Source organism: Saimiri boliviensis, chromosome X (genome assembly GCF_048565385.1).
Source record: "Saimiri boliviensis isolate mSaiBol1 chromosome X, mSaiBol1.pri, whole genome shotgun sequence".
In the NCBI taxonomy this organism is placed as follows: Eukaryota; Metazoa; Chordata; class Mammalia; order Primates; family Cebidae; genus Saimiri; species Saimiri boliviensis.
The window spans coordinates 85,388,963-85,520,977 of NC_133470.1; the positions used below are offsets into that span (position 1 = coordinate 85,388,963).

The 132,015-nt window shown below is 49.8% G+C and overlaps 2 protein-coding genes across 9 annotated transcripts; one reads left to right on the top strand and one right to left on the bottom strand.

Moving 5' to 3' along the window:
- Window positions 1-19,134: 19,134 nt before the first annotated feature.
- Window positions 19,135-23,040, top strand: PNMA5 (PNMA family member 5). Of its 2 annotated transcripts, none has more exons than XM_010331261.3 (3): window positions 19,135-19,360; window positions 20,040-20,101; window positions 20,292-23,040. In XM_010331261.3, the coding sequence occupies exon 3, from the start codon at window positions 20,413-20,415 to the stop codon at window positions 21,745-21,747; it is 1,335 nt and encodes a 444-aa protein (XP_010329563.1). In that variant the 5' UTR covers window positions 19,135-19,360; window positions 20,040-20,101; window positions 20,292-20,412; the 3' UTR covers window positions 21,748-23,040. The 2 variants fall into 2 exon arrangements, with proteins under 2 accessions (XP_010329563.1, XP_074247880.1); XM_074391779.1 differs by lacking the exon at window positions 19,135-19,360 and adding an exon at window positions 19,816-19,914.
- A 13,184-nt stretch (window positions 23,041-36,224) lies between these two features.
- Window positions 36,225-106,390, bottom strand: ZNF185 (zinc finger protein 185 with LIM domain). Of its 7 annotated transcripts, XM_074391414.1 has the most exons (25): window positions 106,203-106,389; window positions 91,675-91,747; window positions 91,390-91,513; window positions 91,014-91,079; window positions 89,005-89,043; window positions 88,813-88,890; window positions 88,044-88,133; window positions 87,142-87,231; window positions 85,891-85,974; window positions 85,575-85,616; window positions 84,126-84,209; window positions 83,676-83,765; window positions 79,004-79,090; window positions 76,043-76,147; window positions 74,910-75,008; window positions 71,483-71,569; window positions 69,850-69,939; window positions 61,766-61,963; window positions 50,113-50,310; window positions 46,196-46,306; window positions 44,632-44,712; window positions 42,916-42,987; window positions 40,781-40,883; window positions 39,123-39,221; window positions 36,225-38,384 (listed from the first exon to the last, which is right to left on the bottom strand). In XM_074391414.1, exons 2-24 carry the CDS (start codon window positions 91,706-91,708, stop codon window positions 39,123-39,125), a joined length of 2,151 nt encoding a protein of 716 aa, XP_074247515.1. In that variant the 5' UTR covers window positions 91,709-91,747; window positions 106,203-106,389; the 3' UTR covers window positions 36,225-38,384. The 7 variants fall into 7 exon arrangements, with proteins under 7 accessions (XP_074247515.1, XP_074247509.1, XP_074247511.1 ...); XM_074391408.1 differs by lacking the exons at window positions 71,483-71,569; window positions 83,676-83,765 and having other exon boundaries at window positions 106,203-106,386; XM_074391410.1 differs by lacking the exons at window positions 42,916-42,987; window positions 71,483-71,569; window positions 83,676-83,765 and having other exon boundaries at window positions 106,203-106,388.
- Window positions 106,391-132,015: the final 25,625 nt, after the last annotated feature.

Below are 132,015 nucleotides of genomic sequence, written 5' to 3' on the forward strand. Positions count from 1 at the left end.
CTTTTATTCTTTCACTTTTCTAATAAACTCGCCTTCATTTAAAAAAAAAAAAAAGAAAGAAAGAAGAAATTAAACAGTTGGTTAATTATGGTGAAATCAATAGGCTCAGAAGAGTTCATAACCTTAGAGTATAGAGCAAATCCCACACCCCTCCACAAAGGAGTCAGGAGGAAGCAGGGAACTGAAGATGCAGGGTCCTGGGTTGCTACCTTTGCTCTATAGGTCACCCAAGAGGGCCTTTTATTCTATTCTATGATAAAATTGGGAACAGCTGTATAGTTAGTTGCAGGCATGATTAAAGGATTAGTATGGTCATGAAACCAAAACAGTTTGGGATGACATACAAAACAGTTAGTTAAATTTACTGAAAAGGCCAGATATTAGGAAAATCTAACCATGGAATTATCTCTCTATGTGAGTGGAAGGGTCAAAGAAGCAATGACATAAACCAAAATCATGTTTTTTGGTTCCTAGAGGGGCAATTAGAATGATATAGCAAGTAACACATACACCTAATTCTATCCAGTCTCCAAATTGAAATTCTTGTGTATCCTTTTGGGTGAAATAAGGATGCCTAGATTGCTGACAAATTACTACAATTCAGCTAACAAACATAATCCACATAGCTTTAAAATGAACAAGTTTGATTCCTGATTACACATTTTCAGGTGAAGTGGTTAAAATGTTTTTGCCATAAGCATAATGAGCTAAGCAAATAAGAAATCAAGAAAATGCTCGAACATACGCAACATGTAAATATAAAGAGCCAGGAATCAGTCACTACTTATCTGTGGATTTCTAAAGAATTTTTAATTTGAGGCTGGATCCTGGCTCACAGGAGTAGCTAGAGCTAGCAAGAGCTGGGTCTTCCAGGGTCAGGTTAGCTGGGTCTTGCGGCTCTGCAGCTGGATTATGAATGGGAGTTTTATTCAAGAGTGATGAATCTATGACTTAACTCCTTTTAATTTAACAGAAGAGTGTGTTACTAGCAAAACTTTTAAGGTCCTACTCACCATGGTTTAAGTTGGTAGATGGGATGGGCATCTCTACAAGTTTTGAGGAGCGCCCAGTTTCATGCATCAGTCTGATAGAGGCAAATTCATGGGTGGCATCCATATTAGGTCATTCTTCCACTGCTATGAATAACTGAGACTGAGTAATTTATAAAAAAGGTTTAATTGGCTCAGGGTTCTGCAGGCTGTACAGACAGCTTGGCACAGTATCTTCTTGGAGAGGCCTCAGGGAGCTTTTACTCATGGAAGAAGACAAAGTAGGAACAAGTACATCAAATGGCAAAAGCAGAAGCAAGATAGGGGAGCAAGGGAGGTGCCACACACTTTTAAACCACCAGATAGTGCAAAAGTTCCCTATCACAAGGACAGTATCAATGGCCATGGTGCTAAACCATTCATAAGAAAACCAGCCTCATGATCCAATCACCTCTCACCAGGCCCCACCTCTGACAGTGGGGATTAAAATTCAACATGAGATTTGGGTGAGGGCACAGATCTAGATAATATCAGCATTTAAAGTTAGATCCAAAGGTTGTACATACTTGGCAGTGCCCAACTCCGATTTTTAAATTAAATTAAATTTATTTTTTTACTGTATTTGGGCTCTGGGGTACATGTGCATGTCTTGCCTCCTGCAGGATTGTTTCATAGGTACATACATGCCATGGTGGTTTGCTGTCTTCATCCTCCACTACCTGTTGCCTACATCAGACAGTTTCCCAGTATTATCCCTCCCCCTCCTCCCCCCGCCGCTATCCCCCTCCCCTCCCAGCTACCACCCCACCCAGCCCAGTGAGTGTTGTTCCCTTCCCTGTGCCCAAGTGTTCTCATTGTTCATCACCCTCCTGTGAGTGAAAACATGTGGTGTTTGGTTTTCTGTTCTTGTATCAGTTTCCTGAGAATGATAGTTTCTGGGTTCATCCATGTCTCTACAAAGGACACGAATTCATCGTTTTTTATGGCTGCATAGTATTCCATGGTGTATATGTGCCACATTTTCCCTGTCCAGTCTATCATCGATGGGCATTTGGGTTGGTTCCGGGTCTTTGTTATTGTAAAAAGTGCCGCAATGAACACACGTGTGCATGTGTCTTTATGATAGAACAATGTATAATCCTTTGGGTATATACCCAGAAATGGGATTGCTGGGTCAAATAGAATTTCTATTTCTAGGTCTTTGAGGAATTGCCGCACTGTCTTCCACAATGGTTGAACTAATTTACACTCTCACCAACAACTCTGATTTTTCAATCACTTACCTGTTTGCCTAGTGGTTCAGAATATAGAAAGGGTCCCCCATATAAGATTTCGTAAGCGCTTAATTGAAGCCTGCTTCTAGGGCCTACTCTAATCCTAAGCAGTGCAACTGGCAATACCTTGTCCCATGTCAGATTTGTTTCCTGACAAATTTTTGTAACAGTATTTTTAGGTGTGGTTCACCTTTTCAGTCTTTCCAATGGACTGTGGTCACCAAGTGGCATGTAATTTAATTTCCAGCCATTTGGACACCTCTTAGGCTATCTTGGCAATAAAGACTGTTATTGCTCTGGATGGTGAATGGCAACCCACATCTGAGGATAATTTCCTCCATTACGATCCTTATTACTTCTGAAGCCCTCTCAGTGTGGCAAGAAAAGCCTTCCACCTATCCAATAAATGTGTCTACCATTACTAACAAGTATCTAAAATTCCCTTTGGCTCTTGGCATTACAGTAAAACCTATTTGCCAACTTTCTGCTAGTCCATCACTTCTTGCATGTATTCCCTTTGGTGTGGATGAACCTGATTTTGGATTATTCTTGGCACAGATTACACATTTCTATATGACCTTCTGTGCAATGCTTTGCATATTAGGACCTATGATGCCATTCTGAATCCACTTAACTGTGGCATTCCTTCCATAGTGGGTGCTCCAGTGAACCAAATTAATTATTTTTCCATTGAAATCTCAGGGATCAGGGCTGGGCAAGGTAGCTAATGCCTGTAATCCCAGCACTTTGGGAGGCCAAGGAGGGAGGATCGCTTGAGACCAGCCTGGGCAACATGGCCTTGGGAGATCATCCCTCGAAGAAGTATGCCGTGGATGTGGGACATGGAATCAAAGGAGACTGTTTAGAAGTTTTAAGATTCAATGACTGCCCTGCTGAGTTTCAGACTTGGGTGGCGCCTGTAGCACCTTTCTTTTGGAATGAAAATGTTTACCCACTGCTTGTACATGCATTGTATCTTGGAAGTAAATAACTCATTTTGATTTTATAGGCTCATAGGAGGAAAGAACTCATTTCCAGATAAGACTTTGAACTGGGGACTTGGGACTTTTGAGTTAATGTAACCACCCAATAGGTTCACCTTGCCTGCTGCCTAGATAGAGCTGATTTATTAAGACAGGGGAAATGCATTGAAGAAAGAGTAATTCACACAGAGCCAGCAGCACGGGAGACTAGAGTTTTATTATTACTCAAATCAGTTTCCCTGAGCATTAGGGGGTCAAAGTTTTTAAAGATAATTTGGTGGATAGGGGCTTGGGAAGTAGGAAGTGCTGATTGGTCAGGCTGGAGACGGAATCATGGTAGGTTGAAGTGAGTTTTTCTTGCTGTTTTCTATTCCTGGATGGGATGACAGAACTGTTTGAGCCAGATTGCTGGTCTGGGTGGTGTCAGCTGATCCATCGAGTGCAGGGTCTGCAAAATACCTCAAGCACTGATCTTAGATTTTACAATGGAGATGTTATCCCTAGGAGCAATTTGGGGAGGTTCTGACTCTAGTAGCCAGAGGCTACATGTCCCCTGAAGTGTAATTTCTAATTTTATAGCTAATTTGTTAGTCTTGCAAAGGCATACTGGTCCCCAGGCAAGAAAGGGGTCTTTTGGGGAAATGGCTATTATCAGTTTTGTTTCAGAGTCAAACCATGGACTGAATTCCTTCCCAAAGTTAGTTTGGGCTGTACCCAGGAGTGAAGAAGGACAAAGGTTAGAAGGAAGATGGAGTTGGTTAGGTCTGATTTCTTTCACTTTCATAATTTCTTTAGTTATAATTTTGTAAAGGCAGTTTCATTAATGCTGGAATGTGTTGAGACTTTGGAGGACTATTGGGATGAGATTATTGTTTTTCTCACTTTGAGATACAGTCCCCAATGTTAGAGTTTGGACCTTATGGGAAATGTTTGGATCATGATGGTAGATCTCTTATGGTTTGGTGCTGTCCTCATTATAGTAAATTCTCACAAGATCTGGTTGTTTAAAATTGTGTGGCACCCTCTCTGCTCTATCTCTCTCTTGCTCCTGCTCTTGCTATATGATGTGCATGCTCCTGCTTTGCCTTCCATCATGAGTAAAAGCTCCCTAAGGCCTCCCCAGAAGCTGAGCAAATGCCAACACCATACTTCCTGCACAACCTGCAGAACAGTGAGCCAAATAAACCTCATTTCTTTATAAATACCCAGTCTCAGGTATTTCTTTATAGCAATGAAAGAATGTCCTAACACAAGTAGTCTTAGCCCTTCCCAGCCTCCCATCACCCCAAGCATCTGGGCTTATCTGCTTTATGATGTTCTCCATATTGATGGTATGTTTTTCTGTCCTGTAGTCAAAAAGGGCATTTTGGAGTGCACAAGCTTGTTCTGGTAGCACCTCATTTTCCCCAAAGCAAAGGTTACTGTGGCAATTCACTTAGTTAACAATGAAGGGCTTGGGCATTCTGGCATGTACAAGAACTGTGCTTTAGTTTGACTGTGCCCAGTTGGCAGTCCATAGGTTGTTAAAAGGACTTTTTCATAGGTGTTCCAGACACCTGTGACAGTCATACTGTTGGGTGACAATTTTGTTATTTAGGACTGTATTAGTCTGTTTTCACACTGCTGATAAAGACATACCCAAGACTGGGCAATTTACAAAAGAAAGAAGTTTAATGGACTTACAGTTCCATGTGGCTGAGGAAGCCTCACAATCATGGCAGAAGGCAAGGAGGAGCAAGTCATGTCTCACATAGATGGCAGCAGGCAAACAGATGGCAGCAGGCAAAGAGAGAGAGAGAGCGAGAGAGAGAGAGAGAGAGAGAGAGAGAGAGATAGACAGAGAGAGAGAAAGAGAGAGCTTATGCAGGGAAATCCCCAAGATTCAATTATTTCCCACCAGGTCCCTCCCACAACACATGGGAATTATGGGAGCTACAAGATGAGATTTGGGTAGGGACACAGAGCCAAACTATATCATTCTACCCCGACCCCTCCCAAACCTCATGTTCTCACATTTCAAAACCAGTCATGGCTTCCGAACTATCCCCCAAAATCCCAACTCATTTCAGCATTAACTCCAAAGTCCACAGTTTGAAGTCTTATCTGAGACAAGCCAAGTCCCTTTTGCCTATGAGCCTGTAAAATCAAAAGCAAGTTAATTACTTCCTAGACACAATGGGGGTACGGGCATTAAGTAAATGGCTCCCATTCTAAATGGGAGAAATTGGCCAAAACAAAGGGACTATAAGCCCCATGCAAGGCTGAAATCCGGTGAGGTAGTTAAATCTTAAAGCTCCAAAATGATCTTCTTTGACTCCATGTCTCACATTCAGGTCACGCTTGTTGAGATTCACTTGGGGTGGCTGGCAAAATATTAGAGAAATATTAGGAAAAGTTATAGATTAGTCTCAAACCTTTTGTAAGGCTGAAAGGTCTTATTGGGACAGGATGAAGGTAGCTGCCTCATTTACATTAACATAAAAAAAGAGAGAGATGATAAAAGGGTTTCCCAGTTTAAGTTTGTTTACCCCACATCCCTTTGTCACTGCTCTGTTTACTCATGTAAATTTTGTGCTGGATGGTCCTCTCAGAGGGAGATCAAAGGGGAATTACCTGTTAATAGTGTTTACTCTGGGCCTGGAACCTAAAGCTTTTATCAGTTATAAAACCATTCTTTTAACCATGTTAATTATTTACAAGCATGTTGACTTAGAACCTCTGTATGAATACATGTGTGAATGTACAGGGGGTCTTGGTCGATTGGTTGCTTTTCACCCTTGGAAAGCAGACGACAACCATCCCTAGCTCACTTGAATCACTAAACCAGGTGTGAGAATGCATTCATTCATCCGTCATTGAGTCAGGGTCTGCAGGCCAGACCTCAGCAGGTGGTGGTCAACATCTCACATGCTGATGCAAGAGGTGGGTTCTCATGGCTTGGGCAGCTCCACCCCTGTGGCTTTGCAGAGTACAGCCTCCCTCCTGGCTGCTTTCATTGGCTGATGTTGAGTGTCTGTGACTTTTCCAGGTGCACAGTGCAAGCTGTTGGTGGAGCTACCATTCTGGGATCTGGAGAATGATGGTTTTCTTCTCACAGCTCCACTAGGCAGTGCCCCAGTGGGGACTCTTTGTGGGGGCTCCCATCCAACATTTCCCTTCTAGACTGCCCTAACAGAGGTTCTCCATGGCCACCCCACCCCTGCAGCAAACATCTGCCTGGACATCCAGGTGTTTCATACATCCTCTGAAACCTAAGCAGAGGTTCCCAACCTCAATTCCTGACTTCTGTGCACCCGCAGGTTCAACATCACATGGAAGCTTCCAAGGCTTGGGGCTTGCACCATCTGAAGCGACAGCCTGACTGTACTTTGGCCCCTTTTAGTCATGGCTGGAGCAGCTGGGACACAGGGCACCAAGTCCCTCGATTGCACACAGCACGGGGACCCAGGGCCCAGACCATGAAACCATTCTTTCCTCCTAGGTCTCCAGGCCTGTGATGGGAAGGGCTGCGGCAAATGTCTTTGATGTGACCTGAAGACATTTTCCACATTTTCTTATGGATTAACATTTAGCTCCTCATTATTTATGCAAAATTTCTGCACTGGCTTGAATATCTCCTCAGAAAATAGGATTTTCTTTTCTATTGCACTGTCAGTCTGCAAATTTTCCAAACTTTTATGCTCTGTTTCCCTTTCAAAACTGAATACATTTAACACACCCAAGTCACGTATTGAATACTTGGCTGCTTAGTAATTTCTTCCATCAGATACCCTAAATCATCTTTCTCAAGCTCACAGTTCCACAAACCTCTAGGACAGGGGCAAAATGCTGCCAGTCTCTTTGCTAAAACATAACAAGAGTCACCTTTGCTCCAGTTTCCAACAAGTTCCTCCTCTCCATTTGAGATTACCTCAGCCTGGATTTCATTGTCCATATAATTATCAGCATTTTGGCCAAAGCCATTCAACAAGTCTCTAAGAAGTTTTAAACTGTCCCACATTTTCCTTTCTTCTTCTGAGCCTTCCAAACTGCTCCAACCTCTGCCTCTTACCCAGTTCCAAAGTCACTTCCACACTTTTGGGTATCTTTTCAGGAGCACCTCACTTTAATGATACCAATTTACTATATTAGTCTGTTTTCACACTGCTGATAAAGATATACCTGAGACTGGGCAATTTACAAAATAAAGAGGTTTAATGGACTTATAGTTCCATGTGTCTGGGGAAGCCTCACAATCATGGCAGAAGGCAGAGAGGAACAAATCACATCTTACATGGATGGCAGCAGGCAAAGAGAGAGAGAGAGAGCTTGTGCAGGGAAACCCCCATGATTCAATTATCTCCCACGAGGTTTCTCCCACAACACATGGGAATTATGGGAGCTACAAGATGAGATTTAGGTGGGGACACAAAGTCAAACCATATTAAAGACAGAATACATGTCTCCAACATCAATCAAGAAATCAATTTGTTTTTTTCCCACCAGAGAGTTACCCAGGGTTCCAGGTGGGAGATGGGGATGCAGCCTTATTCCACTATTGTACCCACTGAGCCCCCATCACTCTCTTGGATACCTCCAACATAAGTAAAGCCTTTTCTTCTTTCTTTCCCCTGGGATTGCCCTTTTAAACTCAGAAAGTTCTTTTTCCAATGGTCCTCTTGTTTACAATACACACACTGCTTGGGTCCCATCTATGGATCCCCTTTCTGGAGGCCTTTCTTGTTTCCAGGGGTGCCTATCTTTTCAGTGGGCTTCTTTACTTCAAGTGCTGTGGACAGAGCAACAGCCGGCAAAGATGCCTGTTTTTCCTTTCTCTGTTGCTCTTTATGAGCCAATGCTTGATCTCGGTTTTTGAATACCTTAAAAGCAATCTATACAGTTAAGACATAGAGACTCCAAAAGCACCTTCTAATTTTTGTAGCTTTTTCTGAATGCCAGGAGTGCTTTGACTAATAAAAGTTATGTTGTGGAGAAAAGGAACATTTATACACTACTGGTGGGAGTGTAAATTAGTTCAACCATTGTGGAAGACTATGTGATGATTCCTCAAGTCCTAAAGACAGAACTACCACTTGACCCAGCAATCCTATTACTGGGTAGATACCCAAAGGAATATAAATCATTCTAAATAAAGACACATGCACACGTATGTTCATTGCAGCACTATTCACAATAGCAAAAACATGGAATCAACCTAAATGCCCATCAGTGATAGACTGGATCAAGGAAATGTGATGCATATACACCATTGAATACTATGCTGCCATTAAAAAGAATGATATGTTCTTTGCTGGACATGGATGGAGTAAGAGAACATTATTCTTGGCAAACTAATGCAGGAACGGAAAATTGAACACCACATGTTCTCAATTATAAGTGGGGGCTGAATGATGAGAAGACATAGATACATAAAGGGTAACAACAAATAAACACTGGGGTCTATTGTAGGGAGGAGGATGGGAGGAGGAAAAGGATCAGGAAAAAATAACTATTGGGTACCATGGTTAATACTTGGGTGATGGCCAGGCGCAGTGGCTCAAGCCTGTAATCCTAGCACTTTGGGATGCTGAGGCGGGTGGATCACGAGGTCAAAAAATCGAGACCACCCTGGTCAACATGGTGAAACCCCGTCTCTACTAAAAATACAAAAATTAGCTGGGCATGGTGGCACGTGCCTGTAATCCCAGCTACTCAGGAGGCTGAGGCAGGAGAATTGCCTGAACCCAGGAGGTGGAGGTTGCAGTAAGCTGAGATCGCGCCATTGCACTCCAGCCTGGGTGACAAGAGCGAAACTCCGTCTCACAAAAAAAAAAAATACTTGGGTGATGAAATAATTTGTACAACTCCCATGACACAAGTTTACCTACATAACAAACATGCATATATGCCCTGAAACGTAAATAAAACTTAAGGAAAAACACAATTCATTTGGGCCTAAACTCAAAAAAAAAAAAAAAAAAGAAGAAGAAGAAGAAGTCCTGCTGTGAAAGCCAGGGCTTAGCAAGCTTTGAATAAAGGAATCATGGCCCAGAAGCAAGAGCCTGGATTTCATGATCTGCTTGCAGCTCTCTCGGTTAGAAGATTCTATGAATTGACTGATTTTGAGAGACCGACAACTTTCCAGGAAATTTCTTTCCCTCCTCTTAATCCTTTAATGGTAACAAAAACATGGCAAATAAGATGATCTTGGCCAGTTTAAGCCCAAGGAAGCTATTTTTGCATCAGCACACAATAAATGATGCTGCATATGGAAGCGGTTTTTGATCCCTTGTTACAAAGTAGCATCACAGCCATAAATGGAGGGAAATAAGCAGGTTGATTCACTGACCCCAGGACACCAAAGGAGCATTCTAAAGTTAGAGATTCTTGTTCTGGATTACAAGAGGGAAATACTGCATGATTCCAAGCCCTCAACCCTGAGGATGTGGATGACAGAAGAGATAAGAGGTCCTGCTTACTTCTGGAAAAGTCTACAGTCATGCTGACTCTGGCTCCTAGGGAAATAGTAGGTCGATGTGACAACACAGCAGTTCCGGGATCTGTGGCATTTAATTGTCCGTTAGCTATTGTGGAAACCTGTCATCTTTTAAACGTTTACCTCACGCCTGCAATCCCAGCGCTTTGGGAGGCTGAGGTGGGTGGATCATGAGGTCAAGAGATCGAGACCATCCTGGTCAACATGGTGAAGCCCCGTCTCTATTACAGATACAAAAATTAGCTGGGCATGGTGGTGCATGCCTGTAGTCCCAGCTACTCGGGAGGCAGAGGCAGGAGAATTGCTTAAACCCAGGAGGCGGAGGTTGCAGTGAGCTGAGATCATGCCATTGCACTCCAGCCTGGGTAACAAGAACGAAACTCCGTCTCAAAAAAATAAATAAATAAAATAAAAAATAAAAAATAGACGTTTACCTCTCACTCAACCCTTTGGACATATTTACTGATCTCCTCATGCTCTGTGCTGTTTTAAAATGTGCTCACCTGCCCTGTGGCTCAGCATCATCCACTGGTAAAACACCCTTATATTTGGGGAATAAGGAAATAACGAAACCCAAGTTCTACTTCTGACTGCCATTAATTTTTCTGTACAAATGTTAAAAAAAAAAAGTTATGTTAACTAATCTGAGGTTCTAGGGGCCTCAGGATCTATCTTCAACTGCCAGGAGGCTTCAAAAATTCTCTCCAAAAACTTTCAGATGAGTTTTCATTTGGCCTCTGTCATATTTCCTGAACTTTACTAAAGCTACACTGCTTTGAGACTCCTTTCTAAGGACTGCTAAAATTCGATCTCTTTAATGCTCTACGTGAGCTTGACTCTGATTATTTGGATCCCATCCGGATCTAGTACATGTCAGAATGCCCAAACCCTTTGTTGGAACAGGACTTGTTAACTAAGTTAACTGCAATTAACTGCCATAGTAACCTTTGCTCTGGGAAAAGTGGATATTGAGGTGCCACCAGAACAAGCATGTGCACTACAAGATGCCATTTTGACCACCGAACAGAAAAAATGCACCATCAGTATTATTGAGAACATCTTAAAGCAGATAAATCCAGACACTTGGGCTGATGGGAGGCATTTCTTTCAACCATGGCTCTATGCAAATTATAGTTTCTTTGACTTGGCTAACTTTAGTACAAAAGCACAGAAGCATTTCATCCCATTTACCTTCTTGTTCACAAAACAATTCTAAATAAAAAACTGTAACATAATTTAGATATCTAAATTTTGGCTACGATTCCCTGGATCCTAGGGGACACTGTGGTCAGGAAGAATTTCAATATTAAAACCATATTTTTCTTTTTCATGGGCTCAAAGCTAAAAATGGCCCAAATCTGCAGAATGCACCATAATGGGCTACAAGGAGGAATAGAATTTGTAGTTCCCATTTTAGGGGACAAGACCTTAGGTGAAAAACCCTTCATGCTTCAGCTGGGCTTTAGGCAGATTTTCAAGCAAGCAATCGAAATCAGAATGTGATTTCTCAAAGTCTCCATCCCTTTAGTTGTTTATGGAGTATTCCCTACCAAACGCACTCTGATGAAGCAGAGTCCAGTAAACTGCCGAAGGCCAGATGTCCTGCCAAAGCAGAATGCAGTGTTTGAGGAAAATATACCTTGGAGCTATTGCCCACAAATTTGCCACCTACCAAAAAATATCTTTCCAGCCAAGTGTCTCATTTCTAATGCTGCAAAAGTAAAAGCACCGCAGGTCAGTGATGCCTGGGCCTCAGCCAAATGCACAGATCCATCCCTGAATCAAATAACTCAGGCAGCTACTGGACAGGATCCAAGGGTGTCTATAGCCAGGGGCTGATGTGCCATTGGCAAGATGCCCACTCAGGGCTTTTGTCCTTTTGCATTGTAGCCAAATGTTATTGAACGGAACTGGAGTTCTCTTGCCCATCACAGTAAGATCAGATATCCACACAGGTTTGCAGTGATAGAAGGGAAGACGTTTATTTGCAGGGCACTAAGCAAGGAGGATCAGGCAGCTAATGCTCAAATCTATACCTCCCTGAAGGCTTGCAGGTAAGGGCTTGTAAAGGCAGGTGTAAATTTCAGGAAAGCAGAAGTTGCAGGCCAATCTATAAATCATTGCACAGAGGTTACACATAGGTTTTGGCCTAAAAGAGTGGGATATCTTGAAGTGAGGGCATATAGGCCATAAGTAGATTCAAATAGTTTTTGATTTGCTGTTGCTTAAGCAAGAGAAGCTTTGTTTAAAATTTTGGAGCCAGCAGAAAAGAATATCAGCTCTGACAAATGGGTGTGATTTCCTTCCAGCTCCTCATGAAGAAATTTGGAACAAGGAGTGACGGTCAGAGTTCAGTCTTCAGCTCTGCCTTTTCTGGGGTCCAAGTTTCTGAAAAACAACTCAGAGACATATGTTAACATATTATCTTTAGTTTCTGTAGGGAAAGAAAACATCCTGTGATTCTAGTGTCCTTGGCTATTAAGCTATTATCATATTGCTTATCAAGTTGCTTATTTACTTCTCAGGGCTAGCTAGGTGCCTGGCATTTCTCCTGAAAGAACTCAAGTTTTTCATTTATTTACATGCTTAAGGAGGCCTGCAAGCCCCTAAGACAGGGTCCCTGCTCCAACTCACTTTCCTCATTGTGTATTCTTGGCAGTTTTGTTGAAAATTAGTTGTCCACATACGCCACTATATGATCCAGCAATTCCACTACTGGGTAAATATTCTAAGCGAATAAAATCACTATTTGTAAGTGGTATCTGGACTCTCCTGTTCATTTCAGCATTATTCACAATAGCTAAGATAACAACTTAAGCGCTCATTGACAGATTAATGGAAAAAGAAAATGTGATATATGTGTATAACCGAGCAGCTTTAAAAAAGAAGGAAAAACTGCCCTTGGCAATAACATAAATGAACCTTGAGCATATTATGCTAAGTGAAATCAGCCAGACACAGGAAGACACTGCATGCTCTTGTATGTGAAATCTTTCTTTTGTTTGTTTTTTGAGACAAGGTCTCGTGTTGCCCAGGCTGGAGTGCAGTCACGGCTCACTACAGCCTCGACTCCTGAGCTCAAGTGACTCTCCTGTCTCAGCCTCAGGAGTAGCTGGGACCACAGGCATGTGCCACCACATCCAGCCAGTTTTAATTTTTTTTTTTTTTGTAGAGACAGAGGTTTCCTTAGGTTGCTCAGGCTGGTCTCGAACTCCTAGGCTCAAGGGATCCTCTTGTATCAGCCTCCCAAAGTGCTGGGATTGTAGATGTGAACCAGCGCAGCCAGCCATATGTGAAGTATTTTAAAAATGAAAGTCAGGCCAAGCATGGTGGCTCACACCTGCAATCCCAGCACTTTGGGAGACCAGGGCAGGCAGATCACAAGGTCAGGAGTTCGAGACTAGCCTGGCCAATATAGTGAAACCTCGTCTCTACTAAAAATACAAAAAATTAGCTGAGTGTGGTGGTGTCTGCCTGTAATCCCAGCTACTCAGTAGGCTGAGCCAGGAGAATCATGTGAACCCAGGAGGCAGAGGTTGCAGTGAGCCGAGATCATGCCATTGCACTCCAGCCTGGGTGACAGTAGGAGACTCCGTCTCAAAAAAAAAAAAAAAAAAAAGTCAAACTCATGCTAACAGAAAGTGATCAAGGGCTAAGGGCTAGGATATGAAAAAATGGGAGATATTAGTCAAAGAGTACACACTTTCAGGTATAAGATGAGTAAGTATAGTACGCATTGGAAACCTCATGTACAGCATGGTGACTCTAGTGAATACTGTATTGTGTACTTGAAGTTTGGTAAGAAGGCAGAGCTCAAGTGTCTCATCACATATACAAAAAAAGGAAGTATGAGAGGTGGTGAATATGCTAGCTCATTGTGGTAATCATTTCACAATGCATACATATATTCAAATATCATGTTGTATGCCCTAAATATATACAATCTATATTTGTCAATCTTACCTCAATAAAGTTTGAGAGAAAAAAATTCACAGGATTTAATAATAGTTACATTATTTGAAAGGATTCTTGCAACTAGGGGAAGGGATGTTTCAATCAGTAGAGTAGTCCAACTGTCAGTTCCACAAGCAATTCAAGTCTTAGGCGAAAAGGGGCTTTCTTTCAAATGGAGGAGCAAACAGACCTACAAAGAACTTGGTGTGAGGATGTGGAATGACCAGATGTTAGAGAATGTTTTACCTGGGACCAGCCTATCAGAAGGGCCTGTTAAGATTATCTGTTGGCTCAGACAAATTTCAGGGGTCTAGAGAAAGAAGAGAAGCTACCCAAACTTGGGCTAACAAGCATCTTTTTTTTTTTTTTTTTTTTTTTTTGAGACAGTTTCGCTCTGTCACCAGGCTGGAGTGCAGTGGTGTGATCTCGACTCACTGCAACCTCCGCCTCCCAGGTTCAAGTGATTCTCCTGCCTCAGCCTCCCAAGTAGCTGGGAGTACAGGTGCATGCCACCATGCCTGGCTAATTTTTGTGTTTTTAATAGAGACAGGGTTTCACCATGTTGGCCGGGATGGTCTCGATCTCTTGACCTCATGATCCGCCTGCCTCAGCCTCCCGGTAAGAGGGGAGACCCCCTTGTCTCCTTCAATTTCACCTCCTCCCTCCTCCTTCCAAATGGGAAGGAGAGTGAAGAAGAAAAATATGAAATAAAATACCAAAGAGCTGGGAAAATGACTCCCTTTTTGGTTCCCAGCGTCTTTGCTATCTGTTAACCTTGAAAGAGCTGCAAATGAATGCTATCTCTGCCGGCTGGAGCCCGGCACTGGGTCACACCCCCATGTCTCCACAGAGGCTCCCTCCTGGAAACGCCTCTGCCAACAAACAACTTGTTGCTTTTGTCTTATCTCTGTAAGCCCCCTCCCCTGCTGGTCCCCGCTCAGGCTGCATATGAATCAGCAAATCAATGAAGCCAAAAGATTGTAAGGTCAGATGTCCAGCAAATGGACAATGACACAGTTCTGCCTCAGTTTCCCCTTTAGCATTGTAAGCCTATAAAAGGGGAGAGAAGCTGAAGCTTGGAGAGCTCGGTAAATGAGTCTATAGACCCTCACAGCTCCCCACCAAATAAAAAGCCACTTCCTTCCTCAGTTTGGTGTTAGAGAGGTTTGTTACCCACAGCTCCTGTTTCACCAAAGTGCTGGGATTACAGGCATGAACCACCATGCCTGGCCACAAGCATCTTGTACCTATTCATCAGTGAGAATAAGCAGTTCAGCTCATCATTTATTAAGTAAAGAATGGGAATTTGGAGTGTCTCATGTCTGGCATTGTCAGGCATAAACAAGGGTGACATCTCTTAAGTCTTATGTAAGTCATATGGAAAGAAGGATTCTTTGCAGGAAGCTGTTTTCTGGAACACAAAGGGCTGAGGGGTTTCTTAACCTTCACTGTTTTCCAGGATCACAGGGCTTAGGAAAAAATTCAACATTGTCACTATCCCTCAACAATATATATATATATATATATATATATATATATATATATATATATATATATATATATTGAGATGTAGTCTCACTCTATAGCCCAGGCTGGAGTGCAGTGGCGCGATCTTGGCTTGCTGCAACTTCTGCTGCCCAGGTTCAAGTTATTCTCCGGCTTCAGCCTCCCGAGTAGCTGGGACTACAGGCACATGCCACCATATCTGGCTAATTTATGTATTTTTAGTAGAGATGGGTTTCAACATCTTGGCCAGGCTGGTCCTGAACTCCTGACCTCATGATCCACCCCCTCAGCTTCCCAAAATCTGGGATTACAGGTGTGAGCCACCGCGCCCAGCCCCTCAATAACTTTTTTAAAGGAAAGTGCTATGGTTTGAATGTGTCCCCCAGAGTTCACGTGTTGGAAAGTTGGTCCCCAATGCAACTGTTGAGAAGTGGAATTTTTATGAGGTGATTAGGTGAGGAGGACTCTGCCAGTGTGAATGGCTCTTTTCCTCTCTTTCTCTTGCTCACTCTCACGCATGCTCTCTTGTTCTGCCATGGGCTGATGCTGCAAAAAGGCCCTTGGCGGTACAGCCCCTTGATCCTGGAGTCTTCAGCCTTCAGAGGCATAAGCTACAATCAATTTCTGTTCATTATATGTTATCTGGTCTCACGTGTTTGATTATAGAAGCAGAAAACAGACTGAGATAGAAAAAAAAGGAGAGGAATGTAGTCTTCCAGTGAGAAGTAGAATGAGCGTCTGGGCAGGGGAGCACTCAGTATCCCAGAGGGGACTGTGAGGCAGAACCTCTTTCCAAGGCTTTAGCTTCTGTGATGTTGTGATACCAGGTAGCTAGGCAGTGGCTTCCAGCACTATTTTCTCCTTGTCACATGAAGGAGATTGATTTAATGGGCTCTCAATTGTGTATTTTTGTCAAGTAGGGAGTACAGAAGTCTGTGTTTTCCTGTCTCAGACATTGGGAACATCTGCAGTTAAAGGGGAAGAAGATGATATCCTTTTTTTTTTTTTTTTTTTTTTTTAATTTTTTTTTTAAGGCAGGATCTCTCTCTGTCGTCCAGGCTGGACTGCAGTGGTGCGATCTGAGTTCACTGCAACCTCTGTTTCCCAGTTCCAAGCAGTTCTCCTGCCTCAGCCTCCTGAGTAAATGGGATTACAGACCTCCCTCACGACACCCAGCTAATTTTTGGATTTTTAGTAGAAACAGGATTTTGCCATGTTGGCCAAGCTGATCTCAAGTGATCTGCCCACCTCAGCCTCCCGAAGTGCTGGGATTAGAGGCCGGAGCCACCACACCTGGCTGAAGAAGGTGGTATCTGTAAGTATCTTGCTCAGTGACCTTCAATTTAAAATGTTTTATGCTTTTAACACATTTATTGAAACATTACCCAAGAAAGCCTGTTCGTTTTTTAATCACAAATAAAAACAAATATATTCTGTCACCAAAGGTCTGACCCTGAAGTGTAATCGTAGGCTTCAGACCCTTGGTACACACAGCCTGGGCAGGGATAGGCAGCAAGTAACCTGGCTTTCAGCAGAATCAGTCCTGCCCCAGACCTCCTCACTGAGAACGTGCATTTTTTAAAGATTACCAGGGGATTTGTGTGCATCTTGAAGTAGGCTACTTGTACGGAACCCACACCCTTTTTTGAAACAGCACTTTCAAGGCCCCTGTAGGCTCCAGGATCTTCCCTGTGGATCGTCCACTCTGAATCTTCCGTCTATGGAAGAAACCTACTTTGGGAAAAGAGGGAAGCAGCTTGGGTGCTAGGTGCATAATGTCTGCTCATGGAATCAGAATAATGGGAGAATGCAATATTTTCAGTCATCTGGCTCTCAGTACGCAGTAAAAAACAAAACAAACCAACCAAAAAAAAAACTAATGCCGTTGGGCAATACAGGCCGTAGCTGTATTTTCTGCCCTCCTCCCCCAGAACACAGTCTAATAAAAAATACACAGGTGCTATGGCTCACACGGCTTATTCAGTATACGTGGCCTATATGTTGCACCCACTGATTTGCACCCGGCTCTTCACCCACGGCTTGGGACGCCGCAGCTGCCCTGCAGTGGAAAAGAACCACCAAATAAAGTACAAAGTTGGCAGCTGCTCTGCAATGGAAGTGGCCCCCAGCTGCTTGTATTGTCTTTCCTCAAAGGTGCAGGTTGGTGCAGGCTGGTGCAATCTGGCATGGGTGGAGGGGGGTTGGGATCCCTTGAGAGGGAAGCGGGAGGGTTTATGTCGCTAGTGCGCAACCATGAGCCGGCCGGCGTGGGTGGGGGTGGGGTGAGGAGCTGCGTGGCGCGGGAAACGGGACGGTTTATGTAGCCAGTGCGCAACCGTGAGCTGGCCGTGTGCAGTTCCGCTGAGGAGGGGGTCGTTAGCTAACAACCTCTTCCCCCCACAGCCTTTAACATGGTCTGTGACTCCCAGGCAGTACACACGCTCACATGGCCTATTCTATACATGCGGCCTATACGTACCCGGTGATTGGCACCGGGCCCTCCACCCATGGCTTGGGACGCCACAGCTCTCCTCCAGTGGAGAAGAACCAGCCAATAAACTACAGGCTTGGGAGCTAGTCTGCAATGGATTGGCTCCCCGCTGTTTGTATTCTCCACGGAGGCGCCGGCGTGGGTGGGGGTGGGGTGAAGAGCTGCGTGGCGCGGGAAATACAACGGTTTATGTAGCCAGTGCGCAACCGTAAGCGGGCCGTGTGCAGTTCCGCTGGGCGGGGGCTCATTACTCTACAACTTCTTCCCGCCACACCCTGGTGGCGCAGTCGGCGAGGAGGCGGCAGGCGGTGCGGACGTGTGGTGGTCGCGCTGCGTGGTACCTCCAGCTTAGGCTTAACAGGTACGGAGATGGGCCTGGTCATACACAGCAACCCACATAACGGGTGATACCCCAATAACCCTTGCTGTTTTCCACGGGGCCTAGGGGCTGGTGGCCATAGGTTTCCCTGGAGGCTGTATCCTACTAGGTCACAGCTAGCACCCTGAAGGACCCCTGCCATTTCCAGGCAGACCTTCTGGGAGACCTTAGGCCGGGCGCTGTGGCTCAGGCCTGCAACCGCAGCACCTTTAGAGGCCGGGGCGGGTGGGCCACCTGAGGTCAGGAGTTGTAGCCAAGTCAAAATGGGGAAACCCCGTCTCTACTAAAAATGCCAATATTAGCTGGGCATTGTGTCTGGCACGTGTAAACCCAGCTACTCGGGGGGCTGACGCAGGAGATTCGCTTGAAGCCGGGAGGTGGAGGTTTCGGTGAGCTGAGATCATACCTGCTGCACTCCAGCCTGGGTGGCAAAGCCAGACTCCGTCTCAAAAAGAAACAAATAAAAAAAATTTCCGGGAGGCCTGTTCCACCCTCGACCCTGTCCGGAGACACGGCAGTGAGGACCGTGCCTCTTGACCCTTGCCCTTGCAGGAAGGTGGTTTCGGACCTTCCCTCTTACACTGGTATTGGTAGTGGGTTTATGTGGATAACAGGGTGGACATGGAGGGGAACAGGGGAATGGAGGTAGGGGTTTTGGAGAAGGGGTTAGACTTCTGCCGTAGGGAGTTGAGCTTGGTGAGGGGGCAGGGCTTGCGGTAGGAGTTCAACTGTGAGTCGGGGCAGGGTTGAGGCACGCGTTAGACTTCCGTCGGGAAAGCGGTTGGATTTGGTGGGGGCTGGGCTTGGGGTAGACGCGCATCTCGGGTGTAGGCGGAGCTTGGCAGCACGGGTGGGGGTGATGGTGACGTGGAGCATAGGAAGGATACAACATGGCGGCAGGGGCGGAGCTTGGGAGCCCGTGGAGTTTGCAGTGGGGGTGGGGCAGCAACCTTACCCAAGGATCCCTTCTGCACTACCAGCAGCCCCCCCCACCTCCCTCCCCACTCCTCCCCACACTCCCCCTTTCCCCCTCCTCCTCCCTCTGCCAGTTGAACAGTTTCTTTTATCTCTGCACCAGGGCACTGGTGGACACCTCTGCAAATCACAATTGGCGTGGCCTGAGCGGAGACACGTAGGTGGGACAGAACCACAGCAAAATACCTCTCCTTTGTTTTGGACAGATCCAGTGAAGCAGGACCCGTCACGCCTAAGTCAGTGGCTGCCTAACGGGACAGAGCTGAAGAGCCCAGCAAGGGTGAAGTGGCTGATACTGCAGCCTCCACGCTGCCAGCAGAGCCAGCCCAGCAAGGTGAGCAGCTGTGAGGTGGGCTCTGGTGGGAGGGGCTCTGGAACCCTGGGAAAGAGTAAGGACACTGGACTGCCTGCAGGGTTCACAGACTCTGCAGGGTAGGGCCATCGTTAGCGAAAGAGTTGTTGGTTTCCTGCAATCTGGCAGCGGGGACCTTATCTGGGTCCCTTTTCTGCCCTATTTCAGCTTCCACGCAATTGAAACCATGAGCTCCTGTCCTTTCAGCACTCACTCCTCATGCCTACCTCCCCTTTCCTCTCCCACCCTCATTGTTGCTAGGATGCTTTCTTGGTTGGAGACCAATGACATCACCTGTTGCTTCTCAAGGGCCTTAGCCTTGAGACTCCCCTGCAATAGCAACCCATGGTCCATGGTATGCTCTGTATCCATGGCAACACTGCAGCTTCTCACACAATCTCCACACCCACCACTCTCATTTCACTGCGCAGAGCTCCGGCCATCTTTCTCCTCTGTCAGCCATTTCCTGAGAAAGACGGCCACTCCACTTCTCCTGCTGCCAGCCTTCACTTTCACTCCAGCAAGGAGGGTGCCAGGTGACCTGAGCCTACATATCCCTGAGTGGGCAGTGGGGCAGTCTCCAGCCGCCTTTTGCCTGGAGGGCTTGTCACTGTCCCCGGGTGCCAGGGCCTGCTTCCTGACGTTGGCCTTTTCACTACAGGCATCTGCAGCACACACAGCTGAGTCCTTTGGACATTGAGGAGGAACCCACAGCAGGAGGAGGTCAGCAGGGAGTGTGGTGAGGTGGGGGAATCTTTGCCTGGGGAGACCCTCTACATTTTCCACACAATGACGGGGAACCTTGGGAAGCAGGGAGTCCATCCCTACTGGGGGGTGGGGGCAGAGGGAGGGGCGCTTGAGGGTATAGGTTGGGGTGGGCATTAACAATGCTCTCATCCCATTTCCTTTGCAGGCTGTGGAATCCTGGGACACTTCTGCCTTCCTAGTTGGCAGAGGCTCAGAATTCTTTGAGTGCTGTCAAACTGAGCTGATTGCTGCTCTAGTACTAGATCGGTCCATAGAAAGTGGGAGCAATGGCGGCGACACTGCTAGAGGATTGGTGCAAGGGAATGGACATGGACCCCAGAAAGGCCCTGCTGATCGTGGGCATCCCTGTGGACTGCAGTGAGGCGGAAATTATGGACACCGTGAAGGCAGGCTTGCAGCCCCTATGCGCGTACAGGGTGGTGGGGAGAATGTTCAGGAGGGAAGACAATGCTAAGGCAGTCTTCATTGAATTGGCTGACACTGTCGATTATGCTACTCTGCCCCGTGAGATACCGGGAAGTGGGGGCTCCTGGGAGGTGGTGGTAAAGCCCCGTAACCCAGATGACGAGTTTCTCAGTAGACTGAACTACTTCCTGAAAGATGAGGGCCGTAGAATGATAGATTTGGCCAGAGCCCTAGGATGGGTCGGCTTACCTGCAGAGAGCCTGGAGGCAGAGATCATGCCCCGAGTTACCCCCCCACCTTTGGAGCCTCTGAAAGAAAGTAGGTGGTACCGGAAACTGAAATCGTTTTCGGGAACTGCTTTCCCTAGCCCAGGCGAAGAGCCCTTTGAGGTCTGGCTAGAGCAGGTCACTGAGCTCATGCCCGTATGGCAAGTGTCTGAAATGGAGAAGAGGCGGCGTTTGCTGGAGAGCTTACGCGGGCCTGCTCTGTCAATCATGCGGGTGCTCCGAGCTAACAATGACTCCATAACTGTGGAGCAGTGCCTTGACGCCCTAAAGCAGATCTTTGGGGGTAAAGAGGACATTAGAACCTCCCAGTTTAGGTTTCTGCAGACCTTTCCGAAGGCTGGAGAGAAAGTCTCAGCTTTCCTGCTGCGCTTAGAGCCCCTGTTGCAGAAAGCCGTGCAGCACAGCCCCACATCGGCGCGCAGCACAGACACGATTCGCCTGAAGCATGTCTTAGCTCGGGTCTCCATGACTGCTGCCCTCCGGGGCAAGCTGGAGATCCTGGATCAGCGAGGGTGTTCTCCCACTTTTCTGGAGTTAATGAAGCTCGTTCGAGATGAGGAGGAGTGGGAGACCACTACAGCAGTGATGAAGGATAAGCAGAAGCCTTCAGGAAGAGGCCGCGGTAGACAGGCAAGAGCAGAAGTCAGTGTGTCTGCCCCTCAGGTCACTGTGCAGCCGGGCTCTTTTATGGACAGCAGCACCCAGACCATTCAGGGAAGCTTAACCCCGTTAGTGAAGCGCAGGCGGCTGTCATGCAGTGAAAGCCCTGGGGAAGACTGCGGCCATGCCATGTGTCCCAAGGAGGAAAACCAGACTCCAGACAGGGAGGGGCCACAGGCCGAAGGAGCGGTGTCGGGAAACGAGTCAGGGGCTGGGGCCATGAGCCATCCCAAGCCCTGGGAAGTATAGGCTCACAAGACCCAGGCACTCCTTCCCCTGGCACGCAGCAGGGACCTTTTAACAAGGGGAAAGGACAGCTTACACAAATAGGGGACTTGATTGGGGCAGAGGGACAGGGAAGCCAGGTTGAGACCAAGTCCCCTTACTTTCTACCAATTGGAAAGGACTTTACCAACCAAGACCAAATAGCATGTGGTTCAGTGGGGGCCAGGCCCATGGGCCCTAAGAGGTACAGCAGACACAAGCAGGGAGCCACTACAGTTAGCACATGGGGTGCCGGGGCTTTAGATGAGGGCCCCAACATAGCAGAGGCTGAAGAAGGTGTGTCTGAGGGCTCTGGCCTGCTCATCTGGCCACCCCCAAATACCCACCCTGTGGACTTCGATCCCCAGGCCATGTGGGGCCTGGAGGAGCCTGCCTGGGGCTTGCCCCTGCCAGGAGCCAGGGCTGGAGAGGAAGAGCTGTGGGGCGCAGGGGCCAGGGTTGGAGAGGAAGAGCTGTGGGGCAGAGAGGTGAAGCCCCGCAGGGGAGACCGCAGGGTTCAGCCCGTGTATAGGATGATCTACACTGCACTAGGAGAGCCCCAGGAAGGCAGCACCCATGAGCCCCTGCGTCATTGAGGAGGAGAATTAGGAGGAGGATGATCAGAAGGAGGTGGAGGAGGATAAGGAGGAACAGGGGGAGGAAAAGGGAGGACTTGGGGTTGGGTAGTTTTTGGCTTGCATCATCGCTGGGCCCAGGTTCTGCTCGCTGCTTTTCTGTGTCACAAACTCCACCTCCTCTTTGCTGGCGTAGATCTCAGCCAGGGACTGCTGGTTCTTCTGGGGGGTGTGTGTGTTCTTTTCTGAGCAGCTCCTTTCCAGCATACCCCAGTGCTGTTCCAGGAGACAGTGGGAAGGAGGCATGGCAGACGCTCACCTTGTGGCTGTGACCTCGACTGCAGGAGGCTGAAGTGGACCTGGGACGGAGCAGGGCTGCCTGAGGCTCCCGGGGAAACTTTGTGCTTTGACATTCCTCCCCTGTTATTAATGACTCACTTTTCTCAACTTAGAGTGGTGTTCCCTGCTGTGTTTTCCAGCATCCTGTGACTGTCCTGTGCAAACCGTAGGGCAGGGCCCCGCCCAGGTGGGTGGGCTCAGGAGGGGGTGACCTGAAGCGAGTAGACCTAGCCCACATTGAGGGAGGAGAGCCTGTGACTTGGGACCTGTGGCAGCTGTTTGCAGTTTCTCTCTGTGTTAAGATTCCCTTTTCTTCTGTGGTTTCATTACATGTTTCTGTTCAGTAAATTTGCATCAGTATTCAGTAGTGTCTTGCCTCTGCTTTGTGAAACTGGGGTGGGGGTGATGTGCTGGGGACAGGGCCACAGTGGCGGGGCTGACATTGCAGTGAGTGTGGGGCAGGGTCCGTGAGGGACTATGGGGTCCCTTGGGTTGCATGGATCCTGGCGACAGGATGGTGGTGGTCACGAGCAGTGACTGGTTGGGTACTGAAGGCACTCCAGGTGCCCTCAGAAATAAGTGGGTTGGACATCGAAGGCTGGACAAGGGGCAGCAGGTGGGTCCCCAAGCCCCTGATTCCTGGCACCACTATAGGGCTGTGACTCAAGGCTTTTGGAAGGGTCAGAGAGGCCACGTGTGTTACGCTAGGCCGGCAACCAAAGAGAAGAACCCCAGAAGGGCCTGCACAGGAGGACAAAGGCCCTGCAAAGAGCTGTGTGCAGCACTCGGGGGCGGCAAGGGGCTGTTGCATGCCAGTCCTTCCAGTTCAGGTGGCAGGTGGCTAGCCTTGGCCTAACCACCGAGGGATGTTTGTGAACAGGGTGTGTGTGACGGCCAAAGGACTGTGTGTGGGCCAGGCAGGGATCCCACAGTGCTCATGTCTTGGGTAGGGGTGGGGGAAGGGCAGGGAGAGCTGCACTTCATTCTGGGTCCTGTCCGGCTCCTTTCTCAGTGTGCTGGGAGCGGCTGCACGCCTGTGTCCGGAGAGCAGGCAGTGGGCCATGAGCACAAGGCCCAGATGGCCCTGGGGAGTGGCCCCTTTCTGTCCCGCATCTCCAAAGCCCTCTGAGCCCTGGATGCTGCCTGAGGAGGGCTCCCCTAGGTTGGATGGTGCTGCTAGTCCAGACAGCCCTCCTTCAGCACTGTGGCCAGTGGAGCAATTATGGGTGAGGGCCTGAGGATCCTGGAATCCGCTCTCCTGAGCCCTCCTGGGAGTGGCGCTCTTCCCCCAACGGGCCAGTGAGATCCCCACAAATTGAGGGCAGTCCTGGATCAGACATTTAACCCAGAGTCTGGGGGGGAGGGGAGTGGGACAGGTGATGGGCCCTTCCGTGCACACGTACAAGGGGACGGGATCATGGACTCGAAGGTGGCGAGGGTCTCCCGGGAATCGCTCAGTCTGCACCCACACGCTTCCTCCGGCGGTTCTGGAGCGCAGAGCCTCGGAGCATCCCCAGGGCTCACAGGACAGCCAGGATCCCCCGAAGCAGCCTCGGAGCCAGTGCTGGGTGTGGGTGGCTGCCCGCCTGGCCCGAGGAATCCTGCATGTAGGCGACCTGCCTGCTTGAGCAGAGCTGCAGTCAGCTGAGCTGCAGGGCGACAGGGGCCCTGAGAGACCCTGGGCGTGCACGGACGAGTGCGGGCCTGGGACCGGTAGTTTTGCAGGGCTGTGGGTGAGGGGCAGGGGGCGGCAGGTCCCTGGGGCTGGGCCTGCACCCTCCTCGGCCTGAAAGCACTTGACCAGTGTCTCAGGGACCCTTGGAGTGTGTCCCATGGGGTACCCCGCGGGCATGCCTGGGGCCCCCACTGTGCTCTGCTCTCCCTGCCTTCCTCAGGCTGGGCACGTCCCCAGCCTGTCCTATGTGTCTCCGCAGGGCCAAGCCAACCGCTCACTTTCCAAGGGCCCCTGCAGATCTGGGGGGCAGGAGGAGAGGAAAGAGGATAGAGACTGGCTGACCTTGCCGGGGCCTGTCGGGGCTCCTTGGTTTTTCCTGTTCAGAGTGGACCTGTCCTCCTTCATCCCCACAGGCGCTTGGCGTGTTCCGCCTTGCACAGCTCCCACCATGCAATGTGTTTCACCGCACATCCTCACCAAGTGCCCCTGGCGGGGGGGAGGGTGGCCTGGGGACAGAAAGGTCCACCAAGGTGCCTTCCTGGGTGCCCAGGGACTGACCAAGCCCCTGCAATAAGCAGCAGCCTCCTGGGCTCACAGAGAGCTTGAGCAGTGGATGAGGGAGCCGGATCAGAGCCCAATCCTGGCGGGTGAGGCTGAGCAGAGAGGACTCAGAGAGGTCCCGTCCTTGGGAAGAGACAAGACTGAGAGGGGTCCCATCCTCAGGCCTGTCCCCTGAGCTGAGGGGACGGCGAGAGTTCCTGTTCTCATGTTTGCTGAGTAGCACGTGCACGTGGAGAGGCGTCCCTTTGTGAATCGCCCCTGAGTAGAGAGTACTGAGTGAGGTCACAACCTAAGGTCTGTCCCTTGAGCAGAGAGGACTGGGAAGACTCCTGCTCCCTGGTTGTCTTGGAGCAGAGAGGGCTGACAGAGGCCATGGCCTTAGCTCTTTCCCTTAGCAGTGGGGACTGAGTTAGGTCCTCACGTCTGTTTCCTGAGCACAGTGGATGGAGAGAAGTCCCATCCTCGGGCCTTTCCCCTGAGCAGAGAGAACTAACAGGGGTCCCATCCTCAGGTCTGGCCCTGAGCAGAGAAGGCTCACAGGGGCACCGTCCTCAGGCCTGTGCCCTGGCCTTCTATGGATGGCACCCCCAGGCCCGTGGAGGGCCAGCATGTGTTGTATTCATTTTAGGCTCATCTGAGTAGTAATTTACTCAGCCTGCCGACTCACTGCCTTGGAAGGGAGGTCTGTGTGCCATCGCAGTTGGTTGGGAATGACAAGGCCAACCTAGGGGCGTGGCCGGGACCCCCTGCTGCTTCTCCCGCAGGCTCCAGCCCCCCTCTGTGGCCTTTCTGGACTCCTGGCCTCCACCTGTTCCTGGCCTGGGATGACCTGCTCTCGGTGAGCCGTGTGGCGGGTTCCTCTTCCTGACGATGAAGATGGCACAGAGCAGTCGCTTTTCCCGGCCCCTCCCATGGCAGGGTGCCCGGAGGAAGGCCACGCCCCGGGCGGTCTGACCCTAGACGGGCTCTGGGAATGAATGGGCCCTCTGGCTGCCAGACACAGGAGCAGGGCCTGGCATAGAAGACTGAGACCCCTGGGGGCCGCTTTTTTCCCCAGCCCTCAATCTGTGGCAGGTCAGGTATCACTAACGCAGCCTTCATAACAGCTGTTTCAGCACTGACCGAGTGCTTAAGTTAAATATCAGAAGCTGAAAGAGCCAGCGCCCTTATACGAAGGCTGGAATGTGACAAAAGCCCACCAAGAGTTTTGCCCAGGCCTTTCCTGGGCCGTGAAGCATGACAAGACAAAGAAAGAATTCTTAACAGGACCCGTTTAGGATCAAATACGTTTTATTGAGGGTCTGAAGAAACTCACCAGGCCTCCACAAACAAGTTCTATTGGGGATTAAAGCAACTCCGCAAACCTCCGTGACTTAGCAGGAGACAAGGTAAGGGTAATCACTCCAGCGCCCGGACCCATTTAGATCAAATAAATTTACTGAGGCTCCAGAGCAGGCGTCCCCAAACTACGGCCCACGGGCCGCATGCGGCCCCCTGAGGCTATTTAACCGGCCCCCTGCCGCACTTCAGGAAAGGGCACCTCTTTCATTGGTGGTCAGTGAGAGGAGCCCAGTATGTGGCGGCCCTCCAAGGGTCTGAGGGACAGTGAACTGGCCCCCTGTGTAAAAAATTTGCGGACGCCTGCTCCAGAGGGAGGTCCTCAGGACTCAGATCTTAGTTATCGATTAAAAGAAGTTAACTGGCCGGGCGCAGTGGCTCACACCTGTAATCCCAGCACTTTGGGAGGCTGAGGCGGGGGGGATCACGAGGTCAGGGGTTCGAGAATGTCCTGGTCAACATGGTGTAACCCCATCTCTACTAAAATACAGAAAAATAGCTGGGTGTGTTGGTGCACACCTGTAATCCCAGCTACTCGGGAGGCTGAGGTAGGAGAATCGCTTGAACACGGGAGGCGGAGATTGCAGTGAGCCAAGATCATGCCACCACACTCCAGCCTGGGCAACAGAGCGAGACTCTGTCTCAGAAAAACAAAAGGTAATCACTTATGTCTTTTTAGATGAATGCACACTTACAGGAAGACATATAGCTTAGAAGGGATATAAGCTCTGCAAAACTTTGCAATTTTGAGTTGGTCTGGTGACATTTTCCAGGCCTTCTCTCTGTAACCAGTTACAGAAATAAAACCTCGCTTCCTCCCTAGTTCGTCTGCATCTCATTATTGAGCCACAAGAAAAAGCAGCCCGACCCTCAGTTTGCTCGGGGAACAAGTCCTCTCCCCCTGAGCAGGATAATCTGGAAAGAGCAGAATGTGAGCTTTTCTCTCCCCGTTTCTCTTTGCCTGTCCAAACGGGGCCACCATCCAGGCCCTGACTCCTTCACCCACAGTGGGTTGTGCAAAGGCCAAAGCCAGGCACCTGCCAGCTGCTTCCCTGGCCCTGCAGGGCAGACCCTGGTCCCCTGCTGCTGCGGGTCCCCTGAGCCATGGGCCCCAGGGGCTCGGCTGGCTCTGGGCCTGGACTTACACTCTGCCCTCTGAGTTTTTCCTCACCCAAAGACCCTGGCATTTATGGGGGAGCCTCTCTGAAGGCTACCATCTTCCTCCAGATCCTATCTCCTCCTTAGGGAGCCTAGAGCAGGGCCTGCTCCCCAGGCCTGCTGTCTCTGCACAAAGCAGTCAGTCACCTGAGCACTTTGGTCTCCAGCACCTCCGGCTGCCCTGCTCCTCGCCCCACATGCCTGCTGACAATATTGAACTTTACTCAATCCCTGTGATCCTTGAAAACAGCAATGGTTACAAACTGCCCCCCCCCCATCCTTTAGTGTTCCTGAAAATGATTACTGGGGAAAAAAACAAACAAACAAACAAAAACACACTGTTATGGGTGGGCTGCATTTTATTTAACCCGAAATCCAAAATCCATATGTTGAAGTCCTAACTCTAGTATCTCAGAATGTGGCCTCATTTAGAGACAGAATCTTTAAAGAAGTAATTAAGGTTAAATGAAGGCATGATGGTGGGCCCCATTCCAATATGACTGGTGTCGCTATAAGAAAAAGAAATTTGGACACATAGACAAATGAAACAAGGAAGATAATGTGAAGTGAAACAGGAAGAAGATGACCATCTACAAGCAAAAAAGAGAGCCCTGGAACGAAATCTCAGAAAGAACCAAGCCTGCAGACGCCTGGGTCTTGGACTCCTGGCATCCAAAACTGTGAAAGAATCAATTTCTGTTTTTCTCTGTTTGTGATAGGTGTTGTGGCTCCCAATGAGGTTTGTAGTATTTTGTTATTATGGGTTTAGGAAACTAACAAAATACACCTTCCCCCTAAGAGCTAGTTAGGACTCATGATTGCTCTCCTAGTTTACCTATGACAAGGACAGATACAAACCCTCCAAATTCCCATTTGCATTAATCAGAGTTCTCCAGAAAGGCAAAACCAGTAGGAGATGATGATAGATTAATATTATTTTGGGAACTGGCACACATAATTATGGAGGACAACAAATTCCGTGATACGCCATCTGCAAGCTGGAGAATAGGGAAAGATGGTAGTGTAATTCAGTCCAAGTTCAAAGGCCTGAGATCCAGGGAAGTTTATGGCGCTACTTCTAATCCAAGCCTGAAGGAGTGGGGAGAGAGGCCCATTGGGGTACATCTTGGAGTCTGAAAATCTCAGATCCAGGAGCTCTGATATCACAGGACAGGAGAAGAAAGATGTTTCAGCTCAAGAAGAAAGAGAAAGAGAGAGGGAAGGGGAGAGAGAGAGAATTTGCTCTTCCTCCATCTTTTTGTTCTCTTTGGCTCCTCAAACATTAGATGACGCCTTCCTACGATGGTGAGGGTGATCTTTATTCATTCTACTGATACAGATGCTAATCTCTCCTGGAAACACCCTCACAGACACACCCAGAAATAATACCTGAGCATCCCTTAGCCCAGTCAAGCTGACACATACAATTAACTAGTGCATCACTCTACCTCTCACCCTGTTCTGTTCCTTTCATGGCAAAGCTCCTCTGAAGACTTGTCTATGCCTATCAACTACACTTTCTCGGCTCCCATGCTCTCCTTCATTCTCTGTAACACTGGTTTCACCCATTCTACTACTGAAAGGACTCGTAATAAAGTGACCAAACAACCTAAATCTTGATGAATCCAAAGGTCAGTTCTCTGTCCTCATCTTACTTACACCAGTATCTCAGTAGAATTTGTCCCAGCTGACTATTCTTCCTTCATGAAGCACATTTTTTCCCTTGTCTCCTGGGATACCACATACTTCAGGTGTCCTCCTATTTCACTGGCCGTTCCTGGTAGAATTTTCTGGTTCCTCCTTCTCTGCTTGATTCCCCCTAGGACTCAGTGCCCTGGGTCCTCTTCTCTTTACTATCTACATTCACTTCCTTGGTAATCTCAGCCTGTCTATGCTTTAATTATCATTGACAGGCTGCTTCCAGCCCAGTTCCCGCTTAAGCTCTAGACTTATGTATTAAAAGTGCCTAATCCACATCTCCACTTAGGCAACAGAACATCTCAATCTCAACTTTCCCAACACAAAACTGTGGATCCCAAGCCACTCCATTCAGTCAGTGCCAAACTGATTATAAACTCTCCCAAGATACTGGCATCACCATCTACCAAGTTGCTCTGATTCCAAACCCAGACTCAATTTGGCTTCTTCCGTTTCCCTCATAGATTTATATTCCATTATCAGCAAGTACTCCAGTTCTACTTCCCAAGACACGTAAACTCCATCCACTTCTGTCTCTACCACTGCCATCATTATCCAGGCCACCGCCATTGATACTTGCAGTGCAATAACCTCCTCTCTCTCTCCTCTTGCTCCTCTATAGTCCATTGTCCAAATAGAACTCAGAGTGATTTTTAAAAATCAGATATCAAATGACATCATTTCTTTGCTCAGAAGCCATAGATGGCTTCCCATATCATTTAGACTAAAACTCAAACTCCTAACCATGGCCTACAAACCCTACATGATCTGGCCCCAACTCTGCTGTGTGTTTATCACACTCTAGCTCCAGTGGCTAGTCCCTCAAACACACCTGGCTCTTAACCATCTCAGGGCCTCTGCCCTTACTGGCCCGTCTACCTGGGAAACTTGTGGGAATGTGAATGTTCTAGACCTGTGCTGTCCAATGGAATAGCCTCTAGCCACGTGTGGATACTAGGCACTTGAGATGGATTTTTAGAGTGTTTTTCAGTTGATTTCTATTTAAACACAAGTAGCCTAATGTGACATGTGGAGACCATATTTAGCATGTGGAGACCACAGCTCTAGCCTGTTCTTTATAATTTTCAGAACTTGTCTGAAATCATCTACTTTATGCATTCATTTAGTCAACATTCACTGAGCACCTACTATGTGCAGGGTACTATTATAAGCACTGGGAAGACAGCAGTGGAATAAAAAGACAAAAATCTCTCATGGAGATTTCATTTAAGTAAGGAAATACAAACAATAAAATAAGTAGAAAACATATAGTATGTTAGGCGGTGATAAGTGCTATAGAGAAAAAGCAAGGAAGCAGGTATAGGAATGTTAGGGTTGTGCACAGAATTTTAAATTGGATGGCCCATGAAAGTATCAGGGAGAAGGTAGCATCTGAGCAGAGATGGGCTCATAGGCATCTGGGAGATGAGCATTCCAGGCAGAAGAGACAACCAGCACACAGCCCAAGGCCAGAGAATGCCTGGAATGGTGTGAGTAAGGAGGAAAAGTCGTGGGAGCTGAATAAAGCAGGGCCTGCTTGGCCAGCCGCCTTGAGGACTCAGGCTTTTAGTCCAAGACGAGGTCAAAGGAAGGTATGGAGCAGAAGAGGGACATGATCTGATTGATGTTTCAAACTCTTCACTCTTGCAGTGGTGCTGGAGTATACTTCAGGATGGGAAGGAAGGAAAGATGTTTGCTTAGGTTACTGCAATCATCCACATGGGGGATTAAGTGGCAATGTGTTTATGGTGAAGGTGGGGACAGAGAGTTTGCCTCTGCATCTCTTCAGCAGGGAGAGTTAACAGGCTAGGCTGATAGGCTGGGACTGCAGTGGGAGAACAGCAGGTGATGTGTAGGTTTTGGCCTAGGCAACCTGAATAATCAGACTGCCATTTACGTAGCTGTGGATGGCAATGCATAAAGCATGGCTTGTGCATGAAATGACTATTAGACTGCCCAGGTGGAAATGAGCTGCATGAAGTTGAAACACAAGCCTGAAGTTCAAGAGGATGACATGGGCTGGAGCAGCTGCTATTCCAGAAGGAGGCAGTGTGTATCTGTTGAAACCTGGAACCCAGTGACACAAGGCAGTGAGTGCAGATAGAAAAGTGAAGGGGTCCAAGAACAAAGTCCTGGAGTACTCCAAAGTTAAGAGAATGGGGTGATGAGAAATAACCAGTAATGGAGATAGAGAAGGAGTGACCAGTGAGGTGGAAGGAAAGGCAGAATGGGCTGACAGGCCTAGCAGAGGGAATGGAACTGACACGCTTTGGCTCTGTGTCCCCATCCGAATCTCATCTCAAATTGTAATCCCCCACCTCAAGGGAGGGACCCATAGTCCCCACATGTTGAGGGAGGGAGGTGATTGGATAATGGGGGCAGGTCCTCCCATGTTATTCTCATGATAGTGAGTTCTCAGAGATCTGATGGTTTTATAATCCTCTGGCATTTCCCCTGCTTGCACTTCTCTGTCCTGTGGCCTTGTGAAGAAGGTACCTGCTTCCCCAACGCCGCCTTTCATGATTGTGACTATCCTGAGGCCTCCCGAGCCACATGGAACTGTGAGTCAATTAAACCTCTTTCTTTTATAAATTACCCAATCTCAGGTATTTCTTTATAGCAGTGTGAGAATGAACTAACACATGCCCACTGGACCAAATGTTGCTGCTCAGTCACTGAGGCCCGAGAAGCATGCATGGGGGTCTAGCAATGTGGAGGTCACTGGGGACCTTAGCAGTAGCATTTTTAGCACCATGGTACAGGTGAGAGCCTGAAAGAAGTGGGCTGAAGAGTAAATGAAAAGACTTTCATGTTTATTTAGCACCTGCCTCCCATCATTGACCAGGACAGGGTCCCTGTCTGATTTGTCATTGGTATGTCCCAATTGCCTACCATAGTATGTGGCCCACAGTGGGTACTCCGGAAATATTTAAATTATTAAATGAACGAACTAATTAATGATTCTTCCTCATCCTTCAGATTTCAGCTCAGAAGTCACTTCCCCCAGAATACCATCTTCAGCCCAGAAATCCAGATGACACACTTCTGTGCTCCTTTAGCTATTACTACTGAAATAGGATTGTTGCTTTGTCTTTCTTCCCATGAGATGGTCACTCCATGAGTTCACAGATTGTCTTGCTCATTGATATATATTCCCAGTGTCCCACAGAAGGCTTGACACACTGTATAAGGAAAGTGAGTTTCCTTAAGGGGTGGAGCTGAGTGCAGGGGACCATTAAAGAGAGGCTGGAAGACAGCCTCCTTTTGTTTAGCCAACTCATACTAAAGCCAAATATCATGTCTTTGTGAAAAGCTTCCGTGTTAGGGGTGGTGGTGTGTGTGTCTGCAGTCTCAGCAACTCAGGTGGCTGAGCCTGGATAACTGCTTGAGCCCAGGAGTGTGAGGCTGCACTGAGCTATGATCATGCCATTGCTCTCCAGCCTGGGTGACAGAGTAAGAGTCTATCTCTAAAGATAAAAATTTAAAAAACTTCCCTGGCTGGGCGTGGTGGCTCCTGCTTGTAATACCAGCACTTTGGGAGGCCAAAGTGGGCAGATCACAAGGTCAGGAGATTAAGACCATTCTGGCCAACATGGTGAAACCTCATCTCTACTAAAATACAAAAAAATTGCTGGGTGTAGTGGTGAGCGCCTGTAGTCCCAGCTACTCAGTGGGGAGGCTGAGGCAGGGGAATAACTTGAACCTGGAAGGCAGGGATTGGAGTGAGCAGAGATCACACCAGTGCACTCCAGCCTGGCAACAGAGTGCGATCCTGTCTCAAGAAAAAAAAAAAAAAAAAAAAAAAAAAAAAAGCTTCCCTGAGTCTACTTTCCTTGGGCCACATGTCTGGCACACAGGTAGGAGACAGATAACCAATCAATTATTGTTGAATGATTAAGTGACCAATTGGCATATCAAGGCGCTGATCAAAAGAAGATGTCAATGGGCAGAAGACATTCGTGGGAGGAGATGTTGAACCAGGGGGATCTGCCGAGGGCACTGCAGGCAGAGGACATGATAAGGAGGTGACCTAGCAGCAAAGCATTATACATGCCATATTGTGCCAAGTTCACAACTGGACAGCTTGCACGATGCAGAGCACAGTATGTGGTGGGCCTCAGAAGTGAAGAGCAACATGCAGCAGGCTTTCAGAGAGAGGGAGAGGCAGTTCTCAAGCAGGGTTCATTATTCAGAGGCTGTGAAGGCAGAGGGCAGGGTGGAGAGTGGTCACAGGTAGTGACCCACAAAAGCAGCTGTGAAGGGAGAATCTCATGAAAATACATTCACAGCAAAGCACAGGGCCATAAAACAAGCCTCCACCAATTTTAAAAAGTTCAAGTTTCTCATCTGAGGGCTCTAGAAGAAAAGAAAAAAGAGGAAAAAAAAGAAAAGAGAAAAAGAGAAAAAAAAAGTTGAAGTTATACAAAGTGTAATAACCTACCATAATTGAATGAAATTAGAAACTGATAACCAAGGAAATTTGGGGAACCCACGTTAAGCAACAAACTCCAAAATCACAAGTGGATCAAATAAGAAGTGACAAGGGGAATTAGAAAACCTTTGAGATGAATGGAAAGGAAAACACAACATGCGGCTACAGCAGTGCTCAGAGAACAATTTCTAGCTGTAAATGCATACGTTCAAGAAGAAAGATCTTGGCCGGGCATGGTGGCTCACACCTGTAACCCTAGCACTTTGGAAAGTGAAGGTGGTAGAATTGCTTGAGCCCAGGAGTTCTAAACCAGCCTGGGCAATATGGCCAAACCCCACCTCTACAAAAAAAATTCAAAGAAAAAAAAATTAGCCGGTCACGGTGGCACGTGCCTATAATCCCAGCTACTCAGGAGGCTGAAGTGGCAAGATTACCTGTGCCCAGAAGGTCAGAGCTGCAGTGAGCCATTATTGTGCCACTGCACTCCAGCTTGGGTAACAGAGACAGACCCTGTCTCCCAAAAAAACAAAAAAGAAGAACAAAAGAAGGATCTCAAATCAATAAGCTAACTTTACACCTTAAAGGAACTAGAAAAAGAAGAGCAAGCTAAATCCAAAACAAGTAGAAAGGAAGAAATGATAAAGATTAAAGGAGACATTAATGAAACAGAGATTAGAAAATTACAGAAAAAAATCAATGAAATGATTTTTTTAAAAGTCAATGTTGTTCTTTGAAACCAACAAAATCAACAGACCTTAAGTAAGGCTAAGAAAGCGAAGCACACTATGGCAAGGGCACTTACAGTCAGAAGGCCTTGTGTAGATAGGCCTCATTGGCTGAGCCCTAGATGATGAAATAATTCAGCCGCAGATATCAGAAAGCAGAAGGCATCTGCAGGTAGAAGGTACTGTGCAAGGAGCCAGGAGCAGAAGGCATTCTGAGGCAGAGGACAATGGGAAGAAGGCATTCACAGGCAGGTTTGAGACCTTCGCAGGCAGAAGATACTGTGCAGAGAAGTTTCACAAGAGGAATACATTCTGGGGAGCAAAATCCACAGGCTGAAGACATTCATAAGCAAGGAGCAGTCCCCAGAGGACATGGAGATGCATGGGGAGGAGGCCATCACAGATACATGAGATGTTGACCAGCACCTGCAGAGGTCTCTCCTGCAGACCCTGACTTAACAACAGATGAATAAATGCACTCTCACACTTGGTTCAGTGATTCAAGTGGGCTAGGGATGATCGTTGGCTGCTTTCCAAGGGCAACAGCTGCCAACTGACCAAGACCTCCCGTTCATCCACACATTTACTCAGTAAAGATTTCATAACAGAGGTTCTAAGTCAATATGTTTGTGGATAATTAACATGGTTAAAAGAGTGGTTTTATGAATGATAAAATCTTTAGGTTCCGGACCCAGAGTAAACACTATTAACAGGTAATTCCCCTTTGATCTCCCCCTGAGGGGGCCATCCAGCACAAAGTTTACATGAGTAAACAGAGTAGAGACAAAGAGATGTGAGGTAAACAGACTTAACTGGGCAAGCCTCTTATCATCTCTCTTTCGTATGCTAATGTAATGGACTGGCCACCTTTGGCCTGCCCCCAAAAAACCTTTCATCCTTCTAAAAGGTTTGAGACTAATCTATAACTTTCCCTAATATTTTGCTAATATTTTGCCAGCCACCCCAAGTGAATTCCAACAACAAACCCAGGACAGGAAGCAGGGGTCATGGTAACAGAGGAGGCCCAATACTAGCATTGATTCGCTGTTTCAAAATGACACTCCCCTATTTTTCCTTTAGGTCTTTGTATCACACACTGTTACCAATTCAGAGTCCTACGAATATACCTAGTTAGGAGCTTCTGTTGCAGTCCTTGTCTTTTGAATCAGCAAAAGCTCTTCCTCCCCATTGTAACAAGATGAAGTTCAAGGCTGGAGTTAAAAATTGCTAGAGGAACACTAGTCCAATGGCCCCAAGGTCCCTACTTAGTGGTGGAAGGAGTTCTCTGAGTATCATGTCTATCTTTGGACTTCCTGATCACCCTTTCCTGTCCCTGGGTTGAATCAAGACTTTGATGGCATGTAGATTATATTGGTATGCATCCAGAGGAATGAGTTGGGGTGTGTGTTGGGGTCACCTTTGAGGAGAGCGTTGGAGAGATGTGTATTAAGAATTACTATCAAGGAAGAGGTAGAGGGACTGCGAGTATTTAAATGTGAGAAGAGTTGACCAAGACAGAATCTGAGAATTATTTTCATCTATTATAGGGGCTGGCATCTAGCAGAGGGATTAAAGACCACCAGTGGCTGACAAACAGAAATGGACTTTAACTCAACTGAAGAATGCATCATCTAAACCCAAGGCTGTCCACAGACAGCAGGGGGCTTGGAAGGAACTGAGCTCCTAGCCACTGAAAGTGTGCACTAACAGCTAGGTGGCTGTCTGTCTGCAGTGGTAATGATGAGGAGAATGGACTCCCCCACAATATGGTATTCCTCATTGAGATTTCATGAGTCTAGAATTCCACACTTCCTGTGCGTGCATAGTGTGTTGATCTTGCTATTAAGTACTTGTTTACTTTTGTACAGAGAAATGGCTGCAGGAAATAGGAATAAAGAAATCACACAGCTGAATACACCAAGTTATTACACTCAAAAAGGAAACGTTGATGCTGACACATGTAATATCTTACCATTTATTATAATTGTGCACATTAATGTGGATTAAGTATGATTAGAAACATTAAGCAATAAAAAAGAAGCAAAATGTAATGCAACCATCCCTCTTCCTTAGATCTGCAAAATTCTGTGCCTTTTTAGATGTGAAAGAAGCTGTTTTGGATCAAAATCAATAATGCTTTTACAAGATTTCTTTCATTATCTTGCATGTTGGCTCTAAAACTCCCTTAAAGGCAGACTATACCTTGAAGTAAGGAAGCCAGCCTTTCTTGGGCCTCTTTACCTTGCATTCCATCCACTGGGCCTGCAATAAGACTCAGGGATAGCACTTCTCACCCAGGGGGTGACATTTCTTTCCTTCACTCATACATTGAGTAGCTGTGTGCTAGTATCTACCATGTGCCAAGTCTGATGCTGGGGACTACAGCTCAGGGAGAGCAGCTGGCATTTAGTGTGGGTATATGCTCTCCAGAGGAAAATCCAATGCAAATAAATGGAGTGTTCCTCTCTGATCATTTGCCAGGAAGAACAAGTCCACAAGGCCAATGTGCATAGGGCTCAGAAGCTGGAGAAAGATGGAGACCTTTTATAACTAAATCAAGAGAAGATGCCCTCATTTTGTATCAGAAATATTCAATAAGGTTGTTCTTCCTGTCAAGGAACTTACAAAGTGATGCTGGGCCCAAATGTGGGCAGAGTCCCCAGCCGAACCTGAGCAGAGGGTCAGCTGACTACATGAACAGGCTTGTATCTGCCCAGCCATCCAATGAGTTTCCATGTCCCAAGTACCTGGAGCTCCAGCAGTTGTCAGTAGCTTGAGGCAGAGTCTTAACTGGAAAATGGGTCACTGAACACTCTCTGCTCAGATCAGCTAGCCCCCTGGAGCTTTTCCTGGATTCACAAGCTCCTATTTGGTATATCTGTGAGCCAAATCTGTTCTAAGCCGAAAGCATCTCAGTTTGCAGGCATTTTCATGGGCAGAGGGGAGGGAAAGAGAGAGCTTGGCCCTTGAATTACTTCATGGAGGAGGGGGTGGAGATCATTCAGGGATCCCGAATGCCCAGAGGAAGAGTGTGACTTCACACCTTCTGCTCTTAGGGAGGCCTGAAGGGAGGGTATAAACCTGGCAGGAACTATGTACCCCCTGCACAGTGCTTGGCACACACTCAGCACAAAATCAATGCTTGCTTCTGTGGGTGCTGTTCTGGGAAGAGCATGGGCTCTGCAGAGTTCTGCACAATGCAATGACCACCTCTACGAGTTCCAATATCCTCATCTCTAAGATGGGAACGAGAATGTCACCTTCACGGGATTATTATGGGAACTAATGCCATCACACTTTGTGACAGTGCCTGGTATGTGCTAGAGCCTCGAGAAATGTTAGCTGCTTTTCCCCTACTTAATCCTGCTGGGATCTATACACCCTAAAACCCACCTGGGAGGATTTCTGTGTAAAGTTCAGGGAGCGGAACTGAAGGCAAATTAATCAACTATCAAGATTTCAACAGACACAGGTATCACTTTGGTCAGTAGCCTCCTAAAATCACATCCTACTGAATTAAACCTAATTGTGTAAACTTTCCGATACATGCCAACATACCAGTAGGGGAAAACTCAAATATAGTGAAAGGTGGGTGGAAGACAAAATGAAACACTGCTGTATAACCCAACAAAAGCAGCTAACTACTTTTTAAAGTGTATGGAAATTAAAAAAAAAAAAAGATATGGCAAATAGACAAGCTAACCACTAGCCTGTGCCAATCCCTAGCATTCAATGTCTGCAATTTACCCACAAGGGATCATCGATAGTCTTCAACTTGGCCCCTCAGAAGCTTCAAGGGAGTCAGGACACACTGAACCCTGCACTTCTGCTCACCTAAACTCATTAGAAAGCCAATCTGTCTTAGGGAAGGCAAGATGGAATTCTTGTTTGTTCCTCTTTTGTTGAGCCTAAAATGAGATCATGGATGTAAAGTGCTTTCTAAGCTATAAGAAGCTCCACACACAAGCAATTATCTAGCATCATTAAGATACGACTTCAACTTGAGAAGGGCAAAAGCATGAAGAAATCAAACCAGGAAGGGGAGCCAGCAACTTGGGGCAAAACTAGGGACAGCCAAACTTGTCCGGGAGTCATCAGCTTCTGATCAGCCTGGGGTGGGGCTAAAAGAAAACAGAAATGGCCATGAGACTGGAAACACATCAGCCAGAGGCCCTCAGGGTGGTTGACTGCTTCAGTAGTCAGTGGTTACTGCCTAGCTCAAGGTGACTTCTGGAGAGGAGGCCATCAGCATGGAGCTGGTTTAAAGCCTGGTTGCTATCGATCCCGATTACCTTCAGGGGATATATTCTGCTCTGTGCTCAGAAACTGTGATAAATTCCACGAACTGTGAGAATGCAAACATGTCTTCAGGCAGTGCTCATAATGCGGCCTAGAGGCTTGTTTTACTGAGCACCATGGCTATGCAGTCCTGATCTGAAGCTATGTAAGCAATGGTGGAACAGAGAGCCCTGGACAAGAATCGAAAGACCTGGGGTGAGATCCTGATTCTACCTGGGTTTCTCCAGGCTCCCTTCCTTTCTACGTCTTTATTTCCTTGTTGCAAAATGGGGTAACAACAGTGGCCCAGCAAGAATCCCAGGACACCTAGAGGCCTTGGCTCAGGTGCTGGATGGAAGGTGTGATATGGAAGTGTCCTCACAGACGGCCTTTGTCCATGCCACCTAATATCTCAAATTATCACAAGGCATAAGAACATGAGGACACAGGGCCCCCTGAACATAAGGAAGAGCCAAGAAAGGCAGCAGTGTCTGGGGCTGAGACTCCAAGAGAGACCAGGACACATCTCTTCTCCTTAACTAGTCTCTTGGCCACTTGTCCTTTGCAGTATCAGCACTCACCTAGAAGAGCTTCTCGTAGCATTTCCCACAGTGAATGGTGTCACGGTGAATGAAGATTTGATCCAGGAGATCGCCCATCGGTTTACTGCAAATACCACACTGAAAGAGAGAGCAATCTGGAGGTCAAGACACAAAGCAAAGCAACAGTGAGTCAAGTGGGAAGGGGATGCCTGAGCAAGGTGGGCAAGCAGATGCTGTGAGCCCATGGCATATCCTGGACCTTCAAGAGGTCAAGAAAAAATGATGAAAAGTGATCACTTGTACACCAAGCCTCAGCGACATACAATTTACCCATGCAACAAACCTGCACGTGTAATCCCAACCCTAAAATAAAAGTGGAGAACAATGATGAAAACTAGAAGTAAAACACAAACTCAAAAACAATACAAAACAAAAAAACTAAAAAACAAAACAAGTCCCATAAAAACTAGCTGGCAGGATGATCATGTGGTGGTTAGGAGGTCAGGTTCAGCATTCAGCCTGGCTTTGAGTTGTGAGCCCCAGTTACTGAAACTCTCCCAGTCTCCGTTTCCTCATCTGTAAAGTGGGTGCACCAGCAGTATGGACTTCTCATGATTATTACAAGCATTCAGTGAGCACGCAGCCTGGGGTCAGTAAGTGCCAGTGCTCATTGCTGCTGTAGCAGGGATTGGACAATATTAAGTGTGACGTTTAAGGAAGGCAATAGGGCAGTCCCATAGAAAGGAAAGCTATCTCAGCAGTCCAGCTTCTTCCTCCGATCTCATGACTTTCAAACCTGTCTCCCCAGGAATGCCTATGGAGGAGAAAAGCCAACCATCTGCAGCAGGGGACCCTCCTGGCACTGGCTCTTGGGGCAGCGTGGCCTGCAGACAGTCTCAAATAAGAGGAGTGCGAGAGTCCTCATGAGTCTGGGTCTGCAGCCCTCTCCAGGCCCCAGGCTGAGTCTTCTGGCTTCAAGCTTTCGTAGGTGCTGAGACAGGCAGAGAAGGAGTACTAGGATCCTCCAAGCCCATTTGCTCATTCTAACCGAGCACCTTTCTGATGGCAATGAGGCTGGCTATTTCGATTTCTCAATTCCCTCCTCCTGGCAGTTTGGTTCACTATAAATTAATTAGCCCTCTGATTCATGTATTATGCTTCTCTCATTATAGTTATTGTGAACCATTATAGTACTTTGAACCTTAACTTAGCTGACTGATGATTCCAATCCATTTAGGGAGTCACCTCTGGGTGCACAGAAAAAAACAACAACCTGGGGTTACAAAGTGCTACACATCATGGAGAATGGAGACCCCAGTGGTACTTTGAAAAAATCCAAACTCTGTGCCTTCCAAGGCCTGCATGATCTAGAGCACCCAGTCACTCATGCCATTCTACCATGCAAGCTAGAACACTCGAGTGCTTCTGCCCCAGGTCCTTGGCACTTGCTGGCCCTTCGCCAGGAACAGTCTTTCCTGAAAAGACCTCTTTTGTCTCCCCGACAGTACTAAGCATGTGGAACCACCAACACTCATCCACTCTCTTAGATTTGGAAGCTCATTCAGCTCCCAGTTGTGCAAAGCCTCTGAGACTGTGTGCAATTGTATATGGAGATCAAATCTTCTCCATATTGTCTGAACCCGTAAGACTCCTGCACTCTGCAAAACATTCTTAGCAGCATGGCCCCACTTTCTTACCTTAAAGCAATATTCATGGCAGCAGATGCCAAGATGTTCTAGGGTAATCTTTGGGCAGTCTCGGATCTCACGGTTGCAGTAAGTACAGATCCCTCCAGTTGTCCTGTGGGATGAACAACAATCTGGTGGTCAGGCTGGTGTAGACCTCTGATGTGACACAGCCAGACCTTCTGGTTTGGTGCAGCCAGGCCCAGCTTTGCTGCTAGGATCCCAGGCTGCAGTCTTTCTCTGTGGTGTGCAGCATAGCCCTGCGCCAGATCAGTTCTCAGTCTGGGCTGCAGACCACACTGCCCCAAGCCTCCATGCCAGGAGGGTCCCCTGCTGCAGACTTTTGCATTATTTCCAAAAATTAGTCATGTATCTTTTCCTAACTCACTACAGTATGTGTGGACACCTGATGTGGTACTTATTCCACACAGCTTGCCTCCCTCTGACCTTCTGCTTAGAATATTTGCTAGAGGCCAGGTGTGGTGGCTCATGTGTATAATCCCAGCACTTTGAGAGGCCAAGACGGGTGGATCACGAGGTTAGGAGTTTGAGGCCAGCTTGGCCAACATGGTGAAACCCTGTCTCTACCAAAAATGCAAAAAATAGCTGGGCATGGTAGTGGGTGCCTGTAATCTCAGTTACTCGGGAGGCTGAGGCAGGAGAACTGTTTGAACCTGGGAGGTAGAGGTTGCAGTGAGCCAAGATTGTGCCACTGCACTCCAGCCTGGACAACAGGGTGAGATTCCATCTCAAAAAAAAAAAAAAAAAAAAGGAGTATCTGCTGGGGCCTATTACCCTCTACAGCAAGAAGATCAATGCCTTCTCCTACAGGAGACATGTCATTGTGTGCCCTGCCTGGGCCCCGGTCTTGATGGCCCTTCTCCTCATGCCTGGGCCAACTGAGCCCTGCCCCCACCTACACTGCTGGACCCACTCTGCTGTGCTCTGTCTGTAGAGCCTACTTAGATCCTATGCTGAAGTTCTAGATACAAATCCTGAGGTGGGCATCTTTCCAGTTCCAGGATGCCTATTTTTGTTTCTGAGAGTCACCTCTGCTTTTCCTCCTCAGACAGGACTTGCTGAAAGTGACTGCTTGATCTGATACTCCAGGCCAAAATTTGAGGTACTTTCTTCCAGAGACTTGGGTCTGCTTCTGACTGGAGCCCAGAGCTGGGGGAGGCATTACCAATCTAGATCCACTTTAGCTCTGTCACAGGACCCACAAGTGCCATGGGCAGCTAACTTGTGGCCTGCCATCTGGCTACTGTCCCAGGGTTCACTTGGACAGCAGTGCTGCTAATGAACCCTGCCCTTGGCACAGCCCTGCTCCTCCTGCTTCTTTCACCACCAGCAGCAGCACCAGCTCAGTTGTTTTTTGTGCACGTGCATGCGTGTCTGTGCATACACATGTGTGCAACTGACTGAGATTGTCCTTAGAGAGTCCCCTTCCTTTCTCCAAGCCTCGCAATGCATCAGTAATGTCTGATTCTGGATTTAGTAGTTGTGCAATGGAAAGGAGGGTCCCTAGGGTATCTGGTCTGTCACTCCACTAGAAGTGGAGGCCTCATTACATTCACTCATATGTAGGTGGTTAACTCCCAGGTTTCTGACCAACCTGCCCTTCTCTCCTAAGACTTCAACTGATGTGCCTCACCGAGTCATCAAAACTGCTGAACGAGGTGCTCTCTGCCCTTGCTTTCAATTCGGTGGCTCCAGAGCACTATGCATTCTCGGCTCTCTGTGTCTTTTCTGGCTTCCTGCTGCCAGCAGCCCACTTTTCTTCACTCTCTGCCCACTACTGTCTTTTGTAATTACTTTATTTTGACTTCTGGTCAGATTTGCAAGTTAATTAAGTGATGGATTAGGTTCTAATCTGAAGGGCCTCTCCTGCTGACGTCGAGTCCCCTGGGCTGTCAGACACCACCCCTTCCCTTCTCAGTCACCCTTGGTGTCTACCCTCTGGTCTTGGCTCAATTCAAAGGCTTTAGTTGTCACAAGTGTGACATCCCAACAAGGGAAGCACCAGCCTATGTCCTTCACCTTTCTGCAAATGTAGTGGAGGCTGCAAAGCAGAAGGCAAAAGCAAACAGGCTCCTTCCCTGTTTCTCTGTAGAACTGCAAGCTCCATGCTAAGAAAGTCAACATACCTCTCAGAGTATGGAGTGCTGCCGTATGGGGGCTTCTTCTCTGTGTCGAATGTGTCCTCAATGCTGCTGACACTACAGGGAGTGTGATGGGGGAGAGCCAAATCACTGTCATAGTTCATTTTCTCATTAACCTTTGGCTACAAGCTGAGACATAAGTACGCTGCCGATTGTCATCCATCACTTGGTGCCATAAAGGCCCTTCTATGCCATGGGCGGGGGGGCGGGGGTGGCAAAGGAGACCTTTCACAATGAGGGAGATGATCAGGGCTGGGTGGCTAGGATTCCTGAGGTTGTACATGCCAAGGGGCCCCAACTGACCAGTGGGAAAAGAGTTAAGTTTCCTTCCTGCCTATGTTATAATGTGACAGTCACCAGGAGCCCACTCAACAGAAATCAGATACTGGGAATGAGAAGAAGGAAGGGAACATTCTGGCATAATACCTGTGCTCAAGTTATGGGTTGAAATTAGGAGGTGCAGATGGGTTCAGGGTTTCTTCTTGGGGTGACAAAGGTGTTCTAGAACTGGATAGTGATGTTTGCATAACTCTGCGAATATACCAAAACTTTGGGACTGTACACTTTAAAGGGTGAATTATAACTCAATAAGCTGTTGAGAAAAACCACCCTAAGGGGCTAGAGATGGTGAAACTGAATCTCAGAGAGATTGAACATCTTGTCCAAAATGATCCAAACAGGGGGCCTGAGCTGGGGTTTGAACTTGACCCCCACAGCCATGCTCATCATTCCACAGCACCAGTGAAAGCCAGCACAGAAGCCCCAGAGGCCAGATCCTGAAATAAGGCTAGGATGCTCCTCTCTGTTACTAAAATCCTCCAGTGGTGTGATGTGTCATAAGAAACGTTCTGAGGCACCTAATCTCAGTGTGGTAGGTGACAATACATGGAGATGACATGGAAGTACCCCTCCACATGGCATCAGGAAGCAAGCAGATGAAGAGATGATCAGTGGAAAGGGGAGGCTGAGGTCGGTGGACTGCTTGAGGTCAGGAGTTTGAGACCAGCCTGGCCAACAAGGTGAAGCCCCATTTCTACTGAAATACAAAAATTAGCTGGTCATGGTGGTGGACACCTGTAATCCCAGCTACTAGGGAAGGAGGCTGAGGCAGGAGAACTCTTGAACCCAGGAGGAGGAGGTTGCAGTGAGCTGAGATGGCGCCACTGCACTCCAGCCTGGGCAACAGAGCAAGACTCCATTTCAAAACAAGAATAATGAGAATAAATAAGTAAATAAAATTAAAAAGCAAAGTCACACATGTATCAGGAACTGCAGTCACATGTGCACTAAAATGAGGTAGCCTGGCATGACAGAAAAGAACATGGGGCTTAAAAGAAGAGCTCTGCGATCTGAAAGGAAATAGGATGAACTAGTTGGTTCCCAGGGCTCTGCCAGCTGTGTTGAGAGGGATGCTCTCGGCATTTGACAAAACAAAATAACAAAGACAAGCAGAACCGGATGGCAGTGAAGACGGCGTGCAGGACGAATTCACTGTAAGGGACAACCCAAAGGTGCCCAGGTAGGCAGAACACCTGAAAATCCACCAATCCCATCAGAGGGCAATTATATCACTCACCCACTCGACCATTACCAGAAACTACTCTGAGTCAAGCCCTGGACAAGGACCTAGGAACGTAGGGATGAGAATATGGGAGCCAGAAGCAGAAGGCCGACATGGAAGGGTTTGGAACTCACTCTTACCTGCTATAGCGTGCAGATGCTGGCTTCCCAGAAGACACTTCACTAGCATTCACATACTCCTTCACGAAGAGAATCCCTTTGCTGTAGAAGGAGCACAGCAGAAATCAGAGGGATATCAGAAGATTCCAGGGAACCAGGCGTGGCCCACAGGAGTGGTTCAGGGCTGGGGAAACCCCAGCCTGGTTTGAAGGAAGTGAAACAGCTCATGGGAAGGCCCAGGACAGAGGCACTGGCACTGAAGTGGACTTGGACTACAGTCCCAGCCCTTGAGTGTTGCTTGTTGTGTTTGGACTGAGATCTCCAGTAAGGGGCTTCCTGCAACCAATGGCAATGTGCTGTCCTTCTCCATGCAGACCTCGGCACGCCATCTTCTCCCCAGGCTTCAGTCCTGTGAGCTTTCCACCCCTACTTCAGGGCTGCATCACCTTTACCCTCTACCCACAACCAAGATATCCTCCAAGCCTTAATTCTACAGTCAGTCTTCAACACTCAGCAGCTCCCAGAAGGCACTCAGCTACTGTGCAGTTTCCATCTGACATCTAATCTCTCCCTTCTCACTGCTGGAGTCCAGAGACCTAGAGGGTGCCTCATCCTGGACAGGAAATAAGATTTGCCTCATGCTGGGCTGAGCACGGCCCCAAATTTGCGCCCCCCCCCTTTCCATGCTGCACACTCCAGGCTGCTGACCTGATGTCTGCAGAGGCCGCCTTGGATGTGCTCCCCAGCCCCAACACACACACCTCACTGAGCAGCGTTCCTGCAGGAACATCCCTTCCTGCACCCTGGCAGGTGGCCAGGGATGCAGGTGAAGCAGTGGGCATGTGAGAGAGACAGACAAAGCTCATGTTCAACTGTGAGTCCCATTACTGGAGGTAGGGCTTGGAGGGAGGTGACGGGATCATGGCGGGGGGGGTCCCTCATGAATGACTAGCATCATCCCCTCGGTGGTAAGTGAGATCTCACTTGGTTAGTTCACACGAGGTCTGCTTGTTGAAAAGTCCGGGCCTCCCCTTCCTTACTCTTGCTCTTGCGCGTGCTCTGGGATGTGCCTGCTCCCACTTCCCTTCCACCATGATTAGAAGTTTCCTGACGCCTTCACCAGAAGCCAAGCAGCTGTTGCTTGTGCCATGCTTGTGCAGCCTGCCGAACTGTGAGCCAATTAAAACTCTTTTCTTTATAAATTACCAGGCTCAGGTGTTCCTTTACAGCAACACAAGAACAGCCTCACACACCTGGCCTTCACGGCATGCTCCACAGTGACATCAGCAAGGACCCATGGATGGCACGGCCCACATCCACTAGAGCACTAGGAAGTACCACTGCAGCTTCTTGCAGAGATAGGAAAAAGAAAATGTGGGCACATCTAGGCCTGCAGATGGGCATTTATATTGGGGAACTAACACTGTCCTGGGTGGTCCCTTGCCTAATGGCCTTCTGGGAATTGGGGAAGGCACTCAAGGGGAAGCAACGTGGAACAAAAGTCAAGCCCTTTACTGCCAAGGAGGAAGTGGGTAACCCCCATGCCCAGAGAACATCTCCCAGGTTGCTAGACAGCCCTTCTTACGTGGTGGAGCTGGAGTCCAATTCACTTGGTGGGGTTGGAATATAAATGTGAGGCTGCTCAGAAGTGGCAGTGACAGTAACGGTGACCATGCAGCTCGGGGGGCTTCTCACCCTGAAAGAAAGAAAAGGAGGGGTGGGGTGGACATGTCAACCCTGAGAGCTGACACCTTCCAGGGCCAAACAGGCTTTTCTGAGCCTAATCCTTGAGCACTGCTCTTGAAAGTTCCTCTGAGGTCAACAAATGGAACTTCTCACTTTACACATCAGAAAACCTAGGGCAGGGGAGTTGAGACCTATCCCAGGTCACATGGTGGGTTGGTAGCAGGACCTCAATCTCCCAGTATCCACTCAGAACTCCTGATTGCAACCGAGCGCCCTGGCCTCTGTGACTCACTCAGTTAGAGTGGAATCATGGGCTCCCGAGGATGTGAGTGTCAGGAGAGAGCAGAAGGGGAAGACACAGCCCAGCTCACCTCCTCACTGGATGGGACAGTCCCTTACTAGGATCAGCTCCTTCTGCCACCCTGCAGGGAACTCTCCAGAGAACACAAGGCCAAGGGGCAGAGGACCACATGAAACCAGGCATCACTGAGGAGGAGAGTCAGATGCACCTCATTTCTAGCAGAGGCAGGAAACTGACAGCTGTCGAAATTTTTCTGAGCCTCCACACTTCAGCTGTCACAGATGGCCCGTGGCCTGGAATTCAGCTTCCTAGGCAGCCCACAAAGGCTTTTATCTGGCCAAGCCCATACTGGCTCTCACTCTGCCTGACCCCAGGCTATGAGCCTCGTTACCAAAGCTTGAGGGCATGGTGTTGGGCAGCACCACCGACCACTTGTTTGCACCTTCTGACTTCAGTCTGCCCACCCTCCAGTGGCCTGCACTGGGCTGATTCTGGCTTCTCTCCAACATACCACGGTTCACGTCATACTCAGATATGGCTGCCTCCAACTGTCCCAGGCTATGGGGTATTGTCCCCTTGCCAGAGAATCCAATCCCCAAGATTTCAACTCATTGAAGAGTGGGGAAGGGGAAGAACAATCACAATCTAGCATCTGCCTAACTCTCCTGCCTCATAGGGTCAAACTAGTGCTACCCAAGCAGAAGCCTGCAGTTCGCCCGGACTTGCAGAGGTCTCACATGCCTTTGCAGACATCAACTTCTCCTCTGGGAAGCCCTTCCTGAGGGCCTGCCCTCCTACCTAACCTCAGTGTACCCAATCATCCTATGACGAAGTAATGTGCCACAGAGACTGGAGGAGGTGGACTGGATGGGAGAGGAAGCCCCACAAAAGCCTGAAAAAACACATAGGGGATAAGATGCAGAGTCAACGAGTGAGAAGGGGATTGATTCTAAGAGGAAGGAAGGCAAGACCTCCTACTGACTGAACAACTACCAGGTGTCTGTTACCCTGTGATCCATGTCAGAAGAACACTGAAGGCGACAGCAGAACTGAAGGGGCAAGGTAAAACAGAAACCCCCTGGAGCTACTTGGGAGGCTGAGGCAGGAGGATCACTTGTGGCCAGGAGTTCAAAAACAACCTGGGTAACACAGTGAAACTCTGCCACTTAAAGAAAATCCCCTGGGGATGCCCCCAGGACTGCAATGTGAGTGACAGGAGGAGCCTCCTCTCCCTCACCTACAAGTGCCTACAGGGCACAGCTCCTGCCCCTGCTCACACTCACCCCCACCCTCCAAGCACAGGGCTCATTGCTCAGGCCTTCCTTCCCATCTTCCTTGTGCATGGTGCGTCTCCCCAGGCTCCTCCAGATGTTTCAGGTCTCAGCTGGACTGTCTCCCCCTCGACAGAAAAGCTTTCCCGAACCAGCTTTGCTACCACACTCTGCCCTAACCCCTCTCCATCAGAGCACCTGGTTTCTTTCCTTCCTAGGCTTATCACAAATGGAGGAGCAGTATGGATGCCACAGCAATGGACAGTATTGGCTCTGAGCTCTGTCTGGATTCTAATCTCGGTTAGGCCACTTCCTGGCTGCATATCTGCTGGCAAGTTACTTAACCACCATCTGCCTCAGTTTCTCCATAATAAAAGCACCTCCTTCCTAGAGTTGGTGTGAGAATTAAATGAGTGAGCCCACATGAAGCATGGAGAACAGTGCCTGCATATTATCAGCACACGGCAGTAGCTGTCCATTATTACGATCGTGCTTATTCCTTAGTGGACTGTGTGCTCTTTGAGACTGGGTGGATGGGGCTTTAGCCATCGTGTTCACTGTGTACATGGCTGCTCACAGGAATCTTTTAGTATGCAGCATCTGCAGCTGGCGGCCCATAGCTCCTGGTTAGTCCCTAACTCATGGCCACTTTGGGAAAAGATCTCTGGGGAACAAAGGGAGCTCTCAACAGACACCTACACCTTCTTTCACCATCGTCATCTGCAGCTTCAGGCAGTGATAAGGGAAGGACCTCTGGCCTCACACAAAAAAGGACCAGAGTGACACTGAGTCTGACTGCTGGCATGCATCCCATCTGTTAGGTCTGACAGACCAGAGCCAGGCTGAGAATGCAAGAGGTCAGCAAACACTTGCTTTGCTGAGTTCCTTGGCAACATGAAGCTAGCACAGCCCTCCCCTCACCCTGTTCCTGGAGCCACCCTTTCAAAGCAATGGACCATGGCAGAAGAGTGAGGGCAGAGCCAGAATACTTCATTGGCAGGGACGAGATGAGGAAAGACCGGAAGCTGGTCAAGGGAATGACCTGGAACTGAGAGACAGAGAGAGGACAGAGGTCGCAGCAAGGCAGTGGGTCAAAATCATTTACGGGTATGGGACAATAGCCACAAAATACTAGAAATAAGGACATCTTGAGAATGCAGCCAGTCCTGCCTCGGACTGGAAGCCTCTGCCACATGTCCTGCTGGTGCAAGAGCCAATGGGTGGGTTCCTAGTGACCAAAGCTGGATGGGAGCGCCACGCAGTTGTCATAGAGAGGGAGAGGAAGTTCACCTGGCAGGAATGGGGAAAATGTCATCAAATCATGGCATCCTCTCCTGCCCTCTAGGCCCTGCCCATGTTGCAATGGCTGTGAAGCCTTCCTGAGGCCACACTGCACTGTTTCCAGTCTAACAACTCCAGCTTTCTGTAGATTTTTGAAAATGAGAATTGACAGAATGTTTCAGGGTGATATGAAATCTGATACTAGATTGCCTGTAAAAACATTTTAAAAACTCAGTTATTTTCAAATGTGAAAAAAGGCACTACAAGTCACCTAGGATTTCAAAATTGGAAATCTCCTACAGCTACCAAGAACGTCATAATTTGGTGTGGACCCACACTGCTCTACAGAGGCCAGAAGTCAGGAAACTACCACTTAGGGACACCTAAGCTGCTCACGGCAAAGCACAAGTGTCTGGTGCTGTCTGTTCCCTTGATCTCTCTCAGAAAATGCAGAGCACTGTTTCCTCAGGCTAATGCTGCCAACTTCTTGGAACCAGTGAGCAACCCTGGGTCAGCACTATGGTGCTGCGTTACTACCCAAATCCATGGCCATCGCAGTGCTGACAGCAGTGGAAATGCTCATCCAACTAGTACAGTCGTTATGTCTGGCAGTGAATCCCATCCACACTGTGGCACACTTTGCTCAGAGAGTTTCCATCTCCGTGACTGGAAAAAGCAACCCATATTCCTCTTCTGACCCAGCTTTCCAGGCTCGAACTGGCTACCAGACAACATGGTTGTCTGTGCACCTTCTCTGTGCCAGGTTTAGTCTAACAGATTTGATGTTATGGCTCCAAGCTGAAACCCTTGCGATGCTAGTTTCTCTGGTTTGCTTCCCTCCTAACTACACTCACCTGCAGAGGTAAGAGGCATGCCTAGTGTGTGGGGGTTTGTCCTGGGTTGCTGCCCTGGACAAACACACTGGCTCTAGCAGGCAGGGGCCCAGTGCAGATCGGCTCTTACCTGCTGGTGCGGCTCTCTTGTCCGATGAGTTGCTCACATCCGCTGGGGCTGCTCTGCCGTTCTGGGGTGCTAGGATCTGCTGGTTGCTGAGTGCGTACAGCTGGGTCTCCTTGGCCACCTCCTGGGGCTCCAGGCCTGTCCTGCCAGGCCTCTCCGACTTTGGTGGCCATATTTTTCCCCTCATAATCAGCCAACACACTGAGGAAGAATAAGTACACTTATGAAGCGAGTGCCCTGAAATTAGCCCTTGTTTGCACATGGCAGGTGGGCTGGCTGTCATGTCTTGTGGACTTGGAGGGACTCGTGTCCCCAAGGGTGGGGCAGGCAGGAACCAAGCACAACCGCCACCCCAAGGAGCAGGCAGTTTCCTCAGCATGACCCCAGCACCGCTGCTCCTTTGTGACAAGGACAAAGTCACCGGACGATTTCAATGAAGTATTAAAAGACATAGTCTCCTGGCGGGAAACACACTGCCATTCCTGTCCTGGTCCTCCCACTGCCATCTCTCCTTTCTCCAATCCTTTCCTGCCTCCCGCCCTTCTAGGAAGACCTAAACCATCCAGCCTTCTTCCCTGACCATGGTGCTCAAGACCGGGGTGCTGGCTAGACTCATCAGGGGCCCAGCAATCTAAGGAGGGGCTTCTCCCCCAAGCTACCCTGAAGGGCTCCGTAAGGGCAAAAGAGGGGAGTCGGTACGTGTTGTTCGCCAGATTCCCAATCCGCTGTTGAGCTCACAAACGGGGAAGGGCCAGGGGAACCCACAATTTCTCGGGTAGGGCCCGTCTGAGAATCCAGGCCCATTTGTGATCCTCGAGCGGCATCTCGCGGCAGGCACCGGGACTGCGGCAGAAAAAAGCCTCACCAAGGTCGCCCCAAACCACCATTTTCTTCTCATTTCGAGGCGGGCATCGTCGGCCGAGTCCGTGGCTGCAGGAAATGGCGGTGCGCGCAGGCGCACTCACGCCGATCGCAGGCCGAGCTGTGCACGCGCAACCTCAGCGAGTGTGCGCGCACCCCCCCAGTTATCGTTGTGATGGTGTGTTTTTCACAGCTGGAACCTTCTTGTTTTCTTTGTGGTGAAGTAGTTATAGCTATTACTACAAAGCAATAGCATTTTCATCTTTTTTATTTTAACAGATGAAAAAGCTGATGTAACGGTTCAATTGCAACTAGTACGTGGTACTCAAAATGGAACTTCGTTGTTCCCTCTGCTAAGTTTAGAGTATCTAAACTTAGTTTAAAATCTCTCAACTTAGTTACCCCCACGTCACCCCAGCTGCCAAACTCCAGGGAAAGAGCTGTCTACACTCAGTGTTGTCACCTTTTTTTCCCCTTCTTAACATCAACATTCCATGGAACCTATTAATTGCTTCTCAAACTATCTGCACTGAATGACCTCCCTTTCCCACCTGTCTGGGACTGACATGCGGTCTTAAGGTGCAGCCCCCACACCATGGGACTCACCACAACACCTGAATAGTCTCTCTACCCTGTTCAACCAGAAAGTCTATTGATCACAAGCTTACATGTCGTGGCAATGTCAAAGTGCTACAAAAGTATAAATATTCTCAATTTCTGTACTTGTCTAAGGTAGTAACAAATTGTTGATGGAGAGTTAGGATGTTTTAATCACAGGATCACTCTACAGATCACACACTCTAGACTTTTCTTGCAGCTAAGTCCAGTTAACTGGCACAGTTGGTGACTCTCCTTCTTTTACATTTTTCTTCCACAGCAGCACACTGGTTGGCCTCCTACCTCTCTGGTCACTGCTCACCCATCTCTTTCACAAGCTCCTCCTGATCTGTCTTACCTCTTAAGATGGGTGCTCTTCCTGTATGTCTTCTTTTCTCACTTTATGCATGCCTCCACAACAATATTACCCATTCCCCCGGCTTCAGTTGCACTGACAGAGGACTCTCAAATACCTATTTTCAGTCAAGACCTCACCCCAAAGTTCCAGTTCCATTTCTCATTGTTACAGCAAACTAAATATGACCTGAGAAGGACTCTGTACTTCTACATTTGAGTCCTTGTAGATGAAATGTAACCTAGCTTAATAGGCAGATAAAATTGAAAAGCTAAGTTAGTAGTATGTGCCTGTAACAATAGCTAAGTCTTGGCCAATCCCAGCAGCCATGTTTCAACCATTCGTACACTGCTGAATCTTCAACTGTTCAAATAAGTCATACACCAATCTGTAACCAATCCAGCTGTTCTGTACCTCACTTCAAACTTCTGTAAGTCATTTCCATTTTTTTGTCTATTAATCTTCCATCACATGTCTGTGCTGGAGTCTGACTCTGCTGTGATTCTGGAAGCTGCCCAATTCTTAAATCATTCATAGCTCAATTAAACTGCTTTAAATGTAATTCAGCTGGTTTTTCTTTTATCAAATGGTGTCAGAAGCATGATCCAAAGTGGAGCTTCTACTGATCCCCCCAGGAGTGCTGACTGAACACACAGGTACTTTCATGACCTGCTTGTGTCCATTGATCTCTCAGAGCAGCTGGTGGTCATGGGTAAGCTCCCTCTCAGATTTCAGAGTTCCAAGGATTTGTGTTTTGAGCAAACTCTCCAAGTTTCTTTGAGGAAATTTCTGATCCAAACTGGGTTTGGAAGTTGTGACAGAAACTAGGCTAGGTCCAGGAATGGATTTGATCTGGGAATTAACTGGCTTGGATCCAGTTAGAGGCCTCTCACATCTGACTGGGTCAGAAATGACCCAGTAGTAAGTAGTAATATTGCAGGGGTTATACAATTTGGCTTTTAAAAATTCACAGATTGTGTTCCACCCCTTAGTTTCATTTTTGTTGCATGCCTTCGTAGGAAAAATCACTGGCTAAGTTAATCAAGAGAACTTGAGAGTAAAGCCAATATTTTAGGTAAAAATGGGATACTTCATTTCTGGAAAACTGAGTTCTTTCAGCTTATACATTAGGCCCTGGAGGCAGCAAAGTCTTATAGAAATGGTGAAATCTTACAGAAGATAACTTAGAGTGGAATGTTTCAAATGAAGGACAACACAATGAACTGTGTTTTAAAAAAATTCTTTTGTGTTGTGACTTGGCTCCCAGGGTGATGGTACGGACAGCCAGATCACCAGGGCCACTCAGGAAACGGGAACCCAGAAGCCTGGTATGCCAGCAAAAGGTTAAGAATTTCTTACCAGTCCAATTTCAGGCTTTTCTCTCTCTCTGTGCAAACTTGTTGTACGAATGGTAAAAATCACTATTTATCTCCTCTGTAAAATTTTAATGAATGCAAAAAAGAATTCTGAGACTAATCTTAAGCTGTAGTCAATCTGGTGTATTTTGTGTTATAAATTCATTTTTCTGTGTTGAGGGGTACTTTAGGATAAAACATGGGCTTAGGCCCCCATAAGCTCACTGCTCAAGATGGCCCAGCAAGCTGGTCAGTAACAAACTTTGCTGCAGGTCCCTGAAACAAACACAAAACTGGATGAGGTCTCCATCTTGCTTTATGTCCTTGGGAGCTTGACCTTGTAACCATGTGGCAGTACTTTCTCCTTGTCTCCAGCTTCCAGGGAAGAGGAATTTTAGGGTTCATATCATAGCTAGCTCTAAAAATTATCGAGTAATTAAAGGCCTTTGCAAGCTCAAAATTAACTACTCTAAGTAGACTCCTTCTGAGCTCAGTAGTTAAGGTTTTGTTCTTTCACATTGGCAGTCCAGGTTCGATTCCTGGCTTAGGAAGTAAGTTCTTTCTGGTTTAATATCTGAGTGACCTTGTCTATTCCCTTCTCCTCCATGGACTATCTTAAATTTTCCTTTCTCTGAGCACCTGGGATGTTACCTTTGGTAAAGTTCAAAAGCCAGGAATATTGGGCATGTGGCCTGGCTGAAGTCGGGTAATAAAACATTTTAAAAGGACTTTATTAAAGAGTGCGATGGTTAAAAGTCAGAATAATTAAAAGCAGATATTCAAGCTCTAACAGCCTGGACTCCTGGAAAAACAGGAGGCACCAGAGACCCTTTCCTGGCCTTGTTCTTCCAAGGACTCCACCCTAAAGCCGATAACCAATTGAGAAACTTAAAAACTGGCAAATGAAAAATCTTATGTCTGGGCATAATGGCTCACATCTGTAATCCGAGCACTTTGGGAGGCTGAGGTGGGTGGATCACAAGGTCAGGAGTTTGAGACCACCCTGACCAACAGGGTGAAACCCTGTCTCTACTAAAAATACAAAAATTAGCCAGTGTGGTGGCAGGCACCTGTAATCCCAGCTACTCAGGAGGCTGAAGCAGGAGAATTGCTTGAACCTGGGAGGCGAAGGTAGCAGTAAGCTGAGATTATGCCATTGCACTCCAGCCTGGGCAACAAGAGTGAGACTCTGTCTCAAAAAAAAGAGAAATCTTACAACTACTGTAGTAATCTTCTGTCTATCTGTGTAGTTATATACATTCCAAAATTATATGGGGTTTCTAAAACTCTAATATGTTTGAGTATATGCTATCAATCATAATTAAGGTTATTATGTTAAGTGATTATAGACCACAGAAATAACCAAATTTCCTTGTCAATTGTGTTTTTTTAAAAAATGTAACTATTTAAAGTCATTTGCACAGTTAACTACTTAATGCTGATGCAGTTTCTCAAAACTTCACAAGCATGCAAAATTCTAGAATATGGTATGTTTTAGAAGGTTCATGAGGGCAGGGCCAGGCATGGTGGCAAAGGCCTGTAATCCCAGCACTTTGGGAGGCTAGGTGGATGGATCACAAGATCAAGAGATAGAGACCATCCTGGCCAATATGGTGGAACCCTGTCTCTACTAAAAATACAAAAATTAGCTGGGCATGGTGTCACATACCTGTAGTCCCAGCTACTCGGGAGGTTGAGGCAGGAGAATTGCTTGAACCCAGGAGGTGGAGGTTGCAGTGAGCTGAGATCATGCCACTGCACTCCAGCCTGGGTGACAGAGTGGGACTCCATCTCAGAAAAAAAAAAAAAAGGTTCATGAAAGGATGGAAAGGCCCCTGAAAAGCAGTCTTGAATACAGGTTTCTGATAACTTTAAAATCATATCATGGGTAAGAATTCCTCATGAATTCCCCAATTCCAAGAATTGAACTGGGTAAGAATTCTTGAAACTTTAACAAAAAGACTGATTGGTTTATACAACTGCTAACCTAAGTAGAACAAAAATTAATTAAACGCCAAGAAAATGCTTTACCAGGTTATCATACTAAATCAGCCAATACTAAAATTGTTTAGATATACAATTTGAATGAACTCCATGGTCTAAGTCAAATTACCTATAACAATCCATCAATTATCAGTACTATGCATCTAAATTGGAGAAACAACTGGTATTCCAGAAAGACATAAGTTCAGTGTTAAGCATGAACTCATGGAGAACTAGGACGGCTGCCTTATCCTTCGTGGGTCCTTAAAGCTTTTGTTATTAAAGGTTCTGCATTCCATGACTCATCATGGAAAAGATAAAATAATCCAAAGTGAATATATTGGTGTGGTGACTTATAAATTGTGGAAATAGGGCCGGGCGCGGTGGCTCAAGCCTGTAATCCCAACACTTTGGGAGGCCGAGGCGGGTGGATCACATGGTCAAGAGATCGAGATCATCCTGGTCAACATGGTGAAACCCCGTCTCTACTAAAAATACAAAAAATCAGCTGGGCATGGTGGCGTGTGCCTGTAATCCCAGCTACTCAGGAGGCTGTATGTTGTGTATGTGTAGTATTTCAGTACCTCCAGATGGTATTACCAAATTAATTTACGAAATCTCCTCTATTCTATTTGACTTAGAGATAAATAAGTATCTATATAAATTAAATAATTATAAAACACTTGTAAATTAAGGAAACAAATTCTAATACTTTCAATGTAAACAACAAAAAAGTATTCTAAAAAAAACTAACCCAAATGCTTTTAAAATTCAGGTTCACTGAATTTACATAAAATTTGGCAAGCAAGACTAGTTTAATATTGTTAGTTTAATAGACAGCTATGTGTCTTGAGTTGGCAGCATTACATATAATACAATAGAATACAAGCATTTATTTGTACTCTACTTGGGTATAGTCCTCCTAAACTTAAACAGGTTTACATGTTGAATAAGTTAGTGTTATATCTACTACATGTTCAAGATTATAAAAATTTAAATTTGCTTTTAACCAAACTGAGTCATTATTCTGGCAAACTTTATTTCAATAGTAATTATGTTTTGTAATGTGTCAGCTTAAAGACAGTTTCTAAAATCTTTTTGGTAACTTAAAACCTTATACTTATGCTGAATTAAATTAACTAAATTCATTAAATACCTAGATCATTTGTAAAGAAGATAAAATACATAGTCACTAGACCTAATTTTAAGTTTGTATACTTTTTGCTTCTTTTTTTATGGTACAGTGTGACTGCATTTGGATCTGTTAAATGTGTTTATTTGTCCACGTTGCAAAATTGTACTATAAAAAGTATATAACTATAAAAAGTTACAGGATGTATATTCATAAGCTTTACTAGTCTGCTACAAAATGCTGGTATATGATATTTCAAAATTACTTACCTCCTGTTTTCTCTATAAAACAGAAGTTATTAATGGTTAAAACTATAATAAGTAAATAAGTATATATATATATATGTGTGTGTGTGTGTGTGTGTATGTAAATGAGACTGCTAAAAGTAATAATGGCAAAGGAAAACAACTTTGTATGCAAGGTATGCAAATATGCTTTTCTTAAGGAAAAAGAGAATAGCTTTGTCCTAAATTAAAATGACAAATAATTTTAAAAGGTATAAGTCAAAATGTAAACATATGTCTTTGAAATTAGCAAATGTTCACAGAAAAGGAATTTTGTTTGTCATGGTTAAAACTGCCTAGTATTTATTCAGTGTATTTATAAGATTTTCAAAAAAGAACTAATATCAAATATTATACTTGTATAAAAATTAAAATGTTGATTTCTCTGTTAAAATAACAAAGTTTTCTTAAGCTGGGCACAGTGGCTTATGCTTGTAATCCCAGCACTTTGGGAAGCTGAAGTGAGCAGATGACCTGAGGTCAGGAGTTTGAAAGGTCAGCCTGGACAAAATGGTGAAACCCTGTCTCTATCAAAAATACAAATATTAGCTGGGAGTGGTGGCACAGACCTCCTTGTAGCCTCCCAGGTACTCAGGAGGCTGAGGCAGGAGAATTGCTGGAACCCAGGAGGGGGAAGTTGCAGTGAGCCCAGATTATGCCACTGCACTCCAGCCTGGACAACAGAGCAAGACTCTGTCCGTCAAAAAAAAAAAAAAAAAAAAAAAAAAAAAAAAAAAAATCTTGATCATTGGTCTGTCCCTAATAAAAAGTCATAAATGTTCTGTTTTTCTTCTGAGTAGTCTGCCTAAATGTCAAAGATTTTATGTCTTATCAAAATACTGTAATGCCCTATCTGTATGTTGACTTTATTATGTCCTTAATTGTTTTTTAAGTCTTTTCAATTTTAAACGAAATGAAGGTTCTTTAAAATTTTTATAACTCTAATTCACTAACCAAGTATTATTTTCACTAACCCATAATCCTATTCAATCAAATGTTCAAGAACTCCTGACAGCTCTTAACATCTGCCTTCCCACAGTTAAATCTTAAATATATTTTACACCTAAAACTGACTTTGGGATTTTCCAGGGACTTTCTGGAAAAATCTCCAAGTTCCTTCACCTTGTAACAAGAAAGGTGCAAAAATGAATTAGTCTTATTTAATATTATATAAATCGCATTGGAAGCATTGTCAAATTTTTAAAAATGCAGAATCTTCGGACCAGGTGTGGTGGCTCACACCTGTAATCCTAGCACTTTGGGGGGCCGAGGTGGGCAGATCACCTGAGGTCAGGAGTTCGAGACCAGCCTGACCAACATGGAGAAACCCTGTCTCTACTGAAAGTACAAAACTAGCCAGGCATGGTGGTGCATGCCTGTAGTCCCAGCTGCTCAGGAGGCTGAAGCAGGAGAATCACTTGAACCCTGGAGGCAGAGGTTGCAGTGAGCCGAGATCATGCCTTTGCACTCCAGCCTGGGCAACAAGAGCAAAACTCCATCTCAAAAAAGAAAAAAAAAAGAAAAAAAACAGAATCTTTCCTAAGGTAGTCTATAATGGGCAAAATGTTCGTAATATAAATATTCTAGAGATTCCATAGAATTCCTAGTGGGTTTTCTGTGTCCTCAGTGCACATGAGATATTGCTCTTTATCACAGCCCCAGTGCTGCTTTACCTTATATTAGACAAGAACAATACAAGGTTATCAGTCATTATGTCAATTATTTTTTTAAAACGTTAACTTCATTGCAATTTTGCTTCTTTGATTTGTATCCAGCATATTCTAGGCCAGCGGTTTTGCACTGGAAATTCACATTGCTCACCAATGGAATATTGTGAATATACAGATGTTTAGGACCTTTCTTTAACTGCCAATTTCATTTTATTCTGCACCCAAATCTCATGGTTATAAATATGTTCTTACTAGGATATTTATGTTTTTCTCGCTGGCTTGACGCTTTCCCTTTTATAAAAGGAACATTGCCACCAATGTCACTAAGCTTTTGTTAGAACAAGCATTTATTTTCCCACATGGGGAATTCTACCGCTTTTTTCAAATGACTAAGGAATCCATTTCCTTAGTAAAATCATTCAAGAAATATAATGAGTTCTTCCTTTATCCCCCAAATTACATTGTCCTTATCATCCCCAGTCATCTGAAATGATGGAACCAATGGAGTATTAAAGTGAAAGCTTGCCAAATTGATGAAAAACTCAATCTCCCATGGCCTCAGGTTTTATCCTTAGCACTGACTGCCCTCTGGTCCTCTTGTGCTGGGTGATACCTACTGGACCCCCATATGAAATAATAACTAGCCTACCCATGAGAACTCCCTAGAGTCTAGACTCTCCAGGATTTGAACCTGGTCAATTCAGACATTTAAAAGTAATGACGAGGATTTTTTTTCTATTTTTCCATCTACTCTTTCTTGAAGTTCTGCTACTGTCATTGCCTACATCTCTAAAGGCTCTCACTCTGTCTGTCTCTGCCCTTCTTGGAACCCCAGGCTAGTTACCCACTAGGAAAGCACATCTAGTGGCTTCCTTCCTGGTGTGTGCTCAGACTAGGGATGAGGGAACGCTTGCTACTTAGAATTATGAGCAGTAAGCAGCCCTTAAGCCCCTGGTCCATAGACTCCGAATGCTGCCCATCAGGTGGCATAACATGGTTGACCCCTCCTGATGAACCTAGCCTACTGGGATGCCATGCCAGCAACTAGACCCGAAGACTGCAAAGAGAGAACTCAGCAGGCCTGGAAAGGGGATTTGTCCACAGTTGCACTCCAGCATGCTAAGGATTTAGACCACTAAGAGGAAGAGGAGAAGGGTGCTTGCAGAGTGCTGCTGTCCACCTCGGAAACACAGCACAGTGTGCCAGGGCAATGCAGCCAGGCCAGCCTAGGCAGGGCCTCCACCTGAAGGTGCCCTTGTTAGCTTGGGATCTCCATGGACCAGGCATTTGCTCAGTCTGCTGCAGGTAGCATAGTGGCAGGTTAGAGATACTTTGGCCACCCCCAAGCCAGGAGGGGTCACATACTCCACTCAGTCACTAGACCAGAAATGTGGCTTTTTCAATTGTCACTTCCCTCTCTCTCACTGCCCTCCCAAGTCTTATCTGTCATCCCATTTGGAATCCAGTCTTCTTATTTTACACTTTTCTCTATCTCCATCTCCACAGTTAGGACCCTAGTCCAGCCCCATAATTTCTTATGTGGAGGATTCTGTAGCCACTTCCTATTCTCCCTGCCTCCACTCTGCCCACTTCAGTCCACTCTTCTCACGCTACTGAAGAGCCCACTGCAAAGCAAAACTCTCACTGGATCATTCCCTGCTTCAAACCTTCCTGGTTCCTCTTGGCCCTTGAAGGAATATCTAAAATCCTTGTTATGGCATGAAGTTCCAATCCTGCCCATCTGTGTCAGGGGTCCCCAAGCCCGTCACTGGGTTTGGTGATTCACAAGGACAGCTCACAGGACACAGCACAATTGTCATACTCAAGGCCATGGTTTATTATAGTGAAAGGATACGAAGCAAAATCAGCAAAGGGAAAAAAGTATTAAGGCAAATTTATGGGGAAACCCAGGAACAAGCTTCCAGAGTCCTTTCCCAGTGGGTCACACAGGATGCCCTCAGTTCCCCTCAGCAGTGACTTGTGACAACATGTGTGAAGTGCTGCCGAGCAGGGCAATTCATTAGACTCAGAGTCCAACGATTTTATTGGGGACTGGTGACATAGGCACCCTCTGCTGAGATCTTACCTAACATGCACACATTGCTTTCACCTAAAGGAAACCATCTCCATTATCTTGTAGCGGTAATTATCTACACACCCCTCCCACATCCATCACATCATGGCTAATTTCAGAGAGTTGTGTACCCCACCAACTGCACCTCCTTATCTTCCACTCCCTCCTCAATCCATTATAATCCAACTACAGCCTTTCTCACTGCCCCAACCTACTTCCATTAAGGCAGTCTTCCTGTAAAGAAAGCCTTTCCTGACACTCCGTCTGAAAAACCAAAGTTGTTCACTCCGTGTCTCTGGACTGGGCCCCTCCAGGGCCTGGGGCCAAGGAATCAAAGATGGTTAGATATTCTTAGAAGGCAAAACTTGTTATCTAACAGTTGAGCCAGGCCCTAAAAATAACCTCCTGTCTAACTATTAGTAATTATGGAACCTCTGTGGTACAAGAAGTCCCAGAACAAAGAAGGTGGATGACCGTGTTTATTTCATCCCTGCAAAAGGAGCCCCAGGCCCACCTGCTCCCCCCAGCAGATGTGCTGCTGGACTCCACCAACTCCTCTCTCTTGGGGCAATGTGAGTCTTGGCTGTCTCCTTCTACATTTCTATCTTGTGTAAGAAACTGTTCGCTTTCCACCCTCAGAATCACTGGCCTGGTGACATGTCCAGAGTTTTATGGACGTGTAGTGTTGGCACTGGTAGGTGAGATGCATTCAAGAGAGCCTCAGTTGAAACTCTCACACCAGTGCCACATGGTCAGCTCCAGGCACAGGCACACTTGTCCTCCTGCACACACCCGCACACACCTGCACATGGCCACCGCATCCTGCATCACTCACTCTCTCATGCCTCCTCACATGTGCTCCCTTTCTCTCCTTCTGGCCTCTCTCTCTCTCTCTCTCTGCTTCACTCTGTCACTCTTTTGCACTTTTACCCTCTTTTTTGCTCTTTCACACTCTGTCCTTCTCTGACAACATCATTTTACCCACACAAATAGCCCTCACCCTTCCCAGGACGCCCCCTGTAGAGCATCTGGACTCTGGGAGACAGCCTTCCTTCCTGTCCCATGCATTGGGAATTAGCCTGGACTTCTCACACCTGGGGACAGACACATCCTCCTATCACAGTCCCCTCCAAGCTCCTTGAGCCACAGGAAGCCCAAGGATAGTGCTCTACTCCCAGGGAATCACCACCATGACCCACTCACAGAACAGGAGCCCAGGCACCACCTGGGTGCACAATGTGTCGGGTCCTGGTACGAGGTGTGAGGAACTGGTTCCTCCCCGGGTTGTAGACATCAATAAAAACACCAGCCCTAGAGGCAGAGCCCAGTGCAGCTCAGCCCTTACCTGCTGGCGCAGCTCTCTTGTCCAACGAGTTGCTCACATCCACTGGGGCTGCTCTGCCACTCTGGGGTGCTGAGATCTGTAGGTTGCTGAGTGCGTACAGCTGGGTCTCCTTGGCCACCTCCTGGGGCTCCAGGGCTCTCCTGCCAGGCCTCTCTGGCCTTGGCGGCCACATTCTTCTCCTCATAATCAGCTAAGACACTGAGGAAGAATAAGCACCCTTATGCGGCAAGTGCTCTGAGACTAACCCTGGCTCCGCCGCAGCATGCAGGCTGGCTATAACCTCCTGTGGACTTGGAGGGAGGAGCCAGGCACAGCCCCCATTCCAGAGAGCAGACAGTCTCCTCCTTGGTAGGAGCCCACCACTGCTCTGTTTTCACTGAAAAGGCCTCCAGGTGTAATAGACGAAGCCGAAGCCTCCGATGCCTTTTTTTTTTTTTTTTTTTTTGACAGAGTCTTGCTCTGTCACCAGGCTGGAGTGCAAGTGGCGTGATCTCGGCTCACTGCAATCTCCGCCTCCCAGATTCAAGCGATTCTCCTGCCTCAGCCTCCCAAGCAGCTGGGATTACACGTGCCCACCACCACGCCCAGCTAATGTTTGTATTTTTAGTAGAGACAAGGTTTCACTATGTTGGCCAGGATGGTCTCGATCTCTTGATCTTGTGATCCACCCGCCTCAGCGTCCCAAAGTGCTGGGGTTACAGGCAAGAGCCACTGCACCCGGCCACCTCTGATGCCTTTGTGATTGTTGTTTGGAGGCAGAGTCTCACTCTGTGGCCCAGGCTGGACTGCAGTGGCACCATCTCGGCTCACTGTAACCTCTGCCTCCCAGGCTGAAGTCATCCTCCTGTATCAGTCTCCCAAGTAGCTGAGACTACAGGTCCACACTACCACATCCAGCTAATTATTTATTTATTTATTATTTTAATTTTTGTAGAGATGGGGTTTCACCAAGTTGCCCAGGCTGGTCTCAAGCAATCCTCCCACCTTGGCCTCCCAAACTGCAGGGATTGCAGGCATGTACCACTGCACCCGGCCTTCCAATTTTTGGCTTTTGCCACCCCTGAATCCAGCAAAAAGGGCAGGGCTTCCCCAGATGTCTCAGGCATCAAGCTCCGCAGGGGTCTTCCCTGGCCTCACCCCATGCTTGCACTGCACTCTCAAGGCTGGGTACCATGGGAAACAGGCTGCTAGTTGATTTTCCACTTGCATACCCCTTCCACCACCAGCCCCACCCTGAGGTGCAAGGTACTGCTTCCCGAGTCTACTAGGCCAGGGGCAAACACCAAGTTGGGTTACTAAGAGCGTGAGCCCAGCATTTCAGAATGAAAATCTAGTTCACCATCACCTCAATCCTAGATCACTCTGAATGTAACTTTCCCGATATCATCAGCTTGCCTTCAATAGCTAGTGGGGGCTTCCCGGGACAAGAACACACTACCAACTACCCTGGGACTCTTTATATATAGGAGTTAACTTTGTCTATGCAGACTCACAGCCTTCAAGCTGGAAATACAAGGCAAACATTGGCCACACTTTTTGGAAATTATGCCCTGAAAGCAATGTGATTCTTCAGCCTCAGGTGGAGGTGGGGAACTAAAATTCTCCAGCAGGGACAGCAAGCCAACTGCCACCTCCAGCTGCAGCAGGCAGAACTGCAGGCAAGTGAGTGTGCTGCCACACAGTAACTGTGGGGAGCCCTCCCATGGGGCCTGTGCTTCTCTGTGCAGCTTCCACCCTTAGGGTGTGCTGCAGCCCATGTAGATGCCAACAGTGGTTTGCACAGGTAACACCAGTCCCAGGGTTGCCAGGAGGCTGCCCTGACACACCCACTTTACCTCTGCCAGTGACATGCTTGCTTGAGCCAAAGACAAACATACAAGGCCTGAAGAGCTCATCTCCCTACAGTGATAGCCCTGAGCTAGCTTTACTATGGATTTTATCAGAGTCTCGCCCTGTCCCATGTACTCTGTAGAAATACTCTAGTAGAGGTTGCCCCCATCAAGTTTGTGGATAAAGCCAGGATTCTCCACAAAGGGAAATTTGGGCTCCACTGTGACACAAGGACAAATGGATAAACAAGGCATCTTCGTTCCTAGGCCTGTGGCAGGGCCACTATGATTTTAGGAGATATGACCTACGTGGGTCATAAAAAGAAAATCTTAGGCAAACATTCACAGGAAGCTCTGCTGGACAATGTAACATCCAGGGGAGTGACTTCCCAGCTATCCTGTCTGAGCCCCTCATGAACTGCCTGGAAGTCAAGTGGTTAAAGATAGGCAAGGTAACACGGGATAGTGACCAATGGGGCTTGGATTTGGGATTAATTTCTCTGAAGCATTTCCTTCTGAATGTAACTGGACCAAAGATCCAGTAGCCTAGTACAGCCACTGTCAGTTCCTAACTCTACACACTTCCATTCTTGACAAAAAAAAAATTGTACTCCTGGCATAGTGGTTCACGCCTGTAATCTCAGTACTTTGGGAGGCAGAGGGGGTGGATCAGTTGAGGTCAGGAGTTTGAGACCAACCTGGGAAACACGGCAAAAATTCATCTCTACAAAAAATACAAAAATTAGCCAGGTCCAGTGGGGTGTGCCTGTAGTTCCAGCTACTTGGGAGGTTAAGGCAGGAGAATCACTTGAGCCTGGGAGGCAGAGGCTGCAGTAAGCTGAGATCACTCCATTGCACTCCAGCCTTGGGCGACAGAAGCAAAACACTGTTTCAAAAACATATATATATATATAATCTATTTGTATATATATATATATATATATATATATGATATATATACATATATATTACATATATTTAATCTATATATAAATATTTGTAGAAATGAGGTCTCACTATGTTCCTCACACTGTTCTCAATCCCCAGAACTCAAGTGGTCTTCCCGCCTCTGCCTCTCAAAGTATAGGATTACAGGCAGGCCTGAGCCACTGCACCCAGCTGATACTTCCACTCTTGTACTACCTCCGCTAGACTCCTCCATTGGCGAACAACCTTGCCAGTAGTGAGGAAATGTGGTACCTAAACTTCACCTGATCCTCATGCAGAAAAAAACATAAAATTCAGAAGCCCGTGCTGGCAACATAATGAGGAAAACAGCATGTTCTAGATCTAAAATTTGATGACAAAAATTTAGTAGGAAGGAGATGAGATAGTGTGTCTTGTCAAATGAAATCAAGCCAATAAAGCTGACAAAGTCATCTTTCCAGAGAGAGGAGGTATTACTCTGGTATTACTTCACTTAGCTCGCAAGTTTAAATGTCCTATATGCTTTACACATACAAACTCATTTAGCCGTTTCAACAACCCTATATGGTAGGAAGTAAGATTACCACTATTCTACACGAGAGGAACCTGAGGCACAGAGGAGATGAGTAAGATGCCCAAGGCCACGGAGCTTGTAAGTGACAGAGCTTGGATTGGAACCCAAAGAACCAGAGTCCAGGCTCTCAACCACATACCATACCCTCTCTCCCTTATAGTGTGATGGAGTAGCCCAAGGTAGAATACAGCAGAGTCCCTACAGTCTGGGACAGTTGAAATTGTGTTGTAACCTGTGGGGGGTTCAGTCAGGATGGTGGGAGAAATTGTAAAGTTATAGAAAATAATCGCAAACCTTCTTGGAAAGCCAGGGGGGTTGCATAGTTTCAGTAAAAGATCTGGCTGAAGGCAGCCTATTCTCTTTAAGTTGATAGCGGAAAAGCAAATAACAAAGGAAGGCAAAGTAGTCTATCTAAATAGTTTCTTTACTCATGTGGTCCCAAGACTAACCTTTAACCACCCGCAGGTGCATGATTGCTCTCTACTCAGGGGTTCAGCAATGTTAATTACCCTCTAGTAGTGTTTACTCACGACCTCTGTCATTTAATCTGTACTAAATAAATGCGAACTTTGCCAATCGAGGCGACGCTGTAGACTAAGGAGCAGAGTACCTTAGTAGGACTAACAGGTAAGATATCTGTGTCAGTGTATATTATTCATCCGTAGTGGAAGCCTGGGTCTGCGGGTGAGACCCCGGCAGTAACCTAGGGAAAGTAAGTCTCCACTGCCCTGCAGGATGACAGGATAATGCCACGCCCATGGCGCTCCGTCATCAAACTTCTAGGGAAGGAAACCCCTCCTCACTGACCCCCCCCAGCCCAGCCCAGTCAGCCCGAGGACCCAGCGTGGCTGGAGGGTCCAGCTGCCCTCCCTGTTCACACTTCTACACCCGCTTCCACTGGACAGCTCTGACGACCCGTGTCCCGTGTCCCAGAGCCCATGGCCGCCAGGGCTCCCTAAGAAACAATCTCAGGCCACAGGAGCCCCGTTCAGTCCCTCGCGGAACCGCACTTCCTCCCGCTGGCGACGGTCCACGCGCGGTCACCCCAAGGCCACTCTGGCCGCGGCTGCAGACCTTGCGCCTAAGACCGGGCAGCCAGCGCCTCGGACCCATTCGTGATCCTTGGGCGCCCTCTGGCGGCCGGCGCGGGCACGGCCTCATGAGAAACCCCACCGAGGCCGAGCTCGCCGCCGGCGGCCATTTCGTTTTGCATTTTCCCGGCGGGCGCTGCGACTGAATTCGCGGCTGCAAGAAATGGCGGCGTGCGCAGGCGCACTCACTGCGGGCGCGCTCTCGCCGACGTGCACTGGCACGCACGCGTCGCGTACGCCAGTGGCGAGTGCGCATTCGCGCAGGCGCACACGTCCTACGCCCGCTAGCCAGAACCTGGGGAAGCCAAGGGTTGCCGCTGTGTTCCGCCCCTTTTTCTCTTCCTTCCCTTATGTTTTCTCAGAGAGGTCGTAAAAGCTCTAGAGCAGGGGTTGTCAACCTCAGCACTATTACCAGTTTGAGGCAGATTAATTCTGTGGTGTGTCTTGGGGGATATGGGGCGGGTGCTATCCTGTTTACTGTATGTTTAGCAGCATCCAAGACATCTACACATAAGAAGCCAGTAGTATCTCCTGCTCCCGATTTTGACGACCAGAAATGGCTCCCAGCCATTGTACCATAGCAGGCTGGAAGGTTTGGGAGATTCCTCCTGGTTCAGAACCACTCATTGAGAACAATGGTTCTCAACCTAGCCTGGAAGGAGAATAAACTGGGGAGCTTTGAAAAAGACACCGATGATGGGGACCCTCCCCAGAAAAATAAAATCCAAATCTCTACCTGCGGCTTAGGAAAGTTTTTGTTGTGTCATAAACCAAAAATAAAATTCTAAGCTCCCCAACTGACACTTTTCTCGGCCAAGGGGACCCAACGTGAACAACTAGTTCAGGTCATGATAAGAAAGGGGAAGGTCGGACATGCCTCAATATATTATCCTCTCTCTGGAATTTAGGCACAACTGACCAGCATTAACATTGAGAGAGATATTCAGACTGACAAGACAGATTCCTTGAAGCAATAAGATGCCAAATTACAACCTGAGTCTAGTATAGCATGACAGAGAGCAGTTAACGAAAGAAATTGAAGCATTTTACACACACACACACACACACACACACACACATATATATACATATTCTGAAATTACCCTGCAAAGCTGTCTCTCCTGCGGGAAATGTACATTCTGTAGAGAATCTCCTTCCCTTTCCAGGACTTTTTCTGATCTCAAGAATTTAGCTGAGAGTCTAGCACCTGTTAAAGGTCTGAATAAGAAACATTTGCCATCTATTGCTTCTAAGGGTGGCCACCCATGAGACTTCATCTATATAAGGACCTTGGTCTCCACAACCCCTTATCTTAACCCAGGCATTCCTTTCTATTCATTCCAGGTCCTTAGATAATAGCAACTCTTTCAACCAATTGTCAATCAGCAAATCTCTGAATCCACCTATGACCTGGAACCCCACTCCCACCCCCACCACACCCCAGCTTCGAGGTGTCCTGCCTTTCTGGAGCTAACTAATGTATACCTCAAATAGATTAATTGATGTCTTATGTCTCCCTAAAACATATAAAACCAAGCTGTAACTGAACATGCTCTCAGGACCTCCTGAGGCTGTGTCACAGGTCATGGTCCTCACATTTGGCTCAGAATTTCTTCATATATTTTACAGAGTATGGCCTTTTTCATCAGCAGTGTGTTTCAGTACTTCCTAGTTGACTATCAAGTACAGCCAGAGTCGTGAAACACCGTAATCAAGAAAGTCTGTATTGGCTGTGCACACTGGCTCACGCCTGTAATCTCAGCACTTTGGGAGGCTAAGGTGGGTGGATTGCTTGAGGTCAGGGGTTCGAGACCAACCTGGCCAACATAGTGAAATCCTGTCTCTACTGAAAATACAAAAATTAGTCGGGCATGGTGGTGTACGCCTGTAATCCCAGCTACTCAGGAGGCTGAGGCAGGAGAATAGCTTGAACCCAGGAGGCGGAAGCTGCAGTCAGCCAAGATCACACCAGTGCACCCCAGCTGGGGCAACAGTGAAACTCCATCTCAGAAAGAGAGAGAGAGAGAAAGTCTGATTTTGTAGACATTTAAACGTCAGAGGAAAGTAGTTTGAGCCTGGCTCTAGTATTGGCTGGATCTGGGCTCTGTTCATAGGTGTGTTCATCACAGGAGTGAGTTCCTCAATCTTCTCCTCTGTCAAGTTGCATACTAAGAATACATCCTTTTCCAGGTTTGGGGAGAATTAAGTGCGATACACACACAGCATGTTAACTATGTTAACCAGCTGTAAGTTACTAATTCTGGGTCTTGAGACTAGGCTCCAAAGACAAGATTTCATAAAGTAGTTTTTGGTAGTTTCTCCTGAGGATTTTCTTAGAGCCCCTTCCCTTGGAATTCAGCTCTGCCACTTGTAAGGCCTTAGCTAAGTCACTTACTCTTTCTGTGCTTCAGTTCCCCACCTTACCCATCTCCCAGGGTTGCTAAGGAGGCTGTAAGACACCTAGTACAGGACAGTATTGTTGTCAGCTATTGTTTTCACTCTGACTATTAATTGTCAGTGCAATTTGAAAGAGAAAAGAAACAGAATAAGACCCCATACCTTAGATATCCATTGCCCATCCCAGCCACCAGCATCCTGGTTTAAACAAAATAGCAACAGCAATGTGGTGTGAAAACGCAAACATGCGTTTACCTTTTAAACACCTAAATCACATCAGGATCCCCTTTGGCTTAAAACTTGAAATAAGATCCTATCTCTTAATCATGGCTGACCAAGGCCCTGCTCCATCTATGCCCCTCCTCATTGGCCAGGCTCCAGTCACTTTGTCCTTTGGACCATACTAAGTATGTTCCCACCTCAGGGTTATTTGGTTTGTGGTTCCTTATCTACAGCTCTCTCCATCATGCTGTTTCTAGAGTTGGCTCCTTCTGCTCTTTAGAGGAGCTCACCTGAGTTGCCTTCCCAGGAGGCACAGAGACCTAGGCTCCAGGCTTTTGGGTTTTGTTGTAATTAGGCATAAACCTTTGAGAGACTGTGAAGAGGACCATATGAGATACTGTGAGTAGAGGGCTGTACACACAGTAGGCTCAAATATCACAGCACAAGAGGCCAGTCAAGCCCTACCTAGTTCACTGAGCCTCCTCTGCCAGCACTCCCTGACAAGGACACTCATCGCTGGCCACACCCAGCTACATACGGTGCCCAGGAAACACCAGGATCTCTTGAGCCCTTTGTGTATCCTGTTCCCTCTGCTTGAAGGACTCCTCGTCACCTGTCAACATGCCATTCAAAAGTCACCTTTCCATGAAGCTCCCTTCCCCTGCTCTAGCGCTGATGTATTGCTCTAATCTGGACCAGGCTTTGCCCACTCCCCTGCCTGAGAGCTCCTGGAAGGCAGCGGTGTTTCTGATTTGTTTGTGTGCCTCAGCGTCCAGCAAAAGGCAGGTGCTGTCAGAGTGGCTGCTGACTGAAAGACCCTTTCTGACTATGGGATACATCCTGGTCATGGCAATAGTGTTTCATGGAAAGCTCCATGGCCCCAGAAGCAAGAGGGTTCCAGTTGGGGCTTCTGCCTTTGCTATGTGCCTCAGGGCAGCTCACAAACTTTCCTGGCCTCACCTTCCCAACCAAAGGCCAATGGACACGCAGCCTAAGCTGCCTCTCTGCACCCAAGAAGCTCGGCACTGTCTGCTCATGTCTTACCCCTTTGGGTCTGCCTTTGCATTCTCCAGGGCTGCTGTGCTGTCGCTCTTCCTGTCAGCAGGGACAGCAGAGACTGAAGTGGCACTGGAGCTGAGGAAGGAAATACAGGCCTGCTGAGATTTCAAACCAAAGGAGTTTGTGGCCCAGGGCTTCCCCCTCTAGGCTGCCTTCTCACCAGAAAGGGAGGAACTGTGTCTTCCAGTAAAGGCTGGTGTCTCATTCTTGGCATTAGTGTGGCACTGATGCCACTGTGTGTGATAACCTAGTGTCAGCTTTGAACATGGCCTTAGCACCTGAGTTCAAGAGCAAGCACTGCCCCTGACCAACTTTGGTTCCCTGGGGAATTCTCCTCCTGGTTTTTGGTTCTAGTATCCTGTAAGGTACATGGATGTTCTTTGGTCAAGGAATAGGCGGAGGGAGGTATCCAGGCCTACATGACTCAGTGAGTCCGGTGTGCAAGTGCATACCTCCACTTGTTATAAAACCTGTTTAAGTTCATACTTGGCTCTAAGCCACAATTGTCCGTAAAAGGTATCACTGCCCTGTTGCTGCTGTGCATGGGGGACATGGCTCTGGGGCTGTTGGGGCTCGGCTCAGCTCAACATGGCTTGACATGGCGGATGCACAGGCATCCAGAGAAAGAGAGACAATAAGAGCTGTCCATCTTTGCAGATGGACAGAGGGTAGCCAGGACACAGCTTGGCCTGCTCGTGCCCAGGGAGAGGAAGAATTAAGCTGCTGACCCTGAAGGCAAGGGGGAGCTGGCCACGCAGCTGTGCATGGGGGTCGCTGGACTAAGCCGCTGAGACTGGGCAGACAGTGTGAGAGAAAGCTGCTAATGAGAAAGCTAGTTTGAGAAAGCTGTGCAAGAGAGCTGCTGCTGAAAAAAGCCATGTCTCATTTACCTGCTATCTCTCGAGTGTTTTTCCAGCTCCCTGCCCCATGTCCACCCACTCCCTTCAGCCCTCAGCGGGAGCTGGAACCTGACCCTAAGCATGACATATCCTTACCTGACCTATACCTCCTTAGGGCTGGTGAGAGTCAATATTGTTCCTCACTAGGGTTGGCCAAATGCTCCACAAACCCACAGCAAAGTGGCCATGCCCACTGGTGGATTGGTGGGTGAAACAGGGCAGATGCCTACAGCCTGGGAATCCATAGCTTCTTCCATTATACCTTTGTTCCCCAGGAGCCATTTGCCCATCCCAGCCACCTATCACATGCTCCTGGGGATTCAGCCCTCTAATTCTGGCTGCCTCTGGGAATCTTCTCCCTGACTCCTGCTTGCTGAACCTAGCTGTAGTCCCAACAGCAGAGGTTCCTGAGACCTCCAAGCAGGATCTCTTCCCAGGCTCTGCCTTCCGATGCCCTCCTCTCTGCCACCTCACCTTGGGTCCATGTAGGTTGGTGCTGGACTCTCTGGGTGAGCAGACATGTCACCAATCCCTGTTCTTCCACTGCCCCTGGTCAGGGCCCCCCTTGGGATTCCCTGTCTTGCTGTGATCACCTGGTGTTAAAGTGGCATGGAGCTGAGAAGTTTGAGGGGGACCTTGGGGTGCTACAGCTGCGGCTGAGCCCTGAAGGCTGTGTCTGGCAATGGGATAGGGCACTAGGGCAGTTGTCCTGCCCTTACCTGATGGCTGCCGGTCCAGGCTTGCAGGACTGAGAGTTGGCACTGTGCACATCTAGGAAAGAGGCAAAGCTAGCAGCTGAGCATGGCCTGGTCCAGGTTCGAGACTGTGTCTGTATGTCTGCCCTCTCCCAAGAGAGTGGCTTCTGCCCCGATAGATCATGAGGACCAAGAAAATGCTCAAATGGACACTTGGGGCACAATATTTATCTCTCAAGGCAGTCTGACACCTGGGGCTCTGTGACATAGTGGTTGCTCCCTGGCGTTGCCTGCATTCAAATCATGGCTTTCCTATCTCCTAGCTGTGTGACCTTGGGCATGTTACCTGACCTTTCTGGGCCTCAGTTTTCTCATCAGTGAAATAGGGATGATAATCATGTCTGTCTCATAAGTACTCTGAGAAAAGCAAATGAGTTCATAGATGCCAAGTACTTTGAGGAATGCCTGGGCCATAATATGTGCTCATGTGTTCCTGTTACTACGGGGCCCTGTGGCTGTCTGTCCACCTGTATTCACCCACTCAGTACGGATTTATTGGGGACTTTCGTACTCAACCTTCCCAGGGTTGAGCCACCTTCTCTGTGTCTCTGTAAACCGGGCAGACTGATGCTCACAGCGTGCTCAACAATTACTGAGCACTCACTAAGAGGCCCTCTTGTTTGGTCCCAGACCTCTTTATACAAGTTGTATTTGTACAAGAAGAGGGCAGCAGGCCCTGGCCTCTGAAACCAGCGTCTCTGAGCAGGTCTAGGCAAAGGTCCCTGGGCCAGGGACTTGGTTCTTGGTTCTTTGAGCTGCCACTACTGGGGAAGAATCACTAAGTTCAATGATGAAGGAAATCCGTGAAAACGAACGGAAAAGAAAAGTGGTTGTTTCCACAAGAAACAGCCTTTCCTTTGGAAAAACAGTAAAGGATTTTGTTGAAAATCATTGTCAAACTAAGTGCGGTCAGCCCTCTGTGTTGTGAGTTTCACATCTATGGATTCAACCAACTTCAGATTGAAAAGATCTGGGGCCGGGTAAAGTGGCTCATGCCTGTAATCCCAGCACGTTGGGAGGCTGAAGTGGGTGGACTGCTTCAGCCCACGAGTTTGAGATCAGCCTGGGTAATATAGTGAAACATTGTCTCCACCAAAAATACAAAAATTAGCCAGGCATGGTGGTACACGCCTGTAGTCCCAGCTAGTCGGAAGGCTGATGTTGGAGGATCCCTTGAGCCCCAGACGTTAAGGCTGCTGTTAGCTGTGATCATTCCACTGCAGTCCAGCCTGGGTAACAGAGAAAAACCCTTTCTGAAAAAGAAAAGAGGAGAGGAGAGGAAAGAAGAGGAAGATAGGAGAGGAGAGGAGAGGAGAGAAAAGATATTTGGGAAAAAATTTAAAAGAATGAGTGCATCCGTACTGAACATGTACAGGCTTTTTTTCTGTCATCATTCCCTAAATAATACAGTATAACAACTATTTACATACCACTTACATTGTATGAGGCATTATCCTAATCTAGAGATGTTTTAAAGGGTACAGAAGGTTGTGCATAGGTTACATGCAAATGCTACACCATTTTATATCAGGGACTTGAATATGCATGGATTTTGGTATATGAGAGAGGTTCAGGAACCAATGCCCCATAGATACCTAGGGACGACTATATAGGTAAGACAACTGTAAAAGACTAGATTAGAGCAGGCGCTGTGGCTCACACCTGTCATCCCAGCACTTTGGGAGGTCGAGGCTGGCGGATCATGTGAGGTCAGGAGTTCAGTACCATCCTGGCAAACATGGTGAAACCCTGTCTCTACTAAAAATACAAAAATTAGCCGGGCGTGGTGGTGCATGCCTGTAGTCCCAGCTACTCGGGAGGCTTAGGCAGGAGAATTGCTTGAACCCAGAAGGTGGAGGTTGCAGTGAGCTGAGATCGCACCACTGCACTCCAGGCTGGCTGGTAGAGCGAGACTCTGCCTCAAAAAAAAAAAAAAAAAAAAAAAAGAAAGAAAAAATCCAGAAGATTCTTCAGATAATTTTATAAGCTACTTTGAGGCTTGGTTTCACTTTAAGGAACAGTGGCTTCTTGCTATGAGGGTGCATAAGCAGGAGGGGGCGACGTGGAGGAGCCAAGAACCGCAGACAATCACGGGAGACCAGAAGTCTTTCCTGTGCCAGCCGTCAGCAAAGCCAGTCAAGCTGCGCCACCGTGGGGACAGCGGTAGGAGCCCAGACTGGATTGAAGGCCATGGGTTCTGCCATGCAGGACCCAGTGGGCCATGGGAAAGTGTTTGGACTTTATTCTAAGGCAAATGGAGAGCCACTAGAAGGTTTTAGCCGGGGAGAAATGTGATCTAACTTTATTTTTAAAAGATCCCTCCAATGCCTCTGCAGACAGCAAAAAGATGCAGGCTGCATGGACAGGGCTCTAGCAGAGTCCTCCCCATTAGTGGCAGCTCCAAGAACACAGTCTTAGGTGACCTTTCGTTGGATCTGCTCAGAAACAGGGGTTTCAAATGCCAGAACCTGCTTTCCCCTTCTTCCTGTGTTGACTTGTGGGCCTGGATTTAGAAGTCAGGCTCAAGCTCCAGGCGTGAATTGCACACTATTGAAGTTAGTGAGGGAAAGGGGCCCAGGTGTGCTGAGGGAAGCAGGAAAGCAGTCAGTGGGGCCTCCCCCACAGGACTCCCTGTTTGGCCGGACTGCAGTAGGATTCAGGAGGCAGATGGTATCTTGAGGTTGTAGCTCTTTGCAGACGCCGGCTTTGCCACTCTTCCCTAGCCATCTTCTCCAAACCAGAAGGGCTCTAGCACAGTTTGGAGCTAAACTATTTATGCCAACATCTGCACACCTAGCCTTTGCCCCAAAGATGATTCAGGCTTCGTTTGGAACCATTTAGGGACAAGTGGGACCTTTCCACTCCTCAAATCACCTGAGAAAGTGGCCCAGGTCCAGCTGCTCTTCCTCTCCCTGAACCTCAGAGCAGAGCTGGCTGGGGGAGGTGTGGGGCAGGAAAAGGGGACGGGGACAAAGCAGGAGCAAAGCGCCTCCTAGCTGGTCCTCAGAGCAAAACCGAGAAGTAACAACTTCCGGTTGTTACAAATGCCGACTCTTCCATCATTCACTCATTAGTTTGTCCCCACACGTTCATTGGACCAGCCCAGGACCAGCACCATGTGCGGTGAGGGCTCCAGCTGTGAGTGGGCCTGGTGCCCACTCTGGAGGAGCTTGACGGCCAGTGGCAGGGGTCAGAAAAAAGAACAAGATTCCAAGAAGTAGAAAGCCCAAGGACACAGGATGTGGTGGAGGGCGGAAGTGTAGGAGAAGCAGTAGACAGGGGCCATGGGAAGTGACCACTGCCCCACCCCCAGCAGCCCAAGCAGCCTGGCAGGCTGACCTTGGCCTGTCACCAGGGGCATGAGAGAACATGCCTCCCCTGGGCAGCTCACCTTTCTCTCTTGGAGCCGATGTCTACTGCAGCCACGCCTTCAAGCCGGGAGCCCGGGGCTCCGGATCCCACATTGCCATCACTCAACTGTGCACTTGACCTGTTATGAGAAGAGGAGCATTTGCTGACTCTGGTTGCGTTTTGATCTCAGCTAACCCAGATGCCATGGCAGTGGGCCTCAGGACCAGAAGCACAGGCCTTTGGCTGCTATTCTGTGTTGCTCTGACCAGAGCTGAGCCAAGCCCAAGTTGACTCTAACAGGAAGTATTTATGTGTTTTTCCCAAACCTGATGGGTTGGTTGGGAGTAAGGTGGAAGATAAGGAGGAGGCCAGATCGTGCGGGGCTGATTGCCAACAGAACAAGGGGCGAGGCATGTGAGGCTGGTAATAAGCCATAGACGGCTCCCCTTCCTCATTCCCAGGGCTCAGTGTCCCAACTGGGGGCTCCAGGGATGCAAAATGAAAAGAGGGGTCTGTGTGTTCTTAGCTGTAACTTGCCACCAGGTTTGCATTGAGGAAATGCCCAGTTTGCAGCCACTGCTCACCAGACATATTTGGTGCTGGTCTGACTTAGAACAATCATCCCATCTGGACTCCAACTTCCCATCCTGGATCCCTCACCCCTTGCCACCATGTCTCCCACAGTCCACAGGTCACCTTGACAATGTCTGCCACATGCTCTATGGGGGCCCGCATACTTTGGTCACTGACTCTCCCAGACTGCCAGCTCGGTGGTCTTGCTTTGCCCTAGCCATTGGCAGGGCTGCTTTACCCTGCAGTAAAAGCATAGTGAGTGTGGAAGCTTCAGGGGAATGGAAGGAACCCCGCACCGGCCAGGAGCTGAGGGTGGCCTGTCCTGGAGTTTGGTCCTGCTCTGCAACTGGCTCCCTGAGGAATCATGGCAGGGGCCTACACCCCTCCAAGCCTCATTTATTTATTCATTAATTCATTCTTTCAACAGATATTCATTAAAGACCTGCACTACCACAGACACTGGGGCACAGCGGGAAGAGGACCATTCTGGCCCCAGCTGCATCCATGGCCATTGCACCAGAGGCCATGGAAGTCCTTCAGCTGGGTGTATGTGGGCTCCATGTTCTGGGAATGAAGTGTCTGCTTCCTGTACTGACTTACCTTTCATCATCTGTGTTGGGGCCCCTGAAGGCCTCCTCGCCAGCCAAGTCCCTCTGGAGCTCTCTGGAGCAGGGAGCCTCCTTGTCTTTGTGGCCTGGGGAAGACCTACGGAGGAAAAAAAATGGAAGTCAACCACACGGCAGCCATTCACACTGAGGTGTGGGCTGCTACCTTATCTGCAAATGCCAGCTGTCTCCACAGAGCTTAAAACCTGCTACTGGGCTGGGTGCAGTGGGTCACGCTTGTAATCCCAGCATTTTGAGAGGCTGAGGCAAGAGGATCACTTGAGCCCAGGAGTTCAAGACCAGCCTGAGATACATAGCTAGACTCCATCCCTAAAAAAATATTTTTGAAAGTTAGAAGTGGCGGTGCATGCCTGTGGTCCCAGCTACTTGGGAGGTTGAGGCAGGAGGATCAGTTGAGCCTGGAAGGTTGAGCCTGGGCACACACAGCAAGATTCTGCCTGAATAAACAAAAACAAACCCTTCTGGTTGACAGAGTGGCCAGTTCTCAAAACCTCATCACTAATAGCTACTGTTTTTTGTTTTTGTTTTTATTGTTGTTTTGTTTTGTTTTGTTTTGTTTTGTTTTTTGTTTTTTGGTGTTTTTTTTTTTTTTTTTTTTTTGCTGCTATGCTGCAATTACAGGCATGAACCAGTGTGCCCAGCATAGCTACTGTTGATTGAGAGCTTGAGCCTGTTGTCATGACTTTATATGCATTAACTCTGCAAATCAACCCCAGGTTATGGGCACTGTTATCACCCATGCACATTTTTAAGATGAGCAAACAGAGGCATACAAAGCTCATGTGGTTTGCCCCAAATTTCACAGATAGTAAGAGGAGTAACTGGGAATTGAACCCAGGCTGTCTGACTTCAGAGTTCTGGACTATATTCCTTTATAGTGTAAGGCTGATCCTAACCTCCTAACTCGAGCCCCCTTCTGTTCTCCTTCAGGTCATCAGGAAACCCCATGTTGTCAAATCCGCCAGAGACGGTCTCATCATTATTTCAAACCACCGTTCAATACTGCCGACCCAGTGGGCCATGCCAGCCCTCCTCCCTTGAACCTGTCAACACCTCCTACCTACCTCCCTGGCCACAGCCGTTCCTGGTCTCCACCTTTTTCTGCTCCCCTTCACGTGCTCCACCACCTACTGAACCATCTCCTCCCCTCCCAAAGCATCAACTGCCACCCTTGAACCAAGGACCTCCACTTGTTCCCGCCTCTCCTCAGGAGGGATGGCCAGGTGGCTGCCACCTGCACACTGAGGACGGTGCCCAGCTTCCATTGGTTCGCCATGATCCCCATGTAAAGCTAGTTTATGCTCATGATTCCAGCTCTATTCTGTCTGCATATAACATGGAAATCTCTTGATCCTTGATCACTCTCAAACCTCAATCACAAACCTTCAAATACCTCCCTCCTGGAAATTTTTACTTGAATGCCTACGAATAAACTCATCAAATGAGTTCACTCGGCAAATACCAAGTCTTTCTATCACTGCTCCCTGACCCAATTAGTACAATGAGCTGTGGTACAGAAGGTGGGAGGTGGGAGTCGGGCAGGCTGGGCGGATCTGCCTGCTCTGGACCATGTGACCTTGAGCAAGTTACTTAACCATTCAGGGTCTCAGTTTCTTCATTTGTAAAATGGGCATAGTGACTGTATCTGCATCCATGTGCAATGGACGCTGTGATGCCTGGGGAAGAAACTTAGGAGAAGGAGGTGACCCAGAGGAGAGGACATTTGAGGTGGGACAGAAAAATGAACAGGGGAAAGGGCATCTCAGGCAGAGCCACCAGCCCGCACCAAGAAAAGCCCAGGGAGGGAGGAGCCTGAAGGTGGGGCCAGATACCGAGTTCAGGCTGCAGAGGATAGTGGGAGGGGTTTTGCAGGGCTTTCTGCAGGAGCTGGCGTAACTACTTCTGCTCTTTGAAACATCACCAAGGTAGATGTGGAAGGCAGTCCTGGACCAGGGGCACGGAAATAGGGATGGAAGCATCTCTAAACTAAAACGGATAGGACTTGGTGCCTTGGGGGTGGAGGTGAAGTGGGAGGAGCCAAGGGGGAGTGTAAAGGGACCTAGAGACAGCTCAGGACTCATCTTGAATGTCACTTCCTCTAGGAAGCCCTCCCCAAGCATGCCCACCCACCACACTGTTGAGAGGCCTCTGCTCAAAGCTCCCGCCACCCCAGGGATTAAGGGATGACTTCCAGTGTACACTCCCGCTTCACTCCCTGGTCTCTGGACTTCATAAGGTAGGGGTCCAGTCTCCCTGCTATGATGTCTCCTAACCTCCACCCCAGTCCCCAAACCCTGCCTTCATGTCACCTGGTTGGCTGTCCCCTGCCCCAGGGCAGGGGCTGAGCCCCTCGTGCTCCCTGCTGGTGGCCTCCTTGACCCACCTTTCCCTAGCACAGAGCCCAGTGGCATGGAGTGCTGTGGACTCCGACCCAGTGACTCCAATCGATTCCCAGTGGCTGTCTTACACAGGCAGGGCAATGACCTCAGCGGCCTTCACGAGCTCCTCAGACCCAATCCTCCTCCCACCCCCACCGAAGTCCCCAGCATGGCTTGCTGGTTCCATCTTCAGGGATTGGCAGGGTTGAGCTGTCACTTCCCAGGGACTCCTGTCACACAGCGAGGTCAGCATCTCTGGCTGACCTTACTCATGCTCATGTTAACATCTGCCTCCCCCCACCAGGCAGATGGCAATTCCAGCCGAGGGTCCTATTCACTACTGTGTCCCAGGGTTGGGCTTGCGGCCTTCCACCGACCAAGTGCTTGCTCCGTAATGATTTTCTGAGTGAAAGAATGAGATAGGGCAGAGAACCCAGGTCAACCATGCCTCCCACCAACATGTTGGCCCTGCAGTGGCACAGCCAGCCCTAGGCCTCATCATTTGCCAGCTGAGGCTGCTGCCTCCATCTCTAGAATGCGTGCAGGGAGCCCCGTACCTCATGCCTTCCAGGTCTGGGGCCACCAGGCGGAGTCCTGCCCTCGGTGTCAGGATCTGCAGGCGGACAATTTCCTCGCCTCTGGAGCTGTGGGCCAAAGGAGAGAGCCAGCGGGTTGCAGGTGAGAAGAGACCCCGCCCCCCGCCCAGGCACAGCCCCCTTTCGTTTTGCTCTTATCTCCTCCTTGGCCTTGAGCCTTGTTGCTGCTGCAGCTGAGCTCGGGCCACTGACCTGCAGGCCCCAGAGGAAGGGGCATCAAGGGCCCCTTCCCCAGTCTCCCACCTCTGCCCTGAGCCCAGCCCTGCCTCAGGCGCAGCAAAGGTCCTTCTGGGTAGAAATGAGACCTCCTGACCCCAGCCTGTGGCCCCACCAGGAGATCCAAAGTGGCCATTTGTGAGGCCAGGGTACTTCTGCATTTGTGGGCTGGTGGAGACTTAGGGGTACGAGAGGCTGAGAAAACCCCAATCTGGAATGAGGCCCAGTGGGATGGGATGTCACAGAGTCAGGGGTGAGGACAAGTGCTTAGGGGTCTGCGAGCTGGAGCCCAGGGAGGAACGACCCGGCCAGTCCACAAAGGGCCCTTGTGAGGTTTCCTCTTGCCAGCCATGCTTAGAGCCCTCCCCCAGGTGACCACAGGCCACCCTGGACACACATCCTCCAAACCTGATGCATTCTCTGGCTGCACCGCAAGGCATGACGCCCAGCAGTTTTGGCCACAGTGCTGGCCAAGCCCAGAGAGAATATACGGTTCACAGGTTTTGGGGGGTAGGCACTTCACCCCAAACCAGACCTCTTTAGGCCTGTGGAGCAAAGCCTGATCCCAAGCCACATTGCAGTCACTCCTGCCTTTGACTGTCTGTGGCTGCTTATCTCTGACCCTCCACTTCCACCGTGGCCAGGGCCTGGAGAACTCAAAGCTACCAGAGGGAAATGGGAGGGCTACCGAGGACAAGGCCTTTCCCAGCATGAAAGCCAGGAAGGGCCCTATACACAAAGACAGATGGCTTCTCCCCATCTTCTTTTATGATAATGATGATGACATCGTTGTTGAGGATGATGTCATTTATGATGACAGTATAAAACCCTTGGCTGCCCTGGATGCCACAGAGAAGCGCAACATATTTTCTCAAAGGCGTTTCTGGTTCTGTCAGGGACGAAATGGGAACAAAGTGTCACCCCAGCCTGTTCTCTCTTTCATGCCCTTGTGCCTCTGCCCAAGCTGATGTTTCTTCCTCAATGGCTTCCTCCTCCTCTGTCATCCCCCAAACTCAAATGGCACCTCTGCCAGGAGGGCTGTTAGGGGTTGAATGGTGTCCCCCAAAAAGACATACTGAAGTCTCAACTCCTGATGTTTGTGACGTGATCTCATTTGGACAGACGGTGTTTGTGGCTATAATCTAGGTAAGATGAGGCCATGCTGTAGGAGCAGGGGGGGCCCTCACCCAGTGACTGGTGTCAGACCAGGGACATTTGGACACAGACACGGAGGGACGATGGAGGTGTGAAGACGGAGGCTGAGATGGGACTGAGGCGGGTGCAAGCCAGGAGGAAGAGGAAGGTGTGGAACAGATGGTCCCCCAGAGCCTTCGGAGGGAGCGTGGCCTGCCGACACCTTGATCTCAGACTTTCAGCCTCCAGAATTGTGAGAGAATAAATGCCTGTGGTTTTAGGACACTCCGTTTCTGGTACCTTGTTACAGCAGCTCCAGTAAACTAATACAGGGGTCTCTCCTCCCCTGCAAGCTGCTACCAGTCCCACCACCACCCCAGATTCTCAACCACAGGCAGCTCTAGTCCATCTGAAGTCCGGGACCACGCTGGGAGGCTGCACACCCTTGGAAGGCACTCAAGGAACAGAGGCATCTGCTGAAGCCGGAGGCCTGAAACTGATCACAACCACCTGTGGGCATGCAAGTAACTGTGGCCTGTGCCAAGTGGTGGATGACTTGTGATTCATCCTGCCAAAGAGCAGGGAGGCTGGGGATGTGGGGGCTGGTGGAGGGGGGAACCTCGTTTTCACTGCTTTTGGCTGCATTTCCCTCAGATGCCAGCAGGTGGAGATATTGGTCTCTTCCCAGTCATAGTCCTGCTGAGCCCCTGAGGATACCAGCACCCAGGCATTGTGCTAAGTACTTCAGCTGCATTATCTCACTTAGTGTTTGGAACAGCCTTGGGAAGTAGCTACTCCTGCTCTCCCTGTTTTACCCACGGGGAAACTGATGCACGGAGAGACAGAGACTTGCTCCAGGTTACACAGTCGGTCTGATGCAAAGCCAGGGTTTTGTCCTGTGCCTGAAGCTGTGCTCCGACTCCCTGCTCCCCAGACCCACTGCCAGGCAGCATTCTGGGCACAGCCTAGGACCAGGACCCAGGAGGCCTTGCCCCGGTCAGGTGAGGCAAGCTTGGTCAGTGCTGCGGATAAAGCAGCCAGGTCTGGGGTTGTCAAGAAGGGGTGCTCGCACAGAAGCAGTTTCTCCAAGACAGGGTCCCTAGAGTGCACTCAGGTCACAAGGGGGGCAAGAGTTCTGAGGAGCTGAGAGAGACAGGGCAGGGCCAGGGGTGGGGAGAGGGCCGCCTTGATGGGGTTATGCCTGGGGACAGGGCTGTGACATTCTCCTCTTTCACTGTGCCACAAACCAGCCTTTTCTGAGGTGCCGCAGGACTCTGAGTTTGGTTGAGTTATTGCTCCGCACGGGTTGGGCTCCTCAGACACCAGGCAGATGGGAGCTGGGCCTGGGAGGACGGATGGTGGCTGCCTGGCACAGTGTAGCACCTAACAGGGTACGGTCAGAGAAGACGGCCCTCCAGGTTTGGGATCAGCCAGCAGCTTTCCTGGAAGCTGCCTGGTGGGCTCCAAACATTGAGTGACCAGAATCGGAGAGAAGAACTATCAGAAGCATCAAACTGAGCCTCCTGTTGGGAGCTTCCCCTGGACCCTGAATCTCTAGCCTGTATGTGCTATGGCAGCCTGAACAACCTTAAAAACCACCCTGCGGTGACAACCATATGATGAGTGTTAAACATCCAAAGGAAGTTTTTGGAATAAATGTCAAGGTGCCTCTTAAATCTATAATAGAATCTATAATTAGAACAATCGAATTATCCTCCGTCATCTCTCTTGTTTCCTTTTGTAGAGACAGGGTCTTGCTCTGTCGCCCAGGCTGGAGGGTAAAGGTGCAGTCACAGCTCCTGGCAGCCTGCAGCTCCTCTGTTCAGGTGGTCCTCCTGACTCCGCCTTCTGAGTAGCTGGGACTACAGGTGTGCATCAATGCTCCCAACTAATTTTTTATTTTTTTTTGTAGAGATGGGGTCTTGCTATGTTGCCTAAGCTGGTCTCAAACTCGTGACTTCATGCCATCCTCCTGCCTTGGCCTCCCAAAGTGTTGGGATTACAGGCATGAGCCACCATGCCCAACCTCCTATATTATCTTTTAAAAGACACCTGAAACCATTTGTTGCCTTTCTTCAGCAAAGAAATAAGGAGAAATGAGAAGTGTATACTGCTATGGGCTGACTTGTGCCCCTCAAAATGTATACATTGAAGTCTTAACCCCAGGACCTCAGAATGTTGCTGCATTTGGAGATGAAATCTTTAAAGAAGTGATTCAGTTAAAATACAGTTGTTAGGCTGTGCCCTACTCCAATAGGACCAATGTCCTTCTAAGAAGTGATTAGGGTCTGGGCGTGGTGGCTCATGCCTGTAATCCTAGCATTTCGGGAGGACAAGGTGGGCGGATCATGAGGTCAGGAGTTTGAGATCAGTGTGGCCAACATAGTGAAACCTCATCTCTACTAAAAATACAAAAAAGTATCTGGGTGTGGTGGTGTGCGCCTGTAATCCCAGCTACTTGGGAGGCTGAGGCAGGAGAATCTCATGAACCCGGGAAGTGGAGATTGCAGAGAGCCGAGATCACGCCATTGCACTCCAGCCCAGGCAACAGTGCGAGACTCCTTCTCAAAAAAAAAAAAAAAAAAAAATAGTTCTGAAATCTCCCTCTCCACATCTTCAAAGCTTCTTATGGATGGAAGTTCTTATGGGGAGGGTCAGGCAAGCAGAAAAGATCAAGAGAGGGACAGAGTGAAAAGGAGGAGCACTCCAGCAGTCTGCTGCCTGGGGCCACGGAGGAAGCTGGCCTCGTCCTCCTGGCTCCTGCTGCCAGCATTTCTGTCTCCCTCCCGGCACCAAGGAAGTAACCCTGAGAACAGCAGTCACCTGTCTATAAATCGCTGTGCAGCTCAAATTGGGGGATTGATACAATATTAGGACAGGCACTCTCCCTTTCCGGCTACAGGGGTCTTCCAAGGGTGCTACAGAGATGCGGCTCTCAGGAGACCAGGATTTGAGCAAAGGTCTCAATCCAGGCAGACACTTTAAACAGCAGCAACAGCAGGGCGGTGGTCTCCCTGCAGGCGTTAGCACGATTCCGCACAAAGTACAAGAAAGTATTGGTTGTCCACAGACAAGAGAGCACCATTATCTGCCCAGATTCTCAGGGATCAGAGATCAGGACAAATCGCGGCCCATCCTGGAGTGAGATTACCTGTGCTCAGCCTGTCCCTGCTCCGCCACCCCACCGTCAGACCCTCCCCAGCTGGCAGAACCAGCCAGCCAGGCCGGCGGGAAGCCGTCACACCTGCTCACTCACAAGCCAGAGTCAGCTCTCGGCACCCACCTGGGCTCCTGACTCCCAGTGGGGCTACGCATACTCGGCAGGCACTCGATCCAAATTGCCCGAGATGCTTTGGTCCTGCCTCCATCCACACTGGCAAAGAAGGTGGCTGTGAGAGGTTCTGGAGATGTCACAGCCTCCCCCTGGGCGTGCTGGAGTGTGGGGAGCAAGTCCGACAGTGGCAGGCTACTGCCATGGTGGCTGGCCCTCTCCAACCCCAAGGTTGGCTGACTGGTGCAAGGGTTAAGGTGACACACACACGTACTCAACAGACAAGAGCCAGGCACTCCGTCTCTCTGGAGGCTGGACTGTTTTGCTCCTTTCAGCCCTGGGACATTCAGCCAGATGGGCCCTCACTGACTTCTGTATCCCATCTTGTCATTGGGCACATGGGGACACTGATCTCGAAGCCCAGCAGGGAGGTCCCCTGACAGAGGTTCCTCAGGGGATTACCTGTTTGAGCTAGGAGTGGATCTTGCCAGAGCAGGTGGGCCGCGGCTCTTCTCTGAAGGCCCGTCCTCTTCCACCACCTCCACCCTTTGGGCAAGAAGAGAAATGGAGCCCGTGGTCTTCTTGGCTGCCCTGGAGCCTGCAGACCTCTTAGGACGTGCTTTCAATGGCGTCTAACTGGCCCAACCCTTCAGGATCAGGGCCAAGAGGTGGCCCAGGAGGTGGGCTCAGCAACTCCAGCTCAAGATAAGGACAGCATACTGGGTTGAATAGTGTCCCCCCAAAATTCATGTCCCCAAGAACCTGTGACTGTAACCTTATTTGGAAATAGGGTCTTTGCAGGTGTAATCAGGTAAGATGAGGTCATACTGGAGTAGGAGGGTCCTAAATCCAATGACTGCTGTCCTTCTAAGAAGAGGGAAATCTGGACACAGAGAAAAGAAGGGCATTTAAAGACAGAGGCGCAGACTGGAGTCATGCAGGTACAAGCCGAGGAACGCCAAGGATCGCCAGGAGAGTGGCCTGGGACGGTGTCTCCCTCAGAACCTCCAGAATGAGCCCAGCCTGCTAACACCTTGATCTAGACTTCTGGTCTCCAGAACTAGGAGAGAATCCCTTTGTGTTGTTGGAAGCCACTCAGTTTGTGGTACTGTGTTACAGAAACCACAGGAACCAAATGGGGTCAGCAAGATCCCCACCCGCCATTCTCTGTCACTTCCTTTGTGCTGCCACCAGCCCTACTCACTGTACTCCTGCCAAACTTCTGTCTTCCAGTGCAGCAGCTGGTCCCACCCTGGGCCTGTGCACCGCGGGGCCCTCTGCCTGGGCAGTGGGTATGCTGGCTTCTCCTGGGCGTTCAGTCCCCAGCTGGCCACCTCAGCACGGAGAGAGGCCTTTCCCGTCCACTCAGCTGGAATTCCCTCAAATTCAACTTTCCAGAAGTTTCTTTCCTGCTTTCCCCCGAATATTTTCCTCCTCCAGAAGGCAGTCTGTCTCAACTAATGGTGACACCCCTCCCTCACTCAGCTGGAATGTCCTGACTTTCTGATCATTCCCTGGTAAGCCTTGTTCACCGTTTAGGGCCCATCTCCAATGTCACAGTCACCTCCCAGGGGAAGTTCTCCTGATGGCCCAGATTTTGATCCTGGATGAGAGCAGAAGGCAAGGCAAGAGGCAAGCAACAGGGGCAGGGGAACAACTCCCGGAGGGCCTTGGAAATGCTGCATCTTGGGTCAAGGGTCCAGCCCCATTAGCCATATGCTGCCACAGCCACGCAGGTGCTTGCCTGGCCTCCAGACAGAAGCCACCAGCCCCTCACAACTCCCCTTGCTCAGAGACAGTAGTGCCCCCACCCACATCCCCTCTACACAGCTCCTACACTACACCTCTGTGGACGGCAGGCCTTCCTGTGGCCAGTAACAGGCTTTTAGGATGTCCCTTGATGACACTTACCTCTTCGCAATAAACGGAGCCTGTGTCTCCTGTGTAGGAGTGCTGGAAAGGAAGCAGAAAGGCAATGTGTTGGGCACAGCCCGAGGGCAGGCGACATCATGACTGCTCTACCACAGAAGGTCCTGGGCCCTTTCCCACTCCCGTCACCTCACCTTCCCTGATGGTAGCTGCCAGACCTTTCCATTTTCTAGAAAGTGCATCTGAGAATCCGAGAAGGCTTAGCTAGGAATGCCCTTGGGGGTGACCTCTCCACCCACCCTTTCATCAGGCAGAGAAGACTGAGCCCTGAGCGCGAAGCCGGCTGACGGCAACTCACCCTGTGCTCTTCTTGGCCGCGGACAGCACGTACGAGCGCTCCCGGGGAGCTGTCCTCCTCACAACACTGCTCACAGCCTGTGACCTGGGGTGACACGGTGGGGAGAGAGCATCTGATGGGTTCCAAGCTGGACATGCACTGCCAGCCTAGCCTGGGATGGACTTGGGATGACTCAGGGCCACCCCAGGGAGGTGAGGGTTCAGAGAAGCCAGATTTGTACCTGCTCCAAGAACCATTCAAAGGAAATGTAGAAACTGAAGGAAGGGCAGCCCACGTTTATTGAGTGTGTGGCGTGTGCCCGGCCCTACCCCTGATGCCAACTTCCTCACATTGGCTTATTGCTCTTCTCGGTCCAGGAAAGTAGGCGCTAGTACCCTCTGTGATTTACAGATGAAGCAGCTGAGGCCGAGAAGCTTTCATTACTTGTCCAAGAGCACTCACCTAGCAGGTGGTGGAGCCGGCATTCAACGCTAGGCGGCTCCTAGCTTCTGGCTCTTTTCCTTGCTCCGCCCAGGCCTGGGGGGCCCTGCCACTGTGAACTAGCCCCTGAAGATTGCCAATCTGCCAGGGCCTTTGGCAGTAGGACTTTGCTGTGCTTCCTGAGCCACAGATCTGGAACTGGGGACAGGCTGAGCCCAGGGAGGGAAGGTGCTCAGCAAAGCCTTCCTGTCAGTTCACCAGCACTGAGAGGTGTGAGGTCAGTGCCCATGGACAGAGCGCTGAGGAGGGGCAAGGGCTGACAGATGAGCCTTTCACCCATTCAGGTCCATGGAGCTTTGCTGGCCTGCGTGGATGAGGCTGGTTTGGCGCAGAGACTGCGGTAGAATGTCACTGCTGTCCATGCCTAGACCTACGTTTGGGATCCAGGGGGCATTTGGAACCGTGGCATCAACCCATTCTCCTAAGGCATGCAGATCATGCAGGTAGAACGCGCTGTGCAGGCAGTTTCTCCCTGGATGTTTTTGTCCAACTGTCTCAGGGCCCTTTCTAACAAACTGAGGCTTTTACCTGGACCCCCATTACCTCGGGTCCACACCACGGAAGGCTCTCAAGGGCCCCTCAGCTGGCCCAACACCAAGTGGGTGGCTCTGGTACTCAGAGAATGACACCTATTCATGCCGCGTGTGCTACCGCGGATGGCCGATGTGTTGTGCATTTTGTCGCCCCAAGCACTATAGTTCATGCCAGCAGTCTTCAAAGACTCACGCTCCTGCCCTGCCCCCAGATGCCCAAAAGGCACCATTCCATTACCTCCGTTTCGGTTCATCTGACGAGAAAGGCACCTCCTCCTCCTCCTCGGTGTCCCCTGAGGTAGAGCTGCGCCTGACATTGTAGGGTGCCCTAAGAGAGGGGAGAGTTGCCTTCCCATCATAGGCTGTCGCCCTCAGCAGCTGGGCTCCCCGGTTTTCAACAGTGATACGGCACGTCGGTATCTTTGGACCTTAGCTCATGCCACTGTTCCTCCTGAGAGCAAGCTCTCCCCTCCTTCCCTGTTCGAGCCTCCCCTGCTTCCCCAGAAAGGTTTCCCAGCTGCTCCCCATCCCTGGATGACGGAAGCAAGGGACAAACAACAGCAAGATGTGGTCCCCTGGGAACTGGAGGCACAATTCACGTGTCTGTCCAGAGAGTCCCCTCTCTGAGCATGCAATGTGGGTGGTGTGCTTTGAAAGGGACCCCAAGGGGCGCACTAAGGGGAACCTCAAAGGTTTCTATCCAAGAGTCAACTCAAATTTAGGCACATGATGCTCAGGCGGCAATAGCATCCTGAGGATCCCCAGGCCCACAGCCCAGCCAGGCAGAGCATCTGAGGCTCGGCGGAGGGCAGGGCCATGGCCAGGAAGCACGGCCGGGCAGTAGCAGCCCTGTGACCCATGACCCTTTCCCCAGACGCGTGGGGACCCTCCTGCAAGCTTCCTGCAGTCGCTGCCCTGCCTCAGATCAGACGCGCAATGTGAATGGCCATCCAGTTTTCTGGGGCTTGTTACCCTCTGGTGGGCTCCAGGCCACAGCTGCAACTGGCAGGGAGTGTCAGGCAGGTGGGACTTCCTGGGCTGCACTCGGAGGCAGGTAAGCCAGCCGCCTTCAGCGGACCCAGAGTTTGGACTGGTTCCTTGCAGGAGGGAACCACACTGAGCCTGGTGTTGCATACTCACAGCTTCTTGTAATCCTCAGTGGTCATCTTGTAGCCAGAGGAGGAAGGGCGGGGAGGACCGGTGTTAGGTGTTCTCACCAGAGTGGCAGCACTAGAGAGCAGAAGGTTCCATGTGTTGACCTGCAGGCTCCCTCTTGCCCCCAGATTTGGCCACACGGCCCAGTGGACATGTGACACGTGGACCACGAGCTGCCTGAGGGCCTTTTCTCTTTGCTTTTGGCCCTGGCAGACACCCAGAACTTCGCCACTCAGAGCAGGGCAGCCCCGGCTGCCACAGGCAAACCCCAGCGAGCTTCAGGGAACAGCCCAGCGGGTTGCTGCCTGTGTCTTTGCTTCCTGTCTCCTGGTCTCCTTGGACTTTCCAGCGTGATGGAGCCCCAGGTGACACCTGATGCCAAGGTGCTCGAATGGCATGCCACATTTGCCTGCTCAATGCCATCAGCAAGCCAAATCAAGGGTGCCCACTGCCAGGCCACGGCGACTCTACACCCAGCTCCTCCCAAACTCCTGCACCTCTCTGTCCCAGTAGCCAGGCCTAGTCAGGACTGACCCCAGGACAAGGACACTGTCAGTGGCCCAGGAACTCCCAGAGACCCACTCCAACTCATCTCCTCTGTCCTCCCTGCCCTGCTCTCCAGCATCCTGTGCTACAGAAGATGAGTGCTGGCACCTCCAAGGCCCCATACCCCTGACAGGCAGAGCGCTCTCTCTGCCACGAGCCCAGGCCAGGCCCTCACACCTCCCCACTGGCTGACACCCCATGGACGTACCTTTTCGTAGTCCCATTGGCCTTGGGGAACTGCTGCTGAGGCTGGGAAGAGCTGTCTATAGGCCTGGTGAACACTCCCCTAAAAGAGAGCACAGAAGATGCTGCTGAGCTCCCTGGAGAGGCTGGAGGGTAAGAAGTCAGGGGTTGGTGCGAGGGGACACAGGAAAGCTGGCAGGGTCCTGTGGTCGCTTACCGGATGATGTAGCCAGTGGGAGCCCTGGTGCTCGGAGGCCTGCGGAAGGGAAGGAGGGGTGGAGTGAAGCGAGGCTTGCTGGAGGGCTCAGCTCAGTCTACTTTATTTATGCTGCCCTTACCTACAGCAAATAAGGTTGGCTGGCAAGTGTGCCAGCTGTTCCGGTGCAGCAGAAATGAGGGGGTGCCAACCCTCTGTGCCCCTAGCCAGGTGCCCGATCTGCTCTGCCTATTTCCCTCATGGTCCCCCAGGAAAAGTGCCCAGGGTGACTCCTCATGGCAGGTGTCAAGGAAAGCAGTTCACGGCCTCTCCAAAGTCCAGCTTCTCCCTGGCCGGCCGGGCCCCAGTGCTGCGCCGAGGGAGTGCTCCTCTCAGCTGACAGCCTCCCATCCTCTGCGCTCCGGGCACAGCCAGCGCAGGCTACAGGCTCCCGGGTCAGAGCCCGAGGCTTCCCCTCAACCCGGGGCCTGCCCTCATCTCCCCGCTGACAGCCTCCACCAGGAAGCTGCGTGAGGGCTTGAGGGGAAGGGGCCAGGCAGCTGCCAGCCAAAGCCAGTTGTCCCCTTTCCTGTCCCTCAGGCCCTCTTTGCTCCGCCTCCTACCATGCCCACATCCCAAGTCTTGGTGGAAGTTTGATACGAGAGGGCATGGCCAGGTCTTACTCAGTGGCTGGGAAATGTTAGGCTCTGGGGCAGCAACTGACGGGGCTCAGAGAACTCCACGGACTGGGGGTGGGATGGGGGCGCAGCCAAGGTGAGCAGGCTGGGAGCTAACAGACAGGGTGGTTGGCCTGGAAGTTCTGGGCTCAGGAGTGAAGGGTCCCTGCGGAGTCCTCCTCAGGGTTGGGGGAGGAGTCAAGGGGTCAGGATAGACCCTTCTGTCCAGCAGTTGAGGGGATTTCGGCTGGAGCATTGGGGTTTGGGTCAGGGGCAATGCAGAGCCCCAGCATAGTCTCCTTCCTAACAGGGGACATAGTCTCCTTCCTCAACCCCACAGTCTCCTTCCTTAACAGGGGACAGCCTCCCAGAGGTAGCCATGTTGCAGCCACACTTGGGGGTTCTCTCTTTCGTATTGGGCTGTTTAGTGGGGTCCTCCCTGAGTCCCCTGCTGGGATGTCAGTTTCCTGAAGACAGGGCCTTTGTCTTGACCACTACTGCATCCTCTGTGCTCAGCAGGGGACCTGGCAGGTAGTGGGCGAGGAGTCATTGAGGGGTGACAGAGAGACTAGTTACTAAGGGCAGCCCCAAGGGCTGGCTGTAAGCTTGAGACCCTCCCTTCCAGATGCCGATGCCACTGCCTCTACTACCCCTGAGAAGCCACCTGCCGGCTGTTTGGATCAAGGAGTGAACCTGGATTTCAGTTCCCTTTCTGTGAGGAGCAGTTCCTCCAGATGCCAGCAGGGTGTGCACACGCTTCAGGATCCCCCTGGACACTGTTAATGGAAAAGTCCCCAGAAGAGAGATAAGCCAATTCTCCTTGGTCGACTGCCAAAATATGTCACGGTCAACTTGGTAGACAGTCAGAGCAAACTCGTGCCTTTCTCCCAGCATGCCGAGTCCCAAGTACACTCAAGCAGTCGGTGCAACCTGCAGGAGTGAGTCACTGTGACTCCGGAAGCTGCCCAAAGCATCTCAGACACGGTCTCACTGCCTGCAGAGATGGCTGGGAGGTCAAAATAATAGTCTTCTTAAAGACAATTGCAATCCTAGTTGACAGCGGGAGCCGTGGAGGTGCAGCAGGGGAGTCGGCTGTCCCACAGCCACACAGCAAGGCTAAGGGCCTGGACTGAGTGACTTGTACACTCCCCTTCCCAAAAGGAAAGTGCAGTGGAAAAGCCCCTCCTTCCTGTGGATTTCAAATGATTCACTGCAGACCCTTCGTGCCCCTCTTGGCTGGTGCTGCATCCCTGTCCCCTGCGAACTGCCCGCCCCTCCCAGTTGAGGTCCGGCCCCAAGCTGCAGGAGAGTCCCTGGGGCTGACCGACCAGCCACCTGGGCAGCACCTCTTACCTGGACTTTGGAACCTCCCCAGCGGATGAGAAGGATGTGGCACGACTCCGGCCTGACGGCAGCTCTCTGGGGGAAAGAGGTGTCCTGAAAGAGGCCCCCAGCTTCCCTGCTGCCTGCCATTCAGTGGCTTCCATCCTCGAGGCTGCCCGGCAAGTCCTGCCATTTCTGCCTCACATTTTCCTTCCCCAGCACCCAGGGGCTCTCCCACCCTGTGACATCTGTGACATTGCTGGATAGGCTTTCCCATGCTCTGCCCTCTATAGGGCCCGGCAGAGCTCTGAAAGGTGGAAGCCTCTCCACATCCCCAGGGAGGGTCGGGCCCCCCGCACAGCATGCCCCCCTGTTGCTGCGCTCCCTCCTGGCCTCCTTGCCTTACATGGTGCAGCCCTCCGATTCGTCCTGCTTGGTGATCCAGCTCTTGTCCCCCTTCAGCGTGGTTCGCACTTTCATTTGCTTGAGGACATTATTGCGCTCCTCCTCGCCAGGTGGCAGAGGCTTCCCTGCAGTGGGCAAAGCCAACCACCTCAGAAGAGGAGCCCAGCCCCAGGACCCTCCGCCTCCTTTCCCTTTGCTGCTGGGACAGTGCTTGTGGCCTGTAGGGGCAGGCTTGGAAGAAAACAGCCCCAAGCAGAGCCCAGGACAACAGGGAGCCCAGCCTCACCTTTGGTGCTGCCACCGAGAGCTGAGATACTCATGGTGATCGCTCCGTAGGTCTCCTCGGTTATTCAGCAGGGCTGTTGTGGGCAGAGGCAAGCAAATGCTGTCACTTCATGCATTTCTAGTGTCTTGCAGGTGAGCATGTGTGTTCTGGTGCATTCAGATCATCCAGACTGCCCTCTGGGCATCGGGGCTGGCAAGAGTTGGTGGAGTGCTAAGTGTGGGCAGAAGCCAGGGGCGAGCAATACCGTACCTGCTGCCCAGCAGCACACCCATCTGCCTGCCCAGGGCTGCTCACCTAAAGAATGTGGAGCTCAGGGGCTGCCAGGGACTGTCTGCTCAAAGCGATCTCTGGTAACGGGAGAACATGAGCTCCTACAGCGCTAATGGCCTGGCTCAGGCTGGGGAGTGTGGGGGAGGAAGCTGGCACTGGTGAACTCAGAGGGTAGGACAGTGCACCCAGAGCCCAACACCTTCAGGACAGGCATATGGCCTGTGAGGAGGGACGGGCTGGGGGACCAGCTGCTTTGGTGTTGGATCTTGATTCTCGCCCCTTAGGAGCTTTCCAACCGACCATGGGTAGGTCAGCTAACCTCTCTGAGCTGCCTCAGTTTCGCCATTTGCAAAATGATAGCTTTTTAAAAAAAATCTACCTTTTAGGGCCACTGTGAGGATAGAATGCGCCGATGTTCCTCTAAGTACCGGCACCACCTGAACAGGAGTCAAGTGGCAGTAGTTCTCAAGTCATCAGCTAGGAGACGGGTGGTGGGCGGACCTCAGCCACAGCTAGAATGGTCTGGGCTGTGCAGCCGTTTGCTTCGGGGGTTGGCTCCACCTTCAGTGCGGGAGGCCCACGGCCCCGCTGCCAAATCCTAGTGGCCCTCAGGGACCAGGTGAGTGTGGCAATGTGGTAAGGGCTTCCTTTCACCCCTGGGTCACACGTGCCTCACGATCTGCTTCCTCTTCCTCTGCGTCTTCTTGCCCTGCTCTGCCCCCTGAGCCTGATGCTGGTCATACTGCCCAGAGGGTGCCACACTGCCTGCAGCCCCTCTGCCCTTGAGCCTAGTGCTGCCCTCCCGTGCCCATGAGGGGTGCGCTGTGGTCGTCTTGAAGGCCTTTGCCTAGAGGAGCAGCCGAAGTGATGAAGCTGGCTCTTCAGGCTGCGAGTGACCCAGAGCTGCTGGGAGCCCTGAGTAGCCACAGTCAACCCCTTGGGCCTTAAGAGAAGGGCTGGGGGCTCAGGTTTGTGGACGTGACAGGAAGCAGGGCCCTGGCAGTGCTGGCATACTTGCAAAGTAGAAGAGCCTTTCTCTCCAGGGCTGTTCGTCTCCTGGGCCCCTCCAGGGCTAGGATCTGAGCAGCTCAGCACTGCTGCCAGCTGGCAGGGCCTGGCCACGTTTCTGTGGAGGTCAGGGGCACACTCAAATGGACAGGGCAGGGGGATGAGAGCAAACCAAATTCGCCACGTCAGCAAGAGCTGGCTCTCCCATAAACTGCAGTGAACGAGCAGCCCAGGCAGCCCGAGCCTGCTGTGTGCCAGGAATGGCACCTCATCACTGCGAACAGGAGTCCCACGTGCCCAGCCCTGCACCAAGGCTGCCACGTTAGAGTTCTTTTGAGAGGAGCTCATTCCACAGGTGATCCTAGGGCCACACAGGCCCAACTGTCCCCACCCCAGCGACCTGTGGAGTGGCCCCATAGGCGGGGCACATGGGAGGAGTCTCTGGCTACAGACCTTGGGAGAGATCCTCATTTCCTCTGGGCTCAGCTTTTCACCTGCAGGAGGAGGATCTCCTAGTCCTTAGTTTTTAGGTTCCTTCTAACCTTGGACCTTAGAAAGGAGTGACCGGTCACCTCAAAGATATACTCCTTTCTAAGGCCTCAAGGACTGCAGCCACAGGCTTCCACATATGAATGTGGCAAGCAGGTGACAGTCATCCAATTTTGGGAGTGGACTCCATCCCAGGCCCAGTCCTAGATGCGGGGACTCATCAGTTTCCCCTTGTCAAACCTGATGGCCATATTACCTCGAAGTTTCCCAATAAATCAGAACCAAATAAGCCACTTCCGAAGTCAAGACAGACACTTTTGCCCATGCGTAATGACAGAGGCAGAGGGGCCCATGGCAAAGGAGGGCAGGGCTGGGTGGAAACGCCACCAGTCCCCTGCAGAGGGCACCATGCTGCCTTCGGTCCCTTCTTTATAGCTGAGACTCCAGTGAGAAGACTTGGGGTTTACTGCCAGACAAAGACCAGGGCTGTGTATCTGCATGGGCTCCTTTCCCTCATGCCTGGCTGTGTCTCACAAGTGAATTTTCTTTTTTGATGAGACAATAAGTATGAAATGGTCAGAAAAATCTCTGCCAAAGTAGAGTCTTTCCAAACGATGAAGTGTCAGGCACTTCTCTGAGACAAGGAAGCTTTAAAGTGATGAGTGTCAGTCAGAGGGATGGGATGGGGTGGGGTTGGATGGGGTGGAGTGAGGTGGGATGGGATGGGGTGAGATGAGATGGGATGAGATGGGATGGGGTGGGATGGGATGGGATGGGGTGGGGTGAGATGAGATGTGATGGGATGGGGTGGGTTGGGATGGGATCGGTGGGGTAGAGTGGGATGGGATGGAATGATGTAGACTGGGGTGGGGTGGGATGGGACGGGGTGGGCTGGGAAAATAGGGTTAGAATCTATGTCCCAGCTGGAGAGCTGGCTTCTCCCTCCACTTTGCCCACGTCTAGGCAACAATCCCTTGTGACCTTCTCCTTGGTCCCTGGCCTGCTGCCTTTATCTGCACCTCCTCCAGGCAACACTCATTGGTCTCTAATTCAGCCTTCAATTCTCACTCAGCACCTGATGGTTCACCATTGTTTCTAAGACTGGGAGCAAAGTCCCCAGTCCCCTGAGCCAGCTTCTTTCCTCGCAATACCGACACTGTGCTCCAAGCAGACCATGTGCCTTGGAGTCTCTGGAAGGTAGCCCTGCCAAGGGAAGGCCTATGCCTTGGCTTATGCTGGCCCACGCACCTGAAATGCCATCTCAACTCCCACCGAGCTAGGCCCTGCTTCTCCCTCAGGGCCCAACACATCCAGGCCAGTCCTGCTCCTACTGGGCACTCCCTTCCCCTAACTCCCATAGCCAGGCACAGACCTGCAGACCCAAGTCTTCCCAGACAAGCCCTGCTCCTCCCCTATCCTCAGCAAGGATCAGGCCCAGCACCCCGTGACAGCCCAGCACACCCCACTGGGAGTGACTGCCTGAACCCACCTACCCCTCCTCGGACCCAGGTCTCCTCCCAGACCCACTGCCCCCTCCCCTTGTCTGGCCCTTCATGGAGAGCAGGACAGAGTGACCCTCCACTCAGTGACAGCCACGAAGACCCTTGCTACAGTTGGAAGCAGCCTTGGAGAATGGAAGGTGGACCCCTCCAGAGGGGACTTCCTGGTGGCTCTTGTGGGAAGGAAAATCTTTTGACAGGACGAGTCTCTGTACGTATCAAAAGGCTTAAGGGCAGGCCCACTGGTCCAGGAGTTCCCCTCGCAGCCAACTAGCTGGAGGAAGAAATTGCATGATTACAACAAAGATGTATAGGAGACGGGCGTCGTGACAGTCTGGAGTATCACGGTGAAAATGTGGCGATCATCTAAATGCCCAACAATCATATTTAAACGTATTACAGTGTATCCATTCAAGCAAATGCTATGCCCCTATTACAAATCATACTGAGACATGTAGTATTGAACATGCTTTGTAAACTTGTACTGTGTACAGTTTCTATACATCACTGAGTGAACAGCAGCCTGTAAAGCAGTATGTGTATGATGGTGTCACCTAAGTAAAAACATATTTACATAAAAATGCACAAGGAAACACATCTGAAAAGATAAACAGCAAAATATTTTGCTCTTCTGTGTATTTCTAATTTTCCTGTCATGAACGTGTATCGTCTGTGTGCTAAACATGAGGCCAACAGTGGTTTACCCAAATGAAGTGGGAGTGAGGTCTGCTTGGGCAGCCAAGGATTGGTCTCCAGAGTTGATGCCAGAGCCAGGCACTGTGGCTCATGCCTGTAATCCCAGCATTTTGGGAGGCCAAGGTGGGTGGATCACCTGAGGTCAGGAGTTTGAGACCAGCCTGGCCAACATGGGGAAACCCAATCTCTACTAAAAATACAAAAATTAGCCAGACTTGGTGTCAGGTGCCTGTAATTCCAGCTACTCCGGAGGCTGAGGTAGAAGAATTGCTTGAACCTGGAAGGCGGAGGTTGTAGTGAGCCAAGATTGCACCACTGCACTCCATCCAGCCTGGGCAACAGAGTGAGACTTCGTCTCAAAAAAAAAAAAAAAAAAAAAAAAAAAAAAAAAAAAAAGAGTTGATGCCCGGCAGGCAGTGCCCAGGAAGGACGGGAAAGCGAGGAGAGTGAATGGATGCAGGGACTGGATGCCCTTCCCAGGGCTGCACCCAGGTCCTAGCAGTGCAGCCGGAAGACGTGGTCACTGGGACGGTGGCCTGGGCTCTGCTATGCAATGAGAAGCATGCCTTCCTCTGGGAAGCAATCACAACACTGGCTGCCCTCGCTGGAGCGTGGCCCAGGTGCCAGGTGGGTGCCCCGTATGCACACTCCCAGGATCAGGTCCCTGAAGGCCAGCAGCACTGCATGCAGCTCGGGCACAAGAACGGTGTCAATGTCCCTGCCTTACCTCAGCAGAGTCAGCCAGGAGTGGGTCCATGGCAGCCCTAGCCACACTCCCAGGGTTCTGAGCCCCAGGAACGAGGCCCCGGCAGCCCAGGCACACCCACCATCAGTTGCCTCTATGGCTTCCTCCAAACCGATGGGCCCCAGCAGACATACTCCCCCACTGGAGGGAGGAGACACTTCAGACTAGAGCCGCCTACCCCATGCCTACCTGTGCTGCTCGGCCTGCTGCAGCCACAGAAGCCTGCCACACGTGACTCCAGGACCACACGGAGCAGCCTAACCATCCCCACTGCCCTACACTCTCCGTCCGAGTTCAATGTGCCAAGCTCTCTCATGCCTCGTGCCTGAGATCCAAGATTTGGAAAAAGTTCCTGAAGAAAAAGAAACTGCTGTAACTCGAGTCCCTGCACCTTCCCATTCACCCTGCCAAGAAGATGGAGAGCAAATGTCCCTTCCTTAGCCATCTTTGAAAGTCCATTAGCCCTGACATCCAGAGAGGCCACGCAGCCCGAAAGCAAACACTGTCCCGTGGGCTGTGGCCCGTGCTTACATCTCTGCTCCTCTTCCCTGAGTGGCCTCACATGGCTGTGACATCCCACTCTAGAACATGTGCCTCTCTGGATTTCTCAGACCACGGCACGAGCATCTCGATGGCCTGTGTGAGCACGGTTCTGGTCAGGACAGCTACTCTAGGCCTTTTCAGTGCCATGGCCCTCATTTCTCCCTTGATTGGGAGAAGACTTCTGGTTTTTCGGGACTCTCCATATCATTCTGCTTAGGCCTGGCCTGGGCCACCACAGGCATGGCTGGCTTATCTGACACCTTCTGCTTGAACTGTCCCTCATGGTGCACCCCCGAAGCCCCACTAGATGTGGCCGCGCCTCACAGTACCCATCTCTGTGCTGCCTCTGAGCAAAGCCCTGTACTCAGACAACACTGGCCTGTCCCAGGGCTCTTGCACAGGCCCAGCCACCTCAGACACCAGGCAGGAGCCCCGGCCCACCCTTCATCCCTTTCTTTCTCCTTCTTCCTGTCTCGGGTCAACCGAGCTGAGAGATGGCAATCAGGGGAAGTGTCCCTGGCAGGGCTGGGTGGGGGAGACGGGGATCGGCCCTGCCTGAATTCAGATGGCCGCCAAATTCCCATGGGCATGTTCCTGCTCCACCTCCTCCCTGCCACTGTCTGCCTCGAGAGAAGGGGCCCCTGGACCTGATTGGATGGATAGGAGCGAGGAGCCAATGAAGTGGCAGCACGGAGCCTGTTATCCGGACCACAGCAAGCCTGGTGTCATCAGCCAGTGGAGTGAGAGGGGAGCTGACGCAGGGGGCTGATGCCTGCAGATTCCCCTGGCTGAAGGAGCGGGGGCGGCAGCAGGCAATGACGCAGGTGCTGGAGTGGGAGGAGATGGACGCAGACGGGAGCAGGAGAAGAGGCTCCCTGTCACACCACAGGATGTGCTCAGCCTCCAAGATGAGAGGACTAACTCAGAGAAAGTTTTGTAGAAGTTCCCCACCGCCTGACTCCCCAAGCGCGGCACCTCCCAGAGAAGCTGGCTCGCAGGGGATTAGGATGGCTCCCAAATTGTGCAGAAGGGAAGCAGGATGCCAGGCAAGGGCCTCCTAAGCAAACTGGGAGGGCAAAGGAGCGAAACACCTTCAGCCTTGCCATCCCGGAGCACTGAATATTGCTGCACATGAATAAGATGTTAGGGCTCATCTCAGTGCGTGTGTGCCGGCCACTGGCCACCATGCACAGGCAGGAGCGGCTGTGCCACAGGCAGAGGTGCAAGCGGAAGAGCTTCTTTCCCAAAGGTGAATCGGGATGCTTTGCACCCAGCAGCTGAGCAGACGCCCAGCTTTGCCTCCCCACATGTGCCAACCTCAGCTCGGATCTGTGTGGTCCCTTCCGTGGGGTTAGGCGTCAACATGGGGAAACAGCTGTTCAGGGCAAGAAGGGGGGCCCAGCCCAAATATGGATGTGGCAAGTCCAAGTAGATGAAGCCATCAAGACTTGGGCTGCCCGCTGCAGAGGCCGATTGCTATGTTTTAGGAAATCTCGGATTGTTTCAAGAAAGCTCTGTCTGCAAGCACCTTCATGTGGCTGTGGGACAAGGAGCTTTAATGGAGGTAGAGACCCAGAATAGAGCTGGGCACCAGCACCTAGGTCTGCCCCCATCACTTCCGCAGAAACATAAGCACTCCCATCTGTCATGAGGGAAGTAGTGAGGGGATAAGGCCCTTGTCTTCCAAGAACTTGTTCCTAGAGATGATGGGTGGACCCAGATGGTGCTGATCCCTCCGCTCGGATGCCTGCCGGGCCATTGCCTGCTGGGGCCCTCGGAGAAGATGGCCGGTCTGTGGGAAGGAGACTCATCCCAGGTTGCCACCCTGAGCAAATCCTTTGTCCCTTCAGGGTGCCTTGGTTCTGCACCACTCAATAAGGGTGGCAATGACCAAACCACAGAAAACACACGTGCAAGGGTGACCCCAGCTATTACACCTGTCCCCTCAGTCCTCCTACAAGAGCTTTACAAAGCCAAGGCTCCAGGTTGCCCAAGCCCCAGAGCCCAGTCAGTCCAGGTAGCTCCCCTGGCCAGAGTCCCTCCACCCCTCCATTCTGGTCCAGCTCCACCTGGGAACCACCAGCAACAGCACCAAGGTGTGAGGGGGGGCAGCTTCCTCCCAGACTGTGCCCCTCCCAGCCTGTCTGACAGCTTCACTTGCTGGAAGACTTTCCTTGGTAAATAGGGGTGAGGTTGAATTCTGCATAGGGTAGGGGTGTGGAGGCTCTTGCCCATTTCCCACCGTAAGCATTCCCTTTGGACAAAGAGCCTCCAGTGGTCCTAGTGTCAGAAAAAGGACTCAAAGAAAGGTCCCCATGTCTTAGGTCCTCTTTCGCTGTCTTTAAAGCAAATGCCTGTGAGCTCAGAGTAAGGGCCCTCCCATAAGGATCCTTCACAAACTCCTCACAGTGTCATGAGCTGCCCTAGGAACAGGGAGGGCTGGGTGACCAGGAGGAGGGTGAAACAGATCATCAAAGCCGGCTTGCTGGAGAATGCAGCCTGCTAAGCAAGGGGCCGCAGATGGCTTCTCCCAGCCCATTCTCCTTCCTCAGAGAGCCACATGGGGCAGCAGAAACAGATGCTGAGAGGGTGGTAGGGACACAACATGTTCAGAGGCCCGCACAGAGCCAGCCACGTGCCATCATCTGTCATGTCATGAGACGGGCACTGGTGCCCTCAGAGCTGGGGAGGGCTTGGTCAAGGCCGCAAAGCCACATATCCGTGCTGGCTCTTCCAACTCTGGAGCAAAGGAAAGAGTACTGACAAGGAGTCCAAGGACCTGGGTTTTAGTCACTGGACACGTCACTCACCCTCCCTGACCTTCACTTATAGCTTTTAGGGTAAATGAGAATGTTCTGCGCCCATGGGAGGGGTAACGGGCTTCAGGAAGCCGTATTCTCACAATGCTCCCTGGCCCCTGCACCTGGTCGTGTGGGGAAGGTGGAGGCTTCAGGGCAGCCCCTCCAACGCCGCAGGACCCCATGCAATGCCACTTCCCTCCCGGGGAGGGGGCTGAGGTCAAAGACCTAAGCAAAGTAGGGAGAGCCTTGGCTGCGGCACAGACTCCCCCTGGAGGCGGCCGTGGGAAGTGCAAGGACAAGCCTGCACGCTCCAAGTGCCGGTAATGGCAAGGAGTGAGGGGGCTGAGGAATGATAAAAGCCCGGAAGCGCGACCTCCACCCCCGCTCAGGTGCCCTCGCCCAGCCCCTTCTCAAGGCACGCACTTGGCTGACTCACTTTGGACCCAGGCTGATTGAAGCCGGCGCGGGTGCCGATGTTCAGACCGAAACGGCTGGAATGATGAAACATTCCATTTGATCAAGCAGCCCCCTGTGGCCAGGTCTGGTGAATCAGGACATTCTGATTCCCAGTGTCCTGCCCTGGAGTCTCAGCAGCTGGCAAGGCAACAGTCAGCAGACAGGTTGCTTTCCTCTGGGAAGGGAATGGAGCAGGCACCACCACAGCCACCGCTGCAGTGGCTGTAGCTGCTGTTCCACGAGTTGCTGAGATCCAGCAACTGGGATGGACCCTTCAAAGGTGATTCAGGAACCCTGGGCAGGGCTGAGCAGCTGGGCCCCGTTTGAGCCTCCTAGTCTGCTGCTCCTCGTGCAGCTCCCAGCAGGCCCAGGATGGACCCCTCTTCCCAGAGCGAGCGTGCACAACCTGCCTGGGATGCTCCAGTCCCAGGGGCTCTTGCCTGGAGGCCAACAGGGGGGCAGGAAGAAGGCGCAGCAAGTGGAAAAAAAAAAGAGCTGGAAGAGACTTAGGTTGCAGAGGGAAAAAACAGAATATGGAAAAAGACGCATGGGGGGTGGTATTTGTAAATGTGCTTTACAGGTAAATGACTTCTGCATGAAAGTCTGGAATTTCACCTCTCCCCATCCCTCCCCTAACACTGCAGCATCTAGACATCCCGGCGTCTGCGCTGGAGGGGCCCTGGGAGGCAGACGTCTAAGGCAGGCCAGCTCCTGCCCAAGATGGTGGGGAGATGGGGGCGAGGAGGAGGGGAGAAGGCCGCCCCGGCCACCTACCACTCCTTGGGGCTCCATGATTCCTCCTGGCTTTCATGCACCCATTTTCTAGTTCGCAGACAGCCAGATACAAGCGACTGTTCAGGGAACAGGGCCATTTCAGGGCTGGCTTGGCTTCAAGGGCCTTCTAAGATGTCTGCAGAGAACAGAGAGCTGGGCGGGGACCCTCTTGTGGGGGCCTGGCTGCTTCTGCACCCGTGGTCCTGCAGCTGTCCCTGCAGCCAGGGAAGCAATGTGGTCTTCAGCCAATCCCAGTCACGCAGAGATGCTAGTCCCATTTGCAGACAAGGCAGCCAGTGGGAAGAGGAGGCTCAGGGCTTATGGAACCCACCACACTTCCCCCTCCACAGTACCTCTCTCCCTATTCGCCTACTTCCTTTTTTTTTTTTTTTTTTTTTTTTTTTGAGATGAAGTCTCACCCTGTCACCCAGGCTGGAGTGTGCAGTGACACCGTCTTGGCTCACTGAAACCTCTGCCTCCCACATCCAAGCAATTCTCCTGCCTCAGCCTCCCAAATAGCTGGGTTACAGGTGCCCACCACAATGCCCGGCTAATTTTGTATTTTTGGTAGAGACTGGGTTTCACCATGTTGGTCAGGCTGGTCTCAAACTCCTGAACTCCAAGGATCTGCCCACCTTGGCTTCCCAAAGTGCTGGGATTCCAGGTGTGAGCTACCACGCCAAGCCACTTTCTTTTACCCTCTTTCCCTCTCCCCTAGGAACACCTCCCCGCCCCCCAACCCCCACACACACCATTGCTGCTATCCATTCAGTCTTTGCCAGAGCAGGGCCAGTGACAGGAAGTCACCCCTACTTGCCCTTGACTAACATCAGCCAAAGCTAATCCTTCTGCCCCAGATGCGGCTGATCACTACTGAGGACCAAAAGGAACAGAAGGAGCCAGCCGCCTCCCCACCTCTCCCGAAGCTCTGACTCCCTATCCTCCTTCTCCTCTCCCACAACCCTCATTCTCATCTTCCTGCCTGCCCTAGGCGCAGAGTCCCCTCGAGTCCACACTCACCTCTAACGCGGCCCGTATTTTTGGATAAGAAAAAGAAAGTCCAGAAAGGAGAAAGCGCGTGCCCAAGACTGCATTGATGTGTGTGCAGCAAGCCTTTTCATAGTGCTAACTGCTAGGCCGGGTGCCGGGGAGATTGGCCTAGTGGGGTGTTACCAGAGCGCGCATTTTCCAAGGAGGTGCCTAGGCTCAGGCCCGAAGAAATGAAAGCGTGGGTAGGGGATCACTTGCAGGAGTGGTGAAGCAAGGCCTGGTTTGAGGGTTTGGTTTTTTTTGTTTTTTTTTTTTTTTTTCAGTTTAAAGCAGGCACTGCCTGATGTAAGCATTTTCACCAGGGATGCTGGTTCTTGTGATTAAAATCCTTGTGCCTGCTCTCTCCATAGCAACTCTCTGCCACATCAAGCTGTCTGGGAAACTGACCTAGTCACCAGAAAGTGGCATGCTGAGCCAAAGATCACAGGGACTACACCAAGGGACCTGGACTGGGTGCCTGAGCTGGGCCCACAAATGGGGTCAAAGCCAGGGACCACCGCCAGCAACCACCAGCAGCTTCAGACTTGCCCACCACTGGCTCCAGAGACGATGTCTCCTCTCTGACCCAGGGCGTGGCTTCAGAGCTCTGCGGGAAGAGGAATGGCTCAGTGGGCGTTGATGAGTGGGTGAGGAGCTGCTCTCTTGGCTGGCCTGGACTCATCTCCCTGCTCCAGGCAGGCACCCTCCCAGTTCCCAGATCCCTTCTGAGATGGGAAATGAGCACACTCACCACAGGAAAAGCCCAGACGGTGTTTCTGAAAGTGGCCTCTGGGACTGCCTGCCAGTCAAATTCCCTGGGACGCATGCTTAAGCTGCAGATTCCCCCTGCATTCTACTTCTGGCGTTGAGAATGATACCCATAGGGCCTCTTGGCTTTTCCTTTGCCAGTCTCTTCTCCACGCAGACCTGTCCTGCTCATGTCCCTGTCAGTTCTGTCATTCCTGCACCCCAGTGCCCAACGGAGAAAGTGATTAAGAAAACGCCTGCCAAATGCATGCATGTGTGTCACTGAGAGAAGGTAATCTGGTTCAGTTTCTAATCAAAGGCATTTGAGCAAGTCTCCCTCTGTGCCTCAGTTTCCCTTTGGAAAAATGAGCTGACACCAGCTCTGCCCACCCTCTAACTCCTCCAAAGGCTACAAGTGAAGAAAGCTAATGAGAAATGTGGCAAAATGTTAACAGCGGGAATTCAGATAAGGCTTCAGGAGTTCTCTGCATGATTCTTACAACTTTTCTATAAGTTTTAAATCAAGGTAAAAAAAAAAAAAAACCTTAAAGATGAAAAGTAACAACAGTGCTGGCCTGATGGCACTCATCTGTAGTGCCAGCTACTCAGGAGGCTGAGGCACGAGGATCACTTGAGCCCAGGAGTTGGAGGCTCAATGTGTTATGAGTGTGCCTATGACTAGCCACTGTACTCCAGCCTAGGTGACAAGGCAAGACCCCAGCTCTTAAAAAAAAAAAAAAAAGGAAAAACCAAAAAGAAGATGATTCACACTTTTTGGTAGGCACGAGAAATCACCCTAAGAATTAAGTGTTCTTTAGTGAGTCATTTGAAATGTGGGTAGATACTGTTTGCATCAGCAGCAGTAATTTCTAAACTGTCTTCCTCAGGTGGGGGCCCACATCCCAGCCAGCATCTCTCTTTCCACCTAGTCCCACCTCGCTCCTTGCCACCACAGCCCTGGAGGAGGGCATCATAGTCCTGGCTCAGCCACCTTCCCTGCCAGGCACCTGGCGCTTGCAGGCACCCAGTGTAGCAGGTGCTCCTGGCTTCAGCCGCCCTTCTGTACTGGTGAGAAAACCGAGGCCTCCAGGGGTTGCAAGACGGGCCCAAGTTTGCACAACTGGATGGCGGCTGAGCTAGAGTTTGAACCCAGTCTGACCTCTAAGCCATTCTCTTAACCACTAGGCTATAAAGATGCCACCCTCGCCTGCCACACACCTGACAAGGTGTGGGACAGTTCAACACCTGCTCCTCTTCTTGGTCTTTGGAAGCAATGACGGCAACCTCTCCTGAGCACGTCTCAGGGACTGGTCCCCCCATGGCACTGCCCGTGTCTTGACATCAGCTGGTTCACTATGGGCACAGTGGGAATGAATGCAGAGCCCCTGGACTGCCCCTAAACATGAGGACCCAGAGGCCTGGACTGCCGCGTGGCTGTCACTCAGGGCTCCAGAGCACTGAAAGGCAGCTCTCCACTCTGGCACTGGCCCTGTCCCATGCCACCAGGGACTGGCAGTGGGGGCAGCCTCAGGGCTGAGCGACAGAAGGAAAGCTTGTGTTACATGTGACCTGGCACCTTATGAGTTGTGGCTTGAAACAAAACCCAAACCAAAGTGATCAGTCACCTGTGGAGGCTGGAGTGGGGAAGCAGGAAGGCAGGCTTCTGGCTTCCAGAATGCACTGAGCCAGAATTGGGGGGCTTTGCTTGGCCTGCAACTGAGGGCAGTTCAGAGAACATGTGCTGATGCCTATCATGGCCAGGTCCCGGGTCCAGTGCTGGGGACCCAGAGTCCCTGCCTGCCAGATCTGAGGAGTCCTCGGGGACAATGAGCAGGAAGACAAGGAGCACAAGTCAGACTAAGGGAGGCTGGCATAACTGCCCTCACATGGGGAAGGCTTTTTCTGGAGTCTGGACTTGAGCTGAGCAGGAAGTGACGTGGACAATCACTGCTGCCATTTCCATTCAGATGGCAGCTCCTTACTGACAGATGGCCTCTCTGTCACTCCTCAGGGCAAGGTATGGGGCTGATTTCTCTTTGGGCCCCCATGTGCAGGAGCTCAGCAAGAAGCGGTTTATGATCTTTAAGGAGTAAGGGGGAGGTCAGACTCGAGCAGCCCCAAAGGAGGTACGGGCCTTGACCTGGTGGCTCCTGAGCTTCTCCTCGTGCTTCCAAGCCCTTCTCCTCCAGGAAACCTTCCCTGATCTTCCCAGCTGGGGTACCTCGATGCTCCGGGACTGAGGAGTCCCTAATGTTTTCATGCTACTCAGAGCTGCAACACCCTAAGTACCATCTCTGTTGCTTGACTCGTGAGTGTCCAGAGGATGGAAATGAACAGATCTTGAGCACCTGCTGCATGCCTTGCCTTGTGCTGAGTGCCTTTGGTCACCTCCACACGGCTGAATGTACTGCGCCCAGCCAGGGGCTGGGAATTAATGGGAGGGGCAGGGGCATCTGAAGGGCCATGAGACCAAGGCAGGACTTAGTACAGGTTCTGAGGCCTTGAGCACTGCTGAATGGGGTGTGAGAGGTTCTCTCTTGGGGCTCCCAGCTTTGGGTCCTGAGATGGTGCTGCACAGCCTTCCACACTGTCAAGGCTCCATGTGCATGGCTCAGCAAGAACACAATTCCTACCATGCCTCAGGTGTTCCAAAGCCGAGGCACACCCGCGACCTACCTTATCTAAGTCCCTAGCAGCCCTGGGTGGGAGGCAGCTTGATGTGCCACCCCCTTAAACTGATAGAGTACCCAGGTGTCCCCAGCTTAGAAGTGGCAGAGCAGGCAGGAGCACCAGAGCTTTCGGTCTTTTTCTAAGGCAAGGTATCCCTCTACCTTTCCAAAAAGGACAGACTCTTGGCTCCCTCTGCCCCCATCAAAACAATCCAGCCACAGAGCTGGTGCACTGCTGATCCCGGCGATAACACCCAGTGACATCTGATTCGGCGCCTTCTGTCTGAGTGTGATCAGCCGCCACTGCATGGGCCTCTCTAAGATTGTCCTTTACCCAGCACATGTCCATCACGGGCCCCAGATCCATCGAGGGGATCCTCTGGGCAAGCCACCCTCTGGATCTCAGTTTCCTCATCTATAAAATGGACACAGGGAGACGCAGGGATGTGAGATTCCCTGATTCTTACAGGCCTACAGTCAACTCAGAGCATCATGGCCCTTAGCCATTTACTAGCAACCAAACTGCGTCTTTCCTAAAGGGCAGGGCAGGGGGCTGAGGCCGGCGAAAGGTACACTTGCCTCAGTAGGGCATGCTGGCCTCCTCTGTCTGTCAGTCTCTTCACTCACAGCGAAAACCAGAAACCCACTGCCTCCCCAGGGGAACCCAGAGAGAGATGCTTGGAGCCAGTAAGGGCTATGGATGGGGAAACTGAGGCCCTGACTTGTCCCCAGCTGGGCACGGACTGGGTGTCCCCCGCTGCCTCCCCGCAGGGCCGCGTCCGTGGCAACTCGACAGCCCTACCTGGCACAGGTGCCCGGCTCGTGGGGCGGGTGGAGGGTCGGGCGGTCGCGGGGCGCGGACTCCCTCGGGTGGGCAGCGCCTGGCCGGGCCGGGCTGGGGAGGCAGGCGCGGGGCGCGGGGCGCGGGGCGCAGCGGGGAGCGCGCAGCTAGGCGAGGAGGCGCGGACTGGGCTCCGCCCGCAGGAGAACAAACAGGTTTTCCCTGGCCGCCCGGAGCCTCGCCCCTCGCCCCTCCCCTCGGCCGGCCCCTTCCTCTGCCCCTCCTGGGGTAGGTAGAGGCGCCTGGCACATTCCGCACATTCTCCCGCCAGCGTCCTCCGCCCGCCCGCCCCTTCTTGGCCCCGCCCCGCGGGGCTGCTGGAGAAATCAAGTCCGGGGCTCCCCTCGCCGAGCATGGGGCGAGCTCCAGAAGGCTCTGCGGTGATGGAAGACTTCCAGGCAAATTCCTCCGGGCCGGTGGCCCCCAGACCAGGAAGCCTCCGCCACGTGAAGGGCCCCCGCTCCTAGTTGCGCGATCTGGCCCCGGCACAGGGCCAACGACTTCCACAGATGCTGTCGGGTTAATTCAATCGAGAACTACTATTCCTAGATCCATTTTACAGATGGAGATCCCAGACAGGGGCGGGGAGGGGGGCGGAGGGCTGGCGGCTGAGATCATCCAGGAAGTACTGGAGGCAGGAAAGGAGAATGAGGGAGCCGCTCACTGTGGAAGGCCATCGTATGAGGGACCCGGGCTCGCAAGGCACAGCCAACGGGGCTGCCTCCCATGCTGGGCAACGAGATAAGTCCAGACCCCCAGAGCCAATGCGGTTCGATATACCTGAGTCGCGCGTTGGTGCTCAGGCAGTTCTTACTGCGCACAAGGCCCTGAGCTGGGCTAGGATGGAGACAGCATGGACGAGAAACCCCTCACCCCACGGCCTCCCAGGTAGGGAGACAATTAAGCTAGCCCCAGAAATGTCATGGAGTTGGCCAGGAGCTGGCCTATCAGGATGATAGGCTCAAAGGAATGAACCAGCGGCTTCTCCTTCATCAAGGCCTGCCAGTGTGATTTTCCCATGGGCCTCCGGATCACCCACTTCTCCCTGTGCCTGCTGCCACCACCCTCGTCCAGACCTGGCCTGGAAGACCAGCCTTGTTGCTGGCGTCCCCTACCTCTGCCCTTGCCTTCCTTCCCCTCAGTCTCTACACTGAGGTCAGGTTAATAGTTCACATGTGCAGCTCCTCTAAGGCTTCCCATTGCTCTCAAGGTAAAAGCCAGACTCCTCAAGATGACCTATCGCTGCAAGTCCAGCCACTCTTCCCTTTGTTCGCTACCTCACAGCCACACTGGCCTTTTCCCATTGTCTTCTGAATACATCACATGGCCCTCACCTTGGGGTGTTTGCTCCTGCTCCCTGGACTCCCTAGAATGCTCTTCATCCCTCTTGGGCTAGTGAGCTCTTAGTCATTCTTTAAGCCTCCACCCAGTGTCCGGAAAGCCTCCCCTGCCTGCCACCCAGTCGAGCTGATCACTTCCTTCTGTGCACCCCTCCAGTTGCATCAGATGACATCAATCCAGCATAGTGGCTGTCACCCTTTATTGTTCTAGAGTCTGAGCTCTGGGAGGGCAGGGCCCCTTCTGATTCATCACTGGGTCACAGAGACCAGCACAGGACATCTGAAGAATTTGCAGAAGGAAGTGATGGAGGGCTGAGTAACACTGTGGAAACTGTCCTTATCCTTTTCTTCTTGGGGTTCATTAGACAGGGAGAAGGTGACCTTGCGTGTGCTTGGGGGGTTGTTCATGTCTGTCTCTTGCCAACAAACATTTTTCTGCTTCCAATATTGTATGCCCCTGTCTGGTGGCCAGCAACTAACACCTCCCCTCCCCCACTGTGGCTACTGGTGGCCATGGATTTGGCTTGCCATCTTACCTCCTAAACATGCTTACTGTTTGACTTAGACCGTGTCATACTCTTTGTCTGGGCCCCAGTCTTCTTCAAGAGTCCCTAACTTGAAGTGGTAGAAGGTAGAGGACATCTTGATGGGTGAGATGTATGGAAAGGAAGAAGGCAAAGGCAAATTGTTCCAGAGCCGAGTGGGGGATGGGGTCCCAGCTGAAGATCATGAGCAAACGTGTTGTCCAAGGGCATGGCCAGCCACTGAGCACTGCCTTAGGCTGGGCCGCCCCAGGGCCTCAAGCGCTTCCCATGTCCCAGGTGACTCAGTCCTTGCCCAGGCCAGATTTGTCACGACTGCTCCAGCCAAAGAGACCAGCCTTCCCTGAGCCCCTCCCTCCCTGCCAGGCTGCCAGGCCCTGCAGCTGATCTTGCCTGCAAACGGGTTTGACTCGAACGGTGACTGCCCTGCCCTGCCCTGCCCACCTGTCCACTGCCCCAACAGCCTTCCACCTCCACCCCTGCCAGGCACCTCCAGTCACCTCAGCCAGGCTTTAGGTGCCTGCTGGTTTCTTCAGCCTTGTCAACACCAGACATGCCCAAATGACATGTACTCAGATAGACCCAGTGCTCAAACACCACCAGGACCCTGCACAAGACGCTCCATTTGTTTAGAACATTTCCTCCCTAGGGACACCAGATGGGCTCCACTCACTCTCAGCTGTAACATTATCTCCTTCATGAACCTTTCCTTAGACCTCCCTCAAGTTCTAGGCCAAGGCTGTGGTGGCTGATGGCTGCCTCCAGACTGGGCTCTGTCCCTGTCTGGGCTGAGCTCACTTTATCTTTTCCTTTTCACATCTCCTCTTGCACCTTAACCCCCAGCTCCAGCTCCAAGACAGACTACCTCCCACCTCCTGGGTATGGCAGTGCCACCTCCAGGGGACAGGACAGTCTCTTCCCACCAACAAGGAGGCCCTCAGCAAGGCTCTAAGTGAGAGGTGGGGCTTGAGGGGAACCCAGGCTGGGCTGTCTGGGCAGGCAAGAGGCTGAAAGGTTGAGGCACGGAGTGGCAGGTGATGAGCCCTGTGCTGGGGAAGCCATAGCTCACGAGCAGGCAGTGGAGGCAGCTTCTCTGGGAGGCTCATCAAAGCAATAAGATGGTAGCAGGACAGGTGGCTGCCAGGGAAAGAACCGGCGAGCAGCACTCCTCCGTTTCAGGGGAGGCCCCATTCTGTCTCCAGGGCTGGGAACAGAACTCAAGCAAGGTAATCTGGCCCGAGTTCCCAGGCCAGGAGCTGGGCATGGCGGCTCATGCCTGTAATCGCAGCATTTTGGAAGGCCAAGGAGAGAGGACCGCTTGAGCTCAAGAGTTCAAGACCAGCCTGGGCAATATGGCAAGACCCCCATCTCTACAAAAAATACAGAAAACAGAGTTCCAGGCTAGAGTGGGGAAAGAGGGGTTGGGCCCTGAAAGCTGTCAGGTCCCAAAGCTGACCCAGGCAGTGTCTTCAGCTAGAGGGGACTGAAGACAGGCAACCAGCCTCAACCCTTCAGTAGTACAAATGGGCAAACAGAGGCCCACAGAGGGACGGGTTACTGCCAGGATTGCACAGCTAGTCTGAGGCAGAGCGGGGCCTAGAACTGGGGGATGCAGTTGCTCTGGCAGTCCCTGCCCAGCTGGAGAGAAGCTGGGGTGCTCAGGTTCACGCGTGGGGAGGGCTGGGGTCCTGCTTGGGCCCTAATCCCCTCCTTGCCAGGGCCCACCCTGCCACCTCATCCTCCCAAGCTCTTCATCTGGTTTACACTTGCTGGGTGACTCTGCCTACACCAAGCAGGGTGGATGCCCTGGAGGCAGGGGCCCCAGGTGTGACTGCAGGTAGGACGGGCCCTGTGAAGCCTCAAACCTGTGAGGCTAGGCCTTTGTGTTTGTAACCAGCTCTCCTGCTCAGAGCTGGCACAGCCTCTCAGCATATGGAGTAACTGTCTCTCTCCCCCAGTTTCCCACTTGCACTCCAAGCTAAGGGGTTATGGTTCCCCTCTCTGGCGCACACACACATTCTTTTTTTTTTTTTTTTGAAATGGAGTCTCGCTCTGTTGCCCAGGCTGGAGTGCAGTGGCGTGATATTGGCTCACTACAACCTCCGCCTCCCAGGTTCAAGTGATTCTTCTGCCTCAGTCTCCCGAGTAGCTGGGACTACAGGCACATGCCACCACGCCCAGCTAATTTTTGTATTTTTAGTAAAGATGGGGTTTCACCATTGGTCAGGCTGGTTGTGAAGTCCTGACCACGTGATCCACCCGCCTTGGCCTCCCAAAGCACTGGGATTACAGGTGTGAGCCACCACGCCCGGCTACACACACATTCTTATTTATCCCACTGCACTGCCACCCCCACCGTGGCCAGAGACCAGTCAGACCCTATCCTGGCCTGTAGTGGTTCCCAGTCTGAGGGAGGAGGCAGCCCACTTCTACTCCAAGGGACAGCATCCACGCCTGGGGACTGTTTGCTGTATTAACAGTGGCCTCATTGGGAGCAGTGCCCCTGTCATAAAGCGAGGAGCCGGCTGGTCTGACATCTGCCACTCGCGTGACCTGGATCGCCACTGCTTCAAATGAGCCCAGGAAACACACAGCCATCAGTCTCACGCTGAAGCAGCCCCAGGCCAGGCCTCCTGAGCACGAGTGCACGAGTCGAGCCAAGGCCTCGCTGGCAGATAATCCCTGCATGCCCTGAAGAATGGCTTTCTGCTGCTTTAAGAATCATCCACAGATCGGAAAAAGAATGTTCTAATTGGAAAACCTCCCCGCCATGGTTTTCCGGAGTTTTAGTACAGTTGGCCGGCAGGGAGACTCCTGGGATAAGGAGGAAGGGAAGTCATGAGGAGGAGACAGTGGGCTCCCTGCCCAGCGCCCCCTCATCCCCTCAAGCTCAGCTCAGCCACTGCCGGCAAAGAGGCCATGATGAGGGCCCCCGTGGTCCTCAGCCTGGAGACTATGGAGGCTGTCTAGCCTCAGCTGGGAGCTCCTCCCCCTGAGCTGGACCCAACCCCGCCCTGCTAGAGGCCCTGCTGCTGCCCCAGAAGCAGCCCAGGCTCCTAGGCTCTCTGGCAGGACTGATGCTACTAGGCACTGCAAGCGTAGGCCTGGAAGAGGAAAGACCTGGAAGCTGCGCATGCTCAAGAAATGGGAAGGCCAGAGTCAGTGTTGGGGTCTGTGAGCACGACCCAGACCCGTCGGGAGCCCCAGGTTGGGAGGTCTGGCAGAGAGATGCAGACTGCAGGTGACTGCTGACTTCTGAGCAGCTAGATCTGCTCTGAGAGGGAGGGAGCGCTGACTCTGGGGCCCTGCTAAACCTGGCGTGGCTAAACCCGAGGGGCTGTCTGGCTCCGAGAGTTGCGGATTTGTTTTTTTCTTTTCTTTTTTTTTATTTTTTTTATTTTTTTTATTTTGAGATGGTCTCAGTCTGTCACCCAGGCTGGAGTGCAGTGGCACAATTAAGGCACACTGAAGTCCCAACAACCTGGGCTCAAGCAATCCTCCCACCTCAGCCTCCCTAGTAGCTGGGACTACAGGCACGCACCACCATGCCTTGCTAATTTTTTGTAAAGATGGGGTTTCACCATGTTGCCCAGGCTGATTTTGATTTTCGAACTCCTGGTCTCAATCCATTCATCTGCCTTGGCCTCCCAAAGTGCTGGGATTACAGGCATCAGCCATCATGCCCAGTCTTGTTCCTTTTGGTTGGAAGGGGAAATGCAGTGGACCCCTGCAATGCCATTGCAAATCTAAGTCCTCTTCACACAGGGGACGGAAGGTTACTGGGCTTTACCTCTTAAAGGTTGTATGCTTCTTTATTAGTCTTTTCCAGAAACCTCCCTGGGTGCTTAGCTGTCTTGATTTCCTCAGGGGGAGCAGCCTTTGAGAGATTAAAGGGGAGAACAGTTCAGAGGGTGACCTTTGTCCAGCTGAGTGGACTGTGCTCCCTGACCTTTTGCAGTCACACCTGCTGCTTTCCTCCTCCTTCTGCCCACATTGCTGCTGGCCAAAACCTCACTTGGTGAAAACTTTAATTTTCTCAGCATAGAGGGAAAGGGCTGGCTCTCGTCAAAGAGGATTGGACCAGCCTGGCTGGGGGATGCATTTGGTTCGTGTTGATTGCACTTGGCCCAAGTAACCTGTACTTGGAGACCTTGAACTTGACCAAACAACTCTAGGCTTCCTGGCATTGTGCCCTCTCTTCCTCCCCTCCTTCTTCCCCCACCTGTCCCATCCCAGGCCTTGGGGGGCTGCAGCTCTGTAAACTGTAACCAGCACATGTCTCTAGAGATCCTCTGCTTCTGACAGGAGCCACTGGCTACATGTGGCTATTTAAATTTAAGTGAATTATAAAGGAATACAATAGGAAATTCTGTTCCTCACTCACACGGGCCACATTTCAAGTGCTCAATAGCCCCATGTGGCCAGTGGCTACTGTGTTGGACAGCACAGATAATGGACATGTCCGTTATCGCAGGAAGTTCTAGGACAGCGCCACCTCACATGCTACGCTTCTTGGAGGGAGATACCCACTTCCTCCTTAACTGAAGCCACGCACCCTCCCTCCCTGTAGCCTAATCCAGAGGAGGCTCTTCCTTCTCCCACGCCCCAGCTACCTCAGAATAGACCCATCTCCCATTGGACGAAACTTCCCCTCCTTTGAGGCTCAGGACATCATCCCCCACCTGACATTCAGGCAGGTCTTTGCCCTGAATGTGAGAAAGTGGCTGGGAGAGTGAGGGCAAGAGCAGTGAGGTGGGGTAGCGAGTGTGTGACCTGAGTATCCATGCTTGTGGCTTAGCTACCCCCAACCCTCAGGCTCCCCAGCCATCTCCAAAGACCCCGTCAGCTCCATCACAGACACCTCTTCCCACAAGTGCAGCCTGCCTGCTGTTGTTACCTCCAGAATTGGGAATGCAGGCTTTCCCATTTCTCGCCCCAACTTTCTCTCTTTCCAGCAAGCTTGTTCAACCACTTCTGTGACAACTATCCTTCAAGCCCCTAACTGCTGGCTCCTCCACTTTCCTTCCATCCATTAGCCCTTTCGTCTCTTCATTCCCCTCCCTATCCAGCTTACAGTCAATGGCCTATCGCTTCACTTCAACCGCTGTCTTGTGAACATCCTAATCTTCTCACCCTACTGTCTCTTTGTCACCTCCACCTGATGATAATGGTATCAAATCTGGACAAAGCTAAACGTCCGCTTTCTTCATGCTTGCCCCAAGGCAAAGAATCGTGCTGGCAGAGGTCACAGAACTGTGCAGAATGGTGCCAATATAAACTTCTGGATCCCACTCCTTCTCCTCTTCACAGGCTCTTCCCTCTTTGTAATTATCCCTTTCTCTTCTACATCATAAAAATGTCCGTTTCACTTGGAGCTTTCCCATCAACATTAAAGAAAAAAAAAAAAAAAGAATCTCACCTGACCACACTCCCACCTCCAGTTACTGCCCCATCTCTCCCTCCACTTTGCTAGTGAGCAAAACTCCTCAAAAGGGTTGTCTAGACTCACTGACTCTACTTCTCCTCCCATTCACTCGTAAACTCACCCGATCAGGACTTCAACCCTACCACTCCCTTCACATCGTTCTTGCCACGAATCATCCCCACGCTGCTAAACCCAGTGTTCACATTTCAGCCTGCATTTACCCCGTGGCCACAGTGATCACTCCGCTTTCCCCTTCTGGAAAAACTTGCTTCTCTTGGCTTCCCTGACACCCCACTTATCTGGAGGCATGAAGGTTATGAGCACAGACTCTGGAACTGGACTGCATGCAAATCCCAGCTGTGCCAATTAATAGCTGTGTGACTTTGCAAGTAAAATGCCCATTGAGTTTCAATTTCTTACCTGTACAATGGAGATGATAGTGCTAGCATCTACCTTCGTAGGTTGTTGTGAGATTACATGGGATGGCGTGCATCAAGTGCTTGGAATAGAGTTTGTTACATGGTGGTGCTCAATGAATGTTTACTATTGCTACTTTTGTTACTTGGAATCACCACATGAATGTCTGAGTCAATCCAGATGAAACATGTTCAAAGCAAAACTCTTCTTCCCTCATCCCGCATCTTCCAAACCTCTCCTCCCTCAGTTTCATTCATCATAAAAGGTACCTCCCAAGGCTTAGTTGTTTATCTGATTTTCTTCTTTCCCTCATCTCCCATGTCCAATCCAGCAGCAAGCCCTGACTGCAGCTCCCAAACATATCCACTTCCACTGCCACTATCCTGGGACACACTAGTGTCCCCGATCAGCGTCTCCCCAGTCTCCTGGCTTCCACTCTTGGCCCACTGCCATCTAATTTCTGCAAAGCAGCCAGAACCATCTTCCCCTATGCTCTGCTTGGGTGATAAGGTGACTCCATGTCCAGTGGTCCAGGCTAGAAACAGGGGCACCATCTGAGATTCCTTCTTCCCTCTGCCATCCAAGTCTGGTACCTGCTATGGCCCCAGTCTCTTCATGCGCCAAGCTCCTGTCATACTGAAGCCGTACTGGACTTCCTGCTGATTTCCCACATAAGTCTCCATTCTGTCTCTAGACCTTAGTGCTGACTGAGGTCCCTCGAGCTGGTTAACTGCTACTATACTCTGGTCTCAGTTTAGAGGTCATTGCCTTTACAGGAAGTCATCCCTAACTATCGAGACCCAGCCAAGTGCCTCTTCCACCTCCTTCAGTCCTAGCACTTATTACCCTGAAGGGTTGCTATCTCCTGTGTCTCCTCTCCCTTCCTCCTGGATGTAGGAAACACACCTCATGCCGGTTTGATGTCTGAGTAGACACACAGGAAGAGCTGCCAAATTAACAAAGGGAGGGAGAGAGGGTAGTTTCTAATGTAGTGTGTGATCAAAGTGGCATTTTGAGTCAGTGAATTAAATGTGTATAATTCAAGAGATGGTGTTGGAATAAATGGTGATTTGGAAAAACAAGCTAGATTTCCTACCTCACTCTCCACACCAAAATAAACTCCAGATGGCTCAGAAATTTAATGTAAAAAATATAAAACCATAAAAGTACGAGAAGGAATCCTGGGGTGGGGACAGCCTTTCTAAGCATGTCATGAAAACCAGAAACCATAAAAGATGGAGAAATTAAAAACTTCTGGATGGCAAAACCTACCATAACTGTCATTAGACAAATGACAAATGAGGAAGAGTTATTTGCACTCTGTATGACAGCAAAAGGCTTAATCTTCCGAAAATAAAATAAGGACTCCTTTTAAAGCAACCCAGTAGGAAAATGGGCAAAGAACAAAGGAAGGGAACAGAGAACCACAAAAGAAGATTTGGGAGTCGCCAATTAGCATGTGAAGGAAATACAAAGTTAAGTCAACTGTTTCCAACGCAGCCTCAGGTATGTAAAACTTAAAACATCTGCAAAACCCTGGGTTACCTGGGGTGTGGGAAAATGGGCACTCTCATGACCCATGGGCTCTAACAGTGGGAGGATAAGTCAGGGCAACCTTCTGGGTGGTGATCTAAAAATACGTCACAAAATGAGTGATGAGGTATCCCTTGGACTCAACAATGCTAACGTTTTAAAATTCTTTTTATTATCTGACATATAAAAGTAGTACATATGTATGTTATATTAAATGTGATGCATATAAACCTCTTTATCCCCTAACCCCACGGCACCGTTATCTATACATTCTTCCCCATCTTGGTACAAGGGAATGGTGTGTCCTGAAGCAGATGAAAGGCCAAGTTTTCTACTTGTGCCCGAAATCCCATTTGTCACCTACTCAAGAACATCTTGGTAACATTTCTCCCTTTCTCCTGCACCAGCAATTATTCCCTCTTGACCAGATCATTCTGGTCAGCATGCACACATGCTGTAAGTCTGCCCACCATTTAAACAAAACAAAACAAAACAAAACAAAACAAAACAAAAACCCTTTCTCTTGACCCCATACTCCTATCCAGCTACTGTCCATTCATTCCCCTTCTTCCCCTTACAGCAACAATCCTTCAGAGAATTCTCTACACTTTCTCAGAGTCCTCTTCCTCCTTTCTCTTTCACTCCCATCACTACACAGAAATGGCTGTTGTCAAGGTCATCAACGCCCTCTGTTACTAAATCCGATGATCAGTTTTCAGTTTGCATTTTACTGGACGGTAAGTAGCATTTAACATTTCCAGATCTGGAGTGCATTTATTGGGATGTAACTCCATCATAAGTTCAGAATACCCTAAGTAGAAAATGCATTTAATACACTTAACCTGCCAAACTTCATAGCTTTGCTCAGTCTGCCTTAAATGTGCTCAGAACACTTACATTAGCCTACAGTTGGGCAAAATCATTTAACACGAAAGCTATATTACAATACACTGTTGGATATCTCATGTAACTTATTGAATACTGCACTGAAAGTGAAAAACAGAATAATTGTATGGGACTCCAACTTTGATTTCTACCGAATGTGTATTGCTTTCACGTCATGAGAGAGTCATTACAAGACAAGTTTCTATCAGAAGATCCACTCCAAAGTTATAACAGGATAGTATGTGGCCAATGAAGATGATGATTTTAGATCTCTAATTAGGGGCATGAAAATTGAATGAAAGAGGGAAATAGCAGTTTGCACCTAAGAAAACTAAACTTATATGGCAGACTAAGTAGCGTGATTTCACTTCTGCCAAATTGCCCAAAGGCTTTGAGAAACACCTCCCAGACTGTCAACGCTAGCTATCTTCTAACACGTGGATTTTGAAAGCTGTCTTTTCCTTGATTTGTTGTTTGGGATTTATTTTGTATTTTCTGTAATGTTTGACTTTCTAAAAAATGGGGCTATCTTTTTTCCTTTAAAGAAAAGCAACCTGCAAAAAATGCATTCTTATATTTCTTATATTTGCATATGCATAAAAGTTATCTTAAAGGTTTCACATGAAACTGATCATGGCTGCTGCCTCTAGGAAGTGGGGTGTTTGTATGGGCTGAGTGGGAAGATGCATTGTTTTCTCTTTCTTTCCTTCTGTACTCTTTGAATTTTTATGGCAGTGTATTTCTTTCATAATAGAAAAGCACTAATAAAAACAACAATAGAAAAGAGCTATTCTTAACACTCAAGCCAGTCCTGCCAGCCCCTGCTGCTGTGGGCCCAGCCCAGCCAGCCATTCTGAGGTCCTCAAGTACTTTCCAACGAGCCCGCTCAAGCTATGCCAGATCTTCTCTGGCTGGGGAGCTTTCAAGCTGCTGAGCCCGTGACAGTAATTGGGCTGCCCAGGAGAGAGTTCTTTCTGATTCTGGGTGGTGTCTTGAGCCAAGAACAATGTGTCACCCCTATAAAGCATGTGGAAAGGAGAAGCCAGCCCCCCCAGAAGGCCCAGAGAAAATTGAGAAGCACAACCAAAGAGCCAAAGGGTTGTCAGAGGCCAAAACACTCCAATAACAAACAACCTATGCTTCCACTGGAGCACTTTGAAGTCTGTAAAGGTGAAAGCTGAAAGGAAATAAAGACTACAAAATCAGAAAGGTGTAGAGACACTGAACGTGAACTTATCTACTACACACTTGTATGGCAGAATCAGGGGCCACTCTAAACTGAGGAAGATTTAATTTTATCTAAAACAAAGACTTCACTCAGGTGAAGGGACACAGGCAGGTGCTGCTGTACTTGGTGACAGTGTAGAGAGGTTATTTCTCAAGGACTACCAGAAGGAAATGCTTCCTCCTCATGGCAGCCCTTCTGAACTACCAGGGACTGCCAAGCCAGCACACATGGCTCAGTCCCACCACATGATTCATGAATGCATCATGTGGTGATGATTGGGTGTTCCTCTTTCTACCCGACAGTTCATGAGCTCTAGAAAGCAGAAACAAGCTTCTATTCCTCCCTGAGTCTTAGGTAAGAGGTATGGGGCCTGGCATGCACCAAATGCTCAGTCAGCATTGGAGGGAACAGAAGGTGATCACTTACAGAACAGAAAGAAACCAGAGATGCCATTTTGCAAATGCCCATATTTCTAAACTCAGGGTAAACAGTCACACCTGGATGTCTCCCAGTATTGCCATCCAATATGCAATGGCCCAGTATGCCAGACTCAGGGTGGGGTTGTGGGGTGGCAGGCAAAGCTCGCTCATGCTGTGTCTCCAAATTATGGAGGTGACAAAGTCCTTTGGGTTCTAGGCCAAGGCAGCTTCTTTGGACAAATTTGTCTCTTCCAAGAGGGTGGCTTTGGAGGAGGGAACATGATGGCATTTAGCCATTCTTAACATTTGGATGAAGACAATCTTTGCTCACAAGTAGAAACCTGATAAATACCTGGTGTATTTTAAAGACAGGTTAAATCGTGTTTTATATGACATTTAAAACATCATACATATTATTTGTTTAATATATCAGAATTGTAGAGGATTGTATAAAGTCATTCCTGCAGATGCTCCCTGAAGCCCTACCCCTTGCTCCCTACCCATGATACAGGGCTTCCAGTGGGCCATACTTGTGCCCTGAGCACCTGCTTTGAGCCAGGCCCGGACCCTGAGTACCGAGGCAAGAACTAGTAGCCAGAGGATGGGGGAGTTGTGGGGATGGGACAGGGAGTCACTGGGGGGGCGGTCAGAGGGTGTTGGGGGAAAAATAGACAGACACGGTCCTCAGAAGAATAGACTGGAAGGGGAGCCTGAATTTAGAGGGGGATTCCAAGATCTATTGAGCCTCAGGCCTCGCCTCCAGGTTGCATCCTGGCATGGTGAAATGATGTGTACCTTGGGTGGCTGAGAGCTCCTCCAGTCACAGGTATTAGCCAGAGCTATGCCTACAGAGCAGATAAGGGGGCTGCTAGATGTTTAGAAAAAGAGGGAGGGAGGGACAGAGATGGAGAGGACAGGAGGAATGTCTTGTCAGTGAAAGTCAACCATCAGATCGAAGTTCTTTGTAGTTTATTCTCTACTTGTAAAAGTTGAACTCAGTTTTTTTCCAGATAAATGAGTCTATTCCTTTCTTATAGCTCCCCAGGGGAAAAGTCGGAGGAAGTAGAGAGTGTCAGTATGTGCTTCAAAAGGATAGAAGGAAGAGATAAGAATCTCAAGTGCTATAAAGTCAACCCCAAGACCCAAGGGGGAAAAAGGGGCGGGAGCAGAATGGCACAGGCAGGCCCTTCCATCTCTACATTGTCAAGATTCCACATAAAACACAGTAAATGTGGACTCATATTCATCCATCTTCTATTAGCTCATCTTGTGGCCGCTTTAATGTAGGTTTCCTGCACCAGAAGAAATGTTCCTACATGGCTGGGGTACACTTTCATCTCCCCCTTCCCTGGCCTCCACTCCCATATTTGACAAGGGAGACCTCTCCTCTTAAGACTGGAGAGTTAAACTGTTTGTTGCAGCCCCAAATCAAAGGAGAGGTGTTTGGTGTGCATAATAGTGAGAAATGAGCTTTGCCCAAAGGGAATCTGGGCTGGGCAGGAGAGACAGAAGGGCCCGCTGCCTCAGTTGCACAAATCTTTTATTCAGGAATTAGAGACCTCATGGGCAACAGGTGGGGGAAGGGAATAGGGTAGAGATCTAATTTTCACTTGGGAAATAGTGAGACTGAGGGGCGTGTGTGACAACCAAGTGGATAAGATAAGCTGACACCAGAACATTACAGGGCAGGAGTTCAGAGGAACTGTCCAGGGTAGAGGCCAAGCTTGTGGAAGCAGAGACAGCCAGCAGTAGGCCCTTGAGGCCATGGGAGGGCATGACGTCACCTAGGCAGTATGGGTTCAGTGAGTGTTGGATGATCAGAGAAGGCCAGGAAAGAGCTCCAACCAGCTCCCCTCAAAAAGATCACCCAAGTGAAAGGAGCCTGCAGGAAAGTTTCAGGAGTCACCTTTGTCAAGATGCCTCTGAGGCAAGGAGCAGAAACCTACTCAAGTCTCAAAGAGCCTTCAAAAGCGTTCACATATTTTCCCCACTCCTCCCCCTTTTCCATGAGACAGCCAATGTCCTTTCATTTTGCTAAACAATGTGGGGTGCCAGGAGGATCTCGGAGCTGCCAGGGGCTCAGGGAAACTGCACTGCATTGGGTAGAGAAGAATGAAACTGAGTCTGAGATTGACATTTCAATCTGGTCTGAGTTTTAACAACTGCAAGGCACCAGTAACTTCTGAAACTTGCCCAAGATTCTGTTAATACATTCTGTTAATAGATGGGCAAGGCTGATTTAACACAGCTCAGCTGAAGAGGGTGATTTGAGAGTCCATGTTGACTTAATACTTTTTATGTCAGGTGCTATCCCAAGCACTCTACTGAGAACATCTCATTCCATCCTTGCTACAGCCCTATAACATCAATACTACTATTATCCCAATTTTACGGATGAGACCGAGGCATGGAAAGGTAAGTCTTCTGTCTAAGGTTTCATTGCTAGTGAGTGGTGGAGCTGAGATTTGGACCCAGGCTGTCTTTCTCTAGAGCCTGGACTCTTCTGAGACTATTACCCCACTGGGTTCAAATTGCTCAATTAACCACTTACACGCAGCATCAGGGACTGTTCATGGGAGCTGTGCTAACACTAATAATAAAGCTACCATTTGTTGAGGACTTACTACATGCTAGGCATGATGCTCAGTGCTTCTGTTAGTAGGCATCCTGAGAAAGCCCTCTTTGAGGTCTTGATCCTCTTCTTTCTGCCACTTTGCAATGAGGCTTTCTTTCTTTGGTCAACATTAAATTAATGGAATCCTCCTGGCCTTAGATATAAGAGAGGCTGATGCAACCTGCTGCTTATGCCAGAGTTTAAACATCTGTACAAAATGCTACATTTGAAAGAAAGCATGCGATTGGCTTTTAGCAGGATATTTCTAGAAGGATCAGAGGATGACTTGAACTTGGCCATCTCTTTTGAATGTTTGGCTGCTTGCAAGGAGAGTAAGGACTTCATTCCACCAGTCCCCAGCGGGAAATGCCCCATGGCTGTGTTTCTTTCAGAGGGATGTGAGCTTAGCCTGGCTGCTCCTGTTCAGTCTGCTGAAAGCCTGGCAGAAGTGCAGCTCCTCCTGGGGCTAAGCAAGGCAGAGCTGAGTTTCCTGGACCCAGGCTTCCCAAAGGGTATCCTCCCTTGCTCCCCACTGGCTGCTGCCCTTACCACCATGCGGCACCCTGCCTGGTGGGCAAAGGAGGTGGGACTCTTCCCTCTCCTTTGGGCTGGGGAGGCCACGTGGTTCACAGGAGGATGCTGAGGCTCAAAGAAGGGAGGTCATTTGCCCAAGGCCACACAGCTGGAAAGTGGGTGATCCTGGCCATGAATGCAAGTCAGCTGGAACCTTTCAGAGCCGTGAGTCCACTGGGTCAACTAACCTGCCCCAGGAGACGATTTACATTTTTAAGAGGTATCCCTGCAGACTCAAGTGTGTTCCAAGGATTGAGGATTGCTGCTTCTGAGTAGGGTGGACACAGGGAGCCAGGGAGTTCCAGGAGAGAGATGTAGGGGTGGAGCCAAATCAGTTGTGGGTCCAGGATGCTTTCTCAACCTGGTTCCTCAGCTTTGGGTCCTAGGGCATGAAAGGCCAAGGATAATAAAGATATGAAGATAATCAAGGATGAGGCATTGAATTAAAGTGCATTTCATTCAAAAGTTTGACTGTTGGCCTGCCACTGTTCTCAATTTAATTTCATCATTTCCATTCAGATGAGTTTTCTGGGCAAGACTTGGTTTGCAACTGCAATGTATACCAACATGAAATTGGTCATGGCATAAGATCCTTCGAATATGGCCACTTGGCTAAGATTTTGTTGAGTTTTCTTTCTTTTTTTTTTTTTTTTTGCATCTATGTTCGTGATTGAGATTAGACTGTCATTTTCCTCTTCCATTCCATTCCCATTAGTGAGGGTTCCGTCTTTGCCTAAGGTAAAACAATAAAGCTTTTGTGGTGAATGGATACTGAATTTACTGTTGAAACCATCTGGGTCTTGTTTGGGAGAAGGAGGCATGTATCAGTCAGGGTTTCACTAGAGAAAGAAAACCAGTAGGAGCTACATATTAAGAGATCTTTGGCAAGGAATAGGCTTATGTGGTGGTGGGGGCCATCAGGAAGGGCGAGCAGGAACTCCTGGACATGGGCCCAACCTGCAATCCACAGACAGAATTTCTTCTTCCTCAGGACTGTCTCAGCTCTACTCTTAAATCCTTCCAACTGATTTGCTGAGTCTTCCACAGATGATCTAGGACAATCTCCATACTTAGAGTCAATTATGAAGGACTTTAATCATATCTGCAAAACACCTTCACAGCAACACCTAGATAAGTGCTTGATTGATAACCGGGGTCCGAACTGTTTTGACTCATTACAACTTCTGACACCAAATCAGAGAGTTAACAAGTGTTTGAGAAGTTAAAGATACACTAGCAACACAATTCTCGACACAGGACAATGGGAATAGGATTGGCCTTTTGACAAAAAGTGTTGAGTTAATTGGGTATCCATGTAGAAAAAAAATGTCTATGAATCCTAACCATACGTCATATAAAAAGATCAGTTCTGGACAAACTGCAGACCTAAATGTGAAAGGTAAAACAATAAAGCTTTTAGAAGAAAAACATAGGTGAGTGTCTGTGAAATTGCAACAGGCAAAGATTTCTTAGATGTGACCCAAAAAGTGCTAAGTGTGACCAAAAGTGTAAATTGAACCATATTAAAGTGAAAAACTTCTGTCCATGAAAACACAATGTTAAGAAAGTGAAAGGATACCAGCATGTGAGAGATCTTCACAAGACACATCTTCAACAAAACCCTCATCCAGAATACATAAAACAAATAAACAACTCCAGGCTGGGCACAGTGGTGGCCACCTATAATCCCAGCATTTTGGGAGGCCACCGTGGGAGGACTGCTTGAGCTCAGGAGTTTGAGAACAGCCTGGGAAACATAGAGAGACCCTCCTCTCTACAAAAATCTAGAAAATAAAAAAGTAGACAGGCATGGTGACACACGCCTGTAGTCCCAGCTGCTTGGGAGACTAAGGTGGGAGAATTGATTGAGGCCAGGAGTTGGAGGCTGCAGTGACCTGAGATCGCATCACTGCACTCCAGCCTGAGCAACAGAGTGAGATCGTGTGTCTAAAAATAAATAAATATATACATTAAAAAATTAAATAAGAAGACAGAAAATACTAACTATTGGGAACTAGAATACTTATATTTTACTGGTGGGGAGGGTACATTGGTACAACCACTTGGGAAACTCACTTTATTCGCTGAAGCCAAATACACACATACTTTCTGACTCAGTAATCCCACTTTCAGGTTCCCACTCAATAGAATAGCCTAGGGTTGTTTTTAAAAACATATACACAAGAAAAAATACCCAGAGCAGAACTATTTGTTATAGCTAATAGCAACCCTAATGCCCATTAAGGTAGAAGGAAAAAGTAAATTGTGTTATCTTCACACCATGTAATGCTCTGCAGCATTTTATTTTATTTTTATTTTTTGAGACAGAGTCTTTCTCGCCCAGGCTGCAGTGCAGTGGCCAGATCTCGACTCACTGCAACCTCTGCCTCCCAAGTTCAAGCAATTCTCATGCCTTGGCCTCCCAAGTAGCTGGGATTACAGGCACATGCCACCACAAGTGGCTAATGTTTGTATTTTCAGTAGAGGCAGGGTTTTGCCATGTTGGCCAGACCGGTCTTGAACTCCTGACCTCAGGTGATCTGCCCTCCTTGGTCTCCTGAGGTGGATTACAGGTGTGAGCCACTGTGCCCCGCTGATTTCTTTTAAATAAAACACAAAAACCAGGGAAACTAATTTCTGCTGCTAGATGTCAGGGTAGTGGCCATTTTGTTTCTCAGTCTGGGTGCTGTGACATGGATATGTTCTTCTTGTGAGCGGTTATCAAGCCATATACTTATGCATGACATGCACTTTTTAAAGTGTATATTACACTTCAATACAAAGTCAAAAAACACGAAAGCATGGAACTCTGAGGTTTTGGGGTTTTTAAAGTTATTTTATTTTATTTTTCATGATCTAAAGGATCGAAAGATAATTGAGCAGGAATGCCCTTTCTTTCTTTGCTTTTAAACAAAGATAGTCATTGTACTACCCATGATGTCCAAGTTCATCCCCTGCAACACATGGCTGAGGTTTTTAGTGGTTGATGCCAGGAGCAGATTTGTCTGGTGCATGGATGGTGCTCCTGGCTACAGGGTGGAGGATGAGGGAGAGACCGCATGGAGTCAGGGAGACCTGGAACGGGCCTGTCACTGTTGTCCAGGTTAATGAGTGGCACAGCTAAAGGCGGGATTCTAACCTTCATCTCCTGACTCTGTTCACTGCAACATGCCCACTGTCTGTCCACCAAAGACCCTGCTGTGGTGGGGAGAGCCCCAGCACTGCGCCTCCTCATCACGCCCTTCTGGCCCTGGTCGGAATTTCTCTCAACTCTGGCTTCTGGCTCAGACGGCCTCTGACTTGCAGGCTCCTGCCTCCAGGCCTTGCAAGCAGCTACTTGCCCAGCCCAACCGATGCTCAGCCCCTGGGGCCTGGGCACAGAGGGATTCTTCTCCTTGGTTTTACAAGGCAGGGGGTGTGCCTCAGGGTCACAGGGACGCATTCCGAGGAATATTTGAGAAAGTGCATGTGTTTTTGTAAGCTTCCATTTAGAAGAGCCAATAAGACAATTTCGGTGATGTGCAGAGTGCAGAGGTATGTGGTTAACACACACGCACACACACAGACCCACACAAACTCTTAATCACAGAAATCATTTGTGTTATGTGTGCTTGACTGGCTAAGTGTACCCACAGCTGGCCGTTTTCTGAAGCCCATAGAGCTAAAATGAGTAGAATACGGTCCCCAGCCATGTTCCGTGGGCATGACATGTTCCCACAAGACAAGGCTCATAGCCCAGCAGTCCCAGATTTCGCTTGTGGCTAGATCTGGGCACAGAATGGAGATGATGTCATTAGAGCTTCATGTTCTTTCATCCAATTAACCGAGAGTTAATTAGTATTTCCAAAGTGCTTTGAAGATGAGGAGCAATGTTGATTCACCATTGGGGTGGTGGCAAGCCTGGAAAGGTAATGCAAGGAGGTGACATTAGAATGAGAAGACGGGGCCCATGCTTCCACCTCTGTCTGGCTGCGAGGCTGTTGTGAGACATTTGTCAAAGTGTCTGTATGAGTTTGCTAGTGTAGCCGGAACAATGTTCCATAAATCGGGTGGCTGGAAACAATAGAAATTGATTATGTCCCAGTTCTGGAGCCAGAAGTCTACGAACAAGGTATCAGCAGGGGCATGCTCCTTCAGAAGCCTCTAGCGGAGGATCCTTGTCTCCTCCAGTGCTGGTAGCCCCAGGTGTTCTTGGCTTGTGGCTGCATCACTCCAGTCTGCCTCCATCTCCATGTGACTGTCTTCCCACGTGTGTCTGTGTCTCTGTCTCTCCTTATGAGGACAGCATCATGTTGGATTAGTTCCCACTCTAATGATCTCATCTTAACTTGATTACATCTGCAAAGATCCTCTTTCCCAATAAGGTCACATTCACAGGTACTGGGGATTGGGACTTCAACATATCTTTTGGAGGAATACTACCCAACATATAATAGTGCCCATCTGATCTCCAGTGGCCAATGGGTGCTTCCTTTCTCACTCCTGTCCTAAGCAGAGGAAACTGAGAATGACTGAGAGGGTCGTACTCTTCTAGGATGAGCTGGAAAGAAGACTTCAGAAGGAAATGGGAGTTGTAATAGCTCTTCTTTCATGAATGGGTATTCCTCCTTCAAAGGCCTTGGCCAAATCTCAGCCCCTCTTGGAGTCTTGGCCCGCTTCAAGCAGTGCAGGGCTGAATTACATGCCCCGCAGCCTACTTTCTGAGCTCTAAACACTGGAGGAGGAAGGTCAGGCTGAGGAAGTGCTGGAGGCTGGCTCCAAGAGGCCTCCGGGCAGGGCCTGCCCCATCCTCAGGCAGTCCCAAGCCAACCTGGATCCACAGAGCTTGGATTCTGGAGGATTCCTTTAGCCCTGGGCCATTACTGTTTTCTCATGATTCCTGGGCTCTCAGTCCTCCTCTTGCTCACCCCCGGGAAGCTTCTGCCTTCTCTTTATTTCTATTCAACTCACGGCACGAATGCCTGTGATGGTACTGCAGGGGTCACAGGGAAGCTCTCATCAGGCCCTGCCTTTGCGGACTCCTTGGTCTAGAAAGAGGCAGGTACAAGTCCCAGGCTGGTATGATGGTGGAGGAAGTCCCTGGACAGGCACAGAGGGAGCCTCACTTGACCAGGCTACCAGCCCATAGAGATACATGTGGGAGTCAGACAGGCAGACAGGGCAGAAGGCATTGCAGAGAGAGGCCTCTCTGTTCAGCAGGAGTTCCTCTAAGCTCCTGAGCAGGCTGACCATGACGCCCTGCCCAGAGGGATTGTAGATGTCAGAGGTTATTTTGGGCCCCTCTACACCGAAGGCAGTGTCTCAGCACCCAGGGTTCTGAGCCACAGCTGGCTTTGGAGAAGGGAGCAATCAGACAAACATGCTAATACAACAGGGGTCTTGGGAGCTCCTGGTTCCACAGTGGCATGAGATGCCCTCACCTGAACAGCCTGCAGTGCCCCGGGGCCTTGCTTTGTCTCTTTCACAGGGCCCAGTCTCTGCAGGCTTGGTCTCAGTACCACCTAGGACCATGTCGGAAGCCCCTTGGCTTGGTTCATGGCTAGATGGCCTTTGGCTGGGAGACCTTAGATCAGTCCCTGAACTTCACTCCCCTAAATTGTAATCCCAGCACAAAACAAGTTACAAGGACGTATAAGACTGAGTCTCTCTCCTGCAGGACCTGAAGTCCAGACCTCAGATCGGAAGCCCAAGTCCTGACCCTAGAAGCAGTGCCAGGACAGGCGCTTGCTCACCTGGGCCACTGGATTATCTTTTGATCCTGCCCTCTGGATCCTCCCATATTTTCTATCACTTTCAAAGTTGGCAATATCCTATTAGCGACTTCTGTATAGTTTTCACAATCATTAGCTGGTGCCAAACCAGCACAGCGAATGATCTGGATAGTTCTGGAAGACAGGGCTGTAGGGATCTAGCAGAATTTGCTCCAGGTCCTTAGCCTATTGAAGCCAAGCAGGGTCCCTTGTGAGGTGGCACTTTACCCAAGGGCTTGCCTCTCTTAGCCAGCTTCATGTCCACGTTCTAACCCCTGAGAGCTGTTACTCTTCTTACCTTATGCGGCAAAAGAGACTTTGCAAATGCTATTAAGTTAAAGATCTTTTTTTAAAATTTTTTTTTTTTTTTTTTTTTTTTTTTTTTTTTTTTTGAGACGGAGTCTGGCTCTGTCACCCAGGCTGGAGTGCAGTGGTATGATCTCGGCTCACTGCAACCTCTGCCTCCTGCGTTCAAGTGATTCTCCTGCCTAAGTCACCCCAGTAGCTGGAACTACAGGTGCCCGCCACCATGCCTGGCTAAATTTTTTTTTTTTTTTTTTTTTTTTTTTTTTAGTAAAGACAGAGTTTCACCATATTGGCCAGGCTGGTCTTGAATTCGTGATCTCGTGATCTGCCTGCCTCTGCCTCCTAAAGTGCTGGGATTACATGTGTGAACCACTGTGCCATGACAAGTTAAAGATCTTTACATGGGGAGATTATCCTGGGTTATCTGGGCGGGCCCTCAGTGTAATCACAAGTGTCCTCATAAGAGAAAATCAGAGGGAGATTTCACTACAGAAGAGCAGGAAATGTGATCACAGAAGCAGAGATTGAAGTAATGTGCTTCAAAGATGGAAGAAGGGGCCACAAGGTAAGGAAAAGGAGTGGCCACCACAAGCTCAAAAGAGGAAAGAAAATGAAACTCCCCCCTCAGAGCCTCCAGAAGAAACCAGTCCTTCCAACTCCTGGTCTTTAGCCCAGTGAAACTGACTTTGGGCTTCTGGCCCCTAGAACTATAAGATAATGCATTTGCATTGTTTTAAGCCACTTAACTGGTCTTTGTCTGATACAACAGTCATAGGAAAGGAATACATTCCGTGTTCCCACCCAGTGTAGAGGCAAGGAGTTCAGGTCACTCAGCATTATCCCAAGAGAGTAGAAGGCCATTGAGGAAAAGGATGCTGTCCCTAACTCGTGGTGCATCTTCAGAAATCCCCTTTCCCTTTGGGTTTCCCTATACAAAGTGGGGACAACGGGAGACCTTGCCAGACTCAACAGGCTTGTTGAGGATCAAAGGAGAAACTGCATGAGCACCTGGGAAGGCGCTGGCTGGCTGAGGAGGCACCCTCCTTCCCACAACCCTGCTCCTGTCATCTTGCTCAGCATTCACCTTTGGCTTTTCCTTTAATTCTCTCCCATCAAAACCATTCAATCAACCTGGAGTGCCCACCTCCTGGCTAGTACTGTCTGGGTCAGGAGCTGGAGGGGTTCCCAAAAGGTCTAAGAAAATCTGCATTTGAGAAGAGCACCATCAAGGAAGAATACAGACGGGAGGATGAAGGAAGGACACAAGTCCACGAGCACGGTATGAAAATCCACGGTGGGCACAAGTGTACTGCCAAGTGGGCCATGCTCCAGCTTCCCTGGGGCTGCTTAGCTCAGTTGGAATCAATTGTGGCTCTTTCCCTTAGCTGGATCAGGAGCTCTGGAAAAGTTCTTGTATAGATTGTCCACCACAGTGGCCCTTACCCCCAGCACAAGGCCAGTTATAAAGTGGGTGTTCAGTGTTAGATTTCAGAGACATTTCTTTCCTCAGTCTTCAGCCTCCGTAACTTCTCAGCACTGGCCATGCTGCTGACCATCCTCTCATGCTTGACCCCTCCTTTCCTTGACACGTGGGTGTTTGGTTTACCTCTGAATTCTCAGGGTCTCATTTTTCATCCTCCTGCTTTTCCTATGGCCTTTGGTAGCAGCAATAGGCCAAGATCTCCAAAATATCTATCTCTTGCCTTCTAGACACTTCTGCCTGAAAACTGAAAGGTTCATTCAACTCATTATGGCCAGAATGGAATTTGGCTTCTTTTCCTTGCTGCTGCCCAAATCTCGCCCTCTCCTGGGTCCCTAGCTCAGCAGATGGCATGACTAGCCAACAATTCTTCTAAGCTTCAGCCTCCTAATTCTCTTTAACCTCTCCCCTCCCTTAGCCCAACATCCAATCAATCACCATGGGTGACGCATTCTTGCACAGAAGTATCTCTCCATTTTGTCTGCGCCATAGCCCCATTGTCAGTTCCTTGGGGCAGGCACACTGTTATCGTCTCTGCCCTCGACTACAGAGGTAGCTCCCCACTGATACCTTGCCTCTGATCCCTCTCCCTGCACTCTCCCTGCCATCCAAACACAAATGTCACCATGTCACCTTCCGGGGAGTGATCAAGTCCCAGCTCTATTCCCTGGGCTGGAGTGCAGTGGCATGATTTCAACTGACTGCAACCTCTGTCTCCTGGGTTCAAGTGATTCTCCTGCCTTAACCTCCTGAGTAGCTGGGATTACAGGCGGGCACCACTATGCCTGCTAATTTTTTGTACTTTTAGTAGAGACAGTGCTTCACCATGTTGGCCAGGCTGGTCTCAAACTGCTGACCACAAGGGATCCACCCGCCTTGGCCTTCCAAAGTGCTGGGGTTACAGGCGTGAGCCACTGTGCCCGGCCTGTTTTTTCGTTTTGATAGTAACCATCGTAATGGGGTGAGGGTACCGCATTGTGGTACTGACGTGCACGTCCTTAACGATTAGTGATGCCGAGCATCATGTGCTCATGGCCTCCCAGTCACCTTAAGCAGGGGTTGACAAACCTTTCCTTTTCTTCTTTCTTTTTCTCTGAACTCATTCTTCCATCACAAAACCTTTTCTATGAGGGACAAGATAGTCAATATTTTGACTGGCTTTGTAGGCCAGATGGCCTCTGTCATAACTACTCACATCTGCTACTGTAGTGAAAAGGGAGCCTTAGACAATATGTAAATAAATGGATGTGGTTGTGTGCCAGCAAAACCATATTTATAAAAGCAAGTGGCAAGTAAAATTGAGCCTGAGTTCTATTTGATGACCTGTGCTCTTAAAGGAAGGAGCAGTTGGGTTTTGCATTTCTGCATTTCATTTCTTCTATGGGACTGCAAGCTCTTTGAGAGCAAGGGCTCTACCTTGGTCACTTCTGCATCCCTTTGGAAATGGCAGGTGCCCAGTTAACATTTTCTGAATTGATGTTACCCCTGCCTGCCATGGAGAACAAAGCCAGTGGTGTGCATGTCTCCCGGTACCTGCTACAAGAGGCGTCCCAAAAGTCTTGCTGGGAGCCAGGCTGTGGTACAGGACAAAAGAAGCTGAGAGGCCTTCACCCTCTTCCCTCCTTTTCTCCCCTACTCTGGTCATTCTGGAAATTTCTCTGGGAAATTCTCTGGGCCGAATGAGTTCATATGAACAAATCTCCTGGGGCTGGTATGAGGCAGAGCTGGCAAAGAGGCTCGAGTTTGGATCTACCATCCTTTGGAGCCTTCCACGACCAATGACTAGGCAGTGCTGGTGAAAAGAGGTGCATACTGGAATGGAAGGTTCTAGTGTTTCCCAACACATCTTCTTTCTCACAGTTCCTAATGAGCTATTTGTGCTTTTTGAGCCCTTCATGTTAGAGTCCGTGTCCTGGCTGCCTCCTTCCCACATGGGCACCTATGTGGCATTAGGCTGCTTGGGCCTGGATCTGAATAGGTGACTTGGGGTGTGCTGGCCTAGGGGATCAGGAGCTAGTGGTCCAGCCCTGGCTCTGCTAACCGCCCTTGAGTGCCCTTGGTCATGGCCTCTTTTCTCTGGGGCTCCCCCAGCTGGCCAATGTGGAGTTGGTGGCTTTCTCCTGTAAATGCCCTTGGAGTCTTGGCACACGAGCTGGGCACAATCACTTTCCTGGAACAGGTAATGAATCAAAAGCCCTTGAGGAGCAAAGTGGTTCGTAGAGCTCTATCTGGGCAGCTAAGTGGATGATTGCCCCATGATGGAGGAAGTGCTCTGATAGAGATGTGGGCCAGCCATTGTATGAAGCCAGAGAGACCTGCGGCAGACAGCTGCAAACAAGAAGTGGGGTAGGAGATGGAGTCTGAAAAAAAGTGGCTGGCCGTGCAGGACCAGGTGCCCTGAGGCAGGTGAGCTGAGTAGAAGAGGGTGCGGCTGGGGAGCTGCGGGATAGCCGTAGGGAACAGCACCTGTGCCAGCTGCACTTGCTGGAGTTTGGTGGGGGGGCGGGAAATGAGGGAGGATAAGGGAAGTCACATCCAATGGTGTTTCAGTTCAGCAGAAGGTGAAGCTTTCTACCAGCAAGGGCTGTCTTATCCAGAAAGCTAAGAATCTTCCAGGGGCAGTGGGCGCCAGAACCCAGAGGGCTGGGGACAGAGGCCTCGACCATTGCTGTCCTGTCGGCCGAGCCCTCCTCCTTGTGGATTCCAGTGCTTCCCTGTTTTGAAGCCATGGACCCCATGATGGAACAGTCAGCCACACACAGTCAGGGGTGACGGTGAGACCTGGGAGCTCCACTTTGCCCTTGCCGTGTCTCCTGGTCCCTCCCCCAGCAGCTGCTGGCCCCGTCCACTCACTCATAGTTTTTATTAGGCCACAGTCCTCTTTGAGAAGCTGGTGAAAGCCATGTGCCCTCTCATGCCAACACACACACACCCCCCCCCCCCCCCCCCCGCAAAGGCTGCATCCAATGTATGGAGTTCACAGGCTTCCTAAGTCCCCACCCGAATGTCAGGTTGGGAACCTCTCTCTGCTTCAACCCAGTCTCATGGGCTGTGCGTTTCCCCATTCTTGGGGCCATTTTCTTTCGTTGCCACTGTGACTCCAGGATTCCAAGACAGGGAGGTTTCCTGAGCACCCACTATGCTGTGCAGACACTGGTTGCCTCTGTCCTTAAGAACTCCTGGCCTGCTGGGGGCGGGAAAAAGCACAAATAGGAAACACAAAATGAGGCGCAGGTCAGCCCCAAGCCAGGAATCCAGAGAA

Coding starts and splice junctions, on each gene's coding strand:
- PNMA5 (XM_010331261.3), top strand. CDS start 20,413: ATGGCGGCGACACTGCTAGAGGATTGGTGCAAGGGAATGGACATGGAC.
- ZNF185 (XM_074391414.1), bottom strand. CDS start 91,708: ATGAGTATCTCAGCTCTCGGTGGCAGCACCAAAG. Junction 88,891..89,004: donor CCCACTGGCTACATCATCCG/GTAAGCGACCAC, acceptor GCTCTCTTTTAG/GGGAGTGTTCACCAGGCCTA. Junction 46,307..50,112: donor CAAGAGAGCCGCACCAGCAG/GTAAGAGCCGAT, acceptor TCTTTCTTTCAG/GGTGAGAAGCCCCCCGAGCT.